The 133,728-nt window shown below is 41.3% G+C and overlaps 2 protein-coding genes and 1 pseudogene across 8 annotated transcripts; all 3 read left to right on the top strand.

Moving 5' to 3' along the window:
* Nucleotides 1-7,615: 7,615 nt before the first annotated feature.
* On the top strand, nt 7,616-12,903 carry LOC148411283 (uncharacterized; annotated as a pseudogene).
* An 11,447-nt stretch (nt 12,904-24,350) lies between these two features.
* Nucleotides 24,351-50,720, top strand: LOC148411282 (uncharacterized). The gene is made up of 6 exons (XM_088435406.1): nt 24,351-24,481; nt 29,927-30,359; nt 37,355-37,597; nt 37,689-37,909; nt 48,312-48,666; nt 48,727-50,720. Exons 1-6 carry the CDS (start codon nt 24,351-24,353, stop codon nt 50,611-50,613), a joined length of 3,270 nt encoding a protein of 1,089 aa, XP_088291532.1. The 3' UTR covers nt 50,614-50,720.
* Nucleotides 50,721-53,932: 3,212 nt separating this feature from the next.
* On the top strand, nt 53,933-119,187 carry june (JunE proto-oncogene, AP-1 transcription factor subunit). Of its 7 annotated transcripts, none has more exons than XR_015867961.1 (6): nt 64,306-64,602; nt 90,152-90,229; nt 99,847-99,889; nt 111,331-111,475; nt 111,593-111,702; nt 118,413-119,187. XR_015867961.1 is itself a non-coding variant. In XM_088435134.1 (2 exons), exon 2 carries the CDS (start codon nt 78,121-78,123, stop codon nt 79,150-79,152), a length of 1,032 nt encoding a protein of 343 aa, XP_088291260.1. In that variant the 5' UTR covers nt 53,933-54,029; nt 77,969-78,120; the 3' UTR covers nt 79,153-81,123. The 7 variants fall into 7 exon arrangements, 2 of the variants coding, with proteins under 2 accessions (XP_088291260.1, XP_088291259.1); XR_015867959.1 differs by having other exon boundaries at nt 99,005-99,889; XR_015867960.1 differs by lacking the exon at nt 90,152-90,229 and having other exon boundaries at nt 99,005-99,889.
* The last annotated feature ends 14,541 nt before the right edge of the window (nt 119,188-133,728 follow it).

Here is a 133,728-nt window from a genome sequence, read left to right as displayed (position 1 = left end):
TATCAGGACATGACGACCGAGCACTACTAGAGTCCATGTTAGTGCAGAGATGTTTTCAAATAACACTGTAAAACACATAGTGACAAGATAAAGTGACTAGATAAAATATAACACCACAGAGTTGTACCAATCAGAGTGGATGGATTCATGGAAATCCACCAGGCAAGTAAGCTGTCTGAACAACCCTAAATTCAAATATTTTGACATAAATCAAGTACATAGTGGAGAAATAAACTTCAAGTTCAATGCAAGATGGAATGCTGTTGATAACTTCATTAATGTTTATCCATCTCACGAACAAGATTACACTAAGAAGGATTGTTACCAACAGAAAGACTTGCATCCCAACAAAACTATGTTTAAGTGTCCTGAAAAGAAGTATATGGATTTGTGCTTTCAGCTCCGCAAAGAAATAAAAGAATGTTCAGAATGGGACAGGTCCTGGCAGATGGTTATAAACGACTCAACGTCATGTCAAAAGTCAAAGTCAAAGTTTGCTTTATTGTCAATTCTATCACATGTGCAAGGACAGACAGAGAATTGAAAGTGACTCTCTAACCTCAGTGGCAAGTAAAAATGAAATAAAGAAATAGATATATATAAAAATAGACAACTGTAAAATCTGACAATATCTATGAACAAAACAAAACAAAAACAGGTGAATGGAAAAGTAGCTGACTACAATAGTGCAAATGTATTGTCCTATATACATACACCCCCCCCACACACGCACATACGCACACGTATACATACATACCGACATGCATGGTTGTGCAAAAAGGGATGGTTATATAAAGTGACTAGATGACTATTTATAAATGACTGTTATAGTCACTTATAACAGCAAAGGATGAGACAAGAAACGTCAAGTCCTTTTGGAGATTCTGAGAATAGAAGTATAATTTATCCTATTGCCTCCAAGTGGAAAAGTTCATGGAAAATCAAATTCCAACGTCAAGAGCCAGAGATGTGGCAGCAGCCTTGGCTTTCAGCAGCCCTACCAAGAGTAGCTAAATCGAGGGCCCAGAATTATTTTGAACCCATACTTCTGGCTAACAACGACCCAATCATAGCACAAAATTGGCTTGATTCCTGGAGATCTTCAAGGCACCTTAAGCATCCCCAAACCTGGGAAACCACCTGGAGCAGGACAATTGAAACTTCCTGCCGCTCCGTAGATTCATATACATGCTGTAAGAATGCCAATTCACGTTCTGACTGGCAGGCAGCATGGATGGTCTCACAAACTCAATTCCACCAGGATACACCATCTCTTAATGAGTGGCTGGAGGCCTGGAGATTCCACTTGCGGCATTGGCTAGAGCAATATGTTCATAAGAAGTGCCCAACTGAGTTATTTGAGATCCGACGCCAAGAGAGATCAAAACTTCAAAACTCCGACTTTGTACATTTAAGTTTTACAACTTAATTGAAATGTACCCTATGAAGGTTTGGACTGCTGCATGGAGAGCCCAGCCCCACTCATCCTTCAGCAAAAAGAAAGCTTGTTCCCAAAATAAGGATTTGATTGTATTTTGCTACCCAGTCTGACGTTTTCAATAAAATATATGTGAAGCGTGTGTGTCATATTTGGTTGGGATTTGTGTTTTTTTTGGGTTGTGTGGGTTTTTGTTCATATTCTCATGTTAGTTTCCCTTGCTGCTGCACTCCTTGTCTTGTTAGTCTTATCTTGTTCACCTGCCTGTTTACCTGCCGTCCTCGTGTCGTCCAATCAGCTTCCTCATGCCTCGTCGCATCAAACTTGATGGTGAGGTGCATTTATTGAGATGGATGTGGATGCTTCTCGGATTTGGAGGTCATTTAGGACTGTCAACTCAAAGCCACATTTGAAATAAGATGGATAAAGTAATCACTTAGCCCATAACACGAAGGGATAAGAAAGAGACATACAAAACTATATTAAAACAAGAAAGAAAAAAAGATGTATATTTGAACCATAATATTGAGGATAAAAATCATTAATTAATTGTGAATTGCCAAGTGCCACACACAAGTCAACTATTTTTCATTGAGCATTCAATATCAATGAAATACATTCATGAATGCATCACAAATCTATTCTTGATACAGAATAGATACCATTCAAGCCGATTTGTTAATTGTATTTCATTTTTGACCACATAATGCCTTGTTCCCTTGTACCTTTTGATCAGATTTATATTGCTGGGGGGGTGCTGGCGGCTCTAAAAACCATGTCACTCTGGAATATCAGTAATATGAATAGCGGACAGAGGCAGAGCCAAAAAAAACAAAGATCAAGCACAAACATATTAACTGTTGAACTAAATCATCTACAAAACATTATTTTGGGTGCAGCCCACAGGCCCAGTATCAGTTGATCCACGGACCAGTACCGGTCCGCGGAACGGGGGTTGAGGACCACTGCTCCTTGGCCCGGTACTGGTCCGTTGATCAACTGGTGGCCATGTGGGCCACACCCAAAATAATGTTTTGGAACTGATTTAGTTTGACAATTCATTCATTTGTGTTTTGTTTGGCATGATCTTTGTTTTTTGCCGCCGCTTCTGGACATTGATATTACATAGTGAGAAGGATGATGTGCTTTTGACAGCAAGTTGGTCGGTGACGCACACCCGGTCCACAATATAAATCCCCAGCGTTGACCAGTCCGTGGTGATGAGAAGGTTGGAGACCGCTGCTCTAGGACAAAAAAATACAATGCAATTTGGATGGCTTGGCGGTAATTGCGTTGCTTGACTCAGGGGCGCAAGTGAGTATATTGATCCGTGCCTGGAAAGATAGATATCTGTCTGACCTCAGCCTGCGTCCACTATCTGAAATTATTGAAGAGCTGGATGACTTTAAAGTGTTTGCTTTTAATGGAGAGCGGATCCCCTTTGATGGTTGGCTACTCATAAAGGTAAACCTTCCAGAAAATGAGGACCCAAGTCTTTCCATCAGTGTACCCTTTCTAGTCAGCACTTTGCTCATGGAAAGGCCACTGGTGGGATTCAATGTACTGGAACAACTTATTGAAGGCCAGCCCGAACGAATGGTGCCAGTGCTAATAAAACTGCTTCGCCATGCAATGTATGACACTGACGAGAAAGTAGAGGCGATCGTGAACTTCATCTAAGCTGCAAAGACAAGAACGCCACAAGGACACCTGAGAACAGGGGGAAAAGATGTGACCACCCCAGCTGGTCAAATAGTGTGGGTTAAGTGCCCACTCCCACCAAATATGGACACCTTTGATAATCTCGTGTTGTTTGAAGCAGATGAAGGCTGTCAGCAACTGGAGCAATTGGATTTGGGAGCAGGCTTATGTGAAGTACGGGATACTTCCAGACCATATGTCACCATTGCAGTTGGCAATAGTACAAAACATGAAATCACCTTACAGCGTAAAACGCCACTGTGCATCGTACAGCAGATTGAAAGGATTTTGGATGATAATTCTTTTGACGAAGCAAGGCCCACTGTATCCGTCAACCCTCCAGTTAATCTGGACCACTTGAATAATGACCAACAACAACTGTCAGGAAAATGTTGTATGAAGAATCCATAGCTTTTGCGAGGGACGGGGATGATATTGGCTGCATCCCCAACCTTCAAATGATGATTAACTTGAAAGATGACATTCCAGTGCAGAGGACTTATACGTCTATACCAAAACCCCTTCTAAGAGAAGTAAAGGAATACATCCAAGACCTGCTTGTGAAAGGATGGATTGTCAAATCAAAGTCCTCCTGCTCAGCACCGGTTGTATGTGTGAGGAAGAAAGACGGCACATTACACATTTGCATTGACTACCGTCTGTTGAACTTGAAAACTGTACCAGACAGACACCCATTGCCTCGAATAAGGGATCTGCTCGACACCTTGGGAGGAAATTTTTGGTTCAGTATCCTCGACCAGGGCAAAGCATACCATCAGGGTCTTGTGGCGGAAGGTTCACGTCACCTCACTGCCTTTGTCACACCATGGGGACTCTTTGAATGGGTGAGAATCCCATTCGGTCTGTCAAATGCCCCAGCAGCATTTCAAAGAAGTATGGAGGAGATGTTGAGTTCGCTGCGAGATGAATGCTGCTTACCCTATCTAGATGACAGTCTTTGCTACTCGATGTCTTTTGAAGATCATGTGGAGGTAGTTCGCAAAGTACTCCAGGCCCAACAGATTTGTGTCAAACTTCGACCCGAAAAATGTGAAATGTTCAAGAGAAAGGTTCGCTATGTTGGACGCCTGGTATCAGCTGAGGGTGTCCGTGTCGATCCAAAAGATCTGGACACAGTATTAGCACTCAAGGCCAAGATGCCACAGACTGTAGGTGACCTGAGAAGCATTCTGGGATTCCTCTCCTACTACCGCCCTTACATACAGAATTTCTCCAAGATAGCGAAATCACTGTACGAGTTACTCCAAGTGAAGTCTTCTGCTCAACAAGTACATCCACATCAAAAGAATGTCAGGGGCTCTCAGTTGTCATCCAGGGCACTAATAGAATGGACAGCGCAACATCAAAAGGTACTTGAAGAACTAATTGATGCGTTGACTCATCCCCCTGTACTGGCATATCCAGACTTTGACCTCCCATTCGTTCTGCATACCGATGCATCAGAGCAGGGCCTCAGAGCAGTCCTCTACCAACGGCAGGATGGGAAGCTGCGAGTGGTTGGCTATGGATCTCGAACTCTAACACAAGCTGAGAAGAATTACCATTTTCACAGTGGCAAATTAGAGTTCCTCGCACTTAAGTGGGCAGTGTGCGAGAAGCTCAGAGACTACCTATTTTATGCCCCTCACTTCACGATTTACACCGACAACAACCCCCTCACTTACATAATGAGCACAGCCGAACTCAATGCGGTTGGTCATCGCTGGGTGGCAGAGTTGTCAGACTTCCGCTTTAACATCAAATACAGGCCAGGAAGAGCCAATGCTGATGCTGACACATTGTCACGTGTCCCTCTTGACTTTGACCAATTCATGTCAACATGCACAGAAGAACTGTCACAGGATGTGGTGGATGCAGTTAGGGAAGGGCATCAAGCAGTCCAGAGAAAAGATGTTGCCTGGGTGGCTGCTCTATTTGACACTTCCCTGGATGTAATCCCACAGCCACATACAGTATTCCCGGTAATAGACTACAATGAGATAGTCCAAGCCCAAAGAGAAGACCCAACAATCGGGCCGGTCTTGAAACTCAAAGAGACAAATTCCAAACTTACCGACACAACCCGTAGATTAGTCAAGGGGAGTTCTCGCAAGCTTCTTTATGAATGGCCGCGACTACACCTTCAAAATGGAGTGCTGTATCGTTGCACAGCTGAGAGAAGACAATTAGTTGTACCTCTGAAATACCAACCATTGGTCTTAAAACACCTTCATGACGACATGGGACATGTAGGCCAGGAGAGGGTACTTCACCTTGTGAGAGAACGGTTCTATTGACCTTACATGAAAAGAGCAGTAGAAGATTATGTGATGAGGAAGTGTTGCTGCATAAAGCAAACGAAACCCACAGTTCATGTGCGTGCACCCATGAGCAGCCTGAAGTCAAATTCACCACTTGAGCTCCTCTGCATTGATTACTTGCATCCTGAAAAAAGTAAAGGAGGCTTCGAATACATCCTGGTGATAGCCGACCATTTCACCAGGTTAGCGCAAGCCTACCCTACAAAAAATAAGTCTGGACGAACGGCAGCAGAAAGGATATACAATGACTTTGTACCTCGGTTTGGGTTCCCCAATAAGTTACACCATGAACAAGGGCGAGAATTTGAGAATGAACTGAATGAACTGAATGAACTGGGTCAACTCTCTGGCGTGGGCCATTCTCGAACATCTCCATACCATCCCCAAAGCAATCCAGCCAAGCGATTCAACCGTACATTGCTGCAGATGCTGTGCACATTGTCAGATAAAGAAAAGGAAGAATGGAGGGAACATCTTCCGCAAGTTGTTCATGCTTACAATTGCACTCGTCACAAATCCACTGGCTATGCACCCCACTTTCTGCTCTATGGTCGACACCCTCGTCTCCCCGTGGATCTTCTTTTTGGCTTGTCAGAGGAGGAAGATCCCGTAACCCACAAAGGCTATGCTGAGAAGTGGCAGAAGAGGATGACTGAAGCGTACCGTATTGCAAACAGCAATAGCTTGGCATCAAGTGCGAAAGGCAAAGCTCAATGCGATCAAAAGGTGAGGGGAGTGGTGTTGAAGCCAGGAGACAAAGTGTTGGTCAGGAACGTTGGTGAGCGAGGTGGACCTAAAAAGTTGCGTTCATACTGGGAAAAGCGAATATATGTGGCAAAGGAGCAAATATCAGATAACCCAGTCTATGTTGTCCATCCAGAAGGTGACGATAGGGGAAAGAGCAGAACATTGCACTGAAACCTGCTTCTTTTGGCCAATGATTTGCCAATGGAGTTCCCGCCAAAGCTGTCCAAGCCTACCTCAAAGCATTCTCCCAAGCAAGTGGACCAAGCAAGGAAAGCAAATGCACATGATGAATGTAAAGAAGCCACAGACTCTGAGGAGGAACCTGAAGGGTACTGGATTAGACTGCCCTCACAACAACAGGAATCAAACACGATGGCCGAATCGGAGAGAGCAATTGAGCCTCAGAATGAACAAATACCAGTTGAAAATCACAATTCTTTCTCAGGAAAGAGATTTACAACCTTCACTGGAATCTGTGGAAAACCCGCAACGGATAGTACCAAACACAACAGAAGTTGAGGAAGGACAAGAGTTGGCTCGAGAGGCGCAGGCTGATGGGCAGATGCAGGAAATCCAGGTTGCCTCTCCAGTTCAGTTAAGAAGGTCAGCTAGAGAAAGACGCCCAGGTCAGATGTTCACATACCCGTCGCTTGGCAATCCGACATATCAGCCGTATCATACAATCAATTGTGTTGAACCTGATGCCCTTCACTCATTTCTTCAACAAATCACCACTTATGTCACTGATGCCATGTGCACCCTTTTCAACATATTCACAATCATATGCCAACTATCCAATACATATGTTTGAAAATCCAGTGTACACATAGTCATGATCTTACACTGTAAGTTCTGGGTGTTTCACAAGTTATTGAAAAACATGGGTTCGTCTAACTGTAGTTGAATGTATTTTGTTGTGATTAAGTGTCAGGAGCCACTTTTGTTGTTGGGGTGAGTGTGACACCCTGGGGTTAGTGTTGTCACATATATATTGTGACGTCTAATTTTGAAATAGTTAAAAATGTCATTTATATTTGTTGTTCGAACTGCTGCTATATTTATGTTGTTATGATTTATGTTGTATTATTTTGGGGAAAAAAGAATACCGGAAGTAGTGGTGAATGGTTCCAGGTCAGGGGGGGACGGAAAAGAGCGCGACTTTGCTGCCGCTTATCAGACGCAATCTGGGAAGGAAGCAGCTCACGTTGTCCTCCTTTATTCGTCACTCCTGCCTAAACAGGTAAAAAAATAATTGTTGCTGTGGCCCACCCCGCTGGACCGGTAACACCCACATCCAGTTGAACCAGAAATGGTTACTGCAAAACAAACAGTCTCTTACGTGAATCAAGAAGATTACAGAGTTCTTGCCATAAAAAAAAAAAAAAAACATTTTTTTTTTTAATACATACCATTAGTTAAAAGTTTGGAGCAGCTGCTTTCACATTCTATATTTTTTGAAATGGTCAATAAGAGGTGAAAATTCTGCAAGAATGGATATTTTTATGATTTCATTGATGGGGACATTTTTAAGTCACACCCTCTGTTTTTGAAAGTCCCTACAGCACTACAGTTAATTTTTTACACGGATGAAATTGAGCTTTGCAATCCCCTTGGTTCTCATGCAAACAAAAACAAGTTGTTACTGATTTATTACACATTAGGTAATATTAACCCTAAATACAGATCACGACTAGCTGCCATACGCCTTCTTGCCATGGTAAAGTCCAAAGATATTTCCAACTGTAACATTGATAGAATACTTGTGAGAATTAACCAAGATTTGATTGAGCTGTATAATGGTGTTCGGATTTCTACTTCAATTGGTGTGAGGCCAATTTATGGTGCCCTTTTGTCTGTGTGTGGAGATACTCTTGCTCAGCATGAAGTGGCTGGATTTAAGGAGGGGTTTGGGTTCGCTTATAGTAAATGTAGGCATTGTGAGTGCAACTTTGAAGACATGCAAAATAAATTGAATGAAGATTTGTTTGTGAAAAGAACAATGGCAAACCATAATAAACAATGTTGTTATATTGAAAAGGCAAGTACGGATTTCCTAAGAGAACATCTAAAAACTACATTTGGCATAAACCAGAGAAGTAAATTAACTGAATGTCCCCATTTTGATCTCATTCGTCAAACACCACAGGACATCATGCATGTTATACTAGAATGTGTTGCTCCATATGAAATCAAATGTGTTTTGAAGTATCTTGTGCTTTCTAGATATTTAGATTTAGACACATTTAATAGTCAGAATATTGGTTTCCCCTACTCTCCCATAGATATGAGGGATAAACCTACTACATTGTCTTCAAATGACAATAAACCTAAACAATCTGCAGGGCAGATGCTGGTTTTGTAAAAGATTTTGCCATTTCTTATAGACACAACAGACTTCAGTTACTTCAGTTGTTGGAGATTGTTTTCATCTATTATTGCACTCTCAACTATTTCTAGGCTGAAGCAATTGATTGAGCATCATTTAGGAGCTTTCAAACAATTGTTTCTTGATGTAAATATTATACCTAAACAACATTACCTGCTACATCTTCCCTCCCAAATTAAAGCACTAGGTCCTAGGGTGAGGTATATGTGTATGCGCTTTGAGTCAAAGCATTGCTTTTCCAAGCAGTGGGCTGTAAAAAGTAGTTTTAAGAATATTTGTAAATCACTATGTTGAAGGAAAGATAAAACGATTCTTAGAAATAGAGCACATTGAAATTGTAGCGTCTGCCCAGTGGATTGTGCTCCATGGAAATAAACATATATGTTGAAAAACTTTGGTTATCCATAATATTTTCAACAATACTCCAGAGTTTGCACTTGTGACAAACATCTTCATTGTAAATAAATCAGTGTATTGTTTTGAATGCCAACCTTTCTCTACAATTTGTTGGAAAGAACAGTTTTTGTCTTACAAGGTAGAGATTCCACATATTGCTCAAGCTAATATTTTTGTGAACATTGAGAAATGTGTAGATTTGACACTATATTATTATGTTAACTTTAATAATGCTATGTACATTTCAGTAAAGCATAACCTCAGTGACGTCGTTGCGTGTCAATCATAGGTCTTTGGACCTGAACATTCAATAAAGTTGTCTAATCTCAAAGTCAAAGTCAAAGTCAAGTTTGTTCACATGTGTCAATTTCTTCACATGTGCTTAACATACAAAGGAATCGAAATTGCGTTTCTCACTATCCTCTGCGTTTTACATGTACAATAACAAAGTGCAGGTGCGCAAGACGAGACAAACCTAAAAACTAGATACTTATCCATAGTAATGTAAAGTGCAGTATGTTTGATCTACTTTGCCTAGGGTTGCTAAACTAACAACTAAAACTAAAAACTAAATACGAAAAACCAGGTATGGCAAGAGTACCCCAAGACAAGACATAAGTAGCAGCATATGACAGGACAATCCAACAGTACGAGACAAGATACTCAATTCTCAATTCAAGATTGGTCTGTTTCTTGAAACAAGATAATTTACCATGCAAGCCAAACCTTAAAAACATAAAAGCTCCATTACTTGTAAGAAAAGGCTTATTTGATCTAAAATATTTCTCCAAAAAAAGAACATTTTAAGATTTCTCACCTAATAAGACATTCAAGATGCACTGTCTTGAAACAAGGTATTTCCATCTTTGCATATAAGTCATTATATCTCAAATTAAGCAGAGAAGCATAATTAGACTAGAAATTAGACTATTGTTCTTGGCGAGATTTTGATTTTTTCCAGTGCATACACTTCCTTTTCACCTATTAATTTGTGGTTTTGCAATTTGAATACCCACACTATTTCCACTTATTTCAGTTTTTCCCTTGTTTCTTCTACATTATATGGCATTTTCAACCGTTACAACTTTGTAATAGTTACATTTCTTCAGAGATTCAACCCATACAAACATTCAAAGTCATTCCACCATTCAACGCCTCTCCCTTCAGCGCTTGTGCCTTCACATGCAATTTCCTCAGGAATTTCACATTTTCTAGTTAAAAAAAACTTAAAGGTGTGTGCCCGAGAAACACCACAAAATTGTGGAGCAAATGTCTGACGGCCAGCGACACTCGCTCGGCACACACTCGCTTTGCCCAAATGATCTGTGTCACCAATATTTGAAAGAAAACTACCATTTGCAAAAAACGTAAAGCAGCACAAATAATTTGCTCTTACTCAAAGGACGTCCATTTGGGCCGGATTACAAATGTGTGGCCAGAGAATGTTGATTAGATAAATGATGGAGTTAGATGAAAAACGGTAACGTTCAATTAAATATTCGTCCGGCAATGACAAAATATCGATCTGTGGTCGGAAAACTCTCACTTGATGCACGGCTCTGAGGATATTCCCGCGTCAATAGCGACAGAATTTTGGATAAACGGATACCCCATGTTTCTCAGCTCAACAGGAGGGAGGAGACAGGGATAAACTCAAAAGTTTATTTGGTAAAACCTGCCAGAGAGCAGGTTAGGTTCACAAAGTACGTTACCGCAGTAACAGACTCAGAGTTTGTTACCTCTCTTTCTGGAATGGAAAAACTAAGTTTTCCTCATCTCAGGGATAACAAATTCATTGTTTTCACAAAACCTACTTTCTGGAATGGACCCCAGGCCGCGGGGTTCCGAGTTGGAGGTTCCTAGTCTTCGGCCAATTCGTTTGCGTTTAGAAAAAGGGACAGCGGAGGGGGTAGTTTATTGAAATCGGACTGATGACGTGAGGTGGCGGGGTTGCATTACCCCTCCTGTCACTAAATAGGTGAATGATAAGCAGGATGATGAACTAAAGACACACACTGCATGAGAATGGAGCCTGATAAGCGTTTTATTTTCAGCTGTTGATCCTAGTATATAGTCATATGTCATAGTTTGTTGGATTTTGGGTTGTGGGTTTCTTTTGAGGGGTTCTGTTCCTTTCTGTTTACATATATGGTTCCTGCTTCTGCTCCTCTCGTTTCTCCCTGTGTTAGTTTTGATTTAGTCCACCTGTCCACGTTACCTGCCCCTCGTGTTCTCCAATTCGCTCCCTTTGCCTATTGTCCCTGCCCAGCTGCCGTGCGTTTGTCTGATTAGTGTGTGAATGTATTTAAACCTAGTTTTCCTTACAGCTCGTGTCGGATCATTGTCGCATTGTCGCATTTTCGTACTGTCGTATTGTCGTCTCGCCGTCTCGCCCATCATCCCTCAGCTCCATGTTTTCTTGCCAGCCTGTCCGTAGTGTTTGTTTTCTGTTTTGCCAGCCTGCCTGCGCCCTTAGTTAGAGTTTTTGCCATCATGTTTTCTTCGCTTTTGTTTTCGTTCAATGTTCCAATAAATATGGATTACATGAAGTCCCTCTCGGCGCCCTCCTGCTTTTGGGTTCTCTACCTCCGCAGGCCTTCATACCCGCCAGCACCCCCGTGACAGTCATATACATTATTTGAACTGTACAATCTGTAACTTGAGAAGGGGAAGAAGGAAGTTTATTGGATTTCCTAAGGGTAAAACTGTGATTCCTAATTCTGCAACACGACAAGACCAATGGGTAGTCAAGTCAGTCTGGCTCGGCCACACCACGCCCTCTCTTTCTCGCATGTCACTCAAATGCGTTAACTAATAACACATCAATTCAAAATAGAAATCAAATATAAATAAATGAAAACACTATTAATACTAAATAACATGTTACATTAACGATCAAAGCTATGACTCTATACCATTCCTTTTTTACTGTAGTAGATCATACTTGTAATGCCCTAACTACTACAGGTGAGGTTGTGAAAAAAAAAAAAAAAAAAACTTTATATGAACATAAAATGTATTTCATAACTATTACACATTTCAGTATTCACTAAAAATATTTTTTTGAAACAGACTTTATACCATTGTTTTTGCTGTCGTAGATCATACTTGTAATGCCCTAACTACTACAGGAGCAGGTATTGTGAAAGAAAAAAAAACACTTTATATGGACATAGTATGTATTTAATAACTAAACATATTTACAAAAATCAACGAAATGACTTATTATCTTATTGCTGTAGTAGAATATACTGTTAATGCCCAAACTTGACTTTAATTAGACAACTGGGCGCCACTAATATGACCGCAGCTGCCACGAGACTTTAAAACAGGGGTGGTCAAGTCCTGTCCTCGAGAGCCACAATCCAGCCAGTTTTTGATCTTTCCCGACAACCAAAACACCTGATTTAAATAATGACCTCATCAGCCTGCTTCACGGAATTCTGTTAATGACCCTGATTTCAGGCAGGTGTGTTGGTCGAAGGGCCACCCCGCTTTAAAAGATGGAAAGGGTTTAATGTTCAGTTACTGTATCAGGTTTAATAATTAAAGATTTAGATAAATATGTGTACATTACTGCAGTAACATTTGTCTTAAATAATATGTATAATATGAAAATTTGACATTACAAAAAAATTTCCCTTATTTATTTTTTTTTTTTATTCCGTGGGCAGGGGGGGCTACATTGCGGTTTTCACTTAAAGTTTAAAAAAAACTTACAAATTTGGTGGCTTGTCAAGTTCGCCTTTGATTGTTTGAAATGCTTCCTGATAAATTCAATCATTGTTGCAATCATACAACAGTGTGAGATGGAGAGGGTGGGCTGGGGCAGGAGGAGAACAGATGGAGAGGGTGGGCTGGGGCAGGAGGAGAACAAGTGGATTCAGGGTTTACACCGCAGGAAAGTCAAGTAGACATCCCCTCCTTCCTTTAGTTCATGTCCTGGTCCTGGCCATTTGTGGGCAGGGGTGACAAGTGAAGGACATGCCTCTCTGGAAGTGATCTGTCAGTCCATCTTAGCTGCAGTAGATGGCTCCTTGTGTCTTTATCCGTAGGTCTTGCTACATGAGATGAATAGGTGTTTGAATTTCAGTCAATAGCAACCGGTGAGAGAGAGTTTGTCCACCAATATGAGTCATTTTGTGATGCAGAGACAGGTAGAGTTGTGGGAAGTCCAACGAAACCCATCATTGGCCCAGTCATCGCCATCTGCATAGAACTGAAAAAACTCAGTATTCCACATCGCAACATGAAAAAAAACGTAAGCCAGGGACGCTGTAACCCAGGTGTCTACTGTATGTGTGTGTGTAAATATATATATATATATATATATATATATATATATATATATATTATATAGTTACTATATTATTACTATTTACTTACTAGTTACTATATTATTACTATTTTATATTACTATAGTTGCAAAACTTAGTAGTAAAATAATAAACGATATGTGAAAACAATAGCATTACTGACCCTTTCTAATGTCACACAAATTTTACCGTCCTGCAAAACGTAATGTTAATTTTTCATACTGTTTCATCAATAGAAAAATACACATTTACATTTTGTACAATGTCCAAGTGTTCAACTCATGTATTTTGAGGAACTCTCCTATATGATTGGAGACAAGGTAGCAGTCTGGTTGGTGTGTCCATCCTACATGTGGAGGAAGTGGATTGAATTCCATGTTCGGCCTCTCTGTAAAGTTTTTGTCTCTGTGTGCCCTGCGACTAGTTGGCAACCAGTTTAGGGAGTGCCTTGCTTATCACCTGAGATCAGACCTTAACCGACAGTATGTGAAAAGGCAGACATTTCATTGATTTTGTTTCATGATTACAGGTATGAATCATGACTCTCTCTTTCTCTCTGTTTTATTCTATACTGCACTATAATATGTATTAGGGTTAATTTTGGGGAATCATGCACATTTAAATGACAAATTTCATTGATTTCATATTCCTTTTCAGCCTCTGAGCAGCAGGCTGGGGTCCTTATGTTTGGCATTACGTCCTCACACCTAAATTTAGAGCAGCAGCTCAGAACCTACTCTCATACAATGTAAAAATAGCAAGGAGGGAGATTGGCTTTCCACACAGCTAATACTCTGCGAAGACTAAGTCTGAATTTGTTTAAGCTGAGAGCAAAACAGACAAAGACTGACAGATTGAAGACAATAATCTTGCCCACAGGCCTTGAAAAACAGTAACATCCGATCAATACCTTATAACATTTAACTGCCCAACAGGCAGACATCAGACCAAAGACATCGGGTAAGTTAGGACTGCTTTTCCCCTTTTATTCTGGAATCAACTTTTTTTTTTTAATTCGTAATTTTTATTTTGCACAATATGTGGCTGTACATTGTTATGGCAGACCAATAGTATTTGTTGTGGCAATAAGATGTCAAAGTGATCCTGTCAAATGAAGAAAATCAAAGGCAAAATAAAGCAACTGTAATCATGACTGTATAATTTGTGAATTACTAATGTTATTTACAGCAGTCTTTATGATGGCCCCGTGTTCAAACCAAAAAACATAAGCTATGATACTTGTGATACTGTTTGTGTCAAACTGCAATAGTGTGTGTGTGTGTGTGTGTGTGATTAATATTTCGTTGTGCCAAAGAGCTGGCATGTTTTTATTTAAGTTTTATGGAACCCCAAACATCTTTCACAGCTGTCACAGAATAGCTCTGCCTTTACAAACATTGAGACAAAGTGGGCCACAAACATTTGAACCCCTTTTAAGGTGTGAATGCATCATCTTTACCAGCCTGAAATCACATAATAACTTTTTTAGTGGTTTCAATGAGGCGATTTCAGAACAGTGGGCCTGCCTGTGGATATTTATGATTATTCCCTACTTTTAGATAATAGTTATTGCATTAGTTCAGCCTCTCTTATCACCAGAGACACTGTTGAGCCCTCAGGTTCATCTTACTGAAAGACAAGGGATTAAAGACTCTGGTCTTCAATTTACACATCAGTAACACATCTCAAATTCTCAAATACAGTTGTGCTCATACGTTTACAAACTCCTAGAGTATAAACATACAATACTGAATGCAAACATATATGCACAGATGTGTATTTTCAAAATTGAAATATTAAAATATTGAAATATTTGCTGTGAACAGTTTTGTGGTTTCAATTAAATTTTAATGTGTTTCTAAAAAAGCCAAATTAAAATTTAAATTTAAGGATTTTTCTTGATGCATTAATCTTAATTTATCAGAGGGTTCAGAGAGACATTAATGCCTTTTTACTTTATTTTGTACATCACATCTCAATTACCTCAATTACCCTATAAATTTGAAAGATTGGTATTATTTATTGTCAAAAATGAAACTATGTCACTAGTGTACATTTTGTCCTCTTTCAAGAGTTCATTTGAATCAAACCAGAGTTGTGAGATTCGCAAACAAGCAGATTCTTTTGAGCCGCTCATTCACACGATGGGAGCCGAGTCGTAGCTAGGGGGGAGCCATTCCTTCTGTTGTTTTTTTTTCCCCTATGTGTGTTTTACACAGACGCATTGCAGATGAAATGAACTTGCAACTGTGTCTGCACCTGCTCCTCTGCTAGAGATACAGTTAAGGGGAAGGGGCACACCCTGTGCAGAAGTGCATGTGTTGTGCATGCTCAAGCAAGTGCTTCAGCGGAAAAAAAGCCCTGCGTGCCACTGTCATTGGGTAGTACTTGACTTGTGCAATGCGGCCGTCACAGTAAAAATAAATAAATAGAAAAATAAACATCCCCAAACATATTTTATTCTCATTTTATCTACAGTATATGGCTAATACTTACATAAAACAAAAAACAAAAACACCTTAACACCGTCACCTTAACGTGGTGGAGGGGTTTGCGTGTTCCAGTGATCGTAGGAGCTAACTTGTCGGGGGCTTTAGGCCCCTGGTAGGGTCACCTATGGCAAACAGGTCCTAGGTGAGGTTCCAGATCAAACACAGCTCACAGACCCCATATGAAGAAAATGATTGATTTAAGTTTCCCTCGCCTGGACGCGGGTCACCGGGGCCCCCCTCTGGAGCCAAGCCTTGAGGTGGGGCTCGTTGGCGAGCGCCTGATGGCCGGGCCTGCACCCATGGGGGCCGGCCGGACACGGCCCGAAGGGATGATGTGGGTCCCCCCTCACATGGGCTCACCACCTGTGGGAGGGGCCATAGGGGTCAGGGGCAAAGAGAGCTGGGCGGCGGCCAAAGGTGAGGACCAAGGCGCACCTATCCCCAGTTACAGAAGCTAGCTCTTGGGACATGGAATGTCACCTCTCTGGCGGGGAAGGAGCCTGAGCTGGTGTGCGAGGCTGAGAAGTTTCCCACTAGATATAGTCAAACTCACCTTCACACACAGCTTGGGCTCTGGTACCTGTCCTCTTGGGTGAGGTTGGACTCTCTTCCACTCTGGAGTTGCCCGTGATGAGAAGCGCAGAGCTGGCGTGGGCATTCTTGTTGCCCCCCAGCTCAGCGCCTGTACAATCAAATCTAGGGTCTACCCTAGTGGACGAGAGGGTTGCCTCCCTCCGTCTTCGGGTGGGGACGGGTCCTGACTGTTGTTTGTGCCTATGCACCAAAAAGAAGTTCAGAGTACCCACCCTTTTTGGAGTCCTTGGAGGGTGTACTGGAGAGCGCGCCCTCAGGGGACTCCCTCGTTTTGCTGGGGGACGTCAATGCTCACGTGGGTAATGACAGTGAGACCTGGAGGGGCGTGATTGGGAGGAACGGCACCCCCGATCTGAACCCCAGCGGTGTGTTGTTATTGGACTTCTGTGCTCATCACGGATTGTCCATAACCAACACCATGTTTAAACATAGGGGTGTCCATATGTGCACTTGGCACCGAGAAACCCTGGGCCGCAGTTCGATGATCGACTTTGTGGTTGTTTCATCGGATTTGCAGCCGGATGTTTTGGACACTTGGGTGAAGTGAGGGGTGGAGCTGTGAACTGATCACCACCTGGTGGTGTGTTGGCTCCGATGGTGGGGGAGGTTGCCGGCCAGACCTGGGACCCAAACTTATTGTGAGGGTCTGCTGGGAACGTCTGGCTGAGTCCCCTGTCAGAAGGAGTTTCAACTCCCACCTCCGGCAGAATTTCTCCTACGTCCCGGGGGAGGCGGGGGACATTGAGTCAGAGTGAACCGTGTTTCGCGCCTCCATTGTCGAGGCGGCTGATTGGAGTTGTGGCCGTAAGGGTGTCGGTGCCTGTCGTCGCGGCAATCCCCGAACCCCACCAGGAGTAAGGGATGCCATCAAGCAGATGGAGGAGTCTTATCAGGCCTTTTTGGCCTGTGGGCCTCCAGAGGCAGCGGACAGTTACAGACTGGCCAAGCGGAGTGCGGCTTCGGCGGTCGCCAAGGCAAAAACTCGGGTGTGGGAGGAATTTAGTGAGGCCATGGAAAGTGACTTCCGGACGGCTTTGAAGACGGCTTTGACACTGTGTACAGAAGAGATGGGGCACTGTTCACCTCAACTCAGGATGTTGTGAATCGGTAAGCAGAATACTTTGAAAACCTCTTGATTCCACCGACATGTCTTCCTCTGAGGAAGCAGAGTCTTCGGGCACCGAGGTGCGATCTCCCATCTCTGGGGCTGAAGTCTCTGAGGTGGTCAAAAAACTGGAGAGGAGGGTCCGTCAGGAGGTCGAATTTCAGATTCAGGAGGAGCAGTGTTTTTCGTCCTGGCCGTGGAACGGTGGACCAGCTCAACACCCTCGGCAGGGTCCTCAAGGGTGCATGGCAGTTCGCCCAACCGGTCTACATGTGCTTTGTGGACTTGGAGAAGGCGTTTAACGGTGTCCCTCGGGGATCTCTGTGGCGGTGCTTTGGGAGTGTGGGGTACCAGACGCCTGATACGGGCTGTTCAATCCCTGTACGACCAATGTCAGAACTTGGTCCACATATTCGGCAGTAAGTCGAATCTGTTTTTGGTGGGAGTTGAAGTCCACCAAGGCAGCCCTTTGTCACCGATTTTTTTTCCTTTCCTCAATGGACAGAATTTCTAGGCACAGCCGAAGCGTTGTGGGGGTCCGGTTTGGGAGTCTCATCATTATATATCTGTTATTTGCAGATTTTGTGGTGCCATTGGCTTCTTCAGGCTGTGATGTCCAATTCTCACTGGAGAGGTTCACAGCTTAGTGTGAAGCAGCTGGGATGAAGATCAGCCCCTCCAAATCTGAGACCATGGTACTCAGTCGGAAAAGGGTGGAGTACCCTCTCCGTGTTGGAGGTGAGGTCCTGCCCCAAGTGGAGGATTTTTATTATCTCGGGGTCTTGTTCACGAGTGAGGGTAGAATGGAACGTGAGATCGACAGACGGAGCGGTGCAGCATCTGCTGTCATGCCGGCTCTGCACCGGTCTGTCGTGGTGAAGAAAGAGCTGAGCTCAAAGGCGAAGCTCTCTGTTTACCACTGGATCTACGTTCCTGCCCTCACCTATGGCCACGAGCTGTGGGTTGTGACCGAAAGAACAAGATCCCGGATACAAATGGCCAAAATGAGTTTCCTCTGCAGGGTGTCCGGGCTCTCCTTTAGAGATAGAGTGAGAAGCTCGGTCATCCGGGAGGGGCTCAGCGTCGAGCCGCTGCTCCTCCGCGTTGAGAAGAGGCAGCTGAGGTGGTTCGGGCATCTGGTTAGGATGCCCCCCCTGGAAGGAGGCCCCGGGGACTATGTCTCTGGCCTGAATCGGGGCTTCCTTAATCAAGCTGCTGCCCCCGCGGCCCGACCCCAGAAGACAGCGGTAGAAGATGGATGGATGGATTTTCAAAATATCTATTTTGTTCTTGTGTGATGTTATTGTGAGAAAGTGTTTGTAGTAAAAGCTGTTTTGCACAGAAATTCATTGCAGCCGGCTTTGTTTACAATTTCATTTGTGAGTAGATATAGTATGAATACCATCAATAAGCATAGCTCTACACATAGAGTTGTTGTACTAAAGGGAAATCCAAAAATGTGACATCGCTGCTTAAGCAGAGGGATGTTGTGCCATCCTATGGCTTGAGGTAGGTTAATAATCAATATTACAGAATTATTTAAATTCAGATATTGATTTGTTATCTGAGTTTTTATTATTTGACTACAAATCAACTCCTTATTTCTCAGTGATCATTTCCAGGCAAAATAGAGATGCCCCCAAGCTAGCTTCTCAAAACTGACTATACATTTTAAAAGGGCCATTCTTTTGAATGTCTCTTTGCAAGGAACAGATTGCCAACATCCAGATCCCCTCAAAGTCCCATCTCTAAAGCAAACAAAGCAACCCTGCGATTATTTCCATTTGGGCTCCATGTAGGTTTTAACAAGGGCACATGGGAATGGGTGCCATCTGTTTTTTGTGCTGTATGTTACCCATAGTTTTGTCACGCAATGCATGATGGGTAACCCTGGCTTTGAGTTGCGCGATACTGCCTTTTGTTTCGACTATGTGCTATGCTAATAAAGAGTTAACACTAGGTCGTAGTCCTGAGCATCATTGTTATATTAAGTAACAAAGAGGAAAGATATAACAATAAGTGGTTAAGAGGACGTGGGAACCGATGCTGCAGTTTGCGATGGACGAGAGTTTGTCTTCCTTTTAGCAGCACTTGGTGACATATGGCTCCAGTTGCTGCGGGGTGGTCTACTACACGGGGTGAATGGAGCTATGTACGAAACTCTGTGAGTAACGCCAGAGGGAAGAAACGACATTGCGGAGGAAGTTTGAGGGCAAATGTGACATTTAACCAAGAGCCTTAAAATGGCTGGAGTTATTGGTGTTATCGTTCCCTTTGATGAAAGCGCGAAGCAATGGAGCTCATTCATGGAGCACTTTGAGCGGCTAATGGAATAGCGGATGAAGAGTTAGTGTTCATCTTTCTAAGTGTGATGGGTCCCAAGACGTTTTAATCTGCTACGTAACTTGTTACGGCCGACCAAGCCTGGATCTAAAACCTAAGAGGAAATTGTAGATGCACTGACTCACCATTGTTCACCCAATTGTTTGATGATAGAAGAAAGAAAGATTCAGGTTTCACAGACATGACCAAGAATAGGGTGTGTCTGTTAGCATATTTGTTGCAGCATTGTGAAAGTTAGCTGAACACTGTGAATTCAAAGATGCTTGAAATCAGAAGTCCTCAACCAGACAAAAAACGAACAATAAGATGAATGTGATTCTTTAGAAGAGGAAATATCCACTGTAATAAATGTTCAAATAATGAATGCGTATGAAGGTTCAGAAGGCTTTTGGGCCAAAACCCAAGGTGCAAGGACATTATGTTAAAATGCAGATTGACACAGGATTAAGAGCATCGCTGGTATCCTACGACATTTGTACAAAGATAACGAAACACCTTCCACCAAACCCCATCTTTATGGCATACACAGGACACCAAGTCCCCATGAAAGGGATGACAGATGTACAATGCCCAAACTATCAAACTGTGAAACAAGTCTATGTCACCAAAAAAAACTGTCCAGCCATAATGGGGCATGTGTGGAAGGCAATCCAACTTAACTGGCAAGCAGTAAGGTAGCTGTCGCAAGGTTCAACTCAGCTACAGGCCATATTGGAAAAGCACAAAGAGGTTTTTCGTGATCAGTTAGGCAGCATGAAAGGAATTACAGTGAAGCTGCATTTCAAACCTCAAAGTAAACAATACAATGTTCACAAAGGCCATATGCCATTAGGCCTAACGTGGAAACTGATTTGAAGGTGCTAATCAAAATTGGAGTTTTGGAACCTGTAACAACCAGTGAATAGGCCACAGCAAGGAGGGTTAGGTGGAAACATAACATATGAAAACATAACATATGTTTTCCTCATGTCGGTCTTGTTAGTATATTTTGTTCCGCATGTTGTACGCTTGTTCCTGCTCCTTGCATGTTAGCATCTTAGGGGCGGCATGGCTTAGTGGTAGAGTGGTCGTCTCCCAGCCGAAAGGCCGTGGGTTTGATCCCCCAACAATCAAGACCATGTCTAAGTGTCCTTGAGCAAGATACTGAACCTCCAGTTGCTCCTGATGCTGCGTCATCAGTAGGTAAATGACTAGTTAGTGTAAAGCGCTTTCAGTACGTAAGGTAGAAAAGCGCTATATAAGTGAAAGTCCATTTACCATTTAACTAATCCAGTTCCCCTATCTCGTTCCCATCCAGCTGTTTTGTGTGTTTTCCCTAATTAGACTACGTGTATTTAAACCGTTTGTTGCAGTGTTCGTCGGGTCATTGCATATCTTACCTCGCTGATGTCTTTTTCTCGCTGTCGGAAGTCACCTGATTCCTCAATCCGAGTTCCCCCCAACTTCCAGTCGTTGCCTCCCTGCCATGCCCTGTGAGTTTGTTTCAGTTTCAAGTTTTGGTTGTCACTTTTTATTATTTTTTGTTCCCTTTTCGCCTGGCCCTTGTTTTTAAATCATCATTTGTTGAGCCACGAATTGTTTTGTTTTCTGCATCTTTTGGGTCCCCCCTCCTTTCACACCTTCACCCACCATGCTACAAGTTGACAAAATGTGAGTTTTTCTCATTCATCTGTGGAATATTTGGGTCATGTTGGTACCATTGAAAATCACAGCCATTGTGGAAGCACCACCACCACTAAATGTCACCCAGTTGAAGTCTTTCTTAGACTAATGAATTATTATGGACGTTTCATGCCAAACTTGGTGTCATTACTGAAACCATTGCATAACCTGCTATGCAAAGAAAAAGCATGGAGGGGGATGGCAACAAACCGTTGCATTACCTGCTATGCAAAGAAAAAGCATGGAAGTGGACGGCGTCCTGTCAGAAGGCTTTCTAGAAGGCAAAAGATGCACTGACAGCTTCAGAGGTTCTGACTCATTTTAATCCGTTACTTCCAATTCAGCTAGTCTGTGACGCCTCTCCCTATGGTGTGAGGGTGGTAATATCTGATGTAGTGCCTCTCGTTATGGTGCGAGGGTGGTAATATCTGATATAAAGCCAAACAGTAAGGAAAAACTGATTGCTTTTGCTTCGAGGACACTGAATAAGGTAGAAGCTAACTACAGAATGCTCAACTGGAACTGGAAGCACTAAGCATTGTATTCGGGGTCAGGAAGTTTCACCAGTAAGTATGTAAGTTTACACTTTTCACTGAACACCGACCTCTCACAAACATCCTCAGACCATACAATAGAATACCATCTCTCACTGCCTCACTAGTTGCTGTTGTTCGGACATTCATATGATATCGGGTATTGTAAGTTGTCTAGGTTGCTGGTTCCACCGCTTCATTTCACGAAGTAAAATTCGAACACTGTAGACATTTTCTACTTCACTGAGGTGGAAAAATCCCCCGTTTTAGCTGCACGAGTGAAGAAAGGAACGAGAAATGACCCCGTGTTGTCTGCAGTCATGGACTTGATCGTTAAGGGACACCCTGTAGGTGATGATTGGAACATGGGAGGTGGGAGAAGCTCTGTTCAGACTGGTTGTTTGCCATGGAGGAGGAGAGTCATTCGAACATGGGAGGTGGGAGAAGATCTGTTCAGGCTGGTTGTTTGCTATGGAAGAGGAGGAGTCATTATTCCCATGTCACTACAAACAAAAGTGTTACAGAAACTTCATGCAGGACACAGTGGAATAGTGAGAATGAAGGCAATAGCAAGAAGCTACATTTGGTGGCCAAACAAGGACAAACACATTGCGGAATTAGCTAAATATTGTTCATCAGGTCACAAGGTTCGGAACAATCCAGCACTTTCTCCTCTCCACCCCTGGGCATTTCCACAGGAGCCATGGCAACGTGTGTGCATTGACTTTGCATGTCCAGTGGAGGACTGAATGTTTCTTGTCACTATCAATACACACACCAACTGGCCTGAAGGGGCTATCATGAAGTCAACAATCACACAGAAGACCATCGAGGAACTAGGATAAATGTTTAGTCATATTGGATCTCCTACACAGTTAGAACACATGAGTGATTATGTCCACGGGTGGACCATCATGGCCGGTGGCAAGGCGAGTTTGACCATAAAAGGATTGATGATGGAGGCAACTTTGAAAGGCCCAATGAATCTCGGGTTCAGTTTATTTGAGGACCCGGTGAGGTGCAAATCTTGGGTTGACAAGTTTCTTGTACAGGTCAGTACTGCAGGGCCGCTGGTTTACCAGTTGGCTGTTTCACTCCGCTGTATGTGTGAGTGCGGCCTTTGTGTCCTTCCAAACCTTCTGGTCCTGCCAAACGGTGCTTTGGAGAGAACACACCACAACCTCTTTCTCCTGGGAGGGAAAAATCAATGGTTGATATTTGTAGACGACATGGAACGGGGATTGCCAGTGGAAGGACTGGAGTTGTGGGCATTTTGCACCCATGAGAGATGAGTGACCCATGCAGACAGGTTCTGCTGGCAGACACAGCGCAGCGAGGCTTCATGTGCTTGATTAGCACGCTCAACCTGTCCGTTGGACTGAGGGTGGCAGCCCAATGTCAAAACTGATGGATGCCCCCATGGCTTGCCCGAAAGCTTTCCACAACTGGGAAACAAACTGTGGTCCTCGGTCTGAGACGATGTCGGTGGGAATGCCATGCAAGCGGATCACGTGCTGGATCATGAGTTGTGCTGTACAGAACCCATACAGAACCCAGACATGATTAACCAGTTCCCATTGCCCATATTCAGCCTATGAGCCCATGAGACCAAGACATGGATGACCAGTTCTAACCAGTGCCCTCTTGGCTTAATCATAATCCTTAATGCACCCACAACATTTTCCCAGTTCAAACCCATGCTCACAAAGCCCAAATGGTACCCATATGTAAACCAGTACCATTGCCCATATTTAGCCCATGCCCACTCGGTACCCAGGTGACCCACATGTGCTCCATGTGAGGCCCAGATGAAAATGTTCTCTTGGAAAGCACTATATACTTGTACTTGGATAAAATTAAAATTTACTATCTCAATTGTTCAGTACAATTTGTTTTTGGATAAAATCAAAATTTTGTATGTCAATTGTTCAATACAATTTGTTGGCTTAATTGTAGTTGCTTGTGACAACCATGTGTGTATGTATGCAAGAGAGAGAGAGAGCAAGAGAGAGAGAAAGACAGAGAGGAGAGAGAGAGAGAGCGAGCGAGAGAGAGCGATCGAGATCGCATGTCACAGGATATCCCATTGAGCAATTCATGGAAACTCAACTTGACCCTCACAGCTAATATTAAACCATTTGGTAATACTCTTCATTACAGGTAGCCATAGAAAAAAAGAGCTTTTTTTGATTACATAAATCCGGCCATGAAAGTGATTTGTAATCATTGCAAAAGTATCAGCGCTTTGTATCATAACATGGTATTGCTGTGATTATTACAATTTTTCATCTGAGCAACTGTTTTTTTGGAAACAGGATGCTGTCAAAAGGCGAACAGAGGTCTTTCAGCAATGGGCGGCTAAGAGACCAATGGGAGAAGAGGGCACAGACAATAGCAGACCAGTGCAAACAGGAGGGGCAATGGAAGGAGAGAAGTTCCCTCAAACTGTGAGCATTTTAACGGGAAAAAAGTGAAATTAAGACCATGCTTTACAGTTTGAATTGTATCTACAGTATATGGGTGTATGTACACCAAAATCGATTTTTAATTTCAAAAGGATTTGATTCAACTAAATCACACTAATTCAGTCTGTGAGACAGACCAACAAATGGAGTCAAAGTGTCTTTTATATTTTGTTTTTACACTAATTAAGTTTTGATTTGGAAGGAACGCACCTTTTTCCACAAAATGAGTGTTTGGGAGCTTCTACTCATTGAAGCTAACTATAAATTGTTTTGCTTTTATTGAATAAAATGACATGGAAAAAAAAAGTGCATCCATATCTGAAAAAAAGGTAGATCAAGATATTGTCATTTCACAGGAAACTGCAGTACCTAAATATCATGTGAATACGTATATAACAAACAAGGTATTTTCTTTCTTTTGTTGATATGAAATCAAATTTGATTTGCATAGCCCTGAATCACCAAAGTCTAAAAGGGCTTCACAGGTGAAAAGAGGTCATATCGAGACTACTTTTGCAAAAAAGAAGTCATACAGAAACATCTTTTCATTATAGGTACACAACAGCATCCCCTGCTCAAAGCTCCTAGAAGGGGAAGAAAAAAAATTAAAAAAAAAACATTTTGGGGAAAATCAGAAACCTTCATAAGGGACCACAGGTGGGAGGAGCCCCCTTCATGGCTCAACAGGTTGAAGTGGATGCTGCGTGTACAAAATACAGACAAATACAGTTTGTTTTTAGTTGGGATGTAAAGATTTCTACTGCGGTGGCGGCGCGAACTTCCATAGGTAGGGCATTCAAGAGTACTGGCGCGTAAATGGAAAAAGCCCTTGATCCTGCGGTCTTCTTCTTAGCCCGCGGGATCGATAACAAACCGGCATTTTGTGACCGAAGTTGTCGGGACAAAACATATGGTGATACTAAGTCGACGAGATAGGAAGGAACTAAACCATGTAACATTTTATCAGTAATTAACAACACCTTAAAATCACATCACATCTCAAATTTTGTGTTGTGTTTGTGAAAGACCAAGTTATCGGGGGCTTCAGGCCCCTGGTAGGGTCACCCATGGCAAACAGGTCCAAGGTGAGGTTCCAGACTAAACACGGCTCACAGACCCCATATTTATAAAAAGATAAATGGATTTAAGTTTCCCTCGCCCGGACGCAGGTCACGGGGCTCGTTGGCAAGCGCCTGGTGGCCGGGCCTGCACCCATGGGGCCTGGCCGGGCTCAGCCCGAAGGGATGATGTGGGTCCCCCCTCACATGGGCTCACCACCTGTGTGAGGGAACATAGGAGTCGGGTGCAAAGAGAGCTGGGCGGCGGACAAAGGCAGGGACCTTGGCGCACCAATCCCCGGGTACAGAAGGTAGCTCTTGGGACATGGAATGTCACCTCTCTGGCAAGGAAGGAGCCTGAGCTGGTGTGCGAGGCTGAGAAGTTTCCCACTAGATATAGTCGGACTCACCTCCACACACAGCTTGGGCTCTGGTACCAGTCCTCTAGGGAGGGGTTGGACTCTCTTCCACTCTGGAGTTGCCCGCGGTAAGAGGCGCAGAGCTGGTGTGGGCATTCTTGTTGCCCCCCAGCTCAGCGCCTGTACATTGGGGTTTACCCCAGTAGACGAGAGGGTTGCCTCTCTCCGCCTTCAGGTGGGGGACGGGTCTTGACTCTTGTTTGTGCCTATGCACCAAACAGCAGTTCAGAGTACCCACCCTTTTTGGAGTCCTTGGAGGGTGTACTGGAGAGCGCGCCCTCAGGGGACTCCCTCGTTTTGCTGGGGGATGTCAATGCTCACGTGGGTAATGACAGTGAGACCTGGAGGGGCGTGATTGGGAAGAACGGCCCCCCCGATCTGAACCCCAGCGGTGTGTTGTTTTTGGACTTCTGTGCTCATCACGGATTGTCTATAACCAACACCATGTTCAAACATAGGGGTGTCCATATGTGCACTTGGCACCAGGACACCCTAGGCCGCAGTCTGATGATCGACTTTGTGGTTGTATCATCGGATTTGCGGCCGGATTTGAACACTTGGGTGAAGAGAGTAGCGGAGGTATCAACTGATCACCACCTGGTGGCATGTTGGCTCTGATGGTGGGGGAGGATGCCGGCCAGACCTGGCAGGCCCAAACGTATCATGAGTGTCTGCTGGAAACATCTGGCAGAGTCCCCTGTCAGAAGGAGTTTCAACTCCCACCTCCAGCAGAATTTCTACCACGTCCCGGGGGAGGCGGTGGACATTAAGTCAGAGTGAACCATGTTTCGCGCCTCCATTGTCGAGGTGGCTGATCGGAGTTGTGGCCGTAAGGGTGTCGGTGCCTGTCACCGCGGCAATCCCCGAACCCCACCAGCAGTAAGGATGCCGTCAAGCTGATTGAGGATTCTTATCAGGCCTTTTTTGGCCTGTGGGACTCAAGAGGCAGCTGACAGGTACCGACTGGCCAAGCGGAGTGCAGCTTCGGTGGTCGCCAAGGCAAAAACTCGGATGTGGGAGGAATTCAGTGAGGCCATGGAAAGTGACTTCAGGACGGCTTCAGAGACAGCTTCGACACTGTGTACAGAGGAGATGGGGCACTACTCACCTCGACTCGGGATGTTGTGAACCGGTAAGCAGAATACTTCGAAAACCTCCTCAATCCCACCAACATGTCTTCCTCTGAGGAAGCAGAGTCTTCGGGCACCGAGGTGCGCTCTCATCTCTGGGGCTGAAGTCACTGAGGTGGTCAAAAAACTCCTTGATGGCAAGGCCCCGGGGGTGGATGAGATCCGCCCGGAGTTCCTGAAGGCTCTGGATGTTGTAGGGCTGTCTTGGCTGACACGCCTCTGCAACATCGCGTGGAAGTTGGGGACAGTGCTCCTTGATTAGCAAACTAGGGTGGTGGTCCCCCTTTATAAGAAGGGTGACCGGAGGGTGGGTTCGAACTACAGGGGAATCACACTCCTCAGCCTCCCGGGTAAGGTCTTTTTCAGGGGTGCTGGAGAGGAGGGTTTGTCGGGAGGTCAAGGCTCAGATTCAGGAGGAGCAGTGTTGTTTTCGTCCTGGCCGTGGAACAGTGGACCAGCTCTACACCCCCGGCAGGGTCCTCGAGGGTGCATGGGAGTTTGCTCAACCGCCTACATGTGCTTTGTGGACTTGGAGAAGTCGTTCGACCGTGTCCCTCGGGGATCTCTGTGGGGGGTGCTTCGGCAGTATGGGGTACCGGACGCCCTGATACAGGCTGTTCGCTCCCTGTACAACCGATGTCAGAGCTTGGTCCGCATTTCCGGCAGTAAGTCGAATTTGTTTCCAGTGAGGGTTAGATTCCATCAAGGCTGCCCTTTGTTACCGATTCTGTTCATTACCTTTATGGACAGAATTTCTTGGCGTAGCCAAAGCGTTGAGGCGGTCCGGTTTGGGAGCCTCAGCATTGCATCTTTGCTTTTTGCGAATGATGTGGTGCTGTTGGCTTCTTCAGGCCGTGAACTCCAACTCTCACTGGAGCGGTTCGCAGCCGAGTGTGAAGCTGCTGGGATGAAGATCAGCACCTTTAAATCTGAGACCATGGTCCTTAGTCGGAAAAGGGTGGAATGCACTCTCTGGGTTGGGTATGAGGTCCTGCCCCAAGTGGAGGAGTTCACGTCTCTCGGGGTCTTGTTCATGAGTGAGGGTAGGATGGTGCGTGAGATCGGCAGACGGATCGGTCTGCTGTCATGCAGGCTCTGAACCGGTCTGTCGTGGTGAAGAGAGAGCTGAGCCTAAAGGCGAAGTGTTTATCACTCGATCTACCACTCGATCTACGATCTACGTTCCTGCCCTCACCTATGGCCACGAGTTGTGGGTCGTGACCGAAAGAACAGAAGAAGCTCGGTCATCCGGGAGGGGCTCAGGGTCGAGCCGCTGCTCCTCCGCGTTGAGAGGAGGCAGCTGAGGTGGTTCGGGCATCTGGTTAGGATGCCCCCCCTGGAAGAAGGCCCCGGGGACTATGTCTCTGGCCTGGGAGCGCCTGGGGGTATTTCCGGAAGAGCTGGATGAAGTGGCCGGGGAGAGGGAAGTCTGGGCTTCCTTGCTCAAGCTGCCTCCGCGACCCGACCCAGGAAGACAGCGGTAGAAGATGGATGGATGGACGGGCAATCCAAACCTATGTTAAGTAGTGAATGCGTGCCATGCGTGTAAAAACCTTTGGTAAAAACATCACGACTTTATACACATATTAAAAATTTGTAACATAATCTACTGTACAGTTAAATTAAATAACATAAATATACAAAGGAAAAATGACATTTACCTTTGGGGCGACGTGGCTTGAGTTGGGTGGAGGCGGAGGGGAGCAGAGACGAACCCGCAGAATTTATTTATTTATTTTCTTAAACGAGAAGTTTTCTCAAACTAGAACATATCGCCGGCGATTTCCTTCTCTTTAATCCATAATAGAAGAAGCCTTTCCATTTTGTTGTTGACCGAGGTCCGTCCCCTGGCAAGAAAAGTCTTGCCCTTAGAAGATTGCCGAGCGGTTATGGCCATACTCACTAGCAAAGTTAACTATGCATGCGCTTCGTATTTTTTAATTATCTCCTGCTTCGTTTCTATTGTCATCATCCTCTTACTTCTTCCTTTACCGCCACTTGCAATTTTAGAAGCCATGTCTATCATAAAAAAATTTGCAAAGTCTTCACAACACACGGACCAGCTTGTGCCATCAAGCAAGATGAGGGAGTTCGGCTAATAGCATATCGGCATTTCTGTGATTGACATGACGCCGGCCAATAGCATATCGGCATCTCTGTGACTGCGTTAATCGACCAATAGCTTATCGGCATTTCCATGACAGCCTTAATCGACCAATGAGATATCGGCATTTCCGTGACATGCGAGAAAAGTTGTTTTTGTTGATGCAGCTAAGCGAAAAAAATGGTGCGGACACACTGACCGGCATTTTGACAGAAAAACGCCGCGGTCCACGTTGTAAGATGAAAAATACGTAAGAATACGTAAAAATTCGTAAACAGGGGTCCCACTGTACTTTCTGTTCTGTATGAATATTTGTTCCTGGTCAGTGCATTAGAGCAAAAACAGTCAGTAGTGTGATGAGGGAAAGAGGAAGAACAAAATTATAAACACCTTGTTAATCTATTTTATAAGTAGATGGCAGAACTATTTATCAAGGCTTTAATGTGATTGGGACTGCGAAATGGAAATGCCTCTTTTAATGCTTACACAATAACCAGATTTGTGACGGTCAAACGCCATTCATTAGCAGTGGAGTGAAACTTTGCTTTTGAATTCATGGTCATGTGGGTTTTGTGGGTCACATGAGTATGCAAAACATGATTGCTTTTAATGAGGACAGGTTGGTTGAATTTCCTCCACTGGTTGTTTTTATGCATACTTGACCTTCTAGAACAACATAGGCATAAAATTGTTTTTTTCTCTTTGTTTGCCTGCAGGCTTTTCTCCAAGTGGAACTATCACTGGGCTCTGGCAGCCAGTGGAGATCAGAAAAAAGTCGAAGTCTCTGATTTTCAGAGGGTCACATTAGAGGAAGCAGAAAAAAAAGAGCCAAAAATCAAATTCAAAGTTGTACCTCCCCCTCCGCCCAAACCCAAAAGTAAATCACCACCACCTCCTTCCAGGAAAACACCTCAATGTCTAATGGTGAAGCGCAAAGTTGAAGTGGATATATTCCGGTTGCACTGGAGAGAGTCCTGGATGAGTCTGAAACCACCGAAGTATCTTTTTTTTAAGGCCAATGAAACAAAAACCAAAATTCAAGGATTTACAATGATAGATGTGGTCAAAGAGAAGCACTACAAATGCGTGAAATATACATTAGAACATGAATGCACACCTACTGATGGATGGAGGCAATCATGGAAGCAGGTACATGGACTCAATATGCTCATTAAACTTGTCTTTGTGTGTGAAGATGATATTTGAAATGTTAAGGGCATGTTTGAATTTAGAGCTTTGACATTGATATCTTATGATACTTTGGCACTTACTGCCCAAAAATATCTCTTGTAGGGGTGGAAATCTTTGACTGTCTCACAATTCAATTCAATTCTAACTTTTGGGTTTATATTATTATTTTTGCTTCAATATATAGACGTGCAAAGAATCATCATACCACTTGATACTACTTCTACTTGTTTTAGTTTTTATTTATTTTACATGTATCAAGTTTTGATTGAGCATGACAACTGCTACTCTTTGAAGCTAGCTATAAATGGAGAGAATTTAGGAAATTCCTCTATTAAGAGGAATTTGGCACCTGCAAACAGCAAAAAACGGTCCAAAAATGCGTATAAAAAAATTCATATCTCTGGTTCTGTACATCCTAGCATATGGCGCTCTATAACTTTTTTGTAGGTCTTCAGGTCCTATATATGCCTAAAAAATGTCATAGCGCTAGGTGAAACGGGCCGTTTCCCAGGAGAAGTGTTCGACTCTAGGTGGCGCTAAAAATCAATTTCTTAGATTGTATGTATGAAAAGTGCAAATTTTGGTGACTTTTTGTGCATGTTTAGGCCCTCAAAAATGCGATTCATTCGGGAGAATAATAATAATAATAACCAGAGCTTCAAGCAGCTCTAACGGGCCCTCGCAGAACTGAGCACGTTGAAGTATGAACAGTTCGAGGTATGAACATACTTGGGTATGAATGTATTTGTGCATATGCAGGCAAACAGTAGAAGTCATTGTTTTAGAAAAGGTCAAATTTTCATTAGCGTTTGTTCAACGGGTGAAACTAAGGAGTTGGAATCGCAAAATCGGTAATGTTTTCTGCCACAAGGTGAATGTGTTTGTGTTTGTTGATGTCTGTAGGAAATTACTTTCATTCAACGTGTGAAGTCGTGACAAGATGAAATCACCTGGGTCAAACCAAAGCAGCATTTACTTTTAGGATAAATCTTCATAAAGAGCACTGCTGTATAGGCCATGACCATTATCAAAACATAGTATTTGATGGAGGAAATTAGGCGTGTTTCAAGGCCTGTCTAAAAAACTTCAGTGATATTACTTTGACAGGCTCAATAAGGTACATATATATGACAATTTAATTACTTGCTGCCACCAGGTGGCGCCCGCACTACGAAGAAAAAAAGTGTGGTTAGCATTGTACTCCCATGAAATGAAATTTAGAGAAGATCATCTTGGTCCAATTATATCAAGTTTTACCGGTCTGGCCAGACATCAGACTTTGAGGCGGTGTAAATATCACGTCAAATTTGAAGTCATAAAACTTGAGATTCATAATGTTCCCCATCTCTCAATATTCTTCTGACTAATTTTCAATGAATTTACTGAAACCAGCATGGCAAAGAACATGAAAGTGTAAAAATTAACTTTTTTTGTCTGCCACCAGGTGTTGCTATTGGTAATTTAGAAATGTGTCATGTAGAAGATTTAGACCATGAGTTTAAATGGTACTGTCAATATTCAGATATTTTAAAGCTTGTTCAGCTGAGTTAAAATGGTTTATGTTACTGTAGGTGAAGGAAACAATCACTTCATGTTTTGAAAGACCACCTCCATCAGATATTTCATGGGATAGTGACTATTTTTGGACCAGTTAGGCCTCTTTAGAAAGTTGATGTGGTCAACAGTATAAGTCATATACTACAACGGCATCACAGATATTGAGGAGTACAAAGACACAGTGAACTCTTACATCACCAAATGCATGGACGACGTGACACACATCAAGAGGATCACCACATGGGCCAACCAGAAGCCATGGCTAACAGGAGATGAGGGCCAGAGACAAGGCCTTCAAAGCTGGGGAGAAATCAGCTCTGAGAACAGCGAGAGCCAACCTGTCCTGTGGCATCAGGAAAGCCAAACAAGAATACACAAACAAGATAACTTCTCACTTCAAGGACAGCAGGAATGCACACAGCCTATGGCAGGAAATTCAGGCTATCACAGACTACAAACCTGCACCACAAAGCTGCAAGAGCGACATCACTCTGCTCAACAACCTAAACAGTTTCTTTGCACGCTTTGAGGAACAGAACACCACCCGCCCACAGAAAACACCACCACCTTCGCACGACCAGCCTCTGTGCCTGTCTGCTGCCAGCGTGAGGAGGACACTCTCTGCCATCAACACCTGGAAAGCAGCAGGTCCAGACAATATCCCTGGCAGGGTGCTGAAAGACTGTGCAGAGGAGCTGAAAGATGTTTTTACAGACATCTTTAACACCTCCCTGAGGCAAGCCATTGTGCCATCAGGCTTCAAAGCTGCCACCATTATACCTGTGTCAAAGAAATCCTCCCCACCCTGTTTCAACGAATATCGTCCGGTGGCACGGACACCCATCATCATGAAGTGCTTTGAACGACTAGTCCTGTCACACAAAAAATCCATCCTGCCCCCCAGCCTGGACCCATATCAGTTCGCCTACAGGGCAAAGCGATCCACTGACAACGCAATCTGCTCTGCCCTCCACCCACCCACCTGGAGAAGAAAGACTCATATGTGAGAATGCTGTTCATAGACATCAGCTCAGCGTTCAACACCATAATACCACAACAACTCACCTGCAAACTGGACAAACTGGGCCTCAGCACCTCACTCTGCAACTGGCTGCTGGATTTCCTCAGCCAGAGGCCTCAGGTGGTGCATGTTGGCAACAACATCTCAGGCAGGATCACCCTGAGCACGGGGGCCCCACAAGGCTGTGTGCTCAGCCCCCTCCTCTTCACCCTGCTGACACACAACTGCACAGCAACCCACAGCTCCAACCACCTCATGAAGTTTGCTGACGACACAACACTGGTGGGCCTCATCTCCAACGGCGACGAGACCCACTACAGGAAAGAAGTGGAGCTTCTGACCAGATGGTGCAAAAACAACAACCTCCTGGTAAACATCAGCAAAGCCAAAGAGATGGTCGTCAGCTTCCAGAGAGGCCACACCCAACACCCCCCACTGACCATCAATGGTGCTGCAGTGGAGAGGGTGAGCAGCACCAAGTTCCTGGGGGTGCACATCAGCGATGACCTCTCCTGGACCACCAACACTGCATCTCTGACCAAGAAAGCACAGCGGCGTCTCTACTTTCTGCGCAACCTGAAGCGGGCAAGTGCTGCGCCAGCCATCATGACCACATTCTACAAAGGAACCATCGAAAGCATCCTCACCAGCTGCATCACCGTGTGGGGCGGGAGCTGCACTGACTACAACAGGAAAGCTCTACAACACATCGTGAGGACAGCTGAGAGGATTATTGGTGCGCCACTCCCCTCCCTGCAAGACCTGTACACCACCCACCTCAGCCGCAAAGCCATCACGATTGTCACTGATACAAACCACCCTGCACACAGTCTGTTCAGCCTCCCGCCCTCCGCAAAGAGGTACAGGAGCCTCCGCTCCTGCACCACCCAACTCAGGAACAGCTTCATCCACCAAGTCGTGAGACTGCTGACCTCTCTCTCTCTCACCTCCTCTCTCCCACATTCAGCCCCAGCCAGAAGAAACACCTAGCTGGCAAACGAAGTTTAGGTCATTCGACACCCCCCCCCCAAAAAAAATCAAACTTTGCTCATGCACTTGCAAACTTTGCACAGACTTGCTGCTGCCATATTTATTTATAATTATACTTCTATTGCACCAGCGATTACACTTAGAACTATAACAACTACCTGAAATGCACACAACTGGGACAACCACAGTCAGAGTTGTCTTGCATTGTCTCGTACTGTTGGATTGTCTTGTCATATGCTGCTACTTATGTCTTGCCATACCTGGTTTTTGTATTTAGTTTTTAGTTTTAGTTATTAGTTTATCAACACTAGGCAAAGTAGATCTAAAATACTGCACTTTACATTACTATAGATAAGAATCTAGTTCTTCAACACTAGGCAAAGTAGTTCTAACATACTGCACTTTACATTACTATAGATAAGAATCTAGTTCTTAGGATTATCTCGTCTTGCGCACCTGCACTTTGTTATTGTAAATGTAAAACACAGAGGACAGTGAGTAACGCAATTTTGATTCCTTTGTCTGTTAAGCACATGTGAAGAAATTGACAATAAACTTGACTTTGACTTTGACAGTGCAAAGACTGAAATATTAAGGTTTTTGTCACTGGTGGCAAAGGAAATTTGAAACGTTTATTGAAGCCCTGCATAAATCATATATGTTAGCCAATCTTCTTTTTGCCCAGATGTGCCCCTATATCAGAGAATGGAGCACACTAAATGTGAAATTGATTGGGTCAAGGTTTGTGGTACCGAAAAATGTACAAAAACGGGCCAAATGGTACATTCAACAGTTGATAACTCTGGTTCTGTACATCAGCAGTACATAGTACTCGTTAATGTTTTTGAAGGTCGCGAGCTCCTACATATGCGTAAAGAATCTTGTAGCTCTAGGTCAAACAGGTTGGAACTGGCTGCCATTTTATGATCATCTGGGCTCAATTACAGCAAGTTTTGCTGATATAGCGAAACTCCAACTTTGAGGTGGCGTGCAGACCACCCCTTTTTTTGCAAAGTCGTAAAATTTGGAAACCCTTATCCTCTAAGTCTCAATGCTGTTCGAACAAATTTTTAGTTCATTTGCTCTTACGGGCTTAGCACATTACATGAAAGTTTAAAAATATACATTTTTATATGTTACTAGGTGCCACAATAATTCATTTGCAAATTAACCATGCAGATATTTTTAAATTATAACTAGTAAATGTTCTGTAAAGTTTCAGAATTTTTTAAGCTTGCACATTGGAGTTATGAAAGTTTTTGTTGCTCATGGCGAAGGAAATATGAGTGTGCAAAGTTTCGTGACTTTTAGTGCATATTTAGGCATGTTTGCAAGCAGCTATAAAGGGCCCTCGCAGACCTGTGCACGTTGGGGTATAAACAGGTTGGGGTATGAACAAGGAGTATGAACGATGAAAAATTAGTTGTGGATGACTTCAGTTGCAGGACTTATCAAATATGTAAAATTTAGAGAAGGTGGGACAGAGTGGGTTGAGTTACTGCAGCTTTTATTGTTACAGTTGTGTGACTTTCAATGCCGTATAGGCCACGCCCATTGTCGAAACATCGTATTTTGTGGAGAGCATTAGGTATGGCCAATGGCTTTTCAGATTACATTGAAGGGATATCCCTTCAAGGGCTCAGCAGAGTACATAAAAACATTCAGGAATTGCTATATTTTTTGCTGCCACTAGGTGGCGCTCGCACTACGATAAAAAATAGGCTTGTAGGTGTGTTTCACAGTGGACTCCCATCCCATATGTGACGTTTTGAAAATATCAGATCATGTAGGTCCAATTACAATAACTTTTACCGTTTTGGCGAGACATCGGACTTTGAGTTGGCATAGAGGCCATGACCTCTATTGAAAAGTCATAAAAGTTAAGAACCTTCTTGTTCCCATGTCTCAAAGCTTTTCTGACCATTTTTGAGTTCACTTAGTCAAACAGGCACAGTACATAAAAGTGTAAAAAAATTACATTTTTGTCCGCCACTAGGTGGCGCTGTAAATGATTTGGAAGTATATCACATAGCTGTATTAGGGCATGACTTTTAAAGTCCCTGCAAAGTTTCAGATTGTTTGAAGCTGTTATAGCTGAGTTATTAAGGTTTTTGTCACTCTTGGCGAAGGAAGTATTAAACATAATTTGAAGCTCAACCCCCATCTTTCATGTCATGAAATCTTCAAGATATTTGATCTATGTGTGCCCCTCAGTCGGATGATGATCCATGCCAAAGTTGAAGGTAATAGGGTGAACCGTTTAAGAGAAAAAGGCACTAGTTTGAGACCAGCTAATGTCTAAGAATGGGACAAAACTGCACATTAAAAACATTCATAAATTTTTTTCTGTACATCCTAGCACATCACTTCTATTGACTTTTTTGTAGGTCTTAAAGTCCTTCATTTGCCTACAAGGTTTCATAGCTGTAGGTCAAACCAAACAGGATTGACTGTAATCTTTCGAATAATGACAATTTTTGCAGCCACTAGGTGGCGCTATCTTTAAACTGGAATATATGTCTTCAGGAGAAGATTTATATCCAATGTGTGAAATTCTGAGAAGATCAGATCATCTGAGTCAAATTACAGCAGCTTTTACTGGTCTGATAAAGCTTTGGAATGAAAATGGACGTAGAGGCCTCGCCCATTATCCAAACTTCGTAAAATTTGGTGGAGGTCAGCAGGGCTGTATAGAGGATTGTCAGACTTAATTTCAGCGATATTACTTTAAGCGGTCGCTGCTCGGGCCCTAATAATAATAACCTGGAAAGGAACAATAGGGACTTCGCAGTGGTCGCTGCTCTGGCCCTAATAACTAGAGCTGCAAGCAGCTATAAAGGGCCCTCGCAGAGCTGTGCACGTTGAGGTATGAACAGGTCGGGGCATGAACAAGTAGGAGTATGAACCTGTTGGGGTATACGCATGTTGGGGTAAGTGAACATTAGAAGTCAATGTCTCAGAAAATGTCCAAATCTTATGACATATGACAAACCCGGTCCAACAAACTATATAGAAACGCAAAAATGATGTTATATTATTTTGTTCCACACAGTGGTGTTAGCACTACGATAAAATATAGTCCAGAGAATAATAATAATAATAATAATAATAATAATAATAATAATCTGGAGAGGAACAATACAGACCTCGCAGTGGTTCATAGTTGTTCCATAAATTGAAACGTCGAACAGATGGCTCAAATCAAGAGGAAAAAGTCGCGTTTTATAATCCAAAAAATACGTTTACTTAAATGGGATTTCTCCAAATCTGCTGAACTTCAGATACAAAAAAGATGTGGATTGACATTTAGCTATCTCATAATCATGCTGACTATCATTCAATCAGTGGTAACAGATAAAACATAGCGACCTGCTCTGTGTTACAGGTAAAGGGTACAATGCTGTCAGAGTGTTTAGAGGAGAAACAATCCCAATGGGATATTTTGTTCGACAGAGTTGTAATCCCCATTCCAGAAATAGGAATATATCGACTTCCTGTATGGGCAGGCACCTGGAAGATTATGAATTTTACATTCAGACAGCAGTGGCGAAAGTGGGATTGTGGCTGGCCTTCTTTGGAACAAAGTAAAAGTAACAAGTTTGATGAAATACAGCAACTGTTGGAGCAGGTTTGTAGACATATACTTTTTTCAAATTTTAGACAATCTCCGAAATATTTTTTATATAAAATGTAAACTATATGACTGTTGTCTCAAATAGGATGAACCTCAAGGGTGGAAGGATTCATGGAGGCTTTCAAAGGCTACAATCAATGAAGAAGACTCTACAGTCTTTGTGGTCACAGCTGCACTTATGAAAATAAATGATGTGCTACTGACTGGGTGGAATAAGTCCTGGCTGATTGCTGCACCTATTCTGGAGGAAGGCGAAGAGGATAAGAAGATCTGGAGTTCTTGCTGGCTTTACAGGCTCCAGCTCAGGTGGGATAACACCTTTCAAAAGAGCTACCATAATATGTTGTTCATGTGATTATGAAAACTTTCAAACTCTGTTCTACAAAGAATATTATATATATATATATATATATATATATATATATATATATATATATATATATATATATATATATATATATATATATATATATAAAGTGGACCCCGGGTTACAGCTTCCCTGGCTTACATTTTTTTGCGATGTTGTTGCGATGTGGAATACTGAGTTTTTTCGTCCCCTCTTAACAGTATTTTCCCCGCTTTGCGACAAAAACAACTGTCATGACCCTAGGCTGTATTTGTGTTGTTTTGTCTCCATCTGCAAACATTTTTAGGTAATTGCTCTTATTTTCTGTTGCCGTCAAACTTGCCTCTCTGCAACGCGTTACTACAATGCTGGTCTGCTATTGGTCAGCCTCACGCTTTTCAAAATGGAGAAACGGTAAAGCTTTGTTCAATTGTGAGTGGTTACCAAACAGTATTTATAGTACATTTTATTGTGTAATTCAAAGTTGAAGGGTCCCAAGATTGTTAGTGATGTTAAAGAGAGAAGTAAGAAGATGATTTATATGAAAACGATGCTAGAGATAATCAAGAAATACGAAGTTAGCCTAGCCTAGGCTGCCCTTACTAGGGAATATGGTCATAACAAGCGCCACTCAACGGTAAATAAATCCTTTCTATATTTTTTATTTATGATGTTTTCTGATTGTTTCCAGATATATTATATATATATATATATATATATATATATATATATATATATATATATATATATATATATATATATATATATATATATGTAGCACTTCCTATATTATTTGGATACCAATCTTTAATATGTATGTACAATTTTGGATGTTTTTACCTGGGGTTCTCAACGCATTAGCTATTTAATATAGGTTTGGATTGCCCGTGTTGCGCAATTTTAAGGATTTTTGGTGAGAATAGTAAAATAGCCTGGAAAAATAAATTGTCCTTTCGGGTTTCTTTTATTTGAAACTTCAAATACACCAGTTTACGGAACAGCTAAGTGGTCTGCAAGGGAGTGTGCAGGGAAGTAAAAAATGAAGATTCATATAGTCTTACAGGAGTGAACGCCTACAAGATATAAAAAAAAAAAAAAACACCCCTCATGACTGGAAGACTGGCAGTAATTAAAACATAAAGGGAGGCGAAACAATGATGTACATTATGTCAGTGTTGGACAACCCCGCCCTTCCGGACTAACACGTGGAATCACCATCGGAAAGACTGTCAGAACCCGAAAACGGAAACTCATATACATTAAGACAAGGAGGCAACACCTGGTTCGCAGTTATCATGGTAGAAATAGACTTTGAAATGAGGGACTTAACCAAAGGCAGGAAACAAGGCAGCAGAGCAAAATCCCAATAACAAGGAATGGAGTCAGCACCTTCAACAAAATAGAATACCAGGGACCAGACGTGAGCCAACCCAGGGGGGTCAAAAGAGGAGTTAGCCCCCGGAGTCATCCGACGGACATAATTCTGAAGAGCAGTCAAATTCCGAAGCGCTTGTTGAATGGTATTGCCAGAGCCTGTATGGTCTGGGACATATGTGTAACACGTCTCCCCAACAATCTTACAACCTGTGCTGCAAAACCATAGCCCGTAAAGCAGCAACCTCTTCCGAAAATGCAGCAGTGGTGGCAGCAGAAATATTAAGGAACTGCAACAGTGCACAGCAATTAATTTCCACGTTTGCGCACCTCCCCCAAACCAACTTGCGGAAATAAAGATTGAAAACAGCAACCCCCCCCCCCCCCCCCAAATTTCGTATTCCCAAGGGACACCTGATTCTGTTGTCATGCCAGCACCATCCATTGAATATGAAGACAAAACAGTAAACCGCTTAACATGCCTTGCAACCAGAGGATGGTGCTCCACACGTTGCATGTAAAAAGAGTGGTCGGAGAGCTTGACTAAAGAGCACAGGCCACTCCAATTAGCAGGTAGTGAAAAATAGGCCTTATGGCCACATACCCAATAATAATTATTATTGGGTGTGTGGCCATAAGGCCTATCAGTCAAAATACGACTCCCTCGCGGTGAAGGGGCAATATATGAACATGGTGTGAAGGAATTCATATATTAGGTTGTTATCATTATGTGCTTATTTCTTGTCTAGAATAGCGTGCATTGCTATCCATGTGTGCAGTCCGAGTTCATCTCGCCCCAGTCCTTAGATAAAGCTGTTGACGCAGGAAAGTGTGAGCTGGGACCTTGGCCCAGCTGTTGGTGGCGCTTGACTGGCTCCTTTTTGTTATGTCTTGTAAGGTGCAATGCTTTGCTGAATTAATAAAAACCAGGCAGGGGCGCTTGGGCAGTTGAATTAGCGTTGGAGAACACACGAGTTCATTTGTCCAAAAATTTTTCCCTATCCATGGTATGGAAAAGTCTATCTTGGCTGGTCTGAGTTACTCTTTTTGCTGCTTAGCAGCTAGGCTTGCTCTAGTCTTCTTTTAGAGATTTCTCTGACACATGGGTACCTAGAGTTAGTTCCCTTATCAAAAACAGTCGTGGAAACATTACATTTACTAGCAACCGTCCTCTTCACTGGGTCAGCAGAGCATCTTGGACACTTCAGGCATTCCATTTGACGTATTTCATTCAAAGGGGAACAGAAAGACTGTATTTCTTTACACAAAAACGGGGTCAACTGGCCCACGGACACCATCCCATTGCTGACCACGCAAATAGGAAAAATGGAAAGTGGGGCCGATGAACAGTGTTTTGTGATGTTAATGCCAAGATAATCTCCAACTTGTTTAATGGCGTCATTTGCAAAACGGGTTCCACTGTCACTAGAAATTTTTGCGGGAATTCCCCACCTGGGAATAATTCCCCTCAACAACGCTTTTGCCACTGTGTTAGCAGTTTGTTTTGAAGTAGGAAAGGCTTCAACCCACTTAGACCACATGTCAACCAGACAGTGCTTTTTCCCCTCCGATGGCGTGAGCTCAATGAAGTCCATCATGATATGTTCTAATGGACGTGTAGGTGGTGGATGTGCAGCCAACTGTGGGAGCTTGACCCGTCGGCTTGCATTCAGTGTGGCACAAATCATGCAGGCCTCACAGTGTTTCTGTGCAACCATAGTGAAGCCTTTATGAACCAGTGTGTGTTAATTGCAGATAACATCCCTCCTTTTGACACATGATCCAACCAATGTGTCAATTTAGCAAAAAACAGAAACAAATGTTTCGGAAGGCAAGGATTTCCATTCGGATCTAGTAGTCATGTCAAAGCGGGCCCGTGACGATTTCCATGGAGCCCTCTCACTAGCTGTAGCAAATTGTTGCATGTCATGCAGTGACGCAGTCAAATCAGATGTGACATTGGAAACGGGTAAACAGGTGTGCATGTGGGTGAGTGGCTTAATTGCAGCCACTTTGGCAGCCACATCAGCGGCAGCATTTCCCAAAGACACAGGGTCGGAAAAATTGCTGCGTGCGGAACATTTACAGACTGCAATGGATGATGGTAACAAAATGGCCTCCAGGAGCTCGGCAATCAGAGAGTGGTTGAGAACCGGCTTCCCGTCAGACTTTAGGAAATTCCGACATTTCCACAAAGCCCCGAAATCATGGACCACCCCAAACGCATATCTGGAGTCTGTTTAAATGGTGACAGACTTGTCCTTAGCCATACGAAAAGCCTCAGTGAGAGCAATGAGCTCGGCTGCCTGCGCTGAGAAGTGACATGGGAGAGGGCTGGAGCACTCCACAGCAAAATCTGAAACAACGGAAAAACCAACACTGTTAGTGCCGCAGGAATCGAGAGATGCAGAGCCATCAACATACAAAATCAGGTCAGGGTTAGCAAGAGGGGTGTCTTCTAAGTCAGTAGTAGAGTAGAAGGTCAAGTTCGGCCAAGCAGTCATGTGGTTCACCATCGTCAGGTAAGGGTAAAACGGAGGCCGGGTTTAAAGTGATGCACCATTTTATGTCAACATTTGGCATGTCCAAAAGGCATTTGTGGTACTTAAGGTACCTGGAAGCAGACAAATGGGAAATTCTCTGCCCCATAAGAATGAGCGAAACAGCATGAGGTACCAAGAGTGTGAGAGGTGCATAGCCCACAATGTCACAAGAAGCAGTCAGTGCCTTTTCAGCAGCCGCAACAGCACGCAGACATTTCGGAAGACCCGTTGCTACCGTCCAATTTCGCGGAGAAATATGCAACTGGGCGAAGCTTGTCACCATGCTTCTGTAGTAGGACAGAGGTCATACAATCCCTGTGCTCGTCAACAGCTTGAGTAAACAGTTTAGAAGAGTCAGGGAGACCGAGCGTTGGAGGTGATTGCAATGCTGCTTTCATGTCCACAAATGCGGTCTCAGCCTCTGTGGTCCAAATGAGACGGGATGAGGGTGTGAGACCAGGAAGATATGTGATTGCACGAAGTGGTTACTCAATTTGGGAAAAATTTGGCACAAAACAACGACAATACCAACACATACCTAAAAAAGACAACATCTGCTTCTTAGTGATAGGTTTGGGCAATGACACAATAGACTGGATACGTTTGGGGGGCAAGGCCTTTCCCTGACCAGAAATAACATGTCCCAAAAACGTAACTGTCTCTTGAACAAACTGTAATTTTGTGACAGACTAGCTTTGTGACCTTCCTCGGCAAGGTGTTTGAGTAGAGCAACAGTGTCACTCTCACACTGTTCTCTATTTGGCGACGCTATCAACAAGTCATCCACATACTGTATGAGAGCAGTATCTGGAGCGAGCTGCAGAGGCTCCAAACTGGAGCACAGAGCCTGATTGAAAATAGTTGGGGACTCACAGTAGCCCTGACACAATCGAGTGAATGTGTAAGGCTTCCCATCAAACATGAATGCAAACCAAAACTGCCTATCCGGATGCACAGGGACACTGAAAAAAGCATTGGACAAGTCACCCACAGAAAACCACCTACAATCAGGTGGGACTTGAGGCAAAATCATATATGGGTTTGGCACTGTAGGTGCTCGAGCATGAACAGCAGCATTGACAGCACGAAGATCTTGAACAAACCGCCATTCGTCAGCAACAGGCTCATCACAAATTTTCTTCACTGGAAACAGGTGTTCTCACTGGAGAATTGGGACATGAAACAATGACCCCTGCTTCAAGCAAAGAATCAAAAACAGGCCGGATGCCTACAATGGCTTCAGTCCTGAGTGGGTATTGGGGCAAATTTGGCCAAAAATCAGATTTAGGTTTGATCCTGATGGGGTCAACCCCTTTGAATAACCCAACATCATATTTATGAGAGGCCCAGAGAGTAGTGGACACCTCAGCCAGGGCATGAGGAAGTTAGGACACATCTGTGTAACATGTGTGAGTGGGAGGGAAAATCGTGCTGTTTGAGCTGTCAGCTTCCTTTATAAGTTCGAGAGACCTGAGAGCAGGTTTGTACATGCTGTATGACATTTTAAAGATATCATGTGATGGTGAATGTAAGATCAAAGATGAGTGTGTGGGTGTCCAATCTGTAATGTGTGGCTTGGGACCAAGCTCCTCATAAAATTGCAGTTGTGTGTGTGTGTGACTGAGACAGAGACAGCACTCCGCAAAGAGTCCCAATAGAGCGTATCCAATGTGAGATGATCATTAATAACAGAAAAAAACTCCCGTTCAAAATCACAGTTGGGGCCCCGGGCAATACGGACAACACAGTGAAGGGTATGATCCGACATAAAATCAGCCTGTGGTGAAACCACAGTTCCCACTTGTTCCAACAATTCTGATGCAGTGGATTGTGGAATGAGCCATTGATAAACATACTCTGAGCTCATTGCAAAATTATCAAAGGAAACTAGGGAACATGTAGGCCTCGTGACCTTGAGGTCATCTGGTGTTGAGATTAGGTTGAAGCCCAGTGAAAGCATCAAATCTCACCCCAACAAATTTACTGGACAGGCCATAGACAGTAAAAAAAACTATGTTTTAAAGAGATGTAAAGCAGGTTATACTGAGCCCCCTGGTCAATGACCCTTAATGGCTTTGTGAACCTTTCCTTCACTGTAATGCCCACAGCACTAACTGAGTACACAAATCGGCCAGACATTTGACATCTTGGCAGGTCAGACTCTTTTACAACAGAATGTGTAGCTCCTGAATCCACAAGGAATGTAATATCTTTTCCCGAAATGTTCAAAACAATCGATGGAAACTTTTTGAAAGCCTCAGAATCACATTTAAGATATGTCTCCGTCGGTGTCATACTTTCTTGTTCAAGTCTATGAATTGTCTCTGTAATGTGTGTGTGTGTCACTTCCCTTATCAAATGCTGGAGGCTGAGGTTTCGTCTCCGCCGACTGCGCCTCTTCATCTTCCTCTCGCCCTCAGTCCGACTGGAAGTTAGACTGGAACTGGTGTGCTGGCTCTTGCCTCTGCTGGCCTGGATCACGCCTCTGGGGTTTCTGTCCCACTTGTCCGCCTGACATGGCCTCTCCAGGGGCGATCTTGGCCCAGAGGTCTGTGCTTCCGCTGATGAAGCATCCCTCATTTTGTTGTGAGGGTCTTTTTTGTGGCCTCCTCCTCTCAGTATATTGTTCACCTTTAGCTCCCCCCCGTGATGATGATTGGCCTTACAACGTTATTGCTTTCATCATTGTGAGTTGAGCCTTGTGCATGGTATCTTTTTGACGCTTGTCCTTTTTGTCTTTGTGTCTGGCTACACAATCCTCAGCATGGATGGCATGGTAGCGTATGTCTTCTAGGCGAGCCTTGTTTTCGCAAACACATGACTTGTTGACAGTTTCCACTAGGGAAGCCAAAAGGCCGTTACGGAAAGCATTGCTAAGGTGAATCTCCCATGGACTGGGCGTTGCCTCCAAAACAGTGGGTTCTGTGACGCCACTGTTGTCCTTGAAGACCTTGTACAGGCGACTGAAGCGGCACTTTGTGACCTTTGACATTGATCCCTGATGTCACGCTTAACATCCGAAGACCAACTCTTTCCTCAGGTTACCCGGGAAAACCCTACTCTGGCCAAAAATGGACAACACTCGGTGGTTGGTCACAAATTTAGAATATGCATAAATGTATATGTTTTTCTTCTTCCCAATTGAATTAAAACAGTATAATTTGAACTTCAGTTTGAATTCAAATAAAATTTAGAAACTATTTATCTCACCAAAATCGTTGCGATAATGTTGAGTTCATTGGATAGACGTGAAGTCGACCGGATCCACTCCAGGAGTTGGTCCTTGAGCTTTGAGTTGCTTGAGCTTTTTTTGAGGTAGAGGGGAGTCTGAATTACACCCTTGAGGCCACCCACCGACGTCCGGACGTTCACCGACGGATCTTCAGCTATCTCACTTCTGACACCAAATTGTTTTGGAATTTTAAGGATTTTCGGTGAGAATAGTAAAATAGTCTGGAAAAACAAATTGTCCTTTCGGGTTTCTTTTATTTGAAGCTTCAAATACACCAGTTTGCAGAAGAGCTAAGTGGTCTGCAAAGGAGTGCGCAGGGATAAGTAAAAAATGAGGATTCATATACAGTCATATACAGAGTGAACGCCTACAAGAAAAAAAAAAAAACAACCGCTCAGAGGGGATGTAATTAAAACATAAAGGGAAGTAAAACCATGGAGTACAATATGTCAGTGTTGGATTTATCTTTCAAGGATGTCTAGCTGCACAGAAAGTTCAGGCTGCACAGAAAGTTCCCATGTATGTTAGGTGAAAGGGCCTTTGTTAAAACCAAAACCAGGTGGTCAATGAACAACAAAACATTATAATAATATAAGCTAAATACAGTGGGCCCCCGTGTTACAGACTTAATCGAATTAACTTGAATTGCTCGTATGACGGGCAATCCAAACCTATGTTAATTAGTGAATGCGTGCAACGCGTGCAAAAACCTTAGGTAAAAACATCACAACTTTATACACATATTAAAAATTAGTAACATAATCTACTGTACAGTTAAATAACATAAATATACAAAGGAAAAATGACATTTACCTTTGGGGCGACGTGACTTGAGCTGGGTGGAGGCGGAGGGGAGCAGAGACGAACCCGCAGAATTTATTTATTTATTTTCTTAAACGAGAACTTTTCTCAAACGAGACCATATCACCGGCGATTTCCTTCTCTTTAATCCATAATAGAAGACGCGTCTCCATTTTGTTGTTGACCGAGGTCCGTCCCCTGGCAAGGAAAATCTTGCCCGAGCGGTTACGGCCATACTCACTAGCAAGGTTAATTATGCGTGCGTCTCCTTCGTATTTTTTTTATTGTCTCCTGCTTCGTTTCTATTGTCATCATCCTCTTACTTCTTCCTTTACCGCCACTTGCAATTTTAGAAGCCATGTCTAACAGGTAAAGTTTGCAAAGTATTCACAACACACCGACCAGCTGTGCCATCAAGCTAGATGAAGGCGTTCGGCCAATAGCATATCGGCATTTCTGTGATTGACGGGACGCCGGCCAATAGCATATCCGCATCTCCGTGACTGAGACCGTGACTGTAACCTTAATCAACCAATAGCATATCGGCATCTCCGTGACTGAGACCGTGACTGAGACAGTGGCTGTGACATTATAAGACCAATAGCATATTGGCGTTACCGTGACATGTGAGAATAGTTATTTTTGTTGATGCAGCAAAGCGGAAAAAATAGGACGGACACACTGACCGGCATGTTGGATAGTTCGTAAGACGAAAGGTTTGTGCGCAAGAGGGGGACAAAAAACGCCGCGGTCCACTTTTGTAATATGAAAAGTTCGTAAAAGAGGGGCCCACTGTACTGGTGTAATTTTCCATTACACCCGCCATATGACAAATTCATCTTACGAGCCCAACAGCGTAATGGATTAATCTCGTAACCAGGGGGCCATTGCAGATGACGATAAAATTGTCTTGGTGTGGATTTTGGCTTGCAATAGTAAACCAACATATCACAGGTTGGTAAAATAATTAACTGAGTCAAACTAACTCTGTTTATTCACTCATTTAATTTGGATTTTGGAGGACAAATTCTAAATTTTATTGATTAAAACAACATTTCCATTGGTAATATCCCTACATTTTCTATCGCCGCTTATCCTCGCAAGGGTCGAAGGCTTCCAGGTACCTATCCCAGCTGACTTCGGACAGTAGGCAGGGGACACCCTGAACTAGTTGCCAGCCATTTAAAGGGCACACAGAGATGAACAATCATTCATGCACCCAATCACACCCAAAGATAATTTATTAGGTCCAAAACACCTGCCATGCATGTTTATGGAGTGTGGGAGGCTTGGACAGATCTGACAATCATGGCAGCACACAAAATGAATTATGATTAGACAAAATAGTCAAACTAAAGGTAAGATTTTAAGCCCAAGCCCAAACCCGACCCGAATTTTGGGCCAGGTCAGGCCTAAAATGTCATTCATTACGTTCGGGTCGGGTCAGGCCGGGCTTCTATCTCGCTGACTTTTAAAAAAAAAAAAAAATATGTTTATAAAAATGTATACTAAAACGATGTGTGGAATGTGCATACTAAACTAAGGAATACTAGTTATTAAAATAAATAATTTGGATGAAACAAGAAAAGGCGCTGTAAGGTAATTGCTATTTAACTACTAAACGAGCCGCAGAGCCAGAGCATGCTCTGCGCACGTGAACGCCGCCCTATTAATATTCTTAATATATCTTTTCCCATTTATTTGATTTGCATTATTCTATTTAAAGCCTTGTGGGCTGCAGTATTTCTCCACGTAATTAGGCAAGTACGCACCAATGACGGACGGCCTTAAAATTTTTCCCTTCAACTCTTAAAAAAACATCATACATATCAAAATAATATGGGTCAGTGCTTCTGACAGTGCTTCTTGTGCTTTAGCGTGCACATACCAGCCACAGCTATATACTATTTTTGCCTAAATTTTTTGCGCCCAGCAAATACTTTAATGCTGATGTGATGGTTAAGCTGATTTGTCTCCACAACATTTCAGTCATGTTTGAGGGTGATAAAAATGAACACACAGCAACACTATCTTACCCTTCTACTCTTTCCTCAGTAGTGCCAGACTCTAAAACCACATGCTCCATAAACTTTAATTTTCTTCTTTTATGGCAGTCCTTAATTTCTTCTCCCAAATAATATTGACTGTAGCTCAAATAGCTTTACTATGGTAATATGAGTCTTTCATAATGCTATGTCCTGGTTCATGGTTCATGCAAGGTCTTGCAGTCCCATTAATTGGGGGAAGGGATAGACTCCAGTCCCTCTCCAACCCTGCAACTGGCTAAATGAGAGCACAGCATACCAAGCAGTGAATGCTGTGACAGAAGGACTGAGACCAAGGCTGCCATCACTTGTTCTCTTTACTGTGTCCAAACATGTGAAACTAACTGATAATATGTTGTGCCCGCAGGTGGTGTAGATCATCGCTACAATCCCATCAAAGGCACAGCAACATGCTGACAAGGAAACGTAATCTTCTCAACACTTTCCTCACATTGGACCTGAATGATTGTAATATTGAAACCACAGAGTGGTGGGATTCTTGGAGAATTTGGCAAAGATGGAAACAACCAGGAGAGAGTGGCCTGAATGAAGTAACAGACAGGGACTCAGAGGATTCTGAATTGTTAAATGACACAGAAGAAGATGAAGAAGTAGACAATGATGAGGAGAAAAATGGGTCAGTAGAAAAAAAAATAAGGGATGAAAGAGACTGGAGTGAATACAATAAAGAAGATAGAGTTAATAAGGAAGAGAACAACGATGTGTCAGATGAGGAAGAAATAGAGGATGTAGACTGGAGTGAAGACAAGAGGAGGATGAAGGATGAAGGAGTTAATGAAGAAGAGGAAGTTAAGAGCAAAGAGATTGAATGCAATGAAGAGGATATAAATATGACAGGAATGTATAATAGAGAACATGATGAAAATCAGACTGTGTCTTACGCAAACGAAGATACAGAAAAAGAAGAAGAGAGCCAAGAAGATGAGGAAAGGCAGGAATTTAATGAGCAATATGAAAAACTTGAGGAGGACATTCAAACACATGAACTGGAATTGCAGAATAATAACACAGACATTCATAATAACTTGGAGGAGAAAGATGAAAATGGAGACAACAGGATGACTGATGATGAAAAGGAGGACAAAGTGAATGAAAAGTGTAATTGCAAAATTGTAGATGTGAAAGACTCAAACAGAGCAAATGAGCTGAACAGAGACAATTATATTGTGCAGAGTAAGAAAAAGGAGGATGAATTAAATGAGTATGATGTGGACAATGGCATTAAGACAAATGAGAATGAGCAGGAAAAGATTGCGAATAGGACAAAATTTAATTGCATGGATGGGAATGTAAAAATAATAGAGGAGTATGAAAATACAGTGAAGGAAGAGCAAGTATACGAGAGCATCACAGTGCAGCTCAGAGAGATACTGAGATTGATTTCAAAGGGGGAAGAGAAAGAGGAAGATGAAGGGGTAAACCAAGAATTAATGAAAATACAGGATCAAGTCAAACTGTCAGCCAGAGATACACAGACGGACACAATTAAGAGACAAGATGATTCTAATGATGAGGAGAAAGTTGACGAATTTGACACTGAAGAGCCGGAGAACGAGAAAGAGGAGGCTGAAGAGAATGAGGTTGAGGAGGAGCAAAACTGCAAAAAGACTGGGGAGGAAGAAGAGGACAAAGCGACAGAGGAAAATGAGGACAAGGTTGAGATGGAGAAAAACAAGAAAGACACTGAAGGCAATAAAGAAGAGGACAAGGAGATGGAGGTAGAGGAAGATGAAGAGGAAGATGATATAGAGGAGCAAGACCTGAGTAAAGAAATGGAAGAGGAAGAGGAGCAGGAAGAGGAAGTTGAAACTGAATATAAAAACAAAAGTGATAGTGAAGAGGACAAAGAAAATGACCAGGATGGAAACCAAGAGAAAACAGATGCAGAAGAATATGATACTAATAAAAGGGATGATGAAAGCTGTGAATTGTACAACAATGTTACAGATAGCAAAACACAATCTCATTTTGCGTGGGGTGAGAAAAAGAAAGAACAGTTCCAAAGGACAGATACAGAAAAATCAAAGGATGCAAAAGAAGAAAAGGAGGATGAAGTTGACGTTGAAAAATATGTCTGTTTTGATAAAAAAAATATTGGAAATAAAAACGTCTACAAAAGAGAAGTATATAATGATAATAATGATGAGGAAATGAGTGAAGAAGATGATGTTGAAAGCACAGAGGGAAGATCACTCAATAAAGACCAACAAGCCAAGAAGATCACAGAGAATTCAGATGAAGAGGCAACCAAGAAAAATGATGATGGTAACATAGAGGAAAAGAAGGACCAGAAGTCAAGAAATCCAATCAAAGGCAAACCAAAAGTCCCACTTCATCTGCAATTTCACAATCTGAACTCTTCCTTCTCCTCGTGGAAGCAGTCTTGTATAGTGGCAGTGGCTCATAGGACAAGCGTTATAAATAATGGAGATGACAACATAGAGGGAGAGCAAGAGGAGCTGAAGGCTTGGCAAGAATCGTGGAGGGTCTATCACTGGAAAAAGCCACACGAGGATGAAGTGGCACGTTTCTCCACAGAGCATCAGTGGATGAAACACATAGGAGTGATGTATAAAGACAACAGCTTGCAAAATAAGAAATGGACTCTGAGCTGGAAGATGACTAAGAAGGATGAAGACACAAAATAAAACTAGAGCTGCAAGCAGCAATAACGGGGCCTCGCGGACCTGTGCACGTTGGGGTATGAATTGGTTGGGGTATGAACACGTTGAGGTATATGCCGGTGAACATTAGAACCCAATGTTTTAGAAAAGGTCAAATTTTTATAAGCATTTGTTCAATAGGCTCAACTAAGTAAATAGAATTGAAAAAATGGTGTTATATTATTTCCTGCCACAAGATGAAGCTAGCACTATAATGGAATGTATGTTTGTTGATGTCTGTAGGAATAGACTCTCATTCAATGTGTGAAAAATTGTCACAAGACGAGATCATCTGGGTCAAATTACAGCAGCATTTAGTTTCGATAAAGTCATAATGAGCACTGCTGTATAGGCCACGCCCATTATCAAAACATCGCAATATATGGTGGAGGAAATTAGATGTGTCTGAAGGCCTGTCAGAAAAAAATTCAGTGATATTACTTCAACAGGCTCAACAAAGTACATACATGTAAAAATATAGCTTTTTCTTTTTCAATATAGTTCTCCCTTCCGCCTTTCTACGAGCCAGGTGAGTGCTCTTGCTTGGCTCCGTTTTGTATTGAAAGCTCAGCTGGCCGTGTTGGACAGCTCCCGGTGACCGCAAAGCAGCCGCCATGATTTCTTCCTGCCCCCTGCTTGAGATGTTGAACGTTCCCGAAGCTGATTGGCTGACGCGGCGCGTCACGCGACAAAAGTTCAATTTTTTTAACTTCTCGGGTTACGCGTAATTACGCACCACGCGTCGCTCCATCATGTCCATCGCGTCGCTCGACGCGTCATCGCGCGAACTCCATTGACTACAATACAAAACCGAATGCTCTTCGCGCTCCATCTGAACGTGGCATGATAATGGTCCCCACCAAATTGGAAGTTGATCGGGCCGACCATTTAAGAGAAGAAGGCAGTAGCTGAAGACTTGCAAATGCACATAAATGGGTCAAAATTACTCATTAAAAAATCCGTAACTCTATTATTGTGCATCCTTTCATATGGCTCTCATTGATTTTTTTATTTACGTTTTAGCATCCTACATATGTGTAAAAAATTTTGTAGCTGTACGTCAAACCAACTGGGTTTGGCTGCAATCGTTCAACGACATTGACAGTTTTTGCTACCACTAGTTGAGTTCAGGTATGGACTTTCGTACCATGTCTGAAATTGTGCGAAGATCAGATTATCTGGATCAAACTACAGCAGCTTTTACTGTTCCATTAAATCTTGGGAAGTAAAAGAGGCGTATATGCCACGGCCATTATCAGAAATTCGCATGATTTGGTGGAGGGCATTAGGTATGTCTGGAGGCCTGTCAGACCAAATTTCCGTGACATTACTTCAACGGGCTCAACAAAGTACGTAAAAATGTTTAAAAAAATACTATGTTTTTTGCCGCCACTACTGACCATCAACTATATGAACTTTTGAAAAGGTAAGACCATCTGGGTCCAATTACAGTAACTTTGTTCCTATTGGTGAGACATCGGACTTACACGCCACACCTATTACCTTAAAGTCGTCATGTTTGAGAACCTTTATGTTCCATACCTCAACTCCATTCTGGCCAATTTTTAGTTAATTTGCTCAAACAGCATTAGCACAGTACAAAAACAGAGTTAAGGTTTTTGTCACTCGTGGTGAAGGAAATTTGAAACACATATTTTGAAGCCCCGCCCCTATCATATATATCTAAGCTGATCTTTACAAAATTTTACCCATTTGTGCTCATATGTCTGATAATGGACAAATTTGAAACTTGAAATTGATCGGGCCAACGGTTTAAGAGATATTAAAAGGAGTTTGGTACCTGCAAATGGAAAAACCGGTGTTGATATCCATAGACGACATGGAACGGGGACATGCCGGTGGCGGATGAAGGACCCAAGTTGTAGGCATATTCCACCCAGGAGAAGTAAGTGGCCCAGGTGGATGGGTTCTGCTGGTAGACACAGAGCAGCGAGGCTTCAAGTGCTTGATTAGCGCGCTCGACCTGTCTGTTGGAATATGGATGGTAGCCTGATGTCAGACTGATGGATGCTCCCATGGTTTGCCCGAAAGCTTTCCACAGCCGGTAATCAAACTGCGGTTCTCCGTCTGAGGCGGATCACATGTTGGATCAGGGGTTCTGCTGGCACCAGGGCAGAGGGGAGGCTGTCAGAGAAATCTCTAAAAGAAGACGAGGACAAGCCTAGCTGCTAAGCAGCAAAAAGAGTAACTCAGACTAGCCAAGATTGACTTTTCCATACCATGGAATAGGGAAAAAGCTTGGACGAATGAACTCGTATGTTCTCCAACGCTAATTCAATTCGCCCAGCCGCCCCTCCTGGCTTTTTATTCAGAAAAGCATTGCACCTTACAAGACATAACAAAAGGTGCCAGTCGGGCGCCACCAACAGCTGGGCCAAGGTCCCAGCTCTCACTTTCCTTCGTCAACAGCTTTATCTAAGGACTGGAGCAAGATGAACTAGGACTGCACACATGGATAGCAATGCACACTATTCTAGACGAGAAATAAGCACATAATGATAACAACCTAATATATGAATTCCTTCACAGAGGCCCTTGAGTGCCATGAAGTGTACCATCTTGGAGAACCTGTCCACCACTGTCATGAGTGTTATAGGCGGCAATAAAGTCAATGATGTCCCTTCGCCAGTCCGGCCACCTGAACCGCTGATTGACCAAGTAGACCAACAGCTGATCCCATGATGGCATGCCAGTTTGGAACTGTGTCCCAAGTCCAAGACCGCTGCCCAGAAACCCGGGGTCACAAATAACTTGCCGGCCGGACAATCAGCATGCCTGGATCCGACCGCCTGCTGGACTTGTTCCTCCAGCTCCCACAAAAGGGCCCCAACGGGGGGTTGTCACAGGCTTCATCCTCGTATACTCTAAACCAGTGGTCCCCAACCCCCGGTCCGCAGACCGGTACCGATCCGAGGATCAACTAGTACCGGGCCGCGTGGGCTGCACCCGAAATAATGTTTTGGAGATGATTTAGTTAAATGGTATGCGCACACCGAATGCAAACGAGGCGAAAAAGCGGAGCGTTTTGTATTGCAGTCAATGGAATTCACGTGACTGTGTGCAAATGCACGTCGGGCTACGCAATGGACGCGAATGGAGAGATGCGAAGTGCCGCGCGCGGTCACGAGAAGCAAAATTTTGCCTTTCGTGTGAAGTTTTTTTTTTTTTTTTTTTACTTTTTCCACGTTTGGTGTCGCAACAGCCAACCAACTTCGGGAACATTCAACGGCTCACGCAAGGGGCAGGAATGAATCATGGCGGCCGCTTTGCGGTCGCCAGGAGCGATCCAACAAGGACAGCTGAGCTTTCAATACAAAACAGCCAAGCAAGAGCACTCACCTGGCTTGTAGAAAGGCGGAAGCGAGAACTTGGGACAACTGGTATGTACAGCGTTTTCTTCACTTAACAGCTGTTGAACCGATGTTACTGTACTAAGCTAACGATAGCGCAGCATTGTCAGCACAATATTTAGCACGGTCTCAGCCACTTGATTGCGACATTGAAACTTTTATTTTTTGGCAGGCGAGTATTGCCGCAAAAATAAAGGTGCTGTCGGTGAAAATATTGGCTTGTCACATGCCAGAAAAGTGAAAGTTCTCAGCAATGCTCTTCTTTCTGGATCTACCGTAAAGTGCACAGCAAGCTCGCTCCACTTCTTTTCCCTCTCCTCGCGCGACAAAAAAGTGGACAAAAAGTACAACAGCGACAGAAAGCCCAGCGATTCGGGGAATGATTCGGCGTGCATAACAGTTCATACCCCCCCCCCCCCCCCATATATATATATATATATATATATATATATATATATATATATATATATATATATATATATATATATATATATATATATATATATATATACACACACACACACACAGATGATGTGGACCCCGGTGATCAGTGAAAACCGCGAGGTTTTTTTTTATTTTATTTTTTAATGTGAAAAGTATTCATACTATACATATTTCAGACAAATATTACTGCAGTACATTAATTAAATCTTAAATCATTAAACCTTTTACTACAGTATTTCAAAAGACGAAACAAAACGACAAAAGAAAAACTAATTTTAAAAGACGAAATGAAAAAAAAAGGGAGGCGGGAGGGGATGGTGGACTCATGACTGATAGGGCAAGGAGGGGCAACTTGATTCAACTTAACTGGATCACGAAAGTGCGAGTATGGCACTGTCTTACCAACTTTACCTAAGTAGCCATCACGACGAGAAAGCCCCTTCGTCCTAAATATTCTTTTCAGATGTTTCTCACTTTTGTCAAAGCCATGTCTACGTGCAAGAATGGATTTGATGTATTTTCACGTTAGACCAATTCTAAAATGAAATACAAGAAACCAATGTTCCCTCTAATTTTGAATGTGCCTGAGCATTCACACAAATTCCCTGAGCAGACATTGGACCAGGGTGAGCAACTTCAGACATGCACAAGTGAGTCGCCGTGTGCATATCTGATGTCGCCCCTAAAGTAACCAATATCACATGACTCACATTCTGTCATTAATGAGGAAGGAAGGAGGGGGGGGCTCTGAGCATATCCAGGGGCCTAGCCCCTCGGAGAGGACACCACGAAAGTCTGGTCCGGCTTTTAAGTCTCGGGTCGCCATCTCAACGCAGTCTTGTCAAAAATTGCACTTGTCGTCCGCATCACTGTAACCTGTTATGTGACACTTTGAACCCCAATTCACCAAGTCGAGTAAGATATAAAGTAGTTGCTAAACAGATTCAAGCCACCTCACCAATTAATAAGTTGTCAACATATTGGATCAAATAGCGCCCTCCGGTACCTCTTCCGTTTGTTGCACATCGTGCAAAAATTTCGAAAATCCCAGGGCTCAGCCTCCCACCTTGGGAGACGTGTGTATTGTAATGTACAGCCGTTAAATCTAAAAGCAAAATATTGTCTGTACTCTTCTGCCAGTTGTTACGAGTGGGGCCACTCAGGGGTCTTGCTCTCTGCTTTGTTTCTTTTTCCCTGTTTCTTGGCATCTTTTTTTTAGGTGTGCCCCAGCAGTCCACGAATTGGTCGGCTCCAGGAAGGCCCACAATTGGCTGCTGGTGATTGGAGGTCGCACACCTGCCATATATTAAGATGAGATGGCAGACAACTTTCGTCCTCCTTCGCTTCCAACCAGCCACGCATTCGTACTACTAGTCTTGAAACCGAGCAGTAGGGGTGAACCGCCGTTTTTGTTGTATATTTTCTTTCCTCCTGTTTTTGGAGCTAGGGAGGTAAGCTTATTGTCTTTTGGTTGTTTTGTTTGCTAGGTTAGTTTGGTTATTGCAGAGACAGATTGTTTTGTTTGTTGTTTTGGCCTTGGTTCACCCTGAGTTAATTGCTCCACTCTTTTAGTAACCCTTTTGTAATGTAAATAAATGTATCTTTTGTTTTCCAAACCTTTGGGTTATCGGCTGGCTGCTTGGGAGTTGGGGAAGGCGGGGCCCATTACTCATGTTATGTCCTAGACCCCTAGACTGGGACGTAACACAGTAGCAGGCAGAAGAATGCATTAGCTAAATCACAGTGAACTATTGCTATGTCGGGCTCCACCCGCTCAAACAGAGGATGTTTGATAGCGGCACAAGAATGCAAGGCGTTTTCAGTAATTTTGTTAATTTTAAAGTCATATGCCATATGGTGATTTACACAATCCGCTTTCAAAACTGGGAGAATGGGAGTGTTGAAGGAGGACTCCGATAACTCAAGGACTCTGACCTCCCACAGGCCCTAAAGAGTGTTAGTAATGCGACCTGCCAACTTAGGTTCGCATGTGCATTGGAGCACGCCAAAATGATGATGTGTCACTTTGAATGGTACCGGAAGAACGGGGTGGCAAAAACATATGTCAGCGGGGCTCCCGGACCACAACGAGTCCGGCAACTTGTCCAAAAGTGGAGCGGCTTACTCGTGGCCCGCGAGCTCCCTGCTGTGAAATCGAGAGAGTGTGCCATGCTACAGCAACCCGGGATCCACCCACCAACCTGAATACAAAATCATTCACTGCTCTGGTAATACATTACCAAGGTAATTTCACTATGTGTCCAATCACTGGCCAATTGGCATTACCACTCTATGGGTTCCAGTTCACATGCTTCCCAGCCTGCTCCTACAGCAAGTGTTATGTGTGGTGTGGACGACTCACCTATCATGAACCATTGAGATTGCTTATCTGTCAGTGATGTGTATGTCGCAATGCCTTGTCTCCCCACAAAAATGTGGTGACTAGTCAAGTTCCACTCATCGCCTTTGATTGTTTGAAATGCTTCCTAATTAATTAAATCATTGTTGTAGGCATACAACAGTGTGAGATGGAGAGGGTTGGCTGGGGCAGGAGGAGAACAAGTCGATTCAGGGTTTCTACTGCAGGAAATTCAAGTAGACACCCCCTTCCGCTGCTTGTGTCTTTGTTCATAGGTCTTGCCACATGAAATGAATAGGTGTTTGATTTTCAGTCAACACCAAGCGGTGGGTGAGAGTTTGTCCAGCAATAGAAGTCATTTTGTGGTGTGGAGACAGGCAGAGTTGTAGGAAGACCAACAAAACCCATCTTTGGCCTTTGTGTCCTTTGCTTTTCTTCTGCACTTGTGCTAAGTGAAGTCTCAGAAGCCATTCCTGCATTCTTTTAACTCCCTCATCAGATTTGTTTTGCCTGTGAACATGCATTTTTACGTGGTGAGTCTCATGTTGATTAAAATAACCCTCAGTTCAGTTTAACCATATTAAGGCCAGAACGCCTCAGGACTTCGTCAGATTGATGAATTGAGGAACAACATGCCTGGATTAATCTTACCATGTTGCCGCAAGCCAAATTCATACCATCAGTGTGTCTCTTGAAAGCTTGGATCCAGGGCTCGGCGCCGCCCATTAATGCGGGGAGCCTCTTCTGTAAAAAATCTAAATTTTTCAACGTCATTTCTTGATAAACTAACCCATGAGGGGCTGGTATCATGGGGTAATTTCTCATTGGTGGGGTATATCTATTAAATGGTCTAGTTTGAAATCCAGATTGTGGTCTGATCTGACTCTTTTAATAATTAGGGGTCAAACAGTTGTTGTCATTTGTTGCTTGGCTTCTCCAGTCATCCTCTGTTGAGTGCGCGCGTCGCATGTATGTGGCAAGAGGTGAGGAGTCATTTAGTGGGGGGAGTGTGAAATCAAACAATGCCCCCCCTTCCCCGTCTCAATGTCTGTGTCTACCCCATCCTGCTGCTGCGTGCGATTTTTTGCCATACTGGCTCTTAATTTGCCCTCTAAGGATAACCACTCTGGACCTTGGGATGCACATTGTCCACAGTTCGCCTGGGTTAGGGTTAGGGTTAGTTACGTGTTTGGTGTTGCGACAATCAATCAACTTCGGGAACATTCAACGGCTCACACAAGGGGCAGGAATAAATCATGGCGGCCGCTTTGCGGTCACCGGGAGTTATCCAACACGGCCTGGCTGATCTTTCAATGCAAAACAGAGCCAAGCAAGAGCACTCACCTGGCTTGTAGAAAGGCGGAAGCGAGAACTTGGGACAACTGGTATGTGCAGCATTTTCTTCACTTAACAGCTGTTGAACCGTAGTTACTGTACTAAGCGAACGATAGCGCAGCATTGTCAGCACAATATTTAGCACGGTCTCGGCCACATGATTGCGACATTGAAACTTTTATTTTTTGGCAAGCGAGTATTGCCGCAAAGAATGATGGTGCTGTCGGTGAAAATATTGGCTCTGTCACTGTCAGAAAAGTGAAAGTTCTCAGCAATGCTCTTCTTTCCGGATCTACTGTAAAGTGCACAGCAAGCTCACTCCACTCCACTCCCCTCCCCTCCCCTGCGTAAATAACCTGTGTATCCCAGTAATGCGTACGTGTGCGCTTGAGGGGTCCAATCACTGAAGGCCTAAGTATGCACGGACTGCCACTGATATATTTCATGAGCCCTATCATAGCATTGACAGTTAAAAATTTGTGGTGATACTTATTCTATGTAATGTGCATTATCAGATTTGTAAACCTGCAACATAATGTCTGCATGCACTAACACTGGAGTTGTAAATGTGTACAGGAATGGCAAAAGGTTCAATAAATCCTGTAGTTTTATTTGTAAATGATTGACAATATGGACGTAATTAAAATACTAAGTGTCAGAATAATTGTAAAAATAGTGATTTTACATTTACTATGATAAATATAACTCATTGCAATAAATAAATGTTTTGCTATAAAATAAATATTAATGCTTGCTTTGCCATGAGAATAGATGCACTGCTTGCAATAAAACAATGTGTGCGATGAGAAGGTTGCTGTGAAAAGGTTGCTGTCTCAAACCCGTGGGAAGGACAACCAGCCTGATTAAGCTTGGCCAACAGTCAATGTCACTTTGCTTGTTATCTACAAATTATCTTGACACACTTGTAATAATCATACACACACGTAGAAAGACACGTTCACAGGGTTCAGGTGGGAACATTTATGTAATTTTGGGACTTTAAAATCCAATATGAAGAGAGGGCTTGAATGGGCTGCTTCAGAGTGCAGTATAATTCACTTTGTACGGTCCTTCTCCGTTCTCACGCATGAGATAGAAAAGATGCCTTCTCTCCTTCTTTGTGTACATTTTCTCACAAATGTCCAACAGTTGAACCTGACATTAAGTAAACATGTCTATATTTGATACGGCACATGTACTTGTATGCTCTTTGCCCTCATGTTTAGGACAACTTTATCATACTAGTATACTTGATACTTGAAGGACAAACGTGTAAAGTGGTTCAGTGGTTTTCCAAATTGGGGTACTAGTATCCCTGGGGTACTTGAGATTTGAAATAAAACAAACAAACAAACGTGCAAAAATCATTTAAAATAATAATTGAATTTATGAATTGTTTCAGGAAAATCTAAACAAAATAAATAATAAAACTAATTTTATGTTCTGTAGTTTATTCACTTTCATTATAGAAAAAACCCAGATTCTCCCCCATACTAGACTGGTTTGGACTCAACTTGTCACGTGCCACCTCTCGTTACCTGTCAAGTTAATAATTCATTTTAGTGAACACATCTCTACTGTGATCCCAAAAGAGGACACTTTAATTTCAATATTTTTCTGTGGTCAGATATTTATTTATAATTATTACTTGATGAGAACAGGTCTGGAACTTCATGTTGATTATTTTTTGAGGGACAAATATTTATTAAAAATGAAGTTAATCATTTATTTTTGTGAAAATATTTTTCTGTAACCCCAAAAGAGTACGTTTTGTGTTTGATATTTTTCTGTGGACAAATTTTAGAACAGAGCTGGCACTTTATTTATTTTGTGGAAAAAAATATTTATACAATAATTAAGTTATTTCTTTTTGATAACACTATGAAAAGATATGACTTATTTTTTCGAAAGAAGTCTCGGCATGACCTCTTCGTCTGTGAAGCCCTTTGAGACTTCGGTGATTTAGGGCTATACAATAAAATTTGATTGATTGATTGATTGATTGATACAGATTTGATACAGATTGATAACAGATTTCTTCTATGATGCAAAAGACAACACTTTAGGTTGATTGTTTTTTTTGTTTTGTTTTTTTTGTGGACCTAAACAAATACAGTTTGAGAGGGTCTGTTTAATAGAGTTTAATAAATCAGACACTGAAGGCGTGTTTGAAGTCCCCCCCCCCCCCCCCCCCCCCCCCCCCACCACCACCACCACCACCACCACCTAAATGTTTTGCACTGGTTAAGGGATACTTGGCTGAAAAGATATTGCACAGGGTACATCACTGAAAAAAAGTTGAGAACCACTGCAGTAGTTGACCATGTTGAAGCAGAGCTTCACTGGGAGTACAAATAGTTCTCTGAGGTTAACAAGTGCAGTTTTTTTCTCTCTGGTACCATGCAGTTGTCCGAATTGTGTCACGTCGGGGCATGGCAAGTAGAATGCAGGTGTGCGGGAAGATGGACCGAGGGTGCGAGGAGCAAGGAAGCCAGGAGGGGATGTGCTCAAAAATACCGTTTCAATGAACAAAAGATGGCAGGAACAAATACAGACAAAAACTGGGCAAAGTACAAAAGGAACGAGAAAACGCAAAACTAAACTTACGGGGAAGGGCAATCGGTGAACCGGAGGGCACTGCGAACGAGGGAGCGAGGACGCGAGGGTGACCAGAACAATAATCCAACGATTAACAGTGAAAAGGCTGCAACTTAAATACACAAGGCTACTTACAAGACAACGCGAAACAGCTGGGAGCGAACAAGAGGCAGGGGAAGCTGATTGGGTGACACGCAAGGGCAGGAACACACAGGCGACAGGTGGACAAGATCAAACTAATGGACAGGGAGGCAAGGCAGACGCGGGAAGAAACTATACAAACTAAATGGCTAAACAAACACACCAAAATCTCTACAACAAAACCCATAGCAGAACGTAACTCAGGCAGAACGTGACAAATTGGATATTGAAGTTGAAGAAAATACAGCAGTAGAAAAGATATTTAGTGTAGAAGTGTTTTCAATTAGACAGTCAGCCTACAAATACACCCATCATTCTGAAAGTGTGCTAACGTTTTTACTATTGTGATCAAAGAGTAAACTTCATTCGTCTTCTTTTTTTGAATGTGTAATTGCCCTGTAGTAAACTAACGAAGTTAAAGGGTTAGAAATGTATAGCTTGCCTGTTACTGTGGCTTTTATATTTTTCATCTTGAGAAATCATGTTCTGAAACATGTTGCAATGGCAATTTCTGTCCATCAGATGGAGGCATGCAGTCGTTCCAGCCAACCCATGCTTCTGGCATGCTTTGTGTGTAGGTAAAACCACACCACTGCTGGGAGAATTCACTGCTGAATAATTCCCCTCCCTTCGTGTTGTTTGTTTAGAAAATACAGAATTTCGTTGGAAGTGTCTGGAACTGATACAATTAAAATTGTCCCATAGAACTGTAATCCACCAAGCAAAGCAAAAAGATGAAAGGTAACACAAAAGGTAAGGAACATGCAAGGAATAAACGTATAGGAAAATAGAGAGATAAACAGAGAGAGAGAGAGAGAGAGAGAGAGAGAGAGAGAGAGAGAGAGAGAGAGAGAGAGAGGTAGGCAGGCATGTATTTAGAGGGTTAGTAGGGTGTACACACACATACCTGTATTCCAATTTGGTGACAATTTTTTAGGCCAATAAGATGCATTCCGTATATATATATATATATATATATATATATATATATATATAATATATATATATATATATATCTTAGAGGCCTGGGAGTTTGAGGCTTCTGCGCAGTATCATTGATGTTCCAATGTTCACTTTGATTTGCTCTTAGCCAGGAAATGCTCCTCTTGTCTATGCGATTCCTATGTGTAAAATGCATGAAAAAAGGAAAGTCTCCTTTTTGGCACAGGTTCCATTGCAACAATGGATAATGCTGAAGGATAAACGATAAATGATTATTGTAGCTACACACACATGTTTAACAGCAGCTTGAAATCTACAAATTATGAGAAGACAGACAATTGCAATTGCATTTTGCGATCGTTTGACAGTTGCAAAGTCTGCCAAACCATTGAAACCACTTCTTGAAGCAGTCACTTTGTTCAAACTCAGCACATTTCATCCCATCACCAGTGTTGCCTTAACTTAGGCCAATGATAGAGGTTTTTTTTAATTTTTTTATTAAAAGTTGTAGTGAAGAAATGTTCGAAAGGTTTGGGTTATTTATTTATGTTTTCTTACTTTTTTAAACTTTTTTTTTATATTTTTAGATAACTCAGACAATGAAGGTGAAATTGTTTTGGGGATTAACAGAAGTGACGAAAGTGCCAGTTAATACTGATGGAGAGACAGACCAACGATTCCAGTGGGTAGCTTTCAAAAATCAAAGAGGCAGAAACGGGTCTACGCTATGAGTGATTGTAAATGAAAGAACACAACAAAAATGTAGCATGCACACCTCTGGCATTTGAAACTCTAAATTTTCCTTAGGCAGCTTGTTTGCTTTCTTTGTGTGCCCTGTGATTGGATGACAACCAGTTCTGGGTGGACCCACTGCCCAAATGACAGCTGGAATAGGCTTAAGCATGCCCATGATGCCCGTAAGAATAAACGATCAAGCTAATAGATGGATGGCTAGATAAAAACAGATTTGTGCACAAAAAAATGATCAACATAAAATGTTTACATTTTGTATTATATCAAATATATCTGTTCTCAAAAATAAACTATTAACTTTTATTTAAAATAATAATATTCCTCACAAACACACCAAAGGACAGTTTCTGGTTGCCAATATACCCGTAATGTCTTGGCATGGCGAGTGAATAGGAGGATGGTATGGGACACAAAAAAATGCAGGTAACTGAGAAGAATGTGGCTCAAACAAATTAAGGTTTAATGACAAGTGAGGCTGGAGGCACAGGAACAAAGGAGCTTGAAACAAAAATCAACTCACGGGAGAACAGCAGGGAGACAGCGAGAGGTGGACTGGGGAACACGCAGAGCAGGGAGGACATATGACAATGAGAATAAGACAATGACCTGACAAATAACTTAAACAAAACACTGATTGGGGAAACATGCAAAGCTGAATGGGAACAACAGCCAGGGGTAGCTGATTGGAAGACGAGGCAGGTAAACACAGACAGGTGAACAAAATCATTCGAACAAGAACACAGACAAGGAAGACAGACCCAAGGGGATTAGAAGCATGAATTTAGAAACATAAACAAAACCTCTCAACAACAGAAATCCAAAAACTCACAGCAATGACAAAAACCAACTAATCCCAGTAGACATGGCAATACATACCATGCATGTCTTTGGAAATGTGTGAGGAAACCAGAGAACACGACAAGTCCACACAGGAAGTCCGGAACTGGAAGAGAACCCACTCTGATACTTATTTATTAATTATTTTAAATGAGGTTTCCCCTGATTAGACTTTTTAAAATTTCACACATTTCCTTAAGTGTTAGAAACCCCCATTTATATTTTCGATTTAAGATAAGAATCTAAGTTATTGAAGCACAACAGAGAACAAGATAAACTCACTTAACAGTACCTACCACATATTATATGATTGTAATGAATTTGAAATATCCTAATACTTCGAATAATAAAATAATTAAACAATTTAACACAATGGCAATGCTCAATTTTCATTAAAACGTCTGACAGTTAGTTCAATAATAGATATAATTTTGTAGATTGCCATGCATATTGTTACTTTTGATGTAAAACACGTTAAAGTGAGATCACTTTCGAGCATTCAGGTAGCATTATTTAAGGTACATGTCAAATACAAAAAAAAGGGTGATCAACACCATTAAGCCTTTTGCTCTTCTGCCTTTGTTTTGAATTACTAAGATTTACAAATGTACCTGATGTTGAGACTGTCAATAGGCACTGTGTATAATTGAAGTCAACACATGTTAAACTTACTCAATTTAATGTCGCAAGTTAAAATGGTTTATCCATATTAGTGGATGAATTGGATCTTTTTCATTATTTTCTCTCCCTTTTCTTTCTTTCACTCTCCACAGTTCATTTTTTCTTTCTCTCTCCTTTCTCTCTCTCTCTCTCCCTCACTTGTATTAGTTTTAGGTTTTGCTTTCTATTAGCTCATTTGATCGCTTATGTGTTCATAACTTGCAAACATATGTTCATTCAAATCTGTAGTTTAATTAAGACGTGTGCAAAACTTAATCGTAGATGATTGGAGTGTTTTTTTTTTTTTAACTGGTATTCCCGTTCAACGTGGATAAAGCATTTTGAATTATAATGCATGATTTCAGTTTAAACGTGGCTGGGAAGAACGCAGAACAAAAACGTCAGCGAGTGAGTCACTTGATGTTCAGAGAGCGAGTAGGTTTGTGTGTGTTTGTGCGCGTGAGTGTATACGCGTGTGCTGACTGACTCACGGTCTGTTCTTAGATGCTTCGACATCGCTCAACCTTCTTCTGTGTGAGTATTCGCGATTTTTTTTTAATCATTTGTAACATTCGTACTCGTAGTCCGACCTGCTGTTTTGTATGTGTCATTTTCGGGGTAGACGTTAATTTGTCTGGACGAGGCTCGGTCACGTTGTGATTGGAAACCGGTGATTCTTAAAGTTAATGGCGGTAGTTAAAACTTGAAAAGCGCTGGAATTGAGCGAAATATGATGACAAAATTAGATTGTTTTATCGGATTATTTTATCCAATAATTAGGCTATAATGGGAAAAGATTTGCATGTTTGTCTTTTAATGTGCAACCTCATTTACAGTGCAGTGTCCACACAAGAAAAAAAGTTAAACGTGACTTGAAATTGTAACTTGAAACTTGCAGGCAATATATATATATATATATATATATATATATATATATATATATATATATATATATATATATATATATATATATATATATATATATATATGAGCCATGGGACAAGATACAAATACCTCGAGATATCTTATCAAGAGATTTTTGCAAGATTTTATAAAATTAAAAAAAAACCAACTGCTGATATAAACTTTCCAATTTTAAAATTATATTTTTTTGAGCAGGCTGCAATAAAGTATCTAAAAAAATTCCAGATACTGCTGCAATAACAAATAAGGCAGCTGAGATCTTACAGAATAGTTTAACATCAACAAAAGAAGATACTTTCTTTTCACACGCTGCTTCAAGAAAAGTTGCTCTTTGAGCAGTAACTCTACTATGCTGTGAAAAAGACATGCTCACTGCCAACTGATGTCGCTGGTATGGAACGGTGTACTTTTGAAATCGCAGCAAGCAAAGGACTCAGTCGTTATGGTGAAGTTACTTCATGGCATCAATTACCCCCGCTTTGGTTTTCTGGTAAAGTGTTGTAACTACTGTGCGACTAATGTGATATCTTGACGAGATCTCATACTGCAGTCAAGGGTGTTAATTAGCCGCCAAATCCACTGCCTTCCACTGTTGAAAATGGCTTCATAGTGAGCGCAATGTACTGTACATATCAATATTCCTTAATATTTTGGTAGCTCTCACACTTGATGGGTTCAGTGGCAATGCAAACGTGTTTCTTATTGTTGCTTGCTTGTTATAAGGCGTTTTTGATGAGCTGGCTAGCTTCAGGTTGGTGGTAGATGCCTTTGCATACAATTTGTGCTAGCTGCGGTGTAGGGCATCTTTTGCAGTTCATTGTCTTTCTCTTATCAGTCAATGTGTTACCATTCATTTTCTGAATTGGAAAACCCAAATGTTGCCACACAGATGATTTAAAAGTAATTGGTCTATCATTTATTTCTCCTGTGTACTACATTGAGTGCTTTCTCCTTTTCAATTAATGGCGGATTGCAAACACTGATTAGGTGCATATCACCACCTACTGTAGGAGACTGTAGCACTCAAGCCTATCCTTCAGCCTAGTTGCACTCCATTGCACTTATGGCTCAATGAGCCGTACCCTCCAAAAAGTGGAAAGGAAATGAATCTTGTGAAATAAATATCATGGCATGTCGCAGCATTCGATCTCGCGAGATCTCGTCTTGCGAGATCCATTGTGCCAAATAAGTACATATATAAATATAATAAGCATGCGTGTGCCTCCTCCCTCGACAACAACTGTGTTTGCCCTGTGTGTGTCTCATGACTGACATAGCACGTCCCTGTAGGTGTAAAAGCGGGAGTCCAGAGGGACATGATGTGTCAGTCATGAAATGCACACAAAGCAAAACGCGCACATATTGTTGAGGGAGAGGCTCTGTGAGGAGCAGACATTCACCAGACCATTGGAAATATCTTACCTCGATTTCTTTTAAAATAAAATGGTATTTAAAATGGTATTTCATGCATAAACGCGCCACCATCATGTTTGATCATGTACTGTACACATTTGACTTTAATTCAATGCCTGGGCCACTGCTAATATGACCACAGCTGCGTGAGACTTCAAAGGAAAGGGGTAACGTTTACTTACTGTACAGTGTTTAAGGTTTAATCATTTAAAATTTAAGAATTTAAGTCAATATGTGATCTTAATATGTATAACATGAAGACATTTCACGTAAAAAAAAAAAAAAATATATATATATATATATATATATATATATATATATATATATATATATATATATATATATACAGTGGGCCCCCGGGTTACGAACTTAATCCGTTCAGCGGCTACGCTCGTATCTCGAATTGCTCGTATAGCGGGCAATCCAAACCCATGTTAATTCGTGAGTGCGTGCAACGCGCGCAGAAGCCTTAGGTAAAATCATCACGCTGTATACATAAATTAATATTAAGTGACATAATCTACTGTACAGTTGCATTAAATAACAAATACAAAGGATAAATGACTTTTACCTTTGGAAAGACGTGACTTGTGCTGAGATAAGCAGAGATGAGCAGAGATGAATGCTCTAAGTCAATACGGTAAATCAGATATGCTATTGGTCTTACAGTGTCAAAGTAACTTTTTCAGTCAGGGTTTTCTCTACTTCCTTCCATCCCAACCAGCTGTGCCATCAAGCTAGATAAAGGCGTTCGGCCAATAGCATATCGGCACTTCTGTGATTGACGTGTGACACCGGCCAATAGCATCTCCGTGAGTGAGACCGGGTGACCTTAATCGACCAATAGCATATTGGCGTCTCCTTGACTGACTGATAATTATTTGCACTTTTTTTTTTAAACGGTTGGAATGTATTGACATCTTATTGATTAAAACACATTTAAATCTGTGACGATTTTTTGTCCTGCAATCGGCACACTTAATTTCATGTCAACTGTTTTTCCCGACGTGAATTGAGCACGGTGGAAGCGGAGAGGTGGTTGTGTGTGTTGCATTTACTAGGCAGCACACTTATGGCTTGTTCGAGCGTCAGTTCACCTTTGGTTACAACTCACAAAATTGCAACAATGACGCTGTCCCAATGCATATCGGGAGATCGCCGACTAACCTGACATGCAATCTTGTCTAGCAACCATTTTATGGCGCTGTAACATCACCCGTAATAGGGTGCAGAGATTAACCTCTTGAGTTAATACGGCAAAGCATATAGGCTATTGGTCTTACAGTGTTACAGTAACTCTTTCAGTCATGGTGCAAATCACGGAGATACTAAAACATCATCCTCTTATTTCTTCCTTTACCGCTGCTAGTAATTTTAGAAGCTATGTCTAACAGATAAAGTTTGCAAAGTCTTCAAAACATTCCGTTTTTCACTCATTATCTCTACTTCCTTCCATCCTGTCCCATCAAGCTAGATAAAGGCGTTCGGCCAATAGCATATCGGCATTTCTGTGATTGACGTGTGACGCCGGCCAATAGCATCTCCGTGAGTGAGACCGGGTGACCTTAATCGACCAATAGCATATTGGCGTCTCCTCGACTGACTGATAATTATTCGCACTTTTTTTTAAACGGTTGGAATGTATTGACAATTAATTAAAAAAAACACACATTTAAACCAATGACAATTCTTTGTCTTGCAATCGGCACATTTAATTTCATGTCAGCTGTTTTTCCCTTTAGCTGTACAAACACTACACTTAAATGGTAATATATTTAGACACCGTGAGTGAGACAGTCAGTGTGAGATTGTAAGACCAATAGCGTTCACGTTACCGCCATTAGTATCTATTAATGATTGTAGATGACGCAACTGCTGAATATATTGACGCAGTTAGGCGAGAACATTTCTACATACTCAATGGCTGGTTTGTCGGAATGCTCGCAAGACGAGAGGTTTGCTCGTAAGCGGAAGACAAAATTCTCCCTGATCCACGCTCGTAAGGCGGAATGTTCGCAAATCGGGATGCTCGTAAGCAGGGGGCTGACTGTATATATATATATATATATATATATATATATATATATATATATATATATAGAGTGGGCCCCGTGTTATGACATTAATCCGTTCCACGGTTGGGCTCGTAAGATGAATTCACTGTATGGCGGGCTATCCAAACCTATGTTAAATAGCTAATGCGTTTAAAATCCCAGGTAAAAACATCATAATTGTACACACATAGGAAAAATTGGTACCAAAATAGTCTAGTAAGTGCTGCATGTATATAATATACATGTATACAATCAGAACACACCATAAATAAAAAAAATTAGAAAGGTATTATTACCTTTGATAGACGCTTGTTATGATCATATTCCCTAGCAAGGGTAGCTTCGCATTTATTGATAATCTCCAGCTTCATTTCCATATAAATCATCTTATTACTTCAATCAATCAATCAATCAAATATATATATAATATATATATATATATATATATATATATATATATATATATATATATATATATATATATATAAAACATATTAAGCTATATAGTGCAATGATGACTTGACAGCAGGCAAAGCCATTGGGTTGGAACCTTCCCACAGTCCAACCAATTGGACCCCAGATGGTCGATATCTTAACCAGCGATGGTCGATCAGCGCAGGGCCAAATGGGGGCGGTCAAGTCAGTCCTCACCATCTAGCTAGCCCCCTCTCCAAGCTGGGAGAAGGGGACAGGAAAAAAAAAAGAACAAAGCTGCAGACAGACCAATTAATTATATGTTTTTGAGTATAAATGTGTTTTTAGTCGGGATTTAAAGATTTCTACTGAGGTGCGCGTGAATGGAAAATGCCCTTGATCCCGCAGACTTGTTTTTAGCCCGTGGGGCCGATAACAAACCGACATTTTTGTGACCAAAGTTGTCGGGACAGAACATATGGTGATGCTAGGTCGATGAGATAGGAAGGAGCTAAACCGTGTAAAATTTTATAAGTAAATAACAACACCTTAAAATCGCATCTCAGGTGTATTGGAAGCCAATGCAGGTCAGCTAGAATCGGAGTAATATGATCGAACTTTCTCGTCCTTGTCAAGAGTCTCGCTGCTGCATTTTGTACAGACTACAAGCTTTCGACGCAGGACATGGGAAGCCCAGAAAACAAATGTTACAATAGTCAAGGCGCGACGTAACAAATGCATCAATTAATGTTTCAGCATCGCTGAGAGACAAGAAGAGGCCAAATTCTAGCGATATTGCTAAGGTGAAAAAACACCGTTCTTGTCATGTTATCAATATGTTTCCGAAAAGAGAGAGTTGAGTCAAATATCATGCCAAGGTTTTTTGCAAAACTACTTTGACAAATACTACAGTTATCCAGGTTCAATGTGGTATTCTTCATCAAGTGCTGATGATGAGCAGGGCCAATAATTAACATCTCTGTTTTACTAGGGTTAAGATGTAGAAAGTTGGAAGACATCCATTGTTTAATCTCGGCAAGGCAGGCCTCCAGTTTACTGCACTTGCACGAATCTGTTATTTCTAAAGTCATGTACTATTGGGAATTATCAGCAGAGCAATGAGAACTAATAGCATGTTTACGTATAATATCGCCAAGAGGAATCATGTAGATCTTGAACAGTAAGAGACTAAGTACTGACCCCTGCTGGACACCACATGAGACGGAGAAAGATTCACAGATCGCATTGCCATATGAGACACGTGTGTCCTTCCCAGGATGTAAGACCTGAACCAAGAAAGTGCTGATCCCGAGATACCAACTCATGATTTAAGACGTTCTATAAGAATTTGATGATCAATAGTGTCAAATGTGGCACTATGGTCAAGCAATAATAATATTGATGAGATGTTGGAATCCATGGCTAAGAGAAGATCATTCGTCACTTTTACAAGGGCTGTATCAGTTGAGTGGTTGTCCCTAAAACCTGACTGAAGGAGTTCAAATCTATTGTTTTATCTATCATGAAATCGCTAAGATGTTCTGCTTCAACTTTCTCAAGAATTTTGGCAATAAACGGTAGATGTGTCACTGGTCTATCATTAGAGAGATTTTCAGGATCTAGGTGAGGTTTCTTAAGTAATGGTAAAATGACGGCCATTTTAAAAGCTTCAGGTACAATGACAGAGGAGAGTGACAGATTGATAATATTCAAAACAGATGACCCTAAGATTGGGAAAGAGTCTTTAATGAGTTTGCCTGGAAGCGGGTTGAGCATGCAGAACATCGGCTTTGCTGCATTAACCAGGTGTGTAAGACACTCCAGGGATACTAAATCAAACTGGGACAGGGTTACCAGAGTTTCATGAACCTGATTGTTCGAACTAGCATCAGCAATCACAGCCGAGGGCATAAGTGGTGCTGCCTTTTTTGTTTTGTCCCTTATTAGCTGAATCTGCTGAGTCAAGAATCGCATGAAATCGTGTGCTAAATGGAGGGAACTATGGTTAATCTGCTGCTGTTGTGTTAGCTTTGCTACTGTATCAAATAAATATTTTGGGTTTTTATTAAGACCAATCATTTTGTAAAAGTAATTTGTTTTTGCTAACCTAAGCGCCTCTTTATATTTCAGCAAGCTATCGCACCAAGCCTGACGGAAACCCTCGAGTTTAGTTGTTCGCAATATCCGCTCGAGTTGTCTACTCAACAATTCAAACGTACGCGTTTTATCTGTAAACTACGGAGTGTGCCGCTTTGGATGAGTTTTAAGTCTCAACGTCGCTATAGAGTTTAGGGAATTTAAAAGAACCGTATTAAAATCGTTTGTGAGCTTATTGACTGAACCAATGAAAGACGCAAAGGCAGCTGTTGCGAAAGGCAGTAGTTCAGAAAGTGCAGCTGTGGTTGATGAGTTAATATCAAGGCTCTTAAAGCCTTGGTTGTGGTCAATAAGACCACACTGAGCTAGGACTTCAAATGTTATAAGATAATGATCAGACATAGCGTTAGTATACAGCAAAATTGTGACATTTGAGGCAGTTAGGCCACGGGTTAACACTAAATCTAAGATATTACCATTCCGGTGTGTAGCTGCTTCTATTGTGTAAAACCAAATGCATCAATTATTGCTTGAAATGCTACAGTAAGTAGCTCCAATAGGGAGTTCATATGAATATTGAAGTCACCCAGAATTAATATATTATCTGTATGAGTTATGAAATCAGCCATAAGTTTAGGGAATTCATCTAAGAATCCAGAGTATGGACCAGGAGGACGGTAAATAACTACCACATAGAAAGGTGGTGAGGAGTTCGATCGCATAATGAGAGCCTCAAATGTCTTGAAGGTGTGATTAGTGCTCGTGCTAAGTTTAAGATCAGATTCTGAAATTAGGGTGACACCTCGCCCTTTTTTACAAGGACGGGAAATGTGTAAGCCCACAAAGTTTGGGGGTAAGGCCTCATTTAATGATAAAAATTCATTTGGTTTTAACCAGGTTTCGCAGAGACCAAGCACTTTTAAGATTGTGATCTGTAATAAGATCATTTACAATTACATCATTTACTTCTCTAACATCACGAGCAATCTTGGGACCCATGGCTAATCCTTTTAGGTTTGAATTTAGCAGTAAAATGCACTATGAATACAATTTTGTAACCACTCACGATAGAACAACAAAGAACAACAAAGCTTACCCGTTCCGACATTTTGAAACGAGTGAGGCCAACCAATAGCAGACCAGCATCTCCAGGAGGAGACGTTGACCAACAGCAGACCAGCGTTTTAGTGACACGTTGCATGAGGCATTGACGACAACTGATAAGTGCAATTACCTAAAAACGCCAGCAGATAGAACCAAAACAACACAAATATACAGCCAACCCCCAAGGGTTATGACAGTTGTTTTTGTCGCAAAGCCAGAAAAATACAGTTAAGAGGGGACGAAAAAACTATATTTTATATATATATATATATATATATATATATATATATATATATATATATATATATATATATATATATATATATACGTGCCCAGCGTTAATGAGTACACCCCCTTTAAAAAGTTATACTTTTCACAATATATCATTGAAAATAAATGGTATTTACAAAACGTGCATAAGTTAAGTTTCATACAGCAACTGTTGAAGATTTGACTCATAAGAAAGTTAAATAATATAACTCAGATTACATATTTCTCAGTTTTAGTTCAATTTCTGTGGTGCAAAAAGGAGTACACCCCACTGTAGTTTTCTGATCAAAGCTACAATTTAGGCTCCTAATGTGTAATTGATTAACCATTCAACAACAGGTGAGTCTAATTAGTCATCACACAGGTGTTCATTAGGCAGTTGGCTACAAAAGGGTGTCACCTGAAGCAAACCACCCCTGCTGTCCACAATGGCACCACATGGAAGAGAACTGACACCAGATCTGCGCCAGAAAATAATTTCTGCACACCAGAAAGGTAGAGGCTACAAGACCATAAGTAAAGCCTTACTTATTAGTAAGAATACAGTTGCAAAAGTAATTCAAAAGTTTAAGAAAGCTGGAACTCCAACCATTGCACAGAGACGTCCAGGTCGACCACGAAAAGTTAACACCACGGCAGGAACGTCTAGTGATGAGAAAGGTTGAAGAAAATCGGCATGCAAGTACAAGGGACTTATCTGTGGAAGTACAAAGTGTAATTGGAGTGCCTGTGTCTCGTGACCTAATACGCTGGACAGTGCAGAGGAATGGCATGCATGCATGTCGTCCTCGGAGGAAGCCTCTCCTATAGCCCCGCCACAAGAATGCCCATCTAGAGTTTGCTATGGCCCATTTCATGAAAGATGAGCGCTACTGGGACTCTATACTGTGGAGTGATGAGACCAAAATCAATCTCTTTGGAACCGATGGCTTCAAAACTGTCTGGCGTCGCAAGGGTGAAGAATACAAAGAAAAGTGCATGGTGCCCACAGTGAAACATGGTGGTGGTAGTGTCCTTGTGTGGGGCTGCATGAGTGCTGCTGGTGTTGGCATCATGAATTCAGCAATGTACTGCCACATACTGAACACTAAGATGCTTCCATCCCTTCATGCCCTTGGTCGTCGACCCCTATTCCAACACGACAATGACCCCAAGCATACATCTAAAGCCACTGCAGCCTTTCTGAAAAGCAAGAAGGTGACAGTGATTCCATGGCCAAGTATGTCACCTGATCTCAACCCAATTGAGCATCTGTGGGGAATTCTGAAGAGACAGGTTGAGTGTCACTCTCCATCCAACCTCCAATCTCTGAAAGAGATCATAGTAGAAGAATGGAAAAAGATTGATGTTGCCCAATGTTTCCAACTTGTCCATTCTATGCCCAGGAGACTTGGAGCTGTCATTGCAAATTACGGAGGACATACAAAGTACTGAATGTTCTGAGTTTAGCAGTTTTGTTGTGGGGTGTACTCATTTCTGCGCCACCCTAATTTCTGTTAAACTAAAAAATCTAAGTCATCTAAGTTATATTAAACTTTTTTGTTTCAGTTATTATCAGGTGTTATAATAAACTTCATCTGTGAATATTTTGGGAGTATTTGTTTTATTTTCATTTAAATATTATATAAAATGTTACTTTTCAGAGGGGGTGTACTCATTAACGCTGGGCACTATATATATATATATATATATATATATATAAAATATATATATATATATATATATATATATATATATATATATATATATATATATATATATATATATATCAACCTCATCTAATGCTAAGAGAGTGATGGGAATAGCTGTCTGGGGCAGCGTAATCCACGATCCACATGTTACATATAAGTGGAGTAAATGTGACATATAAACATAATCAGACATAGTAAGAAATCCAAAAATGATCAAATGCAAGACACTTGACAAAAGTAGAATAAATGTGGTGGATTCATGCATATCAAATCCAACATTAGAAAAGGCAGGTTTATTTATATAGGGTATTTAATAGACAAGGCATTCCAATGTGCTCCTTGTAAAGAAATACTGAACACCTAAAAGCATGTGCAACAGCTCATGACATACAGTTTATTCATTGTGTGTGAACCAGTAACCGCTAAATTCTGTTTCATCATGTTTACTTTGAATAAGTCCTCTTAACCTGAGTTGCAGCAAATCATAAAAGGAAGGTGTTTTTTGATTGATTGGTTCATTAGCAAGATTCCAGAAAAAAACTTGAATTAATTTCCATTAACTATAGCAGAGGGCAATAATCCCAATAATTATTGATGCATCTGAGCCGTCACACAAACTCTCTGAACCGGCCTTGGACCATGGTGAGCAACTTTCGTGCGCACAGTATGTCTAATTAGGCTCACAAAGTGACCTATGTCATAGAACTCCGCGGTCCCCAACCACCGTTCCACGGCCCAGTACCGGGCTGTGGATCAACTGGTACCGGGCCGCGTGGGCCGCACCCTAAATAATGTTTTGGAACTGATTTATTTAACAGTTCATTCATTTATGCTTTGTTTGACTTGATCTTTGTTTTTTGGCGCCACTTCTGGCTGCTGTTGATATTTAGAAGGATGATGTGGTTTTGAGAGCAGTCAGTCAGTGAGGCACACGCCCCACACATCTCGAGTGTGATGCAGATATTGTAATCACTACCTCATGCATCAAATGTGTGAACAGATTCATATATTTTTTAAATTCACACTAAAGGTTTGAGCTGATTTGCTTATAGTGGAAGTCCTTTAGTTAGCACATGGAGAGACAAAGACAAAAAGTACTTTTCCTTTTTCTCTTTCCATTTAGATTGTTTTTCTTTTCAGAGCATGGCAGAACTGTTGCTCCAGCTACAAAAAAAGCAAAACAAAAAACTTGTATTGTCCTATCATTCATGTACATCACGTTATACAGTAATTCGCATTTTGTGGTTATAATATTCTGTTGTTTACTTATATTGTGCTTTAATGCAACGGCTTTTGTTTGTTCCTCCAGGAATCAGGTCGCTTGTAATAGTACAATGATCAGTAGTCACACAGCATGACAGCGTGCTCTCTATGGCACAGCAGTAGAAACTGACCAGGCACTCTTGTGGCAGCCATGCCTTTTTTGTAGCTACATAATATATGAATTGCTGAGCCTTTTTGACTGGTGTGTTGGTTTTGATAACTCAGATCACCCAGGAACTTGAAATTTGATATCTTCTGTGCAGCCACAAAATCTAAAGGTGGTGCCTAAATATGCGTTCCTAATGTGTGAAAGTCCCAAATCAAATTCTGATTCTATTAGACCAGCTCTGAGTGGTGACGGGACTCTTTAAAGGGAACTGTCATTCAGGAGACTTTCACCTAAAAAAGCTGTTCAAAAGACTGGCTCTTTTTGCATTTTTTCCCCAAATTGTAAAACATATGTTTTACAATGTTTGACTCATATAATAAACACTGGGATTAGTGGTACATTGCTATGTATGTCTTTTTTGTTTGTGTTTAAGTGTTTAAGTGGTGGGACAATAAATATTATGTTATCTGTAAATATCTACAGTTTTGATGACATAGGCTGACTTCATGTCATAGGTGGTGCATTAGGCGTGTTGGTACAGTAATTGTGCTAAACCTTTCTTCATTTTGATATATGGAAACAAAAAAAAAAATAAACATTCAATATTGTTTTTAGAACTGAGCAAATGTAAAGAACACTTTCCATGCTTTGGCCAACACGTGTCTGTAGACTGCACCTGATATGTTTTGACAAAACCAGTCACATCTATTAAATCTTGCCTGTAGCCACTCGCTTCTACTCTGTGATCATTGTTAGCTGGTGACAAACTGGTATAGTGTTCTCCTACTCCCCTCTTTTTCGTTCATTTGCTCTTTGGCATATTGTGTTCGTTTTCATTCTAAAAAATTGAGACAATTAACAAGTTTGGCAATTCTTGTCACACTTGTTCAACAAAAGTGAGTAGAACTTAACATAAGATTGCACACTTCACAGGGCTTTTGGTGTATTTATGCTCCTCCCCTCACAACTCTTAAGACCGCTGGAGGTTGGACCCTAACCACAATTTTCAGAACAGATCTGAGGTGTTCATCACACTCAAAGGCTGTTCACACACATACTGTATGTAGAGCCAAACACCAGCATATTCTGTGCCATCCTCCGGATATTTGGAAATTTGGCTGGACATTATAAAGCATAAAACTCATCCAGTTTCAGAGAGTTTAACTTGTCTGTCACATTTGAGATGAACAAGTTCAAAATTCAACTCATGTGGCACAGTTTAGAGTCTTGTGAGAAGAGACATGACACCAGCTGAAGTGCTCTAGTAGCTTTGGCAAAATAAAAAAAAAAATGATGGCAGAATTTCTCATGCAGGTCATCCAATGATTTCTTATATTTTTTCACATGAATCATCTCAAAGCAAACACAGCAGAAGCCTGATAATGACCCTGATTATTTGAATCAGGCGTGTCAGGGAAAGAAACCTATAAAACATGCAGGATACCAGCCCTCAACGACCTGGTTTGGGCACCCTTGCTGTCCATTCTTGTGTCGAAAAGTTACTGCCGTAATTAGACGCCTTGATGGAAAAGTGACGGCTGATGTATTCTTTTAAAAATGTAACGGTTTCTTGACAAATAAGTCATGCAACCTTGGACCTTCTGTAAAAATGTAATTAGGTGTCTTTTTTTTCTTAAAAAAACACTGTCGACCTTTCTTTGAAAATGCTGCAGATGGGTTCTTATCTGACCAGTAAAAGAAGAGCAATTTCAATTCTCTCACAGTCTCTCATTCTTTCAACGGGGCTCCCCAAGATCATGTCACTGCGCCTATTGTGCCACCTGGTGATGAAATTCCTGTCATTTCAAGTCAAAATGAAATTAAAGCAATAATTCCCATCAAAACTTAATTCTGTACCATTTTAGGCAGGCCAGATTTAAAAGACCAACAGGCCGGATGCAGACCACGGGCCGTAGTTTGCCCATCCCTGATCTATTGTGTGTCACAAAACTGACGAAGCAAAGTTGTCAATCCATGAATTTGGATGGCTGTTTCAACCTAGAGTGGTTCAGTGGTACAGTCAGGAGCATGTCTGCCTCACAGTTAAGGCACTCTGGCTTACTCCACACTCCTAAAACATGCATGGCAGATATATTGACTTTTACAAACTCTTTGATCCTTATCTGTAGGTAGGTTTCGAATCTTGTTATTGCTCTGTCTCCCTTTATCACAATGACCATTCCTATCTCGATTGAACTCTAAAGTTATTGGGTTTTTTTTTTCCACATTATACTTTTGCTGGCTTTTCAAGAGTGAAAAAAATCTCCCTTTCATTTAAAATATCAGTTCAGATTTGGCATGCCCTGACTTTTGAGTTAACCTTATGCTTACAGTATGACTGGACAAACACAAAATCTATAAAACAGGTTTTGGATGATAAGGAAACCTGACCTCAAGAACATCTGGGGAGTACAGTTTGATACACGGGTCCTCACTTACAGTAGTACAGCATCTGTGACCTTTTAATTGTGGATGAATTAAAAAAAATCCACCTCTTTAGAAATTGTAATAGATCTTTTTTAAAGTCATCTTTTTATCCTCTGTCTCTGTTCAATTTTTAGGGCTGCTTGTTTTCCTGCCAGTTGGACTCTATATTCTCCTTGTCTTTTCTTGTTCTTCATCCTCCACCCACTGACGTCAGGGGAAAGTTTCAATCTTATGTTATTGAGGTTAATCTGATTATAAAGATTACCTCCAAAAGAATTCCTTATCAATGACAGCCAAGATGGAGACTCCTTTCTACCATGACGACTCCCCCGCCATCCACAACTTCAGTCAGTTTCCTGATTATGAGCGTTATGCTGGAAACAAGATGTTGATGTGTAAGAAAGCCATGTCGGTAGGAAGCCATCACTTCACGGGCAGTGGTAGCGGTGTAGCAGGAGGAAGAGGTACAAACCCCAACAACCTCGGACTGGGAAACAATAGTTCCCTCATGACATCATCGGTATCCTCTAATGATATGAACATGCTGAAGCTAGCCTCCCCTGACCTGGAGCATCTGATCATCCAGTCCAACCAGGGGATGGTCACCACCGGCCCTCTGTCGAACTCCACCAACCCATTCATCTATCGAAACCAGGCCACCAACGAGCAAGAAGGCTTTGCTGATGGTTTTGTCAAAGCTCTCGCGGACCTTCACAAGCAGAACCAGTTGGTGGGAGGCCACATGTCACCATCCTCTGCCTCTAATGTCTCTTTACAAGCATCCTACCAGCGAAACTTGATGTCCACAAGCGACGTGCCCATCTACACCAACCTTAGCAGCTACAATCAGGGACAGCTGGCATATTCCGGAGCGCAGATGTCATACAGCAGTAGCTCAGGCCATAACGGCAGTGCAGCCCCTCAACCACATACCAGAGGTCTAGATGCCCCTCAAACTGTCCCGGAAGTCCCCCATCTACCTGGAGACCCTACATCGCCTCCGTCCCTTTCCCCCATTGACCTAGAGACACAAGAGAGAATCAAAGCTGAGCGCAAGAAACTCCGCAACCGTATTGCAGCATCCAAATGCCGTAAGCGTAAACTGGAGCGAATCTCACGACTAGAGGAGAAAGTGAAGATCCTGAAGAGTCAGAACTCAGACCTGGCCTCCACTGCTTCTATGCTGCGGGAACAGGTATCTCAGCTCAAACAGAAGGTCATGAGTCATGTCACCAATGGCTGCCAGATTAACATCAACTCTCCCAACAAATCCGGGGGAAGAGGCAGCAGTGCTGGCAGCGAGGATCCCAGCTGCTGAGGAGAAGTGGGTCAACATCAGAAGAACACATGGCGGCGATAAACCATTGGTTTCTAAAATTTGGGAATTTCACTCATGCTCTATGCTGTCAAAAAGAGCTTTGTGAAAGTGTCTCAGGTCCAGATAACGCCACATGAAACAGAGATGGTTTCATGACATTTACCCAGAGATACCCATCAAATGTTGAACATGAAAAGTTTAAATAGCAGAAAAGCGGTTCCTGGTCAAGAGGAAAGGTAAATGGAATGGTTCTTATTTCTATGGCAAATATTTTTATTTAAAGAGACAATTTTGCAGGATTTTACAACACAGCTGAACTACTATTTATTATTTTGAATTACTGTTCCATCTCACCACACTTCAAATGGAACCTTGTTGTCCTATGGTAAATTGACCACTTTTCCTTTTTTTTTTTAACATATTTTTGAATATTTAAATTGAGCACCATCAGGGCATGAAAACAGTGTTCCCTTGTTTTTCCCAGTAATCGGGAAAACTCACAACGAAAAGTGAAATCTGCAAAGTTGACCCTGCATTTCCCTCAGGAATTTTCATGCATGTGTATGCGGGCACCAGACTTTTAAAAAGATGAAAAGGATTTATGCATTTATCCATCGGTTTTCTGGAGCCGCTTATCCTCACAAGGATACTTGTGCCTATTCCAGCTGTCTATGGGCAGTAGGTGGGGGACACCCTGACCTGGTTGCTAGCCAATTGCAGGGCAGACAGAGACAAACAACCAGTTACGCATAAAATCACACCTTAGGTCAATTTAGTATGTTCACTACACCTGCCATGGGTGTTTTTGGAGTGTGGGAGGAAGCCGGAAAGAGAACTCATGTGGGCTCGGGGAGAACATGAAACTCCACACAGGTGGGCTGGAGCGAGGTGGATTTGCACACGAGTCCCTAAACTGTGAGGCGGATGTGCTAATCACTGCGCCACCGAGCTGCCCAAAAAGTATTTATACTTTACAAATTTGAGACAAATATTATTTCAGCACACATATTTACTTAACTCTTTAATTATTAAATCTTTTACTGGATCTGTAGCTTCATTTCCATCCCTTGGCCGTAGTCATTGAACACGGAGGACCGGACATACCGTTGGAGAAACGGGGCTCGAACGTCTGCTTCCCTGTTATCATGTTTCTTCAGCTGAGGGCTCCACTCTGTGGCAAAATCCAAGGAGTGCCCATGTATGTGCGATTACATTCAACTCATCTGTTTGGCATTCTAGGAACCTGCCCAGTGCATCTCTTTGCAATGCACTGTAGATTTTTGTTTTGGTTGTTTTTTAAACGTAAAGCATCAAAGGTGTGAAAGATGAAGCACAAAGTAGCGAGAGAACATTGTACTTCATTAAAATCGGTGGTTTACCTTTTGAGAAACTTGTATATTGCTTTTGATGAGACTGTCACTGTATTTCTGAAATCGTATTCTGAAAATGTTCTGCAAAAGACATTTGCGGTTATCAACTTGATGATGGAATTGGCAATTCTGTCACATTACGTGTTTGATCTGTGTATGTGTTTTGCTTGTTTTTAATTTCACTAAATGTATGCATATCAACTATGCCTGAAAGTCCAATTTTGAAGTTTTGCATTAGTCATGTGTTGCTGCTGGAAGTTTAAAACATTTTTGCCACTTTATCTACAAAAAATAAAGCTAAACAAGTCGCTACTGCTGACCACTTTTTTTTTCTTTTGACTAATGAACACCTTCTATGCTCGATGAACAAGGCTTCAAAAATATTATTCCAGTTTTGGTTTTGAAACTAATGTCACCATTTTTTTAGATGGTTACTTGTGAGTTGCACACAAAGTGGTAACCCATTGAATAAACTTTATCTAGATTCTAGAAATTCTAAAACTGGATAAATCATTCTTTTTTCCTTCATTTTTTAACTTTTTTTCTGTGCATGTGCAATAATATTTAATGTGACAAATTAAACGATTATGTACAATTATTGTGTTAAGTTTCCAGATTATTGCAGTGATATAAATTGTTTTGCTATTTGATGATATTTTTAGTAAATGATTGACGAGTTAAAAACTATTTCTTTGCAATATTATGGCACAAATCCACTTCTGCTAAAGTTTAAGAGGGCAACAGTCTAACTAAAAGTGTCATTAAAATGTACACTTTTTAATACATGTTTAATATAAATAAATAAAAAAAATCCACATCCTGTTGACTGAAAATGACATGAAGTGTGCTCAGGGCACTGATGTTGGCAAGCTGAGCTGTGAATGGTTGTTACCAGAGCCTTAAGTACATCATGCCATTTTTAGTAAACATGCTGAAAAATGTATTATTAAATGCAGTGGCGGTCCATGCGTTTCACACTTGTGTCTTCAGTGATTCGACTCAAATAAATACCCCTCAGAAGCACACATACACATTACCGGGCTACACAGGCTATTTTCCAGAGCATTTAAACATCAATAAACCCGCATCAGCAATTAAAACATCATTATATGTGATACTAACAAAACTTAAAATAAGTAATAAAAATTGTAAATTATTTGTCCACAAAGTTTTATGAAGTCCACCAAGAGCAGGCAAGCTTTAACAACCTTGTACGCTAAATTACAAATTGCAGCTTAATATAAGTATCAGTATAGTATCAGTGACATCAAGTATTACACAATCAGGTAACAATGAGCCAGGAAGTAAAAGTGAAAATGAAACGTTTCAGAAGGTTAATAAGAGGAACAATGTTGACATGTTGACGCAAAGCGGATTTTTCTACGAAAATGGACAGTCATATTAGTGGTCACGATGTGAAGAAGATGACAGATCCTACATGTAAGTTCATTCTATTATTTTAATGCATTTTACTGTGACGTGTGAATATTTGGTTTGGGGTTTTGCTTCCATCTTGTAAATAGAGTTTGAACCGTAAATTTTGTCCTTTTTACTGTGCAATTTTTGCGACTCCATACATCTCTGTCAGTCGGTTAGTTTTTTTAGTATCATGAGTCCCAAGGACCCAACAATTCCCAAATTTATTTCATCCTCATAGGAAAAATTCAAATGTTCCAGTAATAATCCAATACAAAATAAAAATGTTTTATAATTTAAAAAGAAATATGTAATAGAAACTGTCAGACATGAGTTTAGGATTGACAAGCGTTTGATAGAGTTTGGCGCTGATAGGGGTGCAATGACAAATAGTGGCCCACACAGCCATTAGAAAGTATGGTGCATAAAGAGGTTGTTTACCTCCTGGGTGGTATGATGCACTGGCTAAAGGAGCCGGCCATCAGCCAGCTCATCGCGGAGAGTGTTTTTTTGAGTTTTGAAGACTCAAAATTATCTAACACGTGAATTTAAGTCTTTATCTGTGTTCTTTCTTTTGACCTGCCCCTTAAACCAAACCTAGCTGGAGCTGGCTCCAAAAAAAAACCAAAACAAAAAAACTGTGAGCATATGCATTGCAGCCAAAATGGATGGATGGATGTGTCACGATTCGGCATGATGGTGTGTAGTGGTGGACCGAAAGGCAGGGAATCGGGAAGCAAGTTGTACTCAAATCGTAATTAATGAAAGGGAGGACCAAAAATCAAAGTAGCAAAAGAAGGGTGGCAACCTGAAGGACATGAATAACTAAAGCAGCAGACAGGGGCAGGCTCGACGAGGGAAAAACGAAACTAAGGCGAACAGAGGTAAAGACTTAACTAAGCGCTGCGGGGTAACTTGGCTAAGAATTCTGATGAAGAGCAAAACGACAATCTGACAAGGACAATGACCTGACACGAACTGAAAGCAAACTCAGACTTAAATAGACAAGGGACTCGACAAGGAAACGGGAAACAGCTGGGGAGAAACAAAAGGCAGAGGGAGTTGATTGGGTGGCACAAGGAGGGTGAGTACACAGGAGTACACAAATCATGCTAAAGAGGATCGACCTGAGGGAAACCAAATGAGTGCAAGACACAAGAACTAAAAGAACTCACAACTTGAAAAACCAAAATCCCCCAAAACAGAAAACCAGCCTGAAACCACAATAGAAACATGACAGGATGGAGTCTGATTAATGTTGCACTCAAAAATTATTTAGTAAATCCCCTATTCATTTTTTAGCTGGAACTGCATATATTAGCATATACTGTATAAATATATTAAAAAATATATAAATAAAATATATAAATATATATGCATATATTAGTCTGCTTGAACAAATAAAACAAATGAAGTTGAAACTTGTTTTTTTGTGTGTTTAAATTGTAGACAATGATTTCAGGAATAATGAACTTTAATGTTGATGTATACTCAACTGAGACAGCCCTTGCAAAAGTGACGAATGATCTTCTCTTAGCCATGGATTCCAACATCTCATCAATATTATTATTGCTTGACCTTAGTGCCGCATTTGAGACTATTGATCATCATATTCTTAAAGAACGTCTTAAATCATGTGTTGGTATCTCAGGATCAGCACTTTCTTGGTTCAGATCTTACATCCTGGGAAGGACGCATACTGTCTCTTATGGCAATGTGATCTCTGAATCTTTTTCCGTCTCATGTGGTGTCCCGCAGGGGTCAGTACTTGGTCCCTTACAGTTCAACATCTACATGATTCGTCTTGGCGAAATTATACGTAAACATGCTATTAGTTTTCATTGCCATGCTGATGAAACCCAACTGTATATGCCTTTAGAAATAACAGATTTGTGCAAGTGCAGTAAACTGGAGGCCAGCCTTGCCGAGATTAAACAATGGATGTCTTCCAATTTTTTGCTTCTTAACCCTAGTAAAACAGAGATGTTAATTATCAGCCCTGCTCATCATCAGCACTTAATTAAGAATACCACGTTGAACCTGGAAAACTGTACTATTTCCCAAAGTAGTTCTGCAAAAAATCTCGGCGTGATATTTGACTCAACTCTCTCCTTATGAACACATACAGTATTAATAACATGACAAGAACGGCTTTTTCTCACCTTCGCAACATAGCTAAAATTCGACCTATTCTTTCTCCTAGCGATGCAGAAAGATTAATTCATGCATTTGTTACGTCGCACCTTGACTATTGTAACGTTTTGTTTTCTGGACTTCCCATGTCCTACATCAAAAGTTTGCAGTCTGTACAGAATGCAGCAGCGAGACAATTGACAAGGACGAGAAAGTTCGATCATATTACTCCGATTCTAGCTGACCTGTATTGGCTTCCAATACACATGAGATGTGATTTTAAGGTGCTGTTAATTACTTATAAAATATTACACGGTTTAGCTCCTTCCTATCTCGTCGACTTAGTATCACCATATATTCCGTCCCGACAACTTCGGTCACAAAATGCCGGTCACTGCTGGTCACTGAAAAGATGTCTCTGTATGACTTTTTTCGAAAGAAGTCTCCACATGACCTCTCTCACATGACCACATGAGCCCTTTGAGACTTGGTGATTTAGGGCTATACAAATAAAATTTGATTGATTGATTGATGTATCCCAGTCTAAGAACACCAGTTCTGTAACATTTAATTTTTCAGTTCCATATACATACTGTTGAATTCGTATGTATATTGTAATACGTTATTAGTATTATGTATTATATTATTTTATATTTTTACATTTTATATTTATACATTCATATTTTATATACTTTTATCAATGATACAGTATTATTATATAGGTATTATATTAAGGATTATTATAATAGTGCAGTATTAATGGAATTTGTAGAGGAGAGAAACATGTTGGAAATTCATCAAGACGATCTTTTAATACAAGTTACTTTGTGATTCCCTTCATTATCAAACAGCCAAGACTTTTAATGTTTGTTTGTTTGTTTGTTTTTTTTTATCTCTGGTTCACTTATGCTGACACTGTGAGGTTCATAAATTATGTAAATGAACTGATGAAAATGGAATAAAATATGTTATAAAAACATTAAAAAATGAATGAATGAAAATCAATTTATCTGGCAATTTATGCAACTTCATACTAACCTAATGAGTAAAATAGTGTACAGTAATCCCTCGTTTATCGCGGGGGTTATGATCCTAATATAACACATGCTAAGTGAAATCCGTGAAGTAGCCAGCTTTTTTTTTAATTATTATTTTACAATGCAATACTAACTATAGAATAAAACTAAAATCCAAAACCTGTTTTAAAGCCCCAAATTTGTTTAAAAGAATCATTTTAATATCGTAATTCAAAGTTGGAAACATTGTCACTCGCGTATTTCACTGTCCCAGCTATGCCTCTTCGTCCTGAACCGCACATTGTTATGAGCAATTGTTGAGCTCTTTCTTTTTCCGAGCAAGATTTTTATGAACGGATATGCCCGGACATCGAATTAAAGTGAAGCCTCTTATATCATCACAATACACTTGTAATTTTAATTTATTACAAAAGAAATCTTGGTAAAAGTCAGATTTCCAAAGCTGTGTATTTCTCCCTTGCCCTCGGTAGGCACACAGACGTGTGCGTTTCCTCTTGGCACGCCTATGAGTCATGTGATTGGCTCACAGAGACCAAGCTGTCAATCAATGTGCTTACTAGCACGTTTGTAACGTGAGCTGAGCTGAGCGCACACGGGCACAGCAGAAACACAGGAGAGACGAAAGCAAGCTTTTGGATCCTCTTGCCTTTTGTAATAAATTGACAAGTGAAAAACCAATACAGTACAGCGTCAATATTTTATTCGAGACAACAGTAAAGCCCCTGTGTCACAAAGCCATCGCTCCAGCCACTCATTGCCCAACACATCACACTGGCTCATCACTCCTGCCAATCATTGCCAATCTAATCTCACCGGCTCACCCCTCCTGCCAATCAGCCCTGAACAGCACCGGTTGCCACGATCGATCACCCAGTATAAAGCCCGGCCTTTTCCCTTCGCAATCCGCCAGATCGTCTTCATGCGTCCAGCAGAGCCTTCCAGCAATACTTCCGACCAGATTATCTGTCCTGCCGAAATAAGCCCCCTGCTCGAGGTCCCACCTATCTGCTACTGCTACTTTGACTACAAGTTGATTAGCAGCACCTCTGGCTAAAGCTAAACTGTGGCAGGATTTTTTTTTATATTCTGGACGTGGATTTTCCATCTCTGTCACAAATATTAACACATGAAGCTTTCAAAAAAAAAATTAAGAATTTCAAATAAGTGACATGCAAAAAAATGGAATTCTTACATACGACAAGTGATGATTTTGATTTTTGGACGATACAGTGGTATGAAAAAGTTTGGGCACCTCTGATCATTTTCAAGATTTTCCTGGCTACCATAAATCATTGGTGGGCAATAAATATTTAAACAAAAGTAGGCAGGTGCATAGATTTGAGCACCCCAACATAAAAATTACATCAATTTTTAGTAGAGCCTTCTTTTGCAGCAATAACTGCCTCTAAACGCTTCCTATGGCTTTCAATGAGAGAGCCTGGACTCTGGATTCTGGTTGAACGTATTTTCTTTTTTACAAAACATCTCCAGTTCAGTCAGATTTGATGGTTTCCGAGCATGGACTGCCCGCTTTAAATCACACCACAGATTTTCAGTAATACTCAGGTCTGGGGACTAAGATGGCCACATCCCAGAATGTTGTAGTTGTTCCTCTGCATGAATGCCTTAGTAGAATTTGACCCGCGTTTAGTGTAGTCGTGTTGTCATTGTGCAACCCTGGCGCAACTTCAACTTTGTCTCTGATTCTTGAACATTATTTTTCAAGAATCTGCTGGATACTGAATCCATGCGACCAAGAATGCCAATACCTGCACTGGCCACACAGCCCCACAGCATGATGGAACCATCAAATTTTACTGTGGGCAGCAAGTGTTTGTCTTGGAATGTTGTCTTCTTTTTCTGCCATGCACATGGCCCCTTGTTATGTACAAATAACTCCATTTTAGTTTCAGTCAATCAGTCCACAGCACCTTATTCCAAAATAAAGCTGGCTTGTCCAAATGTGCTTTTGCATACCTCAGGCAACTCTGTTTAGGGCATGTGTGCAGAAAAGGCTTCTGCTGCATTACTCTCCCATACAGCAGCATCTTGCGCTAAATGCACTGAATAGTTGAACGATGCACAGTGACACCTTCTGAAGAAAAATCATGTTGTAGGTCTTTGGCGGTGATCTGTGGGTTGAGTTTGACTATTTCCCCCCGTTTTCCGCCTCTGCTTATCTGAAAACCAATTTGTCAAATTCTAACAAGCCATGACTGAATTTATTTGGAATGGATAGCATACAAAGCAAGTGCATTTAATCTCTGTTCGCCCATTGTACTTCTTGTAAATGTCTTGATCGTTTTTAGTGTTGAAAAGTATTTTTCTGACTCAATTGTTGTCATTTGAGTTGTGATCATTTTGATCAGTGACACTGTTTCAGATAATGCATCCTGTAGCTTGTGATCATAAATCAACTGCAGCAGAGACAGTGTGTTGCCAGTATGCAAATGAGTGACTGTACAACAGATTTGAGCAACACATTCAAATTCAGCACATTTGCTGAACTTACTGAAAATCGTGCTAAAAGTTGTGCTGCTCTAAGGTGATCACTTTTTCAAAATCTCTCCTCCATTTGAGCAAACCATCAAGCTTCCTTGTTTCCAAGTTTTCCTTGCACTTTCCTAGCACTTGCCCCATTCTCTTGACCAATGTCAACCACTTTTTCTATCAGTGAAGTCGAACTTTGTATGCCATTGTACACCATGTCGTGCTCAGCGATTTCCTAATCACACAAGCCACGTTTTCGTTGAGCCATTCGAAGTTGAAGATGCGGATTTTTTTCTTTCCTGCTTGAACGATGTTCACTCATTCAGTGCTATGGACGAGAATTCTTGTCTTTTACAATAGTAACGATAATACACCATAAAATTCTCCGCGGCACGGTCAAGGCCTTAAATTTAGACAGCAGACTGGAGGGGGGTGCTGTCCGCGGCACGGTCAACGTCTTAAATTTATACTGCGGAGCGTTTTTTTCCAACTTTTTTTTTAATTGCGCGAGTAGAGGGCAGGGGAGTGAGCGAGCTTGTTGTGCACGGTATGGAAGAGTACTACATGAGTACGCTGCCAGGCGCTAGACCGCACAAGCACACAGATTGGATAATTTCCCACGGCACACCTGACAACACATCTCGCAGCACACCAAAAACACTGCTGTAGAGTTTTCCTTGGCACTGAAAGAGTTAAAATCCACCGTTAAATGTTTAATTTCTAATTTTTGCTCAAGCGGTAAAGTGATCAATTTAGTCTTTATTAAAGCATCTGCATCATTTATACTGTATTGACGACTAGCTTATATTGTCCTTTTGGTTACAATGAGAACCAGTAATAGACATAGTCACTACAATTTTGATGGCTCACTCGCCGGCCTTTTTTCAGCTGCAGTTCAAGAAATTGTGTTTATTGATTCATTTGTGTCCTTGGCATTGTTGCCACTTCCCTGGTACACAACATTTAGGACCACATCAGATTTTAACATCGTTCAAGCAGGTAAGGACAAAATCTAAGAGGAATATGGCTAACTGTGTAATTACAAAATTGCTGGACGCTAAACGGATTACAACGGGAGTCAAAGATGGAAAAAGAGAGAGAGACAGCACCGATAATACGGTGGAATACAAACACTGTATTTGTACACGCGTTACCCCGCCACTTAAATTTTGTCTTTATGATAACTGCATAGAAAGGAGAACCAGTCACTTTTGGCTTCATCCAATCAATCAGCAAAGGAGAGTACAATTTTGTCATCATGGAATGCTTTTTCTATAGATCACGTTCTTTTTCCTGTTTAGCGCTTTCTGACCTGTAAAATTGCCCATGGTGCATGGTGGCAGGGCATGTCTTTCAAATCATTATGCACATCCCATGTCTTCCTACTCTGAAGATATTTGTTTGCTGAAGTGGCTTGGAGTGGCTGTTGGCAGCATAAAAGTCTCGTGAGGACGTGAATGAAATAGTTTACGTTGTCACTCTACAGCAGGGTCTCAAACTTGCGGCCCGCGGGCCAATTGCGGCCCCCGGGATGATAATTTGCGGCCCCCGTCTTGATATGAAAGATTAATATTAGTGCGGCCCGCGAGATTGATATGAATGACTTGTTGTGTGCGGAGCTGAACGAACCAATCACGGTAAGATAATTACCCTAGTTCGCCCCGCCCATTTTAACGTTGAAATTTCTTCCGCATTGTAGGGTTAACGGCTTAAAAACGTGATCCGTCAGGACTCAATTTAGGGTCCTTCCGCCCCGCAAGTAAAGGATTTACCCACTGCGCTAACGGAACTCTATGGCAGATTTAGATATATAAGGGATTAAGTGACAAGCCGAGTGCTCTTCCCCTCACTCAACTACGCCGTATTTAAATACGATTTTACTTTTTTATTTTGGAAAAGTGTGTTTAAATTTCACTACAATGCTACCCAGATCTCTCTGCCATATACATGCCTTTCTCTGATAACGATTGGAAAGCAAAAGTGCATATGCGCCACAGCCCCGTTAAACCCGAGACGGATTCCCGGTGGAATCACACATTACAGAGCCCCAAATTTAAACACACTTTTCCAAAATAAAAAAGTAAAATCGTATATAAATCGTATATAAATACGGCGTAGACAAGAGTCATTCATATCAATCTTGCGGGCCGCACTAATATTAATCTTTCATATCAAGACGGGGGCCGCAATTGGCCCGCGGGCCGCAAGTTTGAGAACCCTGCTCTAGCTGGACATTGTGTTGTGATACTTTCTTACGTATTTAAAAGCAATTGTTTTTTAAAAAGTCTGTCTTTTTTAAGTGTTTTGGACATTGTCTTGCTAAGTTCTGTTGATCCTTGTTAGCTCCGAACATCAATTATTTTGCATCATACTCTTGCTACTAAGTAGCATATGAAAAGATCGCGACCATGTTTTTTTAGCATCGTAATAGCTAATGTTAGCATCCATCTGCATTCCTTTCCGCACAAGTTATTTGTGGCACATTTATTTATTAGCAATTGGTTAATGCTTATTTCATTTTTATTTTTTGTTTCACTCTGCATGTTCATGTAGCTTGGTCTACTAAATTCAAATGGAGAAAGACGCTCGGCTTCCTGGCTCATGAGAAATCAAGTCTAATTCAAATAGAAGGTAAGAATTTTAAGCCTTTAAAAGCCGAGCAAGTTTGACCTCTCAACAATAGAGATTGATAAAACAAATGGATTCAACCTCAAAATAACTTTAAAGATCCCATTAAGCTTACATTTCAACTCCCGAGGCATGTGTGGGGGTACGTGTGTGCGTGTGTGTGTGTGTGTGTGTGTATGGGAGGGTGCAAGCAGTGTGTTTTTAATTAGGTCATACAGAATTACTTCGATAGGAAATTTTATTTAAGATTTTGTGTCAGCTTATTGGCCATTTGATGCGGCTTGTGCTAAGAGAGTTTATTGATATTAGATCATTGATAATTTATGTCAATTGCACAAAAAGAACATGAACATGCTTTGATGGTTCAACACTTTTTTTTCATTCAATCCAAATAACGAACACCTTAAAACTGTGTTGCATGCATTACTGGGCAGGAGTAGGGTCAATCAAGATTGTTTTTTTCATCTTCAAAGTTAATGATGTTCATACAGTATTGTTTGTATTTCTTTTTTTTAATCCATCCGACTTTATACAGTATAACGCAGACTTGTCACAATGCCATGGACAGTTCTTTTGTCACTGACATGGTTGTCATCACTAGAAAATGTTGCTTATATTGACTAAATTCAGAAATGATCAAAACATTGCATTATATACAATACAGTACAGTGGGCCCCCGTGATACGAGATTAATACGTTCCACGGTTGGGCTCATAAGGCGAATTCACCATAACCCTAACTCTAGCTAATGCGTTCAGAACCCCAGGTAAAAACATCAAAATTGTACATGCATAATAAAAATTGGTACCAAAATAGTATAGTAAGTGCTACATATATAATATACATGTATAGTATACAATCAGAAAACATCATAAATAATGAAAGGCGCTTGTTATGACCATATTCCCTAGTAAGGGTAGCCTAGGCTAGTCTAGCTTCGTATTTCTTGATTATCTCCAGCATCATTTCCATATAAATCATCTTACTTCTCTCTTTAACATCACTAGCAATCTTGGGACCCATGGGTAACCCATTCAACTTAGAATTAAGCAGTAAAATGCACTATAAATAAGATTTTGTAACCACTCACGATAGGACAAAGCTTTACCATTCTGCCATTTTGAAATGAGTGAGGCCGACCAAAAGCAGACCAGCATCTCCGGGAGGAGACGCTGACCAATAGCAGACCAGTATTGTAGTGACGTGTTGCATGGAGGCATTGACGGCAACTGAGAATAAGTGCAATAACCTAAAAACGCCTGCAGATGGAGACAAAACAACTCAAATACAGCCAACCCCCTAGGGCCGTGACAGTTGTTTGACACAAAACCAGGAAAATACCATGAAGAGGGGATGTAAAAACTCAGTATTCCACATCGCAACATGAAAAAAAACGTAAGCCAGGGACGCTGTAACACGGGGGTCCGCTGTATTTGCATGACATTTCATGGAATTATTACCTACACAACATTTCAAAACTTTTCCTCTAGATCTAATTACATACCGTCAATCGGTGGAAGGTTTTCTGTTCAGACATCAGACGAATGTCATCTTTGTATTTGTGACATAACTTTCTTTGAATATAAAAAAATAAAATTAGGAACAGACTCGTGAAAAAGACCCCGGAAAATGACAAGTAACTATACTTCATGAGGGTACATAGTTCGGAATATAGATTGGTTAAACAATTGAAGTTTGTAAATGCAGTGTAGCTGTCACATCGGGGCATGGCGAGTAGAATGCGGGTGTGCGGGAGGATGGACCGAGGGTGTGAGGAGCAAGGAAGCCAGGAGGGGATGTGCTCAAAAATACCGTTTTAATGAACAAAAGATGGCAGGAACAAAAACTGGGCAAAGTACAAAAGGAACGAGAAAACGCAAAACTAAACTTACGGGGAAGGGCAATCGGTGAACCGGAGTGCACTGTGGACGAGGGAGCGAGGACGTGAGGGTGACCATAACAATAATCCGACGACCAAACAGTGAAAAGGCTGCAACTTAAATACACTAGGCTACTTAAAAAACAACGCGAAACAGCTGGGAGAGAACAAAAAGCAGGGGAAGCTGATTGGGTGACACGCAAGGGCAGGAACACACAGGCGACAGGTGGACAAGATCAAACTAATGGACAGGGAGGCAAAGCAGACGCGGGGAAAAAACTATTCAAACTAAATGGCTTAACGACCCAAAATCTCTACAACTAAACCCATAGCAGAACGTAACTCAGGCAGAACGTGACATTAGCTCCAAACACCAAATCGATCCTTTGCAAACAAAAGGCATTCCCGGCAGAAAATTTGCCAGGGTTAGCACCCCTGGTAGCCCAGCCAGCCAGAAAAATGGCTAAGGGGGCCCAGCCAGCCAACCAGCCAGAAAAATGGCTAAGTTTAGCTCATGCCCCTGTTCACCCAGCCAGAAAAATGGCAAAGATGAGCTCACGCCCCTCGTAGCCGAGCCAGAAAAATGGCCACTCATTGTTCGTTGATTGGAAGCGGCGGACAAAACACGTTCCCCCGTCCAGGATAGGTTAGCTAATAGATAAGGTATCCCTTTAATGCAATCAGCCAAAGCCAATACCGTAGAGCTTGGTTGCTGAGAAAAGCAACTTCGCCTTCTTGCAGTGAGCATTAAGTCACGTCGCTTTCAAGGTGTGAGTTTGCATACATTGTTTTGTATTGATTCCTTACTGTTTCCTTCGTGGTCTGTATGCTTTTTTTTTCTTGGTTAGTTCATATACTTCAATAGTTCATTCCTTAACAGCAAAGTGAAACTATACTGTCCTCACTGAGACGAATATAAGTTTAGTCCGAGCGAGACAACTAGCTAAACTCTGAAGTGATGACGCAAGACGTCCTAGTTTGACGCTTTTAATGCACATCTCTGCATCTAAATCAGCAGAGTGAAACTAAAAATGAAGAAGGGAACTCAAATCAGCCATGTTTTTCGCTAGCACACATTATCGATAGCATCAAAAGCATGACAATTCGACAGCAATTACCTACCAATTAACAACATTATGCATATAGGCGTTGCCCCTGTAGGAGTTCCATCACGTCCCCAACTGTGTAACTACCACACTCGAAAGCTCACCAGGCTTCCTGTTCGCACGGTTTGCGGCAAAATAAAAGTATAGCAAGAGTCATCTAGAACAGCAATCCCCAACCAGCGATCAATTGCACCCGAAATAACATTATTTATTTAGTTATTTAATTATTTAGTTCAAATTAATGAGCTTTGTTTTTTTTGGTGCCGCTTCTGGCCGCTGTTCATATCACATACATAGTGAGAAGGATGATGTGGTTTTTAGAGCAGCCAGCAGCAGCACCCCTCTGTGTGGACTCCACTGAAGATATTTTGACACACTTATCACACCTATTAAATCATGCCTGTGGCCCCTCACTTATACTTGGTCGCAAGTATGAGCTGCTGGCAGCTCCTCCACTCCACATCTGACCTTATTTTCTACCAACAAACTGGTACTCTTCCATCCCTCTGTACATCACTTTGTGACTTGTTGTCTCCTAATTTCTTCCCTTCCACGGCACTAAAACAGTGCACTCACATGTTTGTTTGCTTGTTTTTTTTTTGGGGGGGGGGCAGTTGTGCCTGAGGTAAAGCCACACATACAAACATTACTTCAGTTAACATTATTTTTTGTTTGTTTTGTTTCTTTAAGTGGAACAATACAAACAATGATGTCCATGTAAGGGCATATAAGGGCAATTTGAAGCAGAAAGGTTGTTTCTGCAATCTACAACCTTGTCCAAAATATGGGAGAACAGTCAATCTTTTTTGTTCGACAGTTCAGTTGAGATTGTTTTGCAGTTTTTCCATATTCTGCTCCAGATGGAGTGACCCACTTACCAAGAGAGGCTATGTGCCATTTCTGGTGACTAATACCCCTCTCCACCCACACCTCAGCACACACACACACACACACACACACACACACACACACACACACACACACACACACACGCACACACACACAAATGTACATGTACTCACGCACACACACGCGCGCACACACACACACACAGGACGTAAAGTCAAGAACAGCAAACTTTAGCGACTTTGTAAGTGAATATGTGCTGACAACGCACATCACTGTGGGTTGCACTTCAATATCTATTCATTAGATAGACTAGATTCTATTTACTGTATGTTAGGTTCTAATAGGGCGGCATGGTGGAAGAGTGGATGTGCGCTTCACAATTCGGTGGTCACAGATTCAATTCAGACTCCAGCCTTCCTGTGTGAAGTTGGCATGTTCTCTATTGCTCACATAGGCTTTTGTTGGTACTTTGGTTTCCTCCCACATTCCTAAAATTATGCATGATAGGTATACTGGACACTCCAAATTGCCCTTAGGTGTGAATGGTTGTTTGTCTATGTGTGCCCTGCGACTGACAACCAGCTTCGGGTGTACCCTTGTCATTGACATATATATTTTGTAACAAATTGGCAGTTGTTTTAAAAATGGATTTCGGATTTGTTTTCAGTATATAGTTTGATATATTGTATAGGGCTATTCGGGATATAATTGTGTTTTGTTGCTGAGGTCAGAGGACAGCATTTTGCTGTTTTTTCAAATCCTCAAAATAAAAATGACATAAAAACTCTCATTTATTGTATTTCTACAGTTTCATCAATGCAATGAAACAACAATGCATCAATATTGTAAAGGACCTTCAATTTAAAGCACCATTGTATAGTTGTGTTGTCATTTCGCATGTCATACATTTGAGGGAATTCTAACATTTAATCATGAAGGCTCTTTACAGCATTGTAGTCCATGTCATTTTGATAGTTGGCTAATATAGCTAATCCAAGGGAGATGGCTCCCCTCATTCCCTTTAAATCCAGTGAAGAGAAAGGCATAGCCCGCAGTCTACATGACATAAAGATGCAGCAAATCTGCATGCAAAAAGTAAAAGGAACCGCATGAAGATCATTGCGAATGATGTTAGGTTGGCCAATGTGGATGGGTACCTTTGATATTGCAAGCCACTGATTATGTGACCAAGTGATTATATTTGCCCTTTTTACAACTTACCAAAATGTCAGATAAACCAAGTTGCCGGCATGCCTAGATATTCCCGAACACAGGACGCTAGACTTGCACCCGAAAGAAAATGAAGCTGTCGGTTTTTACACAGAGCACATAGATCCCAAACAAACAACCATGATTTGAGTGTAAATGAAGGATTGGTCTGAAATGGTCAGGCCTCGGCTTGTTTCCTTCGACAGTGGCTCGTAACAGTGCATGCCCAATCCTTCCATGTGTAATGTCTAGGAAAATAGCTAAAAAAAAAAAAAAGAAACCTCCACACATGTGACGGTTAGATTGTGCTTTGCGCTAGACCTGAGACTTTGCATGAAAATTGGAACCACAGTGTCTACTTAGAATTGGCTCATTTGTCAAAAGCTAAAATCATCATTCAATTCTCTTAGCCTGTCTTACTTGGTGGGATGACTTGTACCTTTATGGAAAATATGAAGCATTTTTTACCCTTTTCATTTGGGTAGATCTGCTATCCATTTTCTTGAGAGCCAAACGTTTTAAACTTCTCATTTCTTCACTCCTCACTTCCAACATTTAGGCATATCTAACTTAGCATGTAATACACCACAACATTTAGGCACATCTAACTTAGCATGTAATACACCACATCAACAACAAAATCAACCTCAAGTTTGAGAAAAAAAAAGCTCAGGGACAATTATGTAAATCAGATTAATTTTAGCCCCTGATCTTCTGCTGACCTCAGGTCAGATCTCTGGAACACACCAGCTCTCTACTACTGCACTATTACCTAGAGCAGAGTCTGCACTTTCCTTCATTGCGTCTTTCTGCTCACATTAAATATTCATGAGACTCACCTGAGGCATCACAGGGCCCCTACTCACCGCCACTGCCTAAAGCTGCGATGTCAGACTAAGGTGATAGTGGTTATTGTGATGGTAGTGGGTCTCTATGGGGAAACGATACAACATGGTCAATGTCAGCCAGGATATGATGGAAGAGGAGACGAGTATCTTACAGCTGCTGACATTCACCTCCTTGGTCAAAGATGACTATATCCACCAGGAGCAGCTTCCATTGAACTTTCAATGAATAAGAACAGTTTTACATTGATCGCTCAGCACCAGATATTGTGAAAGAAATTTTTAACAAAAAGAAAAATATATATGTCATGAGTGCAAAGGTTGCTTTGTTTATGCTGTGGTGTACAACCATGCTTTTAATAATTCTATTGAAGTTTGACATTACAAATGTCATGTTTGGTAGGGGTTTGTTTTTCAGTTTTTTGGAGTCTAGTTAATATTGTTAGATTAATGTTTCTGTTCCCCTCGTGTCTGCCTTGTCTGTGTTCTCGTAAGTATGATTTTGTCCACCTGTCTGTTTTCCTGCCCCCCCCCCCCCCCCGAATTGCCGAATTACTGTCCAGTGTATTTAAGTGCCAGTTTAGCTCCAACTAGTGGTCGAGTTATTCTGGCACGGTCACGAGGCATGGTGGGCAGGGGTGCGAGAAAGGTGGACCCCCAAAAAAAAAGAATAGCCGGGAGGTAGATGAACTAAAAGAAATGAGTATTTATTTCCACTGAAGGATGAGGCAAAATCATACAAAAACGGTACAAAGCAACAAACATGAGTCAAAACTAAAACAAACTCACGGGGAACGACAGGGAGACTGCAAAGGTAGACCTGGGATACTCGGAAGAATACGGCAACATCAGAAGTATGACATTTGAAAATAACCCGACAACTGCAAATAAACTGGCATTTAAGTACACTAGACAATAATTAGGCAAACACAAAAACGCTGGATAAAACGAGAGGCAGGGGAAGCTGATTAGAGGACACAGGGGGGGGGCAGGTAAACAGACAGGTGGATAGAAACATGAACTTAACGACATAAACAAAACACCACAAAACCAGAAAAACAACAAACCCCAACCAAACATGACCGAACCCCAACCAAATATGACAGTAAGACAGCATGCCAGTTATTAAGAAATTAACCATTCCTTGCAGAAGTAATAGATTCCACACCAAATAAGAATTTAAAATTCACTTGAGTATTCGGAAATTGACTATATACGTTTACTGCTCTGAATGTCCAAGTTCAAAACTTAATTTCCACTGGAGGTGAGCAATACAAGCTGCAGTGTCAGTGCTCAAAGATACAGTATGTCAGCAGTGTGATAGATGAGCTAAGGTAACCTGGTCGGCCTTTTATCTTTCTTCCCATCACTCTTTCTATGCTTCACTCATGACTTGCTCGTGGCTTACTACTGTAGAAGACTGATTGCATATTGCACACACACACACACACACACACACACACACACACACACACACACACACATAGAATAATGTTTTCAGCTCTGTTTAGGTTTGATTTTGCAACAGAAAAGGAAAAAAGTGACATTGAAACTAAAGGGCCTGTCACAAAGATTTTTAAACAGTTGAAAATGTTCACAATTAGTTTCTCAAACTGAGATTTTTTTTTTATTTCCACATGGCCATCGTAAACAGTAGTCTATTTTTGGTGAATATTTGGTTTTAAAATATGCTAACTGGGAAGAAAATTGTTTCCTCACCACTCCAATATTAAAGTGGATTCAAACTGTATCTGAAACTGCTTGATGATCAAAATCAGTGATCTTGTGAACCTGATGGAGAGATGATGAAGGTGTTCAGGGATGGAGGAATGTTATACTGGCGTGGTAGTTTTTGAAGAATGACTCAGATGCTCCGCCCACACATGTACTGAGTCATCATAAACTGCCAAGCACTCTGACTCTGTGTGTGTGCGTGTGTGTGTGTGTGTGTGTGTGTGTGTGTGTGTGTGTGTGTGTGTGTATGTACCTGATTTAAATGTCAGAAAAGTGAGACTCTGACTCAGTGTTTTTTCTACTGATTGATTTTACATTTTGTATTGAGTAAACTCAGTGTGGCTTCAATTGAGTCCAGTGAGCCCTGGTGATGCACACGTTGTTCTGTCTTTGTGCAATCTGGCCCACCAGTGTCTGTGAGTTGTACTTTTTTGTAAGAATGTTGTAATGTGTGCTAAACTTGCCCAAATAAATTTGTTTGTTCATCCAACAGCTTGTGAATGTGGATAGCATGCTAGCTAATGTTAGTTCTTATCTTCAATATGTTAAATTGTGCTTCTTTGCATGTGTTTTGCTTGTGAGCATTATCGTTTGTGCCAGTTATTTAATTTTGGAGTATGTTAGCATCTGCAAAGGTTTTGCATTGATAAGTAATGAATAGCATTTGTATTTTAGTTATATGATAAGATTTAATCAATGTAATTTGATTACATTTTTGTACATTTTGAGGCTGCAGCCTCAAAAGTATTAGAGACTCAAGCAAGCTTAGGGCTCCATTAGTTTGTTGTTAACGGTGAGCTCATATTTATCACCATAATACCTAGTGGCAGTCCGTAACTTTCACACGTATGTCTTCTGTGATGTCAAACTCTCGAATAAATACCCATCCTGCACACATGTACACTTACTGGGCTGCACAAGCTATTTTCTGGAGCTTTTAAACGTCAATAAACCCGCTTTAGCCTTTAAAACTTGTCATTATACGTGATGCTGTCAAAACTTTAAAAAATTAATAATATATCATAAATATCCACAAAATGTTATGAAGTCCAAATTACAAATCGCAGTTTAATATAAGAACATCATTTTATTTATTTATTTGTATAAACTGAATATGAACAAAATAAAATAACACAAACTACATGTACCACACCAGGGTTCTGCGGACAACATGCAACATCATCAAGGACAAGACACTCAAACAAAACGACCTGTTTGAAATGCTGCCATCAGGCAGACGCTACAGGAGCCTGAGGGCCAGGACTGCTGAGACTGGCTTCTACCCACAATCCATCTGGATTCTCAACAAATCCTTCACAAACTAATCTGCCTCCTATGACGCATAATCAATATGTTGCAATAAAATTGTTATGCTCTCTTTCTTTTCGCGCTAAGATGTACAGTGTTTCCATTCGGGTGTTCTCAAAAGTTTTTTTTTAAAAGCACCGTAGCGCATTGAAGAGCTTTCTTTACCCTCAAATTGAGATATACAATACTGTATATCCACTCAGGTATCCCAAGGAGTTTTTAAAAACACCATAGGGCATGTGTTCAGCCATGATTTGGTGTCTCGTCGCTGCCTTGGTTGAAGTTTGCAAATCCTGTGTAGCTCCAAACACCAAATCGATCCTTTGCAAAAAAAAAGGCATCCCACGCAGAACTTGGGACAGGTTAGCTAATACCTACGCTACGCTGTTGAGCATTGCACCGCCTTCCTACAGTGAGCATCCACTCACATCACGTTCAACGTAAGGCCTCTAGATGGCGATTTTATGACTCGATTGGCTATTATAGCTGTCTAATAAAGTATAAGGGCCGCTCACATATCCATCTGCACTTGCGCAGAAGCCCACAACTGTTTCTTTCTTCTGTCTCCCTTTGTTTAGGCACTTCTGGTTCTGGGCGTTGCTGCTGTGTTAGCTTTAGCTGAAGAGACGAAAAAAATGTTTCTAATTCTATTTTTTCTATTTTATATTCTACCACCCGTCGGACGAACAGCTCCTAGCGCCATTCGTCCTCATTTTCATGCAGCTCTGCTAGCGTAAGTATTTGCTCGGCCGTACCAAGGTAAACATGGCTTCATGCACCTCCATCGCATCAGTCACTTGCGACACCTGCACCATTCTCATGGAGAGGCTTTCTCTCCTGGAGGGACATGTCCATCAGCTAGAGCAGAGTAGTTTGATAATCATAGATCAGACGGACACATCAGATAGTGTGGGCCATAGCCCTCCAACTAGTCCGGTTATCATTATCCCTATGGCACTAGCGTCGGTTAGTGTGGGTTGTAGCCTACCCGCTAGTCCGGCTAACATTAGCCCAAAGCAGTCTGCTAGGTGATCAGACACATAATCGTTTTAGCTCCCTTGTTATGCACACTCCTTCTCCTAGACTGCCTCCCGCACATTAGTTATAGGAGACTCCATCACCCGTGCCATTAAGCTTAAAATGCCAGCCACCGTAATGTGTATTCCTGGGACAAGAGCACCCGACATTGAAGCTAGTCTTAGGGAGCTGACACGCAAGAGGCCTAGACACCAGCAGAGTGCAAACAAAACTAGTAACTCAGATATACGAGAATGAAGCAGTCTGAGATTACAAAGAAGAACATAGGTAGGTCTTGAATCTTGCGAGAAAGATGAGTCGGCATCGAGTAATTGTCTCTGGCCTTCTGCCTGTGAGATGCAATGATGAGAGGTTTAGCAGATTATTCTCACTTAATCGGTAAATGGCTAGTTTCTGTCGAGAGCAAGGTTTCCAATTTGTAGATAATTGGCCCTCATCTGGGGCCGGCCCGACCTGCTAAAAAAGGATGGCCTTCACCCTAACTGGGAAGGCGTCATCACTCTGTCTAGAAACATAGATTACTGTTTGAGCCTTCCATGACTTCTCACATTAGAACATGTCGGGTTGAAGGTAATTAGCGAGCCTGAAAGAACGGGTGTGGAGTTGTTGTTTATGTTATTTAACTGTGCAGTAGATTGTTACTCATTTTTAATATGTGTATAAAGTCGTGATGTTTTTACCTAAGGTTTTTGCACGCGTTGCACGCATTCACTAATTGACATAGGTTTGGATTGCCCGTCATACGTCGAATTCAAGTTACGAGCCTAGCCGCTGAGCGGTCGTAACACGGGGGCCCACTGTATACTAATGATATGTATGATCATTATCTTATCACATTCGAAGTCCTAGCTCAGTGTGGTCTTATTGACCACAACCAAGGCTTTAAGAGCAGTGATATGAACTCACCAACCACAGCTGCACTTTCTGAACTACTGCCTTTTACAACAGATGCTTTTCCGTCTTTCATTGGTTCAGTCGATTAGGTCACAAACGATTTTAATATGGTTCTTTTGAATTCCCTAAACTCTATAGCACCATTAAGACTTAAAACTCGTCCGAAGCGACACACTCCGTGTTTTACGAATGAAAAGGACACGTTTAAATTGGTAATTAGAAAACTTGAGTGTAAATGGCGAACAACCAAACTTGAGGTTTTCCGTCAGCCCTGGTGCAATAGCTTGTTGAAATATAAAGAGGCTCTTAGGTTAGCTAAAACAAATTACTTTTCCAAAATGATTCGTCTTAATAAACACAACCCCAAATATGTATTTGATATGGCAGCAAAGCTGACGCAATAGCAGCAGATTAATCATAGTTCCCTCCATTCAGCACACGATTTCATGCAATTCTTTACTCAGTGGATTCAGCTAATATGGGATGCAATAAAAAAGGCAGTGCCACTTACCCTCTCGTGTTCTGTGATTGCTGATGCCACTTTGGACAATCAGGCTCATGTAAGTCTGGTAACCCTGTCCCAGTTTGATTTAGTATCCCTGGAGTGTCTTACACACCTGGTTAATGCAACAAAGCCGACATCCTGCATGCTCGAACCGCTTCCAGGCAAACTCGTTAAAGACTTGTTCCCGAATTTAGGATCATCTGTCTTGAATATTATCAATCTGTCGCTCTCGTCTGGCATTGTACCTGAAGCTTTTAAGACGGCTGTCATTCAACCTTTACTTAAGAAACCGCACCTAGATTATGAAAATCTCTCTACTTATAGACCAGTGTCACATCTTCCATTTATTGCGAAAAATCTTGAGAAAGTTGTAGCACAACAGCTTAGTGATTTCATGATTGATAACAAAAGATTTGAACTCCTTCAGTCAGGATTTAGGGCCAACCACTCAACTGAGACAGCCCGCTTGAAAGTGACGAAAGATCTTCTCTTAGCCAAGATTCCAACATTTCATCACTATTATTATTGTTTGACCTTACTGCATTTGACACGATTGATAATATTATTCTTATAGAATGTCTTAAATCACGAGTTGGTATCTCGGGATCAGCACTTTCTTGGTTCAGATCTTACATCCTGGGATGCGATCTCTGAATCTTTCTCCGGCTCATGTGGTGTCCCGCAGGGGTCAGTACTTGGTCCCTTACTGTTTAACATCTATATAATCCCTCTTGGCGATATTATACGTAAACATGCTATTAGTTTTCATTGCTATTCTAAAAGCACAGATCCGTGCAAGTGCAGTAACCTAGAGGCCTGCCTTGCCGAGATTAAACACTGGATGTCTTCCAACTTTCTGCATCTTAACCCTAGTAAAACAGAGATGTTAATTATTGGCCCTGCTCATCATCAGCACTTGATTAAGAATACCCCGTTGAACCTGGATAACTGTACTATTTCTCAAAGTAGTTTTGCAAAAAACCTTGGCATGATATTTGACTCAACTCTCTCTTTTCGGAAACATATTGATAACATGACAAGAACGGCATTTTTTCACCTTCGCAATATCGCTAGAATTCACCCTATTCTGTCTCTCAGCGATGCTGAAACATTAATTGATGCATTTGTTACGTTGCACCTTGACTATTGTAACGTTTTGTTTTCTGGGCTTCCCCTGTCCTGCGTCGAAAGCCTGCAGTCTGTACAAAATGCAGCAGCGAGACTCTTGACAAGGACGAGAAAGTTCGATCATATTAGTCTGATACTAGCTGACCTGCATTGGCTTCCAATACAACTGAGATGTGATTTTAAGGTGTTGTTAATTACAGTGGGCCCCCGTGTAACGAACTTAATCCGTTCAGCGCTACGCTCGTAACTTGAACTGCTCGAATGACGGGCAATCCAAACCTATGTTAATTAGTGATTGTGTGCAACGCGTGCAAAAACCTTTGGTAAAAACATCACGACTTTATACACATATAAAAAATGAGTAACATAATCTACTGTACAGTTAAATTAAATAACATATACAAAGGAAAAATGACATTTACGTTTGGGGCGAGCTGGGTGGAGGCAGAGGGGAGCAGAGACCAACCAGCAGACTTTATTTATTTATTTTCTTAAATGGGAACTTTTCTCAAACTAGAACATATCACCGGCGATTTCCTTCTCTTTAATCCATAATAAAAGAAGCCTCTCAATTTTGTTGTCGATCAAGGTCCGTCCCCCGGCAAGGAAAGTCTTGCCCTTAGAAGGTTGCCGAGCGGTTACGTCCATACTCACGAGCAAGGTTAACCATGCGTGCGCCTCCTTCATATTTTTTTTTTTTTATTATCTCCTGCTTCGTTTCTATTGTCATCATCCTCTTACTACTACTTACCTCCTTTACTGCCACTAGATAAAGTCTTAACAACATTTCTTCCTTCCGTTTTTGACTCATTTTCTCTCCTTCCTTCCATCCCGACCAGCTGTGCCATCAAACTAGATAAAGGCGTTCGGCCAATAGCATATCGGCATTTCTGTGATTGACGTGACGCCGGACAATAGCATCTCCGTGACTAAGTCCGTGACTGACACCTTGACTGAGACAGTGACTGTGACATTGTAAGAGCAATAGCGTTCAACGTTGCCGTGATGAGCGTCAACTTCTGTATTAGTTGACGTAGTAGATCTAAAATAAATGTTCGAATACAATGGCCGGCATGTCGGATTGTTTGTATGACGGAAGGTTTGTGCGTAAGTGGGGGACAAAAAACTCCGCGGTCCACGTTCGTAAGTCGAAATGTTCGTAAAAGAGGGTGTTCGTAAACCGGGGGCACCGGGGGCTGACTGTACTTATAAAATTGTACACGGTTTAGCTCCTTCCTATCTCATCGACCTAGCATCACCATATATTCCGTCCCGACAACTTTGTTATCGACCCCGCGCACTAAAAAGAAGTCAAGGGCCTTTTACATTCGCGCGCCAGTACTATGGAATGCCCTACCTATTGAAGCTCGCGCAGCCACCTCAGTAGAAATCTTTAAATCCCGACTAAAAACACATTTATACTCGCAAGCATTTAGTTAATGGGTCTGTCTGCAGCTTTCTTCTTTTTTTTTTTTCCTGCCCCGTTCTCCTGGCTCGGAGAGGGTGCTAGCTAAATGGTGATGGATGACTTGACCACCCCCATCTGGCCCTGCGCTGATCGACCATTGCGGGTTAAGAGATCGACCATCTGCGGTCCATGTCTGTATTGTGTATTTGTATTTGTCTGTATTTGGTACATGTAGCATCCACTTCAACCTGTGGGCCTGAAAGGGGGCTCCTCCCACCTGTGGTCCCTTCTGAAGCTTTCTGATTTTCCCCAAATTGGGGTTTTTGAGTTTTGCCTTCTCCTTCTGGGAGCTCTGACAAGGAATGCTGTTGTGTACCTTACACCAAAAAGATGTCTCTGTATGACTTCTTTATTCAAAAGAAGTCTCGACATGACCTCTTTTCACCTGTGAAACCCTTTGAGACTTCGGTGATTCAGGGCTCTACAAATAAAATGTGATTGATTGATACAGAGTAACTAGCATTTCAGATAAAAACATGTTAGCAACAACACTCATTGTCAACTAATCCATCATGTTTATACACTTTGAGTACAATCTTGACTTTTTGGGCTGCCCAGAGATGAAAATAAAGACCTTAACTAGAGTATTTAGAAGAAATCTCAAAGTGGAAAATGTTAACCTTTTGATCTATTTTGACAATTTACAACTTCTCAGTTTGCGCAAGATACACCTGATTTTGAGAAAACACATCCATACAAATACATACACTCGGGCTGAAAACGCAGTATTGGCCATTTCAATAACGTTCACTGTAAAACACAAACTTAACATATTTTAGCAGATATGATGAATGTTGTCCTGTTAATTCTTGCTTTTAAAGCATATCCAAGCAGAAATTTCCTTGTAGAATGATGTTTTCCAAAAAGGGTCAAAATATGAAAACACTGTTTTTGCCATTTCATTAATGTTGACTGTAAAACATAAATTAACCATATTTCAGCAGAAATGATGAATGTTGTCCTGTTAATTCTTGATTCTAAAGCTTATACAAGCTGAAATTTAATTGTAGAATGATGGTTACTTAAAAAGTGTCAAAATGTGCTCCACTCGGGCTGAAAACGCTGTTTTGGCCATTTCATTAACGTTAAGTGTAAAACACAAACTTAACATATTGCAGCAGAAATGATGAATGTTGTCCTGTTAATTCTTGATTCTAAAGCATATCCAAGCAGATATATCATTGTAGAATGATGTCTGCCAAATCGGCTCAAAATGTGCTCCACTCGGGCTGAAAATGCTGTTTTGGCCGTTTCAATAAGATGACTGTAAAACATAAACTTAACATATTTCAGCAGAAATGATGAATGCTATCCAAATGGTTCTTCCTTCTAAAGCATAAACAAACTGAAATTTAATTGTAGAAAGATGTTTGACGAAATTGGTCAAAATGTGCTCCACTCGGAATGACAATGCTGTTTTGGCCGTTTCATGAACGTTAACTGTAAAACACAAACTTGACAGATTTTAGCAGAAATGATGAATGCTGTCCTGTTAATTCTTGCCTTTAAAGCATATCGAAGCAGAAATTTCCTTGTAGAATGATATATACATACAAATAAATACATGTTCGCACACACGCACACACACACAAACACATACATACACACACGCACACGTACAGAAGTTCACAAATGCTAAAAAAAATACAATTTGTTCGTCCCTGTGTTGTCATGAAAATTATGTTTCAATCAAAACTCAACAAACACACCAGTGGACATGACCATGTGCTTCTCTTTGAAGCGTCATATCTTCATAGTGAGACCAAGAAAGAGGTGAGGAGGTTACTTGACTGGAACACTGTTGCCCCAACTCCTGTTCATCTAAAGATTTTCTTTCCTCACTGTCTGTATGAATCATATCCTGCAGGCATTTGCTTACATTTTTTCTTTCCTAAACAACAATAGCAGCTCGTTCTTTTGTCTGGGAAGCATATTTGTCCGCCAGGACGTCAGCCTGGATTATACTGAGCTGAGGTCCAATCTTGTTTTAGCTCTGACCTCCGGGCACCTGCACAAATCAGACATGCTGCTTCCAAAATGCCAGACTTCACCCTCAGGCTAACAGAATTGTCTCTGTCTATGAATCCTATGAAAAACTAGTGAAATATAAAGTGACATTTTACTTTAAGATACTGCCTCAGAGAATCTCACCTGTAGACTACAAAAACTAATGGTAAAAATGCAGAATTAAGTGTATTTATATACACAAAGAGAGAAGAAATTATTTTAAATTTGCTCACTTAGAAATAAATTACATTCTCACATTTATGAGCAATTTTATTTTAAATATACACCAAAAAGTTTCATTTTTTATATTTTACTGATTGATAGAAAAGCAAGCCAAAGTCTTTAGAAACTCCCTGTTACCATTCAGCCCCAGTGTTAGGATAGCCCACCTCTGAGTTTCCAGACTCTGCTTCCTGAAAGGAAGATGTGTCGGTGGAATTGAGGAGGTCTCCGAAGTATTCTGCCCATCGACTCACAACTTCCCGAGTTGATGTCAGCAGCATCTCATCTCCACTGTTCACAGTGTTAATGGTGCATTGCTTCCCTCTTCTGGGAGGCCAGATGATGAACAAGAACTTCCTCAAAAACTGTTTTGGCCTGGTAGAACTCCTTCAGCTTGGCAGCATCCCTTAAAGCAGTTTCAGGGATTGCTGCAATGACAGTCACAGATCAAAGCCACAACTCTAATCAGCTGCCTCAACAATGGAGGCGCAGAACATGGTCCACTCTGACCCAGTGACTCCAGCCTCGTCCGGGATGCGAGAGAAATTCTGCCAGAGGTAGCATTTAAACTCCTTATGACACAGGACTCTGCCAGATGTTCCCAGGAGACACTCATGACACGTTTGGATCTGCCAGGTCTGACAGACTGTAGTGATCGGTTGACAGTTATGACCGCTCTTCACCCAAGTGTACAAAATATGAGGCTGCAAATCCGAAGATACGACCACAAAGTCAATCATTGAATTACGGCCTAAGGTGTCCTGATGCCAAGTGCACATATGTGTCAAAGGGTGGGGAGGAAGCAAAACTGCTAAACTACTCTTCTAACCACCCTTTGATCGTGAGGGGAGAGCTGCCACAGGCAAACACCACAGACACAGAGTCCAATCATAGACAGTTTATTACTTGGTCAAGAATTTGACCCACCCTAAAAGCTAAACATCCACATTTAAAATGCATGCGATTGTCTTAAAAGTTTAAAGTCCAAATGAAAATATTGCAGTTAAAATATGTCATTGGCAGTCGATTAGGCTCCAAAGAGTCTTCCGCCACCATTCCAGGCCGGGGGCCACACACCGCAGGATCACCTGTCCGGGGTTTAGAAGGGGTAGTGAACACTCAGGACTCGTGTCAACAGGCATCCAAAACATTGCTGTGAGGCCATGGATCAGCAAGGCCTCTGCCACTTACACCTCCAGATCCAACAGCCACTAGCTCCTGATGCAGTCCATCAGAGGATTGGCAGCCGCTCCACAGCCACATGTCCAGCCCAGGCAGCAGCCACCACCACCCTTTCCCCATACCCATGGTCCTTTAAAAAAAAGGGGGAGAGTAGTTCCACCCACAATTGTGATTCGTCACAGTTCAAGGTGTTAGAGCCATGTAATCAAGGACATGCACACATGCAAAACACAACTCAAGAAACAAAGACAAAGAAAGCCCACCGCGAAGTTCCATTACCCACATATGGAAGCCGTTTGACCACAGTGTTCATTATGGACACAGAAATCGAATTACAAAACACTGCCAATCAGACCCCTCCAGGTGTCAGTATCATTGCCCATGTGAGCATTGAAGTCCCCCAGCAGAAGGAGGGAATCCCCCAGAGGGAGCGCTCTCCAGCACACCTTCCAAGGACTCCAAAAATGCTGTGTGCTTGTAAGCACAGACAACAGTCAGGACCTGTCTCCCCACCTGAAGGCGGAGGGAGGCTACCCTCTCAGCCACCGTAATCATTTTGCCCACATCTGCTGTGCTCCTCTCACCATAGGCAAATCCAGAGAGGAAAAGGGTCCAACCCCTCTCAACAGGACCGGTACCAGAGCCCAAGCTAAATGTGGAGGCAAGTCTGAGCGACCTCGCGCACCAGCTCAGGCTCCTGCCCCACCAGATACAGTAGATGACATTTCATGTCCCAAGAGGTAGCTTCTGTAGCCGGGGATCAGTGGGACAAGGTCCCCACCCTTTGCTCTTCCATCAGCTTTCTTTGCACCCATTCCCCTTGGCCCCTTCCACAGGTGGTGAGCCTATGGGAAGAGGGACCCACATTATACTTTTGGGGTGAGCCAGGCTAGGCCCCATAGGTGCAGGCCCGGCCACCAGGCACTCGCCATTGAGCCCAATCTCTAGGCCTAGAGGAGCGAGTTTGAGCGCCTACTACAAGTATACTATTTTTGGTGTGTGCATGTGTGTTTTAATGGGTGTAACGAGTCTTATGTTCACTATACATAACTAGACACTTACGAAATATGGACTAAAAGAAATAAGACGTAACACAATACAGGCAGCACAACAGAGAATGTACTACATGTATACTATGACACTTATCTGGAAGGTAGGATCTTTTAGTCAGGTGGCACAAAGGTTTACAGTCTGACAAAATAAGTCCAAAACACTGTCAAGCCATGGCACAAATCACCAGGTTCAGCTGACTGGTAGATTTCAGAGTTCAATGGGTTTTGGCCTTTTCCTCTGATGGAGAAGTGCCAATAAACTCACACAGCATGGAATTAGTAACATCCCTGAGAAGAGAGAACTTATAAAGGCTATGGGCATGACATCACATTAGGCAGAAGTCATTGCAGTTGCAACCACTCAACATTCTGATTGTAGGATTTTCTTTTATTTTTTTATTTTTATATTGAATACCCAGCCACACATGATGTTTTGTTGTTGGACTAACCTTTGCTTTTCTCCATAAAATGTCTTGTCATTTACAAAGAATGCGTTTTATGTTTAAAATACTGAATTTTGATTATAAGACCACTCTCACTGGCTTTACTTAAATGCTGGAAATTGTCTCTGTTAGAGGGGGAAATTTAGTAGAACTACAGCAAAACTGGCCAGATTCCCAAATGTTGCAATGGTGATTTACCAATGCTGCTGTCTGCTCAGATAAAATCAAACCACTGGAGAGAAAACTGAAACTATTTTGAGATTCTCCTATGTGAGTTTCTGAGGTTCTATAAGTCTGTCATGAGCATTAGTGTCGGTCTGAGAGCAGCATATTAACTGGAGGTTTTACAGTTCTATAATTAATCCTTGTCACGCTCTTCTATGATTCATGGAGGTGTATTTTCATGGATTTGGAGAAGTGAGAGAAGCTCATTTGAATTGAACACTATATTCTGGATATGGTAGTTGCAAAAGGGATACTCAATGAACTTTTTTCTCATTTCAGTGAGCTTTCATAAAGTGATACCGATGCCTAAAGATATCCACAGGTTTGTTGTAAAAAGGAGGAGCTCTTAGTTTCACATAAATTTGATACTGCAAGTAAATACCACGATTCCCTAAATAAAGGAAACACCAGTATAAAGGACCCATCCTTAATTTTAGGGTCAGATTTGGGTATTTTCTATGTTACCGTGTATAAAGCATGCCAAGAGTTTGGTGACAATGTAAAAACTGTAGCAAAACAGAATAAAAGTTATAATTGTATTTTCTTCATATTTTCTCATATTTTTAGATGTTTTTTTTTTTTTGCAGGCATATTGCTGTGACAGAATTTTGAGTAATCAAGCAAGAGAGAGAGGGAGGGAAGTGGGGGGGGGCGGGCGAGCGAGCTGGTGATTATGTAAGCCTGAAAAGTGACTTTTCTTGATCTGTGAAGGAGATTGTAGCATTGATAAATATTTCTGGCCCCTTCCTACAAAATATATCAGTGACAGAAACAGCGTTCAGATAATAATAATGCGTTCAAATAATATCTGTTAGACCCAATTTGATCAGATTAATTAGACCAATAATATTGTTTTCTGTACCATTTTGCACTGTGACAGAGAGTGACAAGTGTTCAGCCAATGACAAGATGAGTTTCACTTTTCACTATTAATCCGATTAAACACATTGACAGTGCTTGCATACATTCCCTGCATATACACCTCTTGCAGGTTAGCAAGCTAACAACAGTGCAGGGTTAAGAGACGCAAATGCTAACCTCTTTTTCTGTCGAAAAGAATGAACAGCAACACATCCACTCACCAAGCCAAAGTCAATAAGAAATGTGCTTCTTTTAAGATGGAATGACTATGGGAGTATATGCAAATATACCAAACCAGCAGTGAAACTGGGTTTTTTTTGTTTTTGTTTTTTTTTTTTCCCCCCACAACTTGTGGCTTGTTTATTACCATGGTGACAAGTGCAATATACTGCACACTGTCATGTCTGTAACACTTATTGCTCAGGATATTGAAAATAAATAAATAAATAAATAATAATAATAATAATAATAATAATAATGTCACCTCAGCTATGCCCTTATAAGTGACGGAATAAGTACCAAGAAGCACATTACCGGTCCACACATAGGATTAAAAGTTGTTGGACATCATCACGTCATGCTGTTCACATGAATTCTTGGAGCTCCGAGCTGCCTTGCGTCATCAAAGTACGAGCCAAGTACCAGCCCACTTTGACTGAATCAGTCCAGAGGTCTGTTCCAGCGAGCGGGTTTTGTGAAAACTCTGTGAGTTTGTTAACCCTGAGATGAGGGAAACTCAGAGTTTACCATTTCAGAAAGAGAGGTAATTTAAACTCTGAGTCTCTTACTGCAGTAACTTACTCTGTGAACCTAACCTGCTCGCTGGCAGGTTTTATCCAATAAACACTGAATTTATCCCTGTCTCTTCCCTCGTTTTGAACTGAGAAACACGAGGTGTCAGTTTATCAGAAATCCCGTCAATATTGAAGAGAAGTTCATCCGAAGAGCCTTGCGTCGTGAGAGTTTTCTGACCATGGATCCATATTTTGTCATTGCTGGACGAATATTTAATTGAACGTTACCATTTTTCATCTAACTCCATCATTTATCTGACCAACATTCTCCGGCCACACATTTGTAATCTCACACGCCGTAGACGTGCTTTGAGTTCAGAGCAAATTCTTTGCGCAGCTTTACGTTTTTTTGCAGAGCATTTGGCAAAGCAACTGTCTGCTGCGCAATATGAGAAGTGTCCCTGGTGCCCAAACATTTGCTCCACAATTTTGTGGTGTTTCCTGGGCACAAACCTTTAAGGAGGAATTCTACGAGGAGGAGGAATTCTACAGGATTGAAGGTGACTGATATAGCAATCATTCTGTTGAAGCTAACGACCACATTTTAAATTATATTCTGTTAATGACATTCTGCTGTAACCTCTGACTTGGATCAGTAACACAGTTTTATTTTGTAGGGCTTCCCACTGTGATCAGGTGCATTGATGGAACACGAATTCTTATTACTGCTCTTTCATTGAAAGGAGACTATGTAAATAGGACGTCATTTCACAGCATTAATGTGCAGGTATATTGACTACTCTCAATAACTCACTTTATACCTCAATACAATGAAACTAACATATCTCATTGTCTGCACTGTAAAGATCATATTTGATGCAGCATGCCTCATCACAAATGTGGAAGCCAAACTGGACACAGCAACGACATGTTGAAATGGCCTCTGAATGATTCATACGTAACTTTGTTAAATTTTTAAAAATATATTTACAGCCACAGTGATTTACAATCAAGGGCCTCTGGGTATAGGCAAATTGTGCCTGACCTGTTTGACTTATGTTTTTAGATTTCATTTTCAGTTGCTGCCAAGTGCGCTTTATGCCTATTAGAGCTCACCTAAATGAAAATAACATTTATACCTGAACATCACTGTTTTCACCTGTTGTATTATATAACAGTGTGATTAAATGTAAAATGAATACTGCATTAACTTACGCATTGAATAGACAACAATTGTCTCCCATGCCGATTGGCTCTCCTTGGCTGCTGCAGCAGTGTTGCTTCTTTTCTACCTTTTTTTTGTAATATCTGTTCATACTCACCATAAGCACGCACTAGTACTTCCAGTTCTCGTTGAGTGAAATAAGTTGATCATTTTTTGGTCTCATTTTCCATAGTTATTCGTAGTATCGGTGCTCCATTGTGATGGCTTTTAATTTTTGTCATGCATGCGCTTAACTCAGGTTGAGCATACTCAGAGTTGATTGAACTAACACAGATCAACTGTTCTGGAACCGAAAACTAAGAATTTCCCATCTCGGGGTAAGTCAACTCAGATCTCAGGATTAAACTCAGAGTTTGTTGATCCTTTTTACTGGAACAGACCCCAGGGCCACAGCTAGGCCCCTGGATATATTCAGAGCCCCCCTCCTTTCTCGCTCATTAAGGACAAAGGACAAAATGTGAGTTATGTGATATAGGTCACTTTACGAGCAACATCGGATATGCACACGGCGACAGCCTGTGTGCATGTCTGAAGTTGCTCACCGTGGCCGAAAGCCTGGTCAGGGAGTTTTAATGAATGCTCAGATGCATTGAAAATTGTAGGGAACATTGGATGTACACCATTGCTTAGAATTTTTAACCGACAATTTGTGTGAATGCTCAGATGCGTTGAAAATTAGAGGGAACTTTGTATGTACATAGTTGCTTAGGTGTTTTAACCGACAAGCTAGCTAACACATTACCTGACCCTAACTCTTTTAAGTTGTTACCGAATGATCCAGAGGTCCTGATTTCGTACATTATTTCACGATGAGTCATATAAATATAGAAAGTACCAATACAAGTGGAAAACACAATGCTGTGACCTTTTCGCATGACATCAAAGAGAAGCCAGATACACATGGAGCCGTGTGCACTATACAGTTGGACATACTCTACATGCGGTTCCTCAATTTGGAGCAGATCATGTAATTTGAACATCAAAAAAATAATCCAACTGGAATTAATTGTCAATTCTGGAGTCTATCTTTAACTAGTCTATTGCCACTTCTACTTTAATCATGGCAACTTGTGTCACAGTGACATTCATTTGTTTACAGGAGCACGTCCTTCCCAGTCCCACCTGCGGAGATTAATGCGGATTAAGTCAGATAATTGTTTTTTAATAAGTACAATTTTGAAAAGGCTTTTGAGAAATCAAACGCTCGAATAATACAATCTAAAAATATAATATTTGATTGTTCCCTATCGGTTTCCTCGTGATTTACATACTACTGATATGTGACAGAAACAATTTTCCATTTTTATGCTTGTTTATTAGGGATGAAATGTATGTAAATCAAATATGAGAAATGAAACATGGAACCTGAAAATAAAAATAGGATTGTCATTGTCAATGCAAAAGCTTACCTCAGGAATTATCTGTAACCTTATCAAGAATATTGTTTTGGGGTTGAAGCCAAATTAGTCCTATTTCCTATGTTAAAATGTCAAATTTCCCCAGATTTTAAACTGTTCAAATCTCAGACGATGCCTTTACCTGCAATTAGAATTTACTCTCCAGGGGTCGATTAACATGTTCTGAATGTTTGTGGTCAATAAGGTGCTGGTTGCTATGGACAATTGAAAGATGCATATGCCATAATTTTAAACTCGTTTTTCTCAAAACTAGCGATTTGAACTTGGATTCATATTGCTGTAACTTCCTAAATTTGTAAAATAACTCCACATATTATTTTTCAATTTAAAGGGAATTAAGCGTAGGATTAGAGGATGTCAGTATTTAAAATTTATCACATATAAAGGATGATAGAAGTAATTACTTTTGTGCAGCATTGTATTGTTTTGTATTGAATCAGTTGTATTTCAGCTATTAATCTGATCATTTAAACCATTAGTCAGGAGATTTCAAGATTCTAAAAAATTGTTGAATAATCAAATGTCATCAAATCTTGTTTTGGACAACACATTGATTGTCTTTTTCTCCATTATTGTATTAGAAATCACACCTGATTTGTTTTCTTCCTGAAGGCACTGGGAGCAGATCAGACTTTAATCAGTTTTGATGCTTTAAAGAATCACTCGCAACATTGCTCCAACATCCTCCTGTTCAGCGTTACAGAGCTGTGAGTCACTCCAGTGAAGGAACCCAGTGAGGGATGAAAGCAGTATTAGTGCCGGTTAATTCGTCTTGACAGTTGGAAATGTTAAATCCTGCAGGGGGCTCAGATTAGCTCGTTCACTCCCTGCCTAAGTAGGTTAAATACAAACCAGTGTGATCAATCTGAAAACACTAACTAAATCCGCTCAGCATTGCCAAACACCAGCGACATGTTCGTGGGATGAGGCAACAAAATAAAGTTAAACATGTCAAATCACCAAACACCAATATTGCAGTGCCAGAAAGTTGTAGTAAAATTAGACGGAAGCAGGACATCTAACTACTTGGATTGTCTGAACTAGGGTAGGGAATTCCTGCTCATCAACAGCCATATCCTGCCTGTTTTCGAGTGCCCCACTCACATCACATCTATTCAAATAATCAGCTCATCAGCAACCTCTGCGGATGTCTGATAACAATCGTATTTAATATGCATTTTAGTGCTTAATTCAAACTTGAATTGGTTATCCATGAGTCCCAAGATTGCTAGTTATGTTAAAGAGATGTTAAGATGATTTATATGGAAACGAAGCTGGAGAAAATCAAGAAATACGAACAAAACTAAACTAGCCTAGCCTAGTCTACCCTTACAAGGGAATATGGGCATAACAAGCACCACTCAAAGGTAAATAAACCCTTTATATATTTATATAAAGGGACAATGTATAAGATTTAGGACTACATTAAATGGTCACAAAGATGGCTGCCTTGAGACTTGATCTCCTGTGAGAGTGCTTTCAAACTGCTTAATTCAAACTTGAATGTGTTAGCCATGGGTCAATTCAAACTTGAATGTGTTAGCCATGGGTCAATTCAAACTTGAATGTGTTAGCCATGGGTCCCAAGATTGCTAGTGATGTTAAAGAGAGAAGTAAGAATATGATTTATATGGAAACGAAGCTGTAGATAACCAAGAAATACGAAGCCAAGGCTACCCTTCTCAGGGCATATGGGCATAGCAAGCGCCACTCAAAGGTAAATAAATCCTTTCAAATTTTTTTATTTATGATGTTTTCTGATGTATATATGTATATTACACCTACGTAGTAGAGGTAAGATCGGGCCTAAAAAAATCCAGCCCGACCTGACCCAGGCCCGCGGTATTAAAGCCCGACTCGGCCCGAGCCCGACCAATTAACTTGATTTGCATGCCCAAGCCCGAAGCAAACCCGAATTTTCATATTTTATTTGTGAGGACTCGGGAGGAGGAGGTGATTTATGATAACAATAATTAAAGCCTTTTGTTACGAAATATAAGTTTAACAAGACTATATAAAAATTTACATCTTTTATAATTCTGTGTCTGCAGAGGTTCCATTAACCAACAATTTTCCATCATTGATAGATTTTTTTAAGAGTTGACGGGGAAAATTTTAAGGCCGTCCGTCATTGGTGCGCACTTGCTTAATCACGCAGAGAAATACTGCAGCCCACGAGGCTTTAAATAGAATAATGAAAATCAAATAAATGGGAAAAGATATATTTTTCAAGACATTTGAGGCTCTCGTTATGCGATCGAGCTCCTCACCACCATTCTATGTGGTAGTTATTTACCGTCCTCCCGGCCCATACTCTGGATTCTTAGATGAATTCCCTGAACTTATGGCTGACTTAATAACTCACACAGATAATATATTAATTATGGGTGACTTCAATATTCATATGAACTCCCCATTAGAGCCACTTACTGTAGCTTTTCAAGCAATAATCGATGCATTTGGTTTTACACAAATAATAAAAGCAGCAACACACCGGAATGGTAATATCTTAGACTTAGTGCTAACCCATGGCCTAACTGCCTCAAACGTCACAATTCTGCCGCATACTAACGTTATGTCTGATCATTATCTTATAACATTTGAAGTCCTAGCTCAGTGTGGTCTTGTTGTCCACAACCAAGGCTTTAAGAGCCGTGATATTAATTCTTCAACCACTGCTGCACTTTCTGAATTACTGCCTTCCGCAACAGCTGCCTTTCCGTCTTTCACTGGCTCAGTCGATAAGCTCGCGAATGATTTTAATTCGGTTCTTTTACAGTAAATTCCCTAAACTCTATTGCGCCGCTGAAACTTAAAACTCGTCCGAAGCGGCACACTCCGTGGTTTACAGAGGAAACGCGTACGTGTAAATTGTAACTTGAGCGTAAATGGCGAACAACTAAACTCGAGGTTTTCCGTCAGGCCTGGTGCGATAGCTTGCTGAAATATAAAGAGGCTCTTAGGTTAGCAAAAACAAATTACTTTTCCAAAATGATTAGTCTTAAAAAAACAACCCAAAGTATTTATTTGAGACGGTAGCGCAGCTAACACAGCAGCAGCAGGTTAATCATAATTCTCTCCATTCAGCACACGATTTCATGCAATTCTTTACTCAGCGGATTCAGCTAATAAGGGAAGAAATAAAAAAGGCAGCGCCGCTCACCACCTCGACTGTGATTGTTGATGCTAGTTCGGACAATCAGGTTCATGAAAGTCTGGCTACCCTGTCCCAGTTTGATTTAGTATCCCTGGAGTGTCTTACACAACTGGTTAATGCAGCAAAGCCGACGTCCTGCATGCTCGACCCGCTTCCAGGCAAACTCGTCAAAGATTTATTCCCGGTCTTAGGGTCATCTCTCTTGAATATTATCAACCTGTCACTCTCCTCTGGCATTGTACCTGAAGCTTTTAAGACGGCCGTCATTCAACCATTACTTAAGAAACCTCACCTAGATCCTGAAGATCTCTCTAACTATAGGCCAGTGTCACACCTTCCGTTTATCGCCAAAATTCTTGAGAAAGTTGTAACACAACAGCTTAGCGATTTTATGATAGACAACAATAGATTTGAACTCCTTCAGTCAGGTTTTAGGGCCAACCACTCAACTGAGACAGCCCTAGTAAAAGTGACGAATGATCTTCTCTTAGCCTTGGATTCCAACATCTCATCAATATTATTACTGCTTGATCTTAGTGCCGCATTTGACACTATTGATCATCATATTCTTATAGAACGTCTTAGATCATGTGTTGGTATCTCGGGATCAGCACTTTCTTGGTTCAGATCTTACATCCTGGGAAGGACGCATAGTGTCTCTTATGGCGATGCGATCTCTGAGTCTTTCTCTGTCTCATGTGGTGTCCCGCAGGGGTCAGTACTTGGTCCCTTACTGTTCAACATCTACATGATTCCTCTCGGCGATATTGTACGTAAACATGCTATTAGTTTTCATTGCTATGCTGATGATAGCCAACTCTATATGCCCTTAGAAATAACGGATCCGTGCAAGTGCAGTAAACTGGAGGCTTGCCTTGCCGAGATTAAACAATGGATGTCTTCCAATTTTCTGCTTCTCAACCCTAATAAAACTGAGATGTTATTTATTGGCCCTGCTCATCATCAGCACTTGCTTAAGAATACCACGATGAACCTAGAAAACTGTGTTATTTCCCAAAGTAGTTCTGCAAAAAATCTCAGCGTGATATTTGACTCAACTCTCTCCTTTCGAACACATATTAATAACATGACAAGAACGGCGTTTTTTCACCTCCGCAATATAGCTAAAATTCGCCCTATTCTTTCTCTTAGCGATGCAGAAACATTAATTCATGCATTTGTTACGTCGCGCCTAGACTATTGCAACGTTTTGTTTTCTGGACTTCCCATATCCTACATTAAAAGCCTGCAGTGTGTACAGAATGCAGCAGCGAAACTATTGACAAGGACGAGAAAGTTTGATCATATTACTCCGATTCTAGCTGACCTGCATTGGCTTCCAATACACGTGAGATGTGATTTTAAGGTGCTGTTAATTACTTATAAAATTTTACACGGTTTAGCTCCTTCGTCGACTTAGTATCACCTATGTTCCGTCCCGACAACTTCGATCACAAAATACCGGTTTGCTATCGACCCCACGAGCTAAAAAGAAGTCTGCGGGATCAAGGGCATTTTCCATTCGCGCGCCAGTACTATGGAATGCCCTACCTATGGAAATTCGCGCAGCCACCTCATTAGAAATCTTTAAATCCCGACTAAAAACACATTTATACTCAAAAGAATGTAGTTAATTTAGCCTGTCTGCAGCCTTCTTCTTTTTTTCTTTTTTCCTGCCCCCCTCTTCCGGCTGGCAGAGGGGGCTAGCTAGATGGTGAGGGTTGACTTGACCGCCTCCATTGGGTCCTGCGCTGGTCGACCATCACGGGTTAGGAGTTTGGCTGTCTGTGGTCCACCTGGCTGGAATGTGGGATGGTTCCTGCCCAATGGCTTTGCCTGCTGTCAAGACATCACTGCACTATATAGCACAATATGTTTTCTGTAATTTATATTGTTTCTGTGTCTGGTACATGCAGCATCCACTTCAACCTGTGGGCCTGGAAGGGGGCTCCTCCCACCTGTGGTCCCTTCTGGAGGTTTCTGATTTTCCCCAAATTGGGGTTTTTGAGTTTTTCCTTCCCCTTCTGGGAGCTTTGACAAGGGATGCTGTTGTGTACCTTATGCTGAAAAGATGTCTCTGTACGACCTCTTTTCATTCTGTGAAGCCCTTTGAGACTTCGGTGATTTAGGGCTATATAAATAAAATTTGATTGATTGATTGATATTAAGATTTGTAACAGGGTGGCGTTCACGTGCGCAGAGCATGCTCTGGCTCTGCGGCTCGTATAGTAGTTAAATAGCAATTACCTTACAGCGCCTTCTCTTGTTTTATCCTAATTATTTATTTTATAACAAGTATTCCTGTTGTGAGATGGCTTACTCGCATATGAATGTTCTTCTGAGCCACCGTAGTGAGCGTCTGGCCTACGGGATGACATCAGCAAGAGAGAGAGTCGTGCACAGAGGTGTTTATGTCAGCTTTTGCTACTGCTGTACCGTTCCGAGAACCGGCAATAAAACGACAGGGTGAAACCTCGGTCTGGTTTATTCACGCGACAATTCCTTAGTTTAGTATCCACATTCTACACATCATTGAGTATACATTTTTATAAACATATATTTATTCAAAAAAAGAAAGTCAGCGAGATAGAAGCCCGGCCTGTAATTTGATTCAGGTCGGGTTTGGGCTTAAAATCTTATTTCTAATACGTAGCACTTACTACACTATTTTGGTACTAATTTTAAATATGTATGTACAATGTTGATGTTTTTACCTTGGGTTCTAAAGACTCATTAGCTATTAACATTGATTTGGATTGCCCGCCATACGGTGAACTCGCCTTACGAGCCCAACCGCGGAACGGATTAATCTCGTAACACGGGGGCTCACTGTATTAGCTAATTAACATAGGTTTGGATTGCCCACTATACAGCGAATTTGCGTTACGATTCCAACCGCGGAACGGGTTAGTGTCGTAAACAGGGAACTCACTGTATTACAAATACAGGATGCAGGATATGCTCTCGAGGAATTGGGATTTTAATACTTCTGTTCTAAAAAGGAGCACTCCTCACACTGTCACTTTATTAGTACACAACAACCTTCGATAGCAATGAATTTATTAATTTTTTGTGAAAGGAGTGACAAAACTGTATTAAAGGGCCTGTACAACTTTTTGAAGACTTTAAACCTTGTTAAAATGTGAATTTCTCACCCTTAACACTGCCAAAGTGTTATTTTCCCTCGGTGATGAATTTCGACGCATTCCTTGCTTATTCTGCATGCTCAGCACTCAAGCAGAAAAAATATAACTTGTGAGGGGGATTATGACAATAGCAGGTTCTTGTACCCCTTCAACACCGCCTTTACATCGCCCTTATTCCGCCAGTGCAGAGTAAATTCATACCCACTTTATTCGAGGAGTCATTCATGGTTTTACTTTTGTTTCAACCCTTTCAGCACCAAAGTAGCAATGTTGCACCAAGCAACTTTTACACTATTCCATTGTCTCTATTTTAAAGCTATAACCTTTATAAATTTGCTCTGGCACCTAAAAGGGGAGGCGACATTTCGCACCAAGTTGGCCAAATAAAGAGCAATGTTTCATTTATTAGTAATTTTTTGTCTTTTTTATTTTCCAAAAGACATAAATATCTGAAACAAATACTAATCACTATATTGACAATTTTATTTCAGGAGGAGAATTGAATGATCTGTTTAACTAAGCGGAACGTATCATCGTAGGTTTGATCCATTTTAGCAGCATTTTGAGGACAAAAAAATTACCAAAAAGTCAAATATGACTTATGCCAAAATTCTAGAAGGGTGTCTGTTGGAATGCACAAGAATATGTAGATAAACAGTTGACAGCAATGGATTTCTAGTGGAATAAAGCTTTATCTTCAATTTTGACTCACATTTCCTTCACAAGTTAAGTTGTGTATTTTGAAAAGTTAGTTTAAAAAGATACTGTTATCATGCTGTTATCTTTAACAGTGGCATTAATACACCAACTGCAGCTATCAAGATGGCTGACATCAAGTGTTGATTTCATACACCAGGAGAACTTGGCACCTACCCTCAACCAACAGCAAAAAAATAAAATTAAAAAAATGCTGTGCTTGGTTGGCCAGCAAACTCACCAGAACTGAAGATAAAAGAAAACAGATGCATTGCACAAAAAGAAGTTGCGAGAAACCAGACCCAGATTAGCTGAAGACTCACAGCTTATCACTCACAGCAGACCGGACAAGCAACAGATATGGGTATGACTGTACTACACTGAAGCTCATAAAACATGAGGGTTGCTAGTTTAATCTCCAGTTCCCCAGTGACACTAATGAAGTATCCTTGAGCAAGACAGCGAAGACCTATTTGCAAATAATTACGTGTCATAAATGTAAGAACGATCGGTTAAAATTCCTTCCACATCATCATGTTTCTTCGTCCCAATTGGTTGGCAATACTTTCAAAGTGTACGGAGTAAGATCATCTATGTCTATGACATAGACGTATGTGTGTTTAACTATTCATATCAGTGGTCCCCAACCTTTTGATCACCGCGGCCCGGTCAACGGCTTAGATTTAGACTGCGGACCGGGGGGGTGCTGGCCGCTCTAAAAACCACATCATCCTTCTTACTACGCCTCAGATTTATAGTGATTTATATTGCGGACCGGCGGGGGGGGGCTGCTTTAAAAACCACATCACAAACGTATGGATGGGGCTTTCTGTCGCTGTTTAATCACGTGAGGAGTGGGGAAGGGAGTGGAGCGAGCTTGCTGTGCACTTTACGGTGGATCCGGAAAGAAGAGCATTGCTGAGAACTTTCACTTTTCTGGGATGTGACAGAGCCAATTTTGACAGAGCCATTTTCACCGACAGCACATTTATTCTTTGCGGCAATACCCGCCATGAATCATTCCTGCCCCCTGCGTGAGCCGTTGAATGTTCCCGAAGTTGATCGGCTGTGGTGACTCGAAACGCGGAAAAAATAAATAAAAAATAACTTCACGCGAAAGGCGAAATTTCACTTCTCGTGACCGCGCGCGGCCTTTTGCGTCTCTCTATTCGCGCCCATCGCGTCACCCGACGTGCATTTGCACCCAGTCACACGAACTCCATTGACTACAATACAACAAAGCTTTTTCGCCTCCTTTGCGTTCGGTGCACGCGTACCATTAAACTAAACCATCTCCAAAACATTATTTCGGGTGCAGCCCACGCGGCCCGGTACCAGTTGATCCACGGACCGGGACCGGGGGTTGGGGACCACTGATTCATATGACACACTTTGAATTGTGTTGAGTTTACGAATTGAAAACTCAAGGTACAGTATTTTGAATATAACTCTAGTTTGCACCACTATAACCTCATGAGACTTGACATCAATTCTTTGCATGAATCTCTCCTTTTGATTTGTGGATCTGATCTTTGCATACATGGGTCTGAGCCTTTGGATTTGAAGTTGAATATGCAAACGGAGATGACGTCACGCCAAGCTACCAGCACAGTCAGTCGATCTCCAAGTTCTGCAAATTCAGATTTTTCCAACTTTGACATTTGCTGGGCCCTGTCCTTCACTCCTTGATTCCCCCCACCACACACACACACGCACACGCACGCACACACACACACACGCGCACACACACACACGCACACGGACACACACACACACACACACACACCATTAACTTGGATTGGCTTTCTCCATCATGGCAGGTCTCTGGGAAGGTTGGAAGGCCTGGTTGCTTTATGAATGCTTCTTCAAAGGCTCAGAAAATAAAACCCTAGCTCTAAAATTGCTGTAGGAAAAAGAACTCAATACACCTTACTGATTCCGGGTGGGATACGATTTTGCGAAATGCTAAAAAAAAAAAAAAAAAACTATAAAGGGAGCTGAGAACATACCTAGTACAATTTAAATTATTGAATAGAATTTCTTGGACACCCCACAAATTGTATAGAGTTCAAATTTTACAGTCACCATTGCGTTGTTGTGGAAGTGTGAGCTAGAAAAGGGGATATTTGTTCACATGCTCTGGAGCTGTCCTGTGATTTAGGATTTCAGAGGTGAAATCCATCAGTTCATCAGGCAGGTCACAAAGCAGGATGTACCCTTTCCAAAAAGGTTGTTTAGATTAGGTGGAAGAGCTTTCATTTAAACTCATAGACAATGGGACTGTGTTTTTTTTTTAAACATTGGGCCCCTATCTCGCCAGTTTGAATGGAGCAATGTAAATGGTTGAGACCAGACATTCACTTTATATTCTTCACTGAGTGATTCATAGTGTTACTTTTTTATAACTGTTGTTATGCCCTCAGGTGAAATCATCCATCAAAGTACAGTTTATTAACAGTTAAAATGTTAATAAATTAAAATGTTAACAGTTAAACGGTTAAAATGATACAAGTGAGACATCTATGACAAATAGTTTGTGAACGGTAAAAAGAGTAGATGGTGCCAAGTGCACATATGGACACCCCTATGTTTGAACATGGTGTTCATTATGGACAATCCGTGACGAGCACAAAAGTCCAATAACAACGCACCGCTCAGGTTCAGATTGGGGAGGGCGTTCCTCCCAATCACGCCCCTCCAGGGCTCACTGTCATTGCCCACATGAGCATTGAAGTCCCCCAGCAGAACGAGGGAGTCCCTGGAGGGAGTGCTCTCCAGCACACCCTCCAAGGACTCCAAAAAGGGTGGGGACTCTGAACTGCTGTTTGGTGCATAGGCACAGACAACAGTCAGGACCCATCCCCCCACCTGAAGGCGGAGGGAGGGTACCCTCTCGTCCACTAGGGTAAACCCCAATGTACAGGTGCTGAGCTGGGGGGGCAACAAGTGTGTGGAGGTGAGTCCGACTATATCTAGTCGGAACTTCACTGCCTCACACACCAGCTCAGGCTCCTTCCCCGCCAGAGAGGTGACATTCCATGTCCCAAGAGCTAGCTTTTGTAGCCGGGGATCGGTCCCTGCCTTTGGCCGCCGCCCAGCTCTGTTTGCACCCGACCCCTATAGCCCCTCACACAGGTGGTGAGCCCGTGTGAGGGGGGACCCACATCATCCCTTCGGGCTGAGCCCGGCCGGGCCCCATGGGTGCAGGCCCGGCCACCAGGCGCTCGCCAACGAGCCCCACCTCTTGGCCTGGCTCCAGAGGGGGGCCCCGGTGACCCGCGTCCAGGTGAGGGAAACTTAAATCCATTTATCTTTTTCTTCATATGGGGTCTGTGAGCCGTGTTTAATCTGGAACCTCACCTAGGACCTGTTTGCCATGGGTGACCCTACCAGGGGCCTGAAGCCCCTGACAAGTTAGCTCCTAGCATCACTGGAACATGCAAACCCCTGCACCACGTTAAGGTGACGGCTCACGGAGGGGTGCTCACAGCCCCTCAGAGGTAAATGTTTACAAGACACACGTGCTAGACAGCGGCCACACGCCATATTTTAAACCATGCCCAAATGTCTGTGAATACACAGCCAAGCACTCCGTCACTCACAAAATGTAAGTACACAACCGATCAAGCAACAAAAGCAATCTCAGAACGACTGAGAACGACTTTTTCACAATCCCAAATTTTCCGTACAAAGAAAAGTCTGCCAATGAATTATACGAAGAAGACTCAGTTCTTCTGATAGAACCTGAAATCGACAAAGAATTACATCTATAAATTAAAACACGTCTCCTGCAGTATCACAGGTAAGATCTGAACGCTTTAAAAAGTTCTCAAGTTGGACTGGGCTGCGCAGAGCAGTCGCCAAACTCGGTCATGTGGCAACATCTTTCAAGAAAAGACAAAGAAAAACAAAGCATGGAAGACTCAAAAAATGCACAGACATGAAAGAACGCACCCAAGCGGAACATATCATCGTAGGTTTGATCCAGGAAGAAACATATGCCCAGTCAAGAAGATCAAAGAGGGAAAATGGGCATATTCCAAAGGTGACATACTCAAAAGACTCAATCCATTTGTAGACAAAGATAGACTTATGTCTCCTCCCATCAGCTCACGGATTGTGAAAAACACCCTTTAATCATCCCTTCCAGCAGCCACGCTGCTACCCTGCTTGTAAGACACTTCCATGAATGCTCAGCCCATCGAGGACAGCACATCACAAAAATGGCTAACCATGGTGCCGGTTTCTAGATCGTTGGAGGACAGCTGCTCTCTGGTTCTTATTGTGATATAATGTAATTATATCAAGCGGTGTGTGACCTTTGGGTTAAGTCATCCGTCAAAGTACAGTTTATTAACAGTTAAAATATTAATAAGTTCATAAGTGTTCTTCATACACTAGAAAATAATTTAAAAGTCACAGTTAAAATGAGAGGAAAAAAAAAAGCATTGTGAATGGTAGAGGAGTAGAGGAGCAGAGTGAGTGCTCTTACATTACAGACAATCTTTGACGTCTCTGTTTCGTTGAAAGAAAAAAAAAACAAGGAATGAATGTACTTGTAACTACGTGGAATGGTTTTGTGGACTGGAAAACGTTCGAACTTCAAGAAGGCATTGTCTTTGTAAGTATTTTTGTATAAGCATTACATGTAGGGAAGTTATTTTTTGAGTGTTCAGAGGTTGTTGGCTCATTGACTGTTTCCTATCTGATTTTGTTTTGTTATTCCTCTTGGGTGATATATTTGCAAAATGACTACTACGAATTCATTCTTTTCTTTCTGGTTATTTCTTATGTGGCTCTGCTTATTTTGTGTATTTTATATTGTATATCAGTATTATTGGTATTTATATTGTATATTATTAAACATTATGAAATCCAAGAAAGTTAAGATCATAAAAAAAAAAAAAAAAAATCACCGGAACATTCATATTTACACTATATAAATGTAGTAATCATATACTTCAACTCAGAAAGGGTGTGCTATAACCACTGAAAACACACACCGGGCATGCAGTCATTATGGGTGGGGTCAATTGGGCTTGGCTCAATCAAACATTTTATATCATTTTGATGCTACAAGTTAAGTTAGGAAAACAGAATAAAGTTTTTGGCATGCTTCCTTTAAAGTAGTGAGTGAGTGAGTGAGTGAGTGAGTGAGTGAGTGAGTGAGTGAGTGAGTGAGGGAGTGTGTGAGTGAGTGAGTGAGGGAGTGAGGGAGTGAGTGAGAGTGAGAGGGAGAGAGATCAAAAAGCACATCACAGTTACATTAGGAAGAAACAAACCGTGTTCAGTTACACAGAACACTAAACCCACACCTACACACAACAACCAGTGTAGAGGTAAAATGGTTAAAGAGTGTTTTTTTTTTATTTTATTTTATTTATTTATTTTTTGAGCAACAGTAATGCCACTTATGGCTTATTACTATAGGCTTATGCTTTATTTTGGAAGCATCTTATGATGTTGGTGTAACAACTTGCTCTAGTTGGACCGTGAGCATGGTCAGATATTTGGATGGCACGACGGCCGGTGAAAGAAAGCCCCTGCAGCTGCTCTGCTGCATGAAATTGCAGAGAAAAGCACGACGGGGAAATTTATGCTCCTGCCTCTTTGCGTTCACGCTGTTTGAGCGCAAGCTGAGCGGAAACTGATCACATCTGATCAGAGTCATGTTCGGGACAAGGCCATGGTGCATGACACTGTGTGAGCGAGTGTGCGCGTGTGTTTAGTGGCCCATTCACAGAGCCATGAGCTAATTTTATCCAGACGTGGTTGCGGCTCATTTTTGAATGTCTAACCGGGTTATAATCAGATTACACAGCAGCTTTTTAGTTTTAAATATTGTTCTCTCACTTCATGTCACATTTGTGCAAAAAATGTCTCTTTTTTCACGAAAGATAAAATCTCATTACTCATAACTCATTAACACATTACTTCAGTATATACTGTATGGTTTTTGTGCATTTGTGTCATTTTAAGTATTTCTTCACTCATTATGTAATTTCAAGAGAAGATCGTACTGTAATAAAGAAACTTGGACAACTGAGCAGCAATTACCCAGTCCAGGTAGAAAGGGTTATTTAGCGAATTGCCCCAAACTACTGACTTCTCAAATTGATGGCAACATATTAAGGAATTTATGCACACCAGAACAGACCACACAGAGGAAGAAAGAAGAGATGTTGTGCCTGTGGTTCTCACTGGTGTTGAAGTAAGAACAATAATGCTAACAATAATAATAACAATAATAAATATGATTGAGAATAATTTGTGGAGCACTAAAATAAAAATGTTTGGTCAAAACCCAAAGCAAGAAACACTTACCAACTCTAGAATGAAAGGCCATTTCGGAAATATACCTAGACCTTGTTGGAATTTTATTTCTAAATCAACATAAACTCAAGTTAGTAATCTGACTCCAATTTGTGACCTTACCCAACTGCCACTCATCCAACAATTTGCGCGCTCGTCCTGCAATAGAAAAGTATCAGGAAGCCGGCATTTTCACCCACGAGTGGATTTATTCCTAACACGCAGATCTAATACAAGCACCTGGGTCTCGGGTCCCTCTCAATACAGACCTGTACGCCGCTGTTGCCACCAGCAGACGTACTCTCATCGGAGTTGCCCAGCAATGAGTTATACTACACAATATGCAAATGGCACATCAACAAAGGCATCCTGGCATTATTTTATTGGCTATGTGTATACTGCAGTTAACTTTAGCTTGCTCTCATTGGTCTTTCTTCCCCTGCAGAATCGCTTGCTTACTCCTCCTGGTTGTAGTTTTCCTCAAAGTTGTTTCCCACCAGGTGCCAAGGTCATCTCGTCCCCGCGACAAGCACCGTTTGCTCTGAAACATTCCATTCTTACACTCCCTTGCACCCCATATTGTTTTGTTCACTTTACAGTCTCACACTCTCATACACAGAATGTAGCAACATCTAATGAACTACTTTAAGCTCAATCTCTTATATTCCTTTAACCTAAAGGAAAATGAAACTACTGTTCACCTCTGTGCCATGGCCTTTTGCCTTGTTTCTCCCTATCCTACCTCTCTCCCATTGTCTTCACTGCACCACAATAATTCCATATATACAGTATATAGTCATTCCATCTTAAAAGAAGCGCATTTCTTTTTTACTTTCGCTAGGTGAGTGGATGTGTCGCTGCTCGTTCATTTTGCAAAGAAAACAGGTTAGCATTTGCATCTCTTAACTCCGCACTGTTTGCTAGCTAACCTGCACTGAGTGTATAAGCAGGGAACGTTTCTGTCAATGCGTTTGATTGGATGAATAGTGTAAGTGAAACTTATCGTATCATTGGCTGGACACTTGTCACTCGCTGTCACGTTGCAAAATGGTACAGAAAACAATATTATTGGTCTCATTAATCAAATAAGATGAGGTCTAATATTAGATATTATTTAATATGTTTATATTGTGGCGAGGCGAAGAAACCACACGTTGCTGTGCTAGTGGAGATCTTTACTCTTCGCATGCCATCACAAAACTGATACAACAAAGTCCAAAACAGCAAAGACAAAGCCAACAGGTTCAAAGCATCAAAGGATCATAGCAACATGCCTACTGGGTGAGAGACATGGTCCTAGTGTCCGCCACAATATTGCATTTTGTTTTATGCGCAGCATAGCTTTTCTTCTGCGCTGAGAACATGCGAGCAGTGCGCAATTGCGCACGCGCGCAGTTTAGAGGGAACATGTCATTAAGATGCCAATATGATATAGACTTGATCCTAGTGTGAGTGCTTTCAATAATTTATTTATTGTGCATTTTAGTGCTTATTTCAAACTTTATTTGGTCAGCTATGGGTCCCAAGATTGCTAGTGATGTTAAAGGGAGAAGTAAGAAGATGATTAGTATGGAATCGAAGTTGGAGATGATCAAGAAATACGAAGCTAGCTAGGCTAGACTACCTTCGCTCGGGAATATGGCCATAATAAACTCGTCACGTCACTCAAAGGTAAATAAATCCTTCATATATATTTTTTTAAATATGTTGTTTATTGTATACATGTATATTGTATATACGCAGCACTTACTATACTATTGTGTTTGCAGGTTTTAATATGAATATACACTTTTTACACTTTTTTTACCTGGGGTTTTATATGCATTAGCTAATCGCCATTGGTTTCTATTACCCGACATATGACAATTTTGCCTTACGATCCCAACCCCGGAACAGATTAATTTCATATAGTGGACAACGGAATTTGGGAATTACTAGCCACTGAAATCAGTTTGTATGTGTGGATGACTCTGAACAGTGTCACATTCTTGTGTACACACTTGTTCAACCTCATTGTGTCATTTGTTTATTTTTAAGACCCTCTCAAAAAGATTAAGTGAAAAATTAAATTCAGTTTGACAGGCTATAGGTCATAGTGATAGTTTTAAAAAGTTTTTTCAGAACAGAGAAAGCATATTTTTTTAATCCACTGTATGGCATAACAACAGGTGTTTCTAGATTTTTAACAACTTTCAGTGCGGATGAATCTTAAATATTTTTTGATTATATTATACAAGCTTAAGGTGTAATTCACTCAGATTAATGGCAGAGCAACACAACTGGGTACTACACAAAAGTATATGCTTAGAGCTGATTGAATGATTGACAAACAGGAAGAACACACAAACAAGGGAAGTGTTCAAATATTTAATGACAAAATATAAGTACAAACAGGACTGTCACAATGTGTTTAATTAACAGTACCCAAGTAAACAAATTTGCCTCTAATGGAAGTGACTATTTTAATCGACGTATGTCCAAAGGGAGTTAATATTTTATCTAATCTACAAATTGACATTTGGGATGCACACTGTTTGTTTAGTGGCTTGCTCAACAAGTGAATGTGTTTAACAGGAAGCATTTCATTGTTTATGAAGGAAACTTTACCTGATGTTGAACAACAATTGGTCCATTCACTTATTTTGAAAACTATAATATCCCATTCTAGGGTCAAAATTTTATGACAATGAAACTTAAGAAAATTCTATAATAAAGTGTTTTACTTTTCACCTTATTCAACCTTTTCATATCAGTTTCGGGTAAAATCTAAAAAAGTTCATCATGAAATAGAAATACATGTACTCCAGCATGATGAAAGTCCATCCAAGTACCAGTCAAAGTTTGTAAACACCTTCAAATTTAATTGGTTTGAAACACATAAGACAGACACAGTAGAGGTCAACAAATTAAAGCCGTTAACTCTTGAGAAAACACAGGTATTGTCAAGATCATAAAACGTGATCCACATCTAACTGGTTACAGCAGGGGTTCTCAAACTTTTTGTTGCCAGGGACCCCTTTTCGGAAAGTAAATTTTCCAAAGAGCCCCATTATAAATGTTTGCAAGAAAGAAAAAAAAAAGCCAAACAAAAGTGCCCTTATTCGTCACCAAACATTTAAAATTTGACAACAAGTATATTTCTTACTTTTCAGCCATACTGAAGTTTACAAAATAAATATTGGAAATTGCACGCGTCCTTCTTGACAAAGTGGGTCAATTTCCCACAAACAGGTTGCCGTCAAAAATCCATCCATCCCATTTTGTAAAGCTGCTTATCCTCTCAAGGATCGCAGGATTGCTGGTGCCTATCCCAGCTGACTTCATACACTAGGAGAGGGACACCCTGAACTGGTTGCCAGCCATTTAATTGCAGGGCACAAAGAGACAAACAACCATTTACGCACCCAATTACACCTGAGGACAATTTAGTATGTCCGTTGTCAAATATAAAGTGACTAACTAATTGCACTCTTTGGGTCTATTGGACAAATTTCAAAATTATTACATTTAAAAATATATATTAAACTGGTTAAATGATTGCTTTATTAAAGAGTTGTGAATACTTTCACAAATTAATAATAAAATACAAGCAAAACATATACATATTTTTGATTAATAACCCAAATTCTTTTACGGAGCCCCTGCAGTCAGGCCATGGACCCCTGGTGGTCTGCGGACCCCACTTTGAGAACCACTGCTCTACAGTATACTAAACAAATTTACAAGGAGCATTTTTTTTTTCTGGATATGTCATGGGCCGCCTAAAGACTGAGGACTGCAAATGGGCTCGGAGCCTCGGGCTATAGTTTGGATAACATTGGCCTAGAGCAGGTGCAAACTTTTTGGAGTCAGGGAGCCCTTTTAGAAAGCTAATTTTCCAAGGAGCCACATCGTAAATGTTTGTGGTAACAAAACAAAACAATAAAAACCCTCATGTAAGCCAACCATAAGTGCCCCTTTTATTCAACAAAAGATTTGCCCCATTAGCAAGCAGCAATTGGAGACATAAAATGTATGTTTTACACATTATTGTATTATTAAAATATATTGAACTGGTCAAATTGATTGAATACTTTCACAATTTAATATATATTTTTTTATTTATTAATAACTCAAATTATTTCACAGACCACCTGCAGTCAGGCCACAGACCCCGGTTCATGAGGGCTATCCTGCATGTTTTTGATGTTTCCATCTTCCAGTGCGTCCGATTCAAACGATCAGGCTCCCATTGAGCTTGCTGATGAGCCCATCATTTGAATAAGGTGTGTTTGGAGGACAGAAACCTCAAAACCATACAGGATAGCGATGCTTGAGGACTGGGTTCAGACCTGCCTGTTGAGGCCCAAGGGCACGAGCAAGCAATTCTTGTTAGTAGTTTAGTCACGAATCAGTGAATGTATCCTTTCTGTGCTTCGTCTAAACATTATCCTCTGTGACTATGTGTCAAAGTCAGACTGCCTGCTTTTTTACAAGCTTTCAGGACAGGAAGGCAAGGAATTAAAGTGTCAGACATGACTCAACCCAACAACACACACCTCAGCTGTGTAAATGCAGAAAAAACTCTTAGTTACGGTGTGTCACAGTGACGCTCTTTAACCCCAGAGGAGTGATGTCACATGGCCTCCACCCAATGTGCGTCAGGGTGATGTCAACATTTAGAAATGTGTTTACCGAGCGTGAAAGAAACTCAAAAGTCATCCGGTTTGTCCACATTTAATAATGCTTACTGTTTACTCAGAGTTGGTCTTCGTGATTTCTCAAGGCAAGGGTTTTCTCGAACTCCAAACATGTGAATCCTGTGAGCCAAGTGAACACAAACGTTATTCATTGTTTTAGAATTTTCTTGTACGTCAAGAACCAAGGATGAAAGATATCCTAATACTGTACAGTGTATATTCATTAAAGTTTATTCCCGGTTAATATGTTTTTCACGTCAAAGAAAAATAAAGTTGTGTGTCCAGTGATCCCTCCTACTTCGCGGTCTCAGATATCGTGGTCTCAGTACTTCATGGGTTTTTCCAGGAAAAAATTAAAAATATTTAAAAATAAAAAATAATTTAAAAAATGCGAAAAAATGGGAAAAAATGAAAAAAGCAAAAAAAGTACATTATACAGTACTTTATTCATCAAATAACTAAGTAATGTTAGGTAATAACTTAATTCTTCAAGCGTTAGAGTTCGTGACGTTTGCTATCTTATTTTGAAACGAATGCTTTTAATTTGACGGGTCGCGTTGCATTTCCGTTTCCTGTTTTACATTCTCTATGAGTCATTCGGCTCGTTATGGTGACATAGTGAATGACAAGGTAAGCTCATATTTATAGTTGTAGAGGTTGCACTTTATCGTTAGTAGTTGTTGTTAGTTGTTGCTTTTTTTATTCTAATGTCCAACTGTCACCGTCATGGTACAAAATAATTCTTTAAATGGTCAAGTTTGTCTATTATACATGAGGAAAATCCCAAAACAAACTCAGGCCACAGATTATTAGAATGGTAATTAAACCAAGGAACAAACAGGTATTTTGTAGAGGTAAAATGGCCGTTTGCACCATTGCAGGATTGACCACATACAGTCAGTCTATCTCTCTCTCTTGCTCTTTCTTTCTTCCTTCCTTTCGTTTTTGTTTTCTTCCTTTCTTTCTTTCTTTCTTACTTAATGTCTCTCCTTTAAATGAAGCTTGTGTATGATACTTCTCTAAATTCAACAGTCAAAAATTGGTAAAGAGAAGCTCGTCACACTCACACCTTCAGATTGTTTTTTTTGTTTGTTTTTTTTTAATTCAACTTGGTTCCAAACAGTTCTCGATTCACATTCTTTACAATTAAAATTTAAGAGGGAGCGAAACAATTTTTTTTGACAAATCATAAAATTCTATGTTCTTCAATTTCTGTCACTTTTTACTGTTTGTGAAATTTGCTTTTGAGTTACTTATTTACTTGAATGACTTTTTAACCAGCAATTATATTAATGTTATCACGAAAGCTTAACTTTTGAAAACCTTTAGAAATTTGAAAATAATGAAGAATGAGACTGATCTCTGATGGATGGTCAACACCTTATTTAGAGAAAAAAAAGATATGCATTGATAAACACAAAGTTGCATCACTTCGTCTCATTGACCATCATTATGATGAAAGAGCATAAAATCTCATTTTATATTTAAAAATAAAATTATATGTGTCAATAACGCATCTATTATCGCCTGGTTTCGCTATAACATCTCATATATATATATATATATATATATATATATATATATATATATATATATATATATAGGTTGGTGGAAAATCCATGTGTCTTCAATATGGAAAAAAGTGTCACTAATTTTGGGTCAAGGGTCACTCATTTTCCTCATCTTATACTCACAAGGGTCACAGGCTTGCTGGAGCCTGTCCCAGCTGGCTTTGGGCAGTAGGCGGGGGACACCCTGAACTGGTGGCCAATTGCAGGTGTTGTGATACCAATGGGATTCTTTCTCGTAACACAGACAATTTAAAAAAATGTCTACTTGTATTTATATTCTGTATTCTGATTTTAAGTTAATCGCATGATTGAACTTTTTTTCATCAGTTGATTTTTTACATTATAACAGACAAGTCAGTAAATGTCATTTTCAACCCGACATTTTCCCATTCATGTAAGCAAAGCTTACATCTTTTAATTTGAAGGTAACAAGTGTCTCTCGTCGACAGCCCTTTACTATAATGCCTAACATTAAAGTGAGGGGTGGCTTGATTCAGTTTATTCATGTGGAGCCTGGCTCAATTGCAGTAATATTCTGGCAGCTTTGTCCACAATCATGTCGCTTTCCTTGAGCAGAAGCCATTTGTCTCCTTTACAAATGTCTCACTC

The sequence above is a fragment of the Hippichthys cyanospilos genome, chromosome 15, assembly GCF_059441005.1.
Source record: "Hippichthys cyanospilos isolate Australia breed blue-spotted pipefish chromosome 15, RoL_Hcya_1.0, whole genome shotgun sequence".
Taxonomy (NCBI): Eukaryota; Metazoa; Chordata; class Actinopteri; order Syngnathiformes; family Syngnathidae; genus Hippichthys; species Hippichthys cyanospilos.
Note: the sequence above shows the minus strand (reverse complement) of the source record. Positions and strands in the feature narration are given on the sequence as shown.

What these genes read in the sequence shown, in the direction of transcription:
- june (XM_088435134.1), top strand. Translation starts at nt 78,121, where the DNA reads ATGACAGCCAAGATGGAGACTCCTTTCTACCATGACGACTCCCCCGCC.
- LOC148411282 (XM_088435406.1), top strand. Translation starts at nt 24,351, where the DNA reads ATGCTGTCAAAAGGCGAACAGAGGTCTTTCAGCAATGGGCGGCTAAGA. An exon ending in GAGAGAAGTTCCCTCAAACT is followed by an intron (nt 24,482 to 29,926) that starts GTGAGCATTTTA and finishes GTTTGCCTGCAG; the next exon opens with GCTTTTCTCCAAGTGGAACT. An exon ending in CTTTACAGGCTCCAGCTCAG is followed by an intron (nt 37,910 to 48,311) that starts GTGGGATAACAC and finishes TTGTGCCCGCAG; the next exon opens with GTGGTGTAGATCATCGCTAC.